Source organism: Lagopus leucura, unplaced genomic scaffold (genome assembly GCF_019238085.1).
Source record: "Lagopus leucura isolate 7727_CA_CO unplaced genomic scaffold, USGS_WTPT01 Super-Scaffold_100159, whole genome shotgun sequence".
NCBI lineage: Eukaryota > Metazoa > Chordata > Aves > Galliformes > Phasianidae > Lagopus > Lagopus leucura.
The window spans coordinates 19642079-19768468 of record NW_024962335.1 but is presented as its reverse complement, the minus strand read 5'-3'; the positions used below and the strand labels follow the sequence as shown (position 1 = coordinate 19768468).

The 126390-nt window shown below is 38.8% G+C and overlaps 2 protein-coding genes across 4 annotated transcripts; both read right to left on the bottom strand.

The window, feature by feature from the left end:
* Nucleotides 1-58735: 58735 nt before the first annotated feature.
* PTN (pleiotrophin) lies at nucleotides 58736-124070 on the bottom strand. Of its 3 annotated transcripts, none has more exons than XM_042890374.1 (5): nucleotides 123763-124070; nucleotides 75983-76092; nucleotides 74262-74435; nucleotides 73093-73254; nucleotides 58736-60081 (listed from the first exon to the last, which is right to left on the bottom strand). In XM_042890374.1, the coding sequence occupies exons 2-5, from the start codon at nucleotides 76089-76091 to the stop codon at nucleotides 60029-60031; spliced, it is 498 nt and encodes a 165-aa protein (XP_042746308.1). In that variant the 5' UTR covers nucleotide 76092; nucleotides 123763-124070; the 3' UTR covers nucleotides 58736-60028. The 3 variants fall into 3 exon arrangements, with proteins under 3 accessions (XP_042746308.1, XP_042746309.1, XP_042746310.1); XM_042890375.1 differs by lacking the exon at nucleotides 123763-124070 and adding an exon at nucleotides 116866-116974; XM_042890376.1 differs by lacking the exon at nucleotides 123763-124070 and adding an exon at nucleotides 116495-116550.
* LOC122190167 (serine/arginine-rich splicing factor SR45-like) lies at nucleotides 123574-125256 on the bottom strand. The gene is made up of 3 exons (XM_042889957.1): nucleotides 125194-125256; nucleotides 124321-124449; nucleotides 123574-124218 (listed from the first exon to the last, which is right to left on the bottom strand). The coding sequence occupies exons 1-3, from the start codon at nucleotides 125254-125256 to the stop codon at nucleotides 123574-123576; spliced, it is 837 nt and encodes a 278-aa protein (XP_042745891.1).
* Nucleotides 125257-126390: the final 1134 nt, after the last annotated feature.

The following is a 126390-nucleotide window of genomic DNA, read 5'->3' as shown; positions in this document are numbered from 1 at the left end:
TGTCTAAGCTAACTCTCTGGGTTTCACACTCTCATTAAGATCTTGCTGAAGGTGCTGAATCACTATGAAAGCAAAGCCTTCAGCTTAAAAATGTGAAGCAAAATAGTAGGGAAAGAGGTAAGAAAGTGTGCCTCAAAAATCTCTTGAGTTAATTCTTTTTAGTTTAGAGACTTAGGGCTTTCCTTACCTCCCACCATAAATCATTACTATGATTTCACCTGCTTTTGGAAAATGCTCAGGAATAGAGCTGAACAGGGCTAATTGGATCCACAAGATACAGCAGCGATATTAATACATGGAAATGTTACTGGTGGCAGCTCCACCAAATCATTTTCTGTTAATATGAAAACTATTGGTGATTCATGGACAGTTGGACTGGATGATCTTGTAGGTATTTTCCAACTTTGGTGATTCTATGATTTTAAGTGAGTTTGTTCATTTTGGTTTTGTGTTATTTGTTGGTTTTTAGTTTGTTTTTCTTGGGGGGGGGGGGAGGGGGGAGGGAGGGAGAGTGGGAGGGGAGGGGAGGGTGGTGATGTTAATTTTAGTGAAGTTAATTGCTTTCACAGAATCACAGAATCATAAAATCACAGAGGTAGGAAGGGACCTCAAGAAATCATCGAGTCTAATTTCCTTGCTAAAGCAGATTACCTATAACAGGTTGCACAGATAGGTGTTCAGACCAGTTTTGAATATCTCCACAGAACAAGACTCCACATCCTCTCTGGGCAATCTGTTCTGGTGGTATTTATCATATCCTCTCACAGTCTTCTTTTTCCCAGGCTGAACAGACCCAAGTTAATCAGTCTTTCCTCATATGACAGATTCTCCAGGCCCTTTACCATCTTTGTGACCCTGTGCTAAACTCCATCTAGAAGATCCCTGTCTTTTTTGAACTGCAGAGCCCAGAACTGTACACAGTATTCTAATTATCTGCCTCACCAAGGCAGAGTAGAGGAGACAGATCACCTCCCTCAACCTGTTGGCCACACCGTTTGTAATTCACTCTGGGATGCCACTGGCCTTGTGAGCCACAAGGGCACACTGCTGTCTCATGGCCAACCTGTTGCCCATCAGGACCCCCAGGTCCCTCTCTGCAGAGCTCATCTCCAGCAGGCCATCCTCTAACCTGTAATGAGGGGATGATTGCATGAGGTTATTCTTTCCCAAATACTTTTCAAATGCTTTAGGAGAAAATCGAAGTTGTCTTAAGAGATTGTCTTAAGACCTTTAAAAAGGTGTTTTTTTGTTGTCTCAAATACCCTTCATTTAGAAAGCTTAAACAACAATAATAATAAATCAACAATAAAAATGAAAAGGTTTTCTAAAAATGATATATTGGTTTATTCAACCAACCCTTTTTTTGTGGGGTATAGACAGCATAAAACTCTTCTGAAATTAACTATCCATCAAGATTTCAGAGGGAAATTGGAAAAATGCTCTCTCATTCAGGTGCCAATTACAGGTTTCTCTTGTACAACAGACATAAGAACCCTGACCTGTCATTACTGGGTGCAACATACACTGTATACTGTAAGGACACTGCACATAGTCTGTTTGGTATTGAAAACACCTCTCAGGCACATGAGATATATATATATCACAACAGATTCCTCTCCACATTGATCTAAACTCCTTTCTTAATGTAGCTTTTCCACATTACTAGCTTTTCTGAGGGGATGTTTCATGTGGCGAGGCACAGGGCATCAATGTGGACTCCAAGGCAGGTCAGTGCCTCCATGTACTTACTACAGCTGGTCCTGCTTGGGCAACACCTGGAGAAACTGTATACAACATTGCTGCTAGCAGAACTCGGTGACAAAGCCAACTGCACTAACCCAAAAGAAGTGTAAGCAGATCCCCACAGCATTTAACAAAGAGTTGCAGCAATATCTTCTGTTCTGGGTATGCTGGAAGCATACTCCAAATAAGACAATTAGTTTGATTATGCCTTTGTGAACACTGATATAAGTGCTACACTAGGACTTTGGGCCCTCCGAATGGAAGCTATTAGTAAAAGGAAAGAATATATGTTTTAAGAGATAAAAGTATGTGTTAATCCCTGCACAGACAGAGTTCAGAACAGAAGCAGCTGAAAAGCTGAAGTAGTTTGTGTTTTCAAAGAACTATGGAGGCAGCATAGAATGGCTGTGAACAGTAAGAAATGATGAAGTATGTCACACTTCAGTTGTCAAAAGCAGGACGCCATCCTACAGGCAATGTAGAGACAAAATTTTCTCTAGGAGAGTATTCTTTTTTAAATGAGTAGAGTCATCTTTGGATAAAGTTGTTTCTGCCTATACTGAAGATAGGGAGAGCCGAAGGGACGGGTTCAGAAGACCTTCTTTTAAATAGCTTCAGTTAACCAATATCCAAGCCAGCCCTGGAGTTTCAGCCTTTGTCAGATTTTATACATGTAGCTGTAACAGTTGTAGTAACTGGTATTATAGTGGGAAGAAAATTACTGCTTAATGATTAATTAGGTACTTGTGCTTACACTTAAAGTCACAATCTCACAATGCTTCTGATCCAGATTGTGCAAAGCATGTAGTATAATTTAGAAATTGGAGGAAAGGCAAGAAATCCATTATGCAAAGTTGCAAACTGGATGAAAGAAGATAACAAATTCAACAGTGATTCGGTCTACATCCCTCTGAAAGCGCATTTATTTGTAACAACTACTGGTGATGTCACAGTGTTTAGCCTTATATGTCCTTGAGCACAGCAGGGCCACCTTGGAGGTAAGTTTCCCAAGAACATAGGAAAAGTCTTCTTTCCTTGCTCTGGTTGCAGCAGTCATGGCTGGCACATGGTCTCTTCAGGTGAAGGGAGAAATACGCTTTGTCCTTGGTGCTTCTGCTCAGTGCAACATGAGCTGGAAAAGGCTGAGCAATGCTGCTCTGCTTATCATCTGACATCCCCAACACGTTAGGTCTTTCCATCACTCCCTATTAGTATGCATCTTACTGACTGTGCGAGGAATGTCACTTTGCAATAACATTACTTTATATGAACACAAACCCCAAATGAGACAAGCGTTACAAAGGAAGCCACTAATCTGATTGCAAGGGGCTAATCTGACAGAGCCCCAGAAGGTGAGGAATGTGTAGTTTGTATGCACTTTTTCTATTCCCTTCCTCCACTACTTCTCATTTTGTGCAGAAGGGACAAAAAATCTAACAGACTGAGATTCCATTCCATACATGTGTCTGCTCTTCCTGTTACACTGGGCATAAGTTGTGACTGTGACAAATATAAGGAATGAATACACTGATAAAAATATCCACCCAGGTCTTCATTTGACAGGATAAGCCCCAAGAATCTGGTTTAAAATCATTTTAGTTGCATGGGCTATTTCATGCTGTATTACCTTTTGCCTATTGTTCAAAGTTACCTCCTCTAAGGGTTTCATTTTTCATTAAGTTACTGGTCTAATCACGAAAAAGTAATTCCTCAGGGGGCCAGAAAGTGTTGATTATCTTCTAATGAGATGAAGTACCTCTCATCTCTAGGTCACTGCCTTGAAATCATCCTCAGTGGCTAAAAGTGGTCACAATCTGTTGATGACAAAATGTGTTAATGGTGGTGACTACTGCTGCTCCAAAGAAAAGCGCTTAAAGAAGAACTGGGATAAAAATGTGGAACTTCAGTAGGGAGCACTATATTTTTTACTTTTTATTTCTGCTGGTATTCACCAGGACAACAGTTCATGTGAAACAACTTCAAACTTCACATTCAGCTCAGATCAAATATGAGTCCAGCAACAGCTTGTGAATACATCTCATCCATATATTAATCAGGAAATTGTATTAATGTGAAACTGATTTTTTTTTTCAAAATCATACTCCTAGTGACATAAGTCAGAAAAACATTCGAAAATCAGAAATGAAAAAATCAACAAAAAGTAAAATTTTGCTTCATGCCATTCCATCATTTATTCATTTCTTTTTTGTATTTATTACTCATTTGGTATTATGACAAGTCAGTGGAAGTTAGATACCAAACAACATGCAGTTTCGAGAACGTATTATTTCAGGATATTCCATTTTACTGGAAGTTATAGAAATATGGATTTGTTCAAACCTAACCTAAACTAAAGACAAAACAAATTCCCTTGTTTTCCATGAAGTGGAACTTCCATATTTCAAGATCCGATATTTGCATATCTTCTTCATATTCATATACTCAGTTGTAGGCACAAATGAAAATACTATTCATTCTTATTTAAAAAAAAAAAAAAAAAAGGGTAAAGACCAAGATTTTGACATTCAGAACGTTGTACAAAAGCAAGTACAGAAGACGAAATATAAATAGCTACCTTGTCAGTATAAACATTTTTGCAAAATTTATATTAAAACTTGTATTACATGTAATTGCACAGTGAGTGCGGTTTAAACAGAATGAAGAAAAGAAATAAATCTGTTATTTTAAATTTCAGGAAAGCACAGAAAAGCAGGTTTTTTTTCCAGCCTAGAGCACGGATGTTTGCTGTCCCACTCATGTGAGTGGAGGTGGCTGTCCTTCGTGCACAGGATACCTGCTGCTCCAGACTCCAGGCAGCAATGGACCCTACAAGGGCAAGAGAGACCTTGTAAGGCAAGAAGGATACTCCCCTCTCAGACTGGGAGCAAAATTCCCCACATCCCTCTCTTTCAGGAGCACAGCTCTGTGTATTGATCAGTACAATGCAGCTGTCCACCCACGTGGTTATTAATGGATAATAAACAGCTCAAGTCCCAACAAACATTATTTTTCTTAGCAAGCACCAGCCTGGAATCAATTAAATAGCAACAAGAAGGGCTCTAAGAAGTGCCATCAATTGTAAAAGTTATTACACTCTCAGGATGTTTCACTGTGAACTCCCACACAAAGCAATCAGATGTTGATTGCTGCTGTATCTTAATCTGGTGTATTCTGTAGGGTCATGGAGCCCATTCAGCTTGCCTCCAGGAAGGAGAAAACCCTGTTTGCTGGCTAAAACGCCCCAGAATGTTGTGTACCTTCCAACGGAGGTGTGAGGAAACAGACAGTATCCCATTTCACTGCTTAAAAAAAGCATCTTACTGTTGAGTGCATGTGAAAAACACAAAAGGCACAATGGCAGAAAAGCACAGAACAAATTCACCTGGTTTTAAGGAAAGAGCAGGATAGAAATAACGTTTATGTGCTAGAAGAAGTAAGATGAGTTTGTTGTGCTTCTTTTTTTTTTTTTTTTCTTTTCCTCATGGTTGTTTCTCTTAATAGTAAGTTATTTTAAACAGTTCCAGCTATGTTCTATATTGTAAAGTAATTTTCAGCCTGCCTTTCTCATACTTCTCATACTGAGTTTGTAACAGTAAAGGAAAAGAGAAGTGTGACTGACTTCAGGTCACTCACCTACAGCAAGGGGAAGAAGCAAACAAGCATCTTCACCAGAAGTCAGCAATGCCAAACAGGCAATTTCCCCTGTGACCACATTTCTGTCTCAGGAAACCATTAGTCCAGAAGTTTCAGCAAGAATTCTAGTATAGAAAGGTAACAAAACATATCCAGTATGCCTTTATTTTTTTATTTATTTGTTTGTTTGTTTGTTTGTTTTTACTATGAGGACAAAGAGGCAGTCATATCGAATGACAGAGAAATAAAAATCTGCTTAAAGGAAGTAAGAAGGATTTACATGATAGTTGGGCAAGGAGTTTGTGTAAATAGGTGCTGAACACAGGTTCCCTGTGCAGTCATAGGACTGCATGTAGAGAAATAAATAGAGGGCTGGTAAAACACCCCTGGTGCCTAAATACTTATAGCTGCATTGCGAGACTGTCTCAGCCTGTCAAGTGATAAATAGGGTGGCTCAGTTCATCTCCAGTCTCAGCTGGGATTCAGAAACTCATGAGTGAATATATTTCTGTCTGTCTGCAGACCTGCCACCCAGGCTCTGCTGCCCACATGCAACAAGGCAGTATGACCCACCTAGACTTATCTTCCCCTTGGCCACAGCACACAGGCAGAGCATGCTAGCCTATCTGCTGTGCCCAAAGGGATGCCGGGCTGCAATTCCCAGAGGTGTGATGACTCTCTGCATATCATTACTACATCACTCCTACTTTTCATGAGCTACATAAATCAGTCCAGAATAGAAGAACAATTCCTTACACTGTGGATACAAGGTGCTAGGATGTTCAGATGGGTTAGCCTCTTCCAGTGGACGCCTAGATATTATTTGCTGGGGCAACAACCAGAACTGACTTTCACCCATGAAACCTTGTGGTTGGTTAGGTGGCTAAACTAACTCTATTAACCCAATAAGCAGAAGTGTTTTACACAGATCAATCACTTGAAAATATGTGCTGAGCCTTCTTGGACAGATAGGGAGGTAAACTAGGCTCTTCTAGAACTGGGCAACCATTCTTGTGCCACTAAGGCATTGTTTCATATATGAGAAACAAGAAGCAAGCTGGAGCACAGTTGCATCTGTGAACACAAGATGGAAGAAGATCTTTTAAGTTTTCTCTTTCTCCACACTGCCTCACTGCCAGTTAGCAAGAAAAAAACAGCTCCTCCGAAGCAAGCCAGCTTTCAGGGCTCTCTCTCTAAGACACCTGGCTCTTTACAAAGGGAGATCTTCAGGGCCCTTTTACTGAAGGGAAGCTTTGATATTGCAGTTCCCAGCTCCTTTTGGAGTTCTAATCCAAGAATTACCCAATGAAATTATTACAGCACCAGCATTTAAAAAAAAAAAAAAATAAAGTAATATAAATAAATTCTAAAAATTCCCAGTTACACTTGCTTTCACTGCTCCAAGAAGGCAGTATACTCCTCACGACACATTAATCATTACAAATGTGTCTGACTCTGCAGATTATTGTTGCCTGCTGGTTAATCAGAGGGAATTACAATGATAAATCATTTTTGTGGAGGAGGTTCACAGGCAGCTCTCCCAGCTGGGGACCCCAAGCTACTGCCCAGGATGCTCAACCACCTGTTCTTCACATCAGGCTCTTCAGATCAGATCCAAGAGGGGTTCTTCTCTCCAGCCCTAAAAGAGTGATATTAAATATGCAGCTTTGTAACTTGATTTCCCAGCTGACTGTGATCATAAAGGAGGCTATTAAGGATTACATGCAAAAACTGGCCTGGTATCTGAGATGACAAATCAACTTAGGCATCAACACTCAGCTCTTTTTATTTACAAAATGTAAGCTCTCGAGCTCACCTGAACATCTTCAGGTCTCCCACCCTTCCTTTGACTTCTCCCAACCTTCAGCTTTCACCTCAGAGAAAGATTTGACAACAACCCATTACTTTGTGACAAAGCCTTCTGGAGTCATGGAGATGCCAGTGCTGATGCTTTCATTATGCCAAAAGGCTACATTTGAATGTGAAAACATGTCCTTCTAGAAAGCAACCTTACCCAAATTATGTTTCTGGGTTCGTTTTATCCTTGTTCACCTTTAAGTATACATGAAATGGGATAACAAAACCACAGGAGGTATTTTCTCTACCCTTTATCTCTTCTAAAGTCACAGCATGAAAAACTTCTGAAATAATGAGATTAGGTGATTACTATAGTCTTCTAGCTGAGACGTGTTTGTTTAGATGACATTATTTATTTTAGAAATAAAACAACATTTCGGGCAGAGGCTTGGATAATCTGAAGCACGTACTGATCCTTCTTTGAAGCTTAAGCAATTTGTAAGCATTGAATTTTACACTAAATGAGAGAATGTTCAAAGGAAATATATTTTTAAAATAGGATTAGATTCATTACGTGTTAAGAAAGTGTAGGGGCTACTGCTCCAGAATGCCAACTCTTTCCGTAACCCTTCACTTTCACTTTTTGGGGAAAGTTTTCATCCAAATTTAACTTTTATCCAGCAGTGAGGCACGTATGTGAAACAGGTGATACTTATGTCATGGTTACAGTCTGGCTTGGCCTGGTTCTATGACTAATGGGGTGGAAGGACCCACAGACCCATGCCCCAAGGAATCGGGAAGGGTAAAGGTAGGGAGATGGACATAAAAAACATTACAGTGGCAACAAGCTAAGGGAGAAACCTAATTTACTAAATATGATAGCAGAATGCAAGATGCCACAATATAATACAATGTAATAGGAATTGAAGCTATTAAATCAAATAAAATGAGAGAGGGTCCAAAAACTGGAGGCCTTGCTGTACTGCTGAAGGTGAGATGGCCAGGGAGCATTCACCACAGAGCAAGCAAAAAGAAGAAAGACAGTCATGTGATTCCTGAGGAGCTTTATCTTTCACTCTGAACAGAAAATGGAAATGGAACAGTGAAGTTTTCTGGGAGCTGTAATTGTTCTGTTTTGGGAAGTATCAACAGAAATATCAACAATTCATGGGACTGCAGCATTAAATCTTTAACTCCCAGTGCACTGCATGATGTTACGATGTGGAGTACCAGTATCATAAATCATAAAACCATGATAACTTATTTGCTCTGCATTTATCCAGTTCAATACTCTGTATTAAACAACAATCCATGCAAACAATAATCTTTTTTTTTTTCTTTTTTTTTGGTATCATCTCAGTTTCTCTCCAGAATTAAAACTACTACCTAGCAAATCTTCAAGGGACTGTACATCCTGCAGTAAGGGGGAAAAGCGCCAGAGATTGAGTTCAGGTCTTTTCTTAAAATCCTGTATTTCAAGACAAGACAACAAAGTACAAAACTTTCAGTATAGTAATGAAAGCTATTTGTGTAAATTTTATCAAGCAAGTTTTATCTGGAAAAGTAGGAAGACAAAGTTTTAAAATAAATATTTTAAATATTTTGATGAAAATGTCAAAAGGAAGGAATATTTTTGAAAAATCTCCTAAATTTCATTACAGTTAGTGAAAATTTTAGGGAAAAGCTTTGCTTCATTTAAATGGATTTTGACAGGAAATCTAGTGAGAAATAGTTTTGTTTTACCTAGTGTTTTTGATTGTTGACATTCATTGTATCTTTTGAGCCAGAAAAAGAGAATCTAGAAAAAATGAGCATCTAGAAAAATCTGAACAACTAATTTGACCTTCTGCCTAAAACAGACCCTGGAATACCACCAAATGTTTCCTACAGTATCTTTTGAAATTTCAGTTGAATTAAAACTTATTTCATAGAAAAACTTTTAACTGAGTCTAGAGACAGTTTCAAAATAATCCTGGTTTAATGACTGCAGTTGCTGGCAGATATAGCCCATTTTTCTAAGAGGTGTTTTGGTGATTTATTACCCTTATCTTAAACATTTTCCAGTGATTTCTGTTCTGAATTTGAGTAGCTTCATCTTCCAGCCATAAGAGTCTTTTTGCAGTATTTTACACCTTCAGAAGGTTAAAATGTTGTCTCCTAGTAAATCTGTTCTTCGTATAGGTACTTTTCTACTGTGTACAGAAACCATTTACCTTGAAAGATAAAATAAATAGACTGAATGTTGTGAGTTTTTGTAGTAAAGAGGATTCTCCAGGACTCCAGCAGTTATTGTAGCACTTCTTTAGACATTTCATTTTGCTGTTACATTTTATCAATTGTGAAATAAAGTGAGTGGGGAGTACAGTTTTACTTGAAATAACTTTTCTCAATGAAAGGCAAAGCCTTTCATGAGAATGTATTGATTTACTGGAGATTTCTGAGACGTCTCAGAACGAGGTGAATAATGAATATATTTTCCAGGGATATGGCTGACATATGTTCAAATCGTCCCAGTTTAAAGCAGACATTTTGAATCTTTACCTCACATAATCCAAGAGATTGATCTAAGATACTAAGATACTGGTGCTCTGTGTTGATTGCCTCCAGCTGAAGCTATTCCAGCTTTGTAACTAACTGAATCTCAGCAGCACTAAACTGAGAAAAACAGTGGTCTGTAATGTACTGTGAGAACATTCTCCTGGCACTATCACAGCCTTGAAAATGTCGGGTTCAAATCCTTAATGTGAAGCAGGCAAAACAGACATCTCAGATCCTCAGCCTACAGCCAGAAGAAGACACCATCATCCTGGGCGCCCTTTTGAGCCATTGTCTGGCACAGTGGACATGACCACACCCCACTGTGAGAGCTCTGCGTTGGAAAAGGAAGGCAGCTATTTCTTGGGACCAGGAAGGCAGCTACTTCTTGGGACCATCAAGCAGATTCAGCTTAGTATATGCCAAGTGTGCTGTCCCACAGGACTCTGCACTGGGACCAGTGAGGTGCCCTTCAACTTCTTTATCAATGATATAGGCAGTAGGATCATGCTTATCCATGTGGACCTGGAGAGCAATACCACTGCTTATCACAGATTAGTGTTTAACCCAGCAGGCAGCTAAACACCCACAGCCATTTGCTCACTCTCCCCCCCTCAAAGAGATGGAGGAAAAAAAGTAGAAATATATGTTGAGAAAAAAACTATATACTGAGACAGAAAGTAAAGAGGGAAGTAATTGTAATGATAATAATATGCATAGATATATATTTTTAGAAAACAAGTGATGTACAGTTCAGTTGCTCATCACTTGCCAACCAATGCCCAGTCCTCAGGCAGCAGCAGCCCCTTCCTGAACAGCTTCTCCCAGTTTTATGCTTTTTTGAACTATGCCATGTGGTATGGAATATGTCTTTGCCCTGTTAAGGTCAGCTGTCCTGATTCTGTCCCCTCTCAGTTCCTTGCTTGCTCCCAGGCCCTCATTAGCAGGACAGAATGAGAAGCTGGAAAACTGAAATATCGTTGGCTCTATACAGCACTGCTCAGCAACAACTTAAACATCGGTGTGTTGTCAACATTGTTTTTCTTCTAAAGCCGAAACATAGCATCATATCTGACACTAACTATAAAGAAAATCAACTCAGTCCCAGCTGAAATCAGGACAGCTATTTTGTTCTCTTTGTGTTGCCTCACTTTCATGCGCTAAAATTATTTCTGTTTCTCTGGGCTAAAAAGAATGACCACACCTTGAAACACCCTGAAAAACAGAATTCCTGCTTTATAGATTTTCTTGGTTTAAATACAAGAACTATTGTATACTAAATACATCTATATAGTGACATGTGCAGCTGTAGTCACATCACATGTTGATGATCACAGAATCTCTTCTTCTGATTGACCTTTTTCTGTTTGTGCAGTATAAGTCTGCATAGACTCATTTTGCCACTACATCATCCTGAGAGCTCATGTTGCAATGCTTATCCACCCCGACCATCAGTTCTTTATCACAATAATGCTTTTCAAAATATAACCTTCTCCTTATGAAAGTATGACCTACAATATTAATTCCTACATCAATGATGTTGTATTAAAATGTTTGTTGTCCAGCTGAACCCCCTACACTCTCATCAACATACAGCTCTGGAAAGTTTCCATATGCCTTATCCTTCCAGCTGGAGCCAAGATTTCCACTAGTAGATGTGCCTGAGTGAGCTGAACAAAGAGAAAGGTTTCAGAATGAGGAGTATGAAAATAGGAAAGCTAGGAGATTCAGCCCTATTGAATATAGGAAGACAACTAGAAAAATACTGAAAAGATTTCTAGTCCCTAATCATCTACCAACTATCTCTTCAGTTCAGGAAAAAAGTTTGAGAGAAGTGTAGCATCCAACACTTTCTACAGCCTTCTCTGACTCTGCAAATTGGCATTTTATGACCCTCTGCTTCAGTTCCTCATAGAGGCAACCAGATTTGAAAGCTAGTCATGCCCTTCTCCCTCTCTGTGACAAGAAGTAAAAAGTAGTTGAGATGGGAGATTTTGTATGTCTATATGGGGGTCTGTCAGTGTTTTCCCAAAATACAGATATAATTACTGGGCCTCGAGCAAAGAGGAAAAGGGACAGAGAAAATATCTGTGCCTGAAGGCAGCCAGCTTCACAACACAGCTAGATCCTGCATAACTCTTCCAGGTAAAGGGATTATTCAGCTCTGAGATGTTGTATGCCCAAGAATGTATGGAAATCAAGCTCTTATTTTTCTGTAGCATGGGGTGCAATTTAATATTATTCAGGATGGAATTTAATATTATTTTAGATTTTAGTTTTCATTTTCTTTTTTTTCTTTTTCCTTAATGACTAGTCAACAAGGTGTTTTTAACACTTGCTGTAGCTACCTAATGCACAGCAATTTCCCAAAGGATAGGAACTAGTGAAGTAACTGTCTCTGTCCAAGCAACATGGGTATGAAAATGACTCTTCTTTTTTGCTTGTCCCCTATAAAACTGTATTCCCTGCGCAGTCTGCAGAAGATGCTTCTTATCAAAGTTGCATACAAGCAGTTGTATAGGACTATGCCTTGTATGTGCACGTTTGTCTTCGGAATTTGTCTTTTCAATACATTCACACAGAGTAGATTATTTGTAGTTTATCATGTGGAATGAATTCTTCAAATCTGTGTTGATTTTTCCTGTTTATCTCAGGATACATAAAGAATTTATTCATCTCCACATTTTCCTTAAAACAATAAACTCAGTTTTCATGAGTGATCCCTGAACCCTTCACTGTGCACTTAAGGCTCCTGAATTGTATCTTCAAACCAGAAGACAACTTCCTGCATATTTTTGATTCATAGACACACATATGCACAAAAACCAACCAACCAAACAAACAAAAAAAGCAAAACAAAACACAACTTCTTGAACATGCAGCCTCCTGAAAAGATCAATTTTTCCATCCAGAAATAATTTTTCTTTTCATTCATTTCTCAATTGCCATTGAAATTCCAGAGTCCAGAGTGCACAACCTGAATAAACAAGGCAGGAAAGAATATAGTTTGCATAATTAAGATGATGTGGTTAGTACATGCAAGAGTTGTGAACAACAGTTAGTCCAGGCTCTCCCAGTCTCTCCTAATAACATGGTTCCACTTCTCATCGAAAGAAGTTCCTGGTTAGTTTCAAATTTCCAAAGTGACGATGGTCCAAATTTCAAAGTAACGATGTTTGGGAAAATTTTTGAAAAACCCACAATTACCAATTTTCAATCCCAAACTGCTCAATGCTCTCATCCTTTAACAATAATGAAAGTACTGTCTGTTGCTTTTTAAGCTTTCTAAACATAAACCAATAAAATTTCCAGGGAGAACAGAGAGATTTTGTGAAAGCAGTATTTGAGGAAGAGTGTTAACATGTCCACTAAAATATATCTCAACAGGAAGACTCTCATTAACTCTATCTGCCTATTTTAAAAACCATAATATCTTCCTGCTCTTGAAATCCATGGTAAATGCAAAAGGAAGCCATAGAGAACTGCTCTGTCCCTGAAGACAAATCTGTGGTGCATAAGACAATGTCCTTAGAAGACACCTACACAACTTGCATGAGACAACAGTAGGTTTCCATCACCCATTTCTCTTGAGGCCCCTGAGCCTCCAGGCACAGTGGTGAGGTGGCACAAGTTGTGGCAGCTGTCACACAGCTATATAGACTCAACATCATTTCACATTGCGAAAACAATCAGTGCCACAGCAGGTGAACAAAAACCCCCTTTCATTTACAGAGTAGAGACTTTATTGATTACCATAAGCTGCAACCTCATTAAAATATCTCAAGGAAGAGCATATTTCTGACATTTCTAGTTCCTTCATTTCTTTCCTAATTCACTCGTCCTCACCAGGAGCAGTTGCCAAGTGTGTGGGAGGACAACTCCTGCTAACCAGAAGCAGCCTTCAAAGGCAAACAGCTCTGATTCAGGCTCCTGAGGAAGAAGGAGAGACAATCCCCAAATGATGTAAATCTTCAAAGGCTAGCATGAAGAATATTCTAGGCCAAAGAGAAATGGTCCCCACCCACCTCCCAACAAGTGAACATCTTTTTTTTGCCTCAGTTATCAGCTTCTAGAGCACAGGAAAATACAATTTGATTATTTTTTCTTTATTACTGAGGTGCTGCTTATGAACTCCTTTGTGTAACTTCTTAGAAACAAACCTACTGAGGGAAATGCACAGTGTTTGAGTTATACTATACACACTACATGGGTAAAATACTGGTAATCCTGTGAAAGTTGAGATGGAAAGAGAAGAGTGGAAGTAGTCACACACAGTTACTCAACTAGCTTACCTATGTGCAGCTATTATGATTTCTGTGGAGAATGACAATAGAAGGGTATGCTCCAACTGAGGTAAATCAAAGAACTCAAGCAGTTTTTTTCCAGCTTTCACAGAAAACAGCTGGTGGCTTAGGAAAAATCATGATGGATTTTTACTAGCAATATGAATATAGATCTTCCATTTGAAGCAACTCTTGGCAGCTGTTTCTGAGCATTATAGAAATTACTGGGCAGACTGAGCAAAGGAGAGGATGGAATTCAGCCTAGCGGTAGCTCATTTCCTCCAGCAATGCTCTCCTGAACACCAGAATACATAGGACTAGATTAAAATCAAAGAAAACTGTATTTTGAGAATATACATGAAGTTTTGCCATTTGGTTTTCTCCTGCATTAGTGACTTCTTGGAGATATTCAGTATAATCAGACAGATTGTACTCAGAAATTGAAACAGGACAGAGAGGGCCCAAGTTCAGGACACTGCTGCTATGAAATTTGCTTCGTACCAATCACAGCAAGCTTTAATGTCTGTATACACACCATTTGGCAATTCTGCACATTCCTTACACATACAAAGCACAAGTTTTGAGTAAAAGAGAACACAAACCAGACAGGTTCTGCTTCTCTCTCTCTCTGACACTAGCTGAGAATTGAGAGAGTTCAAGGAACTCACCCCAAGCTACAGTGATGGATAAAAAGAATTTTTGTTTATAACTGTGAATACATGATGCAATGCCTAAATAAATAAACAGTGTTTCATACACATCCTTTCAAACAGAGACATAAGGGATATGAAGCCAAGATCTACATTTCTGAGAGAAAATGCAATAAAGTGCATAAGATATGAAGGAATGTACAAACTGAATGTAAAGATCATTTCAAAAGAAAATGACTTAGTAAGGGAGAAAATAATACCCAGTTTATCTGTAACCACTGACTGAAGTCACAAAAGGTATTTTTTAAATATCAACAAATGAGAACCTTAACACAAGAACAGGCTTAGTGGAATGAGAACACCTTTTCCATTATGGCCTTTATCCTGTTTTAATTATTTGCATAAAGTCATCTCATTATGTCTTGCATAGAGTAATCAAATATTACAGTAGCGCTTTATCTTAATCTAAGTAATAAAATATGTCTACCCACTGCTCTGTGATCAAATCAAATTCTTCCCACCTGTCTCTAAAGTTTCTCAGTGATCTAACTTCTTGATGCATGAACTACAGTTAAGCTGGCATGAGCTGTCTCTATTGCTACTTACCTATGCAAAATTGTTATCCTCATTCTTATCTTATTCCATTCCTAATAGTTATCATGCACTATTAGCTACAGAGTCTTACATAAAACATTATACTTGACATATTTAAGACTTAGGATTAAGCAATAGCTCCATAAATATGTATGCATATATTTCTGTTATGGAAGGACTGTCTTCAAAAACATCTATTCCTAGAAATTTGCAAATACTTAAAATACATTCTATATTCATTTATAATGAGGCTTTGGTTTTAAAGTAAAAAACACAGAAATAGCACTAATTTTTTAAAACAAATTGCTAACTTAACAAATGTTTCTAATCAGTAGCTAGGACAGTTTCACTCTCAATTTGCATAAACGATCCCTTGGGGTTTTTGTTGTCCTAAGCAGACAATCAGAAAGAGCAAAAAAGAATGCTTCTAAGTGATCTAAAATTCACTTTATGGAGAACCTGTGACTTTGCTCTTCCTCCAGAATGCACTGCTGCATTAATGGTGAATAGGACTTTATGCATACTCATGTCTCAAATAGCCAAAAGGCTTTGGCTGGCTTTTCATTTGTCCCTCCCACTAAGTAATAATTAAAATTTTAGAGGCTCAGTTTTGCTTAAGAAATCAGCTCTTTATCAATTAATGAACTGATAGAGAATCACCAAAGTAGATATGTTACCTCTCTGAAAGGAACATGTCCTATTTTATCATGGATTATATCCTTGTGCAAGTGCAGGGAAGGGTCCACCTTCTAATTTCCCCAAACACAAGGTCTCACTTCCCTGGAAGAAAAATAGCCACTCACCTCTGTTTTAAACTCAACTTGCTTTCAAGTCTATACTAGGCACATGTAGTTACAGCCATGTCTAAATAAGGTCATTTCTGCATCCCTTTTGAACTGCTATAACTAAATCACATTTCAAAATGCACCACATTAGGTCCAAAGACCAAGATTTTACTTACTTTATATCTCTCCAATCCTACTGACTTAGTTGTAACACAGAGGAATCGAAATTTGAACTCAAAGATTTTACTTTTGATTCTGGATCCCAGGGATGATACCTGGTTCTGCCTCAATTTCTATTTTGTTTGTGTGCTGTGAGAGAGAGATGGATAAATAGTAAATTGGGATTATAAAAATCAGCTATCTTCTGTTTGAGCTGCACCTGTATCATGGACGCATGTTGAGATTGATACAATTGATAATTTCTTTGTGGCCCTTAATTGGGAAGGGTTCAACAAACACCACTTCTTCCCTACCTTTAATTTGTTCTTTACTTGTGATTTTGGGAAGAAATGTATAGAAATTCTTTACTTGCATAGAATTAATAATCAAATGTAGTCACTTCCCTCAAAATATGCCCTCAATCTTCTAATACTTCTACAAACCACACAAAACAAATAACTCCAGCCAACAAAAGAGCGGGAAATAAATTTTAGAAAAATAAGTGTACTTATGAATCTCAAAGAATTTGTCATCTCTTGTTGCAGGGTCCAGCAAAATGTAAAGAAACTTCAGAAAAATCTTACAAAACAGTTACCATTCTGTTACTTTGTGGATAGTCTCAAAGGTGTGGTGCTAACAGAGAATGTTCTTGAAAAGGAAAATAAAAAATCTGTTTAAACTGATCGAGTTGCAGTTTGTTGAATTAGTATTTTTACTCCCACCAAGTGTAGGAAGAATGGGAAAGTTTGTTCCTCACAGGAAAACAATTTGTTCCTGATAAACAATCTGGTCCTTGAGCAAGTGAGAGAATTACAGGTGCTCTTATCTTGAGGATGGCATGTGCCACAGGGGAAAAGAAAGAGATCCCAAAATCCTCGCTTCTCCCTATCATAGGTTCCTGGAGAATTTCTGCCAGGTAAGGACTTGCTAAGCCCTTTCTCACTTTCTGTCTCTTTGGGGAACTGTCAAGTCTATACAATGTAATAGCCCCCTGTTTAATCCTCTCTTGAAGTTAATAAGTTGCCCCTAATACTGACATGATAAAAGTAAAAGCCTAACTCTTGGTTAATCGTTCATCCCTCTGTGGATATTAAGCCCTGAAGGTGAGTACATAATAAGCTTTTGCACATTTATGGTTACAGTGAAATAGAAAAAACTTTGCTTCATCTTACACGGGCTGGGAGTTATAACCTATGTGCCTACGTGCCAACATATAAGTGGACATGTATGTATATATATACACATACATGGACACAGGCTGATGCTTGTGTAAGTGTGTGACTGTGCATTTTTTGGCTTGCTTTTGCATCGCAGGAAATGCATCTGATAGTTTATGAGTGTTTATGTGTTGTCCACTGAACTCTCAGTCATACAGGACCTTTTAGAGGCTCCCACAGTCTCGTCTGCTTTTTGCAGGCAAAGAGCTGCTGCCCATAGGAGTGCTATAAGGGAAAGGTAAAAATTGTTTCCAGTGTCAGTTTATCTGCAATAAAACCACTTCAACTGATTCACCAGAGAAATAAATCTGGAACTTGTAGCTTCTCTACAGGTTATTCTGCAATCATCATGACATGTTGACAAATGAGCTATATTCATTCTTGCCTACCACTCAAGTTGCAGGAGCTTCAACTTCCTTGAGAGGTACAGAAAATAATAAAGTGGAATTGTTTGAATATCATCCGTTAAAATTATACAACGTGCCTGAAATTCATCTCATCCTTCTTGGCTATCTGAACTGCACATGGGTTCCTTCACAGTCTCCTTACATCGCATCTGAGTTACCTCAGTTCAAATTTAATTCAATTCAAAAATGAATTTCTCGGTGTGGCTAGTAAAGACCAGCAGATACACCTTCATTGAGATACAAGGGTATTTGAAGCATGTTTGATTTGTTACTATCCTTTCTCATAAGTGTTGTAGTACAGCTGTTTCAGGAAGGAGATTTCCAAAGATAGAGGCAGAAAACATTTAAGATGTTGTGACATACCTCTCATTAACTCTGCACTTTTAATGTAATGATATGCCATGATGCCTTGTAAAAGATCATAAATGTTGATTACAATACTACTGCCAAGACTGAATAAGAGAATTTCTGATTTCAAAACTTTGAAGTCAGTGCAAAGATTAGCTTAATCTAGAAGAATTCTAAAAATAAGATAGACAGAAAGAGGTGATGAATAGCTAGTCTTCATTCTATTCTCTTCTTCTCTTTTCTTTCTTTCTCCTCCTGTGCCTTAGTTAAAGTCTTGTTAAAATCACCAAAAAGATGTTTGCTCAACAGAACCCTCAATATGTTCTTATTAATTTAAATATTTAAATTTAATATTAATTTGGGGTGGGGAAATTCAAATTCTTTACCTTTTGTGGGGGAGAGTAATAGGTAAGAAGATGATAAAAAAGAATGACTCCATGTGGCCACTAATTTACTGATCCAGCACACCAGAGATCGAAATATTCACAGCCAATTCTTGCTTTTCTACACAATATAGAAAATTTGGAAAAAAAAAAAAAAATTAAAAAAAAAACAATATTTTCTGGAAAAAGCAAGTTGTCCAGCTCCCTAACAAAGGCCAGCTGGGAAGGCAAAAGTAATGTAATATGAATATGTGTCCTGCTTATTTTTCACTAAAGGAGACATTACATAAAGCAGCATCATCATTGGTTTAGTCATAGCATTTTTCACTTCAAGATTTCAGTACATTGCCAGTATTTATTTTTCCACTGGGCTCACCCTCATGCTCTTTCTAGATACGCATAAATAAACTCCTGCCATATATGTTCACTTTTAACAGCAACAGTTTAAATGCTCTAGTCCTAAGAGCATATAAATTAACATTAACAAAGAAGTTATGCTTTCATTACAATCATTCCTCAACCAAAAATACCCCAAGCATGCATGGGAACTGGCTCATGCAACATATTGGGATGCAGGGAAAAACAGAAGGATTTCATAGATCCATCTCAACTCTCACAAGAATCAGTTTTAGACCAACCCAGGTGCACATTGAAGTAATTTAAATTAAGACATTTCTCTGCAGGCTACATAAGCAAATGTAAATACCAGCTAAGGAGACTACTTTACTCCCAGTCAGTCCAGGAAAGAGCTGGTTGCAGGGTGATGGCTTCCCTCCTAGCTCTGTAGCTGGTAAGCCTTCAGGATCAGCACTGAGGATTTTTCACAGCTTCAGTTTGTTCCTGGCATCAGGAGGGGAATCTGAGGCTGCCCAACAGTACACTTGCCTTCCTAGCCCTTGCTCTACTTGCAGCCTAGCTCTCACCTCTCTGAATAGTTGATTTTTCTGGAGGATGAGGGAATGATACACTTCCCTGGAGCTGAAACAGAAGTAAAAATATTCCCTCACCTTTTGAAAATGGTGTGTGCCCTGCTTTTTTCTGTACCTTCAATGTTGCTCAGACTGGAGCTGTCACACTGCCAGCACAGTCAGCAATAAGAGATACACATCACTCCAGTATGCCTAGCAGGCTGGGATAGCCCTTGCTTACAGCTTTCTCTCTCTCATCTGTGCTCCAGGCTAGCAGCTAGATAGCTGCAGGAAGAAATGAAGCCAAAAGTTTTTCCACTTCTTCCACAGAAGTTCATAGTTAACATTTCCCTTTAATGTTCTGTAATAGGGAAATAAAAAGAAAAAAAAAAAAAAAGGAGTTAAAAACAATGTCGGTAATCAGTGAAAAATTCTCCTCTTCTTTCAAGAAAGTTAAGAATGTAAGTAAGTACACAGCAAGCAGAGGCTCACAGACACTTCCATAAATGATCCCAGAGTACCAGGTACCCAGAGTACCGTGTCTGGTTAGGCCAGTAGTGCTACTCAGATCATGCAGCTTTCAGGAAGAATGTTTTCTCTTGAACAAGTGTATGCTATATGGAAGAATAACCATTTTAATTTAGCAGTTTTAATGAATGAAGAGCCCATCACAATTCAGAAGAAAATCTTCCAGGATCAATTACCTCTACAGTGTAAAATATGTTTTGCATTTTAAGGAACTGTCTCTCAGGAATGTTACTTGACATATGTAGAATAATAGATGGTTTCGAGTTCAGAAGAAAAATCCGAGTAAGCCTTCTGTAAGACAGAGCATGCTATTTTCCCCAAATACCTTTTCTTTATGATATTATTTATTAAAAAATACAGAAAAGTAACTTCACTTGACCTTCTATCTATTTGCAGCGTGTTGCAGAAGCATGTAGTGCCTTTGCTTTATCTTTAGTGGAGGCTTTTCACCATTTGGGATTGATAACAACAAATGTATGCTGGCTAACGCTCCCCTGAAGGAACCTGGAGTGATGGGAATGTTTACTTCACTGGGCAGGCTTCCTGGAAAAGCTTATTCTTGCAATAAGGCATCTACCCTGGTTTGACCCTGCATTTGACAGACAATACATTGCTATGGATGTCACAAGCTCAGCATAATTTCCTTTCACTAGAAGCTTAAACACAGTCAAAGGAGGAGATGGTCTCAAAGGAGACAAGATCCAATTTAATTGCAAATATCTATATGATGAATAAGAGAAATTTGTTTATGACTCATTAATTTAAAAAAGAGCTAACATTTCAGTTTCTAGTGTGGTCCTTAATCCTACTGTCTGGCACATACGTTCATTTTTGCACCCCTTATATATGTAATGAGTTAATGCAACTACACAATATCAGCTCTATCCAGCTATTTTAGAAGGAATTAGAATATTTACATAACTTAAATTCATATACTATGTAACAAGTGTACTAAATTTAATCAATTACATTTGATTTTTTTTTTTTTTTTTTGACACTGAAAATCATGAAACAACCACTACTATAACTAAGTATTTCAGACAAAAATAAAAGGAAAAAAAAAGACAATTTTCTGTATATTACTTTCCAAATTAAGGAGAAAACCACACACTTTCACATTGAAAAATTATTTTCTTAAAGTCTATTTATGCTCTTAAAATTGGGGTGTCATTCACGTTTTTTCACCAATTACAGATTTTTATTTTTTTTTTCTCAATGTGGAAAAAATGTGGAAAGTGAAGTAAAGTAAATATTTTAAATATGGAATCAAAGAATCAGAATCACAGAATCATAGTGATTGGAAGGGGACCTCCAACATTTATCTAATCCAACCCCCTGTTAAAGCATGTTCCCTACAGTGAGTTCCACATGATAACATCATTCAAGAGGTCAAGTCTTGAATATCTCCAGAGAAGCAGACTCAACCACCGGTCTGGGCAGCCAGTTTCAGTGCTTTGTTACCCTTACAGTAAAGTTCTTTCTCATGCTGACGTGGAACCTCCTGTGTTCCAGTTTGTGAGCATCGTCCCTTGTCCTGTTGCTGGACAGAACTGATAAATACCTGGTCTCACCCACTTGACAACCACACCAGATATTCATATGCATTGGTAAAAAGAAAACAAAAACACCCTAATCCACTTCTTCCCTAGGCTGAACAGTCCCAGAACTCTTTGCCATTCCTCATAATGGAGATGCTTCAAGCCCCTCTTCATCTCAGAGGTCTTACACTAGCTCTCTCTAGAAGTTCCCTGTCTTTCTAGAACTGAGGAACCCAGAACTGGACACAGGACTCCAGATGTGGCCTCAGCAGGGCAAAGAGGAGGATCTCCTCCTTCAGCTTCCCATCCACGCTCTTTGTAATTCACTCCAGGATACCATCAGGATTTTTTGAAAGTAAAGTGAATTTACTGTAAATCAAATCAATGATTTTCCTCTGCCACATCCCACTGTCATTGACAGTCATTACTAACAACAATAAAATCATCAATCATAGCTAATGTATTGCCTTAAAGCCTCAGAGCTGGAATGTTACATCAGGTACTTGCAGCATTTTCACATTTACTGCCATTTACTGCCATCATTTACATCACTTTTCCTGGACAGAGTAGGACCCTCTCAGATGAACTGACATTTCTCCATGCACACACAGAACAGATGGGAGGTTACAGTTCTGTTTACCTACAGTCCTCCTTTACCTAAAGTGAGTGTAAAAGATTTGCGCATTGAGGGTGACCATAAATGACCACAAATCAGCTTAGATCAGATAAAAATGTATTCACTAGAAGGCTTTACCAGGGATGGTGTTAAAGACCTATACTGAATACAGCATACACTCACAATTATTTCCAAAAGAAATCTCCTGATGTCTTAAGAAATGAAACCTAACAAACAGATCTTAAGATATCAACTGTACTGAAGCCCAGAGTTGCCCAAATCGTGAATCTTTTCTAAACTGCCTTCTTATATTCTTCTGTAATAATAAGGCAAATTCTCAAAGCTCCTGTCATCACAAGATTATTCACAGAGGAAGAATCCTCCAAAGGATGAAATAGTCACAACATATCCTAAGGCTGGACTATTTTACCTCTAATAAAGAATTGGTTTCATCTTTTTTTCTCCCTAATTATAGCTAGTTCTTTATCATCCCCAAATAAGATATTTTCTTTGCATTCTCTCTTTTAATCCCTGTCCTTTCTTGCTTGCTTTCGTTCATTTCTTCAAACCATGGGTCATCTTCACTGCTGAGTAAGTCTGGAGAATTTTAGGATAGTATAGAAGATAGGATAGTATATAGAAGATAGAAGATAGGATAGTATAGAAGAAGACAATGACCTTAAAGGTATGAAAGGTCTATCACTGCACTCTCCATGCAATAGGGTGTAAAAAAGGCATAAGTGCCTAAAATTGCATGGCACACAGTAATCCATAATGAATTACAGCCTATTTCAAAATATGAACTCATTTGGCTCAGATGGCTGTGCTGTTCAAGTGTTTAAAAACAACTATAAATAAAAAATAAACTGGCATATTGTACAGCCAAAACAGAAAATTGAGTAGGGAACAAAATGGGAACATGCTGCCAGCAGTACCAGAAGCATCTTTCTGAATTGCCCTGAAGTTGTTTTTTTTCCTAACAGACATTAATCACTCCTTTTTGTTTCTTTTGGAAATTAAATTTGAGTTGGTTTTCTGTGACTCAAAAACAAAGTTTCTTGTCCACTCTCCTTGCCTTTCTTCAGTCTTACAGCATAATGGAATTGCATTGCTATTTGGCTGCAAAGTCAAAACAGCACTGAAGAGACTCAATTAGCCTATATACCTGCACCAGTTCCAGTTATTTTTCCCTTGTCATGTTGTCTTTATATTTCAAATTATTTACTCCTTCTAAATACATTTATTTATTAAATTAAAAGAGAATTAATTAATTAAAATTAGAAGAGAAATAAATTATCTTGAATAAAGTGAAAGCTGCTCTGTTCCCTAAAAGTAAGACTGAGAGACTTAGAAAACTGAACGACACTGCACAAAGTTTTCTAAAATTGCATTAATAAATAATACTTATGTTGATTCAGATAAAGTCTTCCAACATTAATTTGTTGAAAGAAGCCTCATAAAATTTTGTTGAGCTAGGTTTGGCAAGTTTGCCTATCAGGTCTAATATTTTTGTTATTTGGAAACATAAGCATAAGGCAAAAGATGGAAATGACAGGCATCTTTGTTCACTCAGTGCGTGCAAATCAGGTAGAAGTCTTATTATATGAGCAGGGCAAGACATCAAAGGAATTAAAATATTCTTGATATGCCAAAGGGGTTTTCATGGCCACCACACTTCTAGGAGTGAAATGCCCAGTGACAAATCCAATTACTCAGAGTCTATTTTATCACTTCACTTGAAAAATAACAAAATAATTATTTTAAAATATGGCTGTAATCAAAGAGAAAAGATAACAAACAAGACGCAATGGAACTATAAATTTCAAAACTGTTTTGCAATATATATATATATTTCCTCAGCATCTCAGCTAGCTTTCACCTCTGTTTCTTCCATTTTCCTCTGCCAAACTGGAATATGCATCTGTTAAAATATGTTACTTATTGTAGCTGTCTTTTTTTCTTTTTTGCACCCTCAAAACAAAGGGAGAGGTCAGAGGTCCTTCATGAATACTAAATTAACAATATTATTGTTAGAGTCATTCCTCCTTTTCTTTCTGTAAGTACTGCATGAAAGCTAATGTCAAAGAGGTAAAATCTGGAAAGAGGAATACAACCCACATTTGTATTGTTAATTTCTGAGTGGTTGTTTCCCCAGATATTATCATTTCCTACCATACAGCTCCATTATTTTTCTGAACTTTTAATAGCTGAAATTTATTGCTGTGGTACACATTACCAAAGTAGACTGTGATATCTATGCTGTTTAAGAAGTTCCGTCACTGACACTGACTCTTCCTTGCAAAGAGAAACTTTTGTAGTGAAGATATAGTGACATACAAAGAGGCTGTAAAGAAAAAAGACAGCATTTTGCACAGGCAAATGTTGCTCTGAAAAAGGTGTACGATTGCAGTGTTTCTGTAAATACAAGAGTGAATTGAGGGAGGTGAGCCCACAGTTAGTCTCCCACTCTGTAGAAGTATTTCCTTCTACTATTGTCTTTGGACGTGAGGCTGCTCAGAAAAGGCTGATTAAGAGTATTTCATTATATCTTTGAATTTGACCTTGCCAAGTGATGTTCAGATAGAGATTGCTTTCCTGTTCTAGTAGAATACAACAGCCATTAGACCAGCAATTCAGATTTCAGAGATTTTAAGTCACCATGAAGAAGAATGTACAACCAACCTTAACAAATATTTAGTGCAGAGATAGAGGACTCCACCAGCATATGGCCATATGCTTTCTATGTAACTGTACTTCCATTTTTTGAAAGATCCTACTTGTTCATAGTGTGCCACAGTGGATCACATGCATGTATGTATTCTGCCCCAGCAGGGACACAAGCCATGATTGCCAAGCCTCTAATGTCAAGGCTTCCATTAACTATAGAAATCTTGCTATCACTTCTACTAATAATAGCAGCTTGCCAGACCTCAGTTGCTTAATGGGCTTGAAAAATGCATACAGCTAATGATTTCCTTGATTTGCTGTCTAAGTTGAGGTCAAAAATAATCTCAAGAGATGCCAAACTTGGCCTTTTCAAGGCTTCATGCCTGTCAAATTTTAGTGCAGAAGATAGATTATCAATGCAAACACTGGGAGAGCAACAGTTTGATCTGTACAGTGCTTCAGACTGATCTGGATATATAGACATTTGGATGTCAGCAGAATCAGAAACAGGATGATATGCCAGTTGTGCTCAGAATGGATTCCTCTAGCTCCTGTTCAAAAGGACCCATTACCATCAGCTTACCCTCAAATTCATCTTATTTTTTTTTCTGTTCAAGAACAATCAGACAAACAGTAAAGTAAACCTATCAGTAATGCCTCCCACTTCTCTACAATTAGCTTTCATTCTAAAAGCCTGGTTCTGGCTATATTCACTGTGGGAAAGAATTGCAAATTGCGCAGGAAACCTATTTCCCCTTAGGGAAGGAGTGGGCCATAATTTTATTCCTTAACATTATAAATTAGACTTTCTGTTGCTTTAAAAGTTGTAAAATACATTGAAAATTAATGACATCACTGTTACTAATTGTGAGCCACCAAAATGCAAAAGTTTCCACAATAAGGAGGCAAGATTCTCAGTGGGACGTTATCCCACTGGTAAAGAGAAATTATTCAGGAAATAGCCATGCCTGAGTCAACTGACAGAAAGCAATCAGAGCTTTTCTCCAGCACTCAGAAAACAGGCAGTAGCATAATTGACTCATTGCACTGTTTGAAATAAACCATCCAGACAATGTACAGAAAACATAATCATGATACCAGAGTCACAAATCCTACAGAATGAAAGAGCAGCTAAGAAATATATCAAGACTAAGGTCAAAACTAACAAGACACAGACATCACTGACAGATTAGATTGCCAGACTGGCAGAACACTTGTAAATAATGATGCAGCCGCATTTAACATAGCACGTAATAATATTATTTCACTTTATGAACCTGCACTCAAGAATTACATGCACTCTTTAGTCTGCTCATGTACGTACATAAGGGAAGATACAAAGATGATTTATGAAAAGACTACACACATAGTCCATGTGAGACGAGTAATGACCTTTCTGGTTAACCTGTTCCAATGTATCACCACTCTTAGAGAGAATAACTTGTTCTAGTATCCAACCTGAACCTCTCCTGGTGCAACATGAGGCCATTACCCCTCATCCTATCAATGCTACCTGGGAGAAGAGGCCAATCCCCACCTCACCACAGCCTCCTTTTAGGTCATTGTAGAGAGCAATGAGGTCTCCCCTGAGCTTCCTCTTCTCCAGAATGAACAATCCCAGTTCCCTCAGCTGCTCCCCACAGGACTTGTGCTCCAGATGCTTCACAGCTTCGCTGAACTTCACTGGTAGGGAATTATGCCACCAGTTTTTGTTGTTATGCCAGAGACAGCTGCCCTGGAAAACCAGAAGATGAGTACTATGGCTTTACTCTGGAAATGGTGATGATCAAACCAGAATCCCTTTCCTCAGTACTGCCTCTTTTTGCCCAGAAGTATATATACATGCATGTGCAGTTTACAGTCATTCAAGTGTCATCTGGATGTTATCTTTACGTTTTGTGGGATGTAATTATTTTTCTATGGCTTTCATGATCACTATTTTAACAATTAACATGATGAAATTAGATGCTATAGTTCTAGTGCTGAACTGTGCTGCCTGTATTTCAGGTTTCCGGTACAGTTTTAGATAAAAATAAAACTGCATTTTTTTTCATTAATTGAAATAAGTGACACTAAGTACAATCTGGAGTAGGACACCAGTGATTTTGAATTAACATTAAATGGGAAACTGTTTAATATCAATTGTTATTAAATGGGCACATTAGCATTAAATTAGTGCTAAATGGCATAAACAAACCTTTCCATTAAGCATGCCAATATTAAGTGTATTCAATCTTTTACAGTATGGGCCATTCAGTCTCAGGTTCCCACAGAAGGAAGATGTTTCTTCGTAAGTGGGCATTTATCTTGTTTATGCCCCTTTAGCTTTCAGTCCCATCTGATTTCTGTTATAAATATTCAGTGGATAAGACATTCTTGTAAATTTTGCTGTGCATTTATTCTATGGATCCTGCCAACTAACTGTCCTTTTCCTTGAATCTTTTCTTTGAGCTTAATCTCACACACATATCATTAGTTATTTTTTGCTGTTCCACAAGATGAATTCACAGGGTTTGATATTTCTCCAATTTAAATGAGGACCAACTGCTGGTATCAGTAAAATTGTGCTGCATAGGGAACAAACAAATGTAGAAAAGGTCTTTTCTTTTTAAATGTCTTTTTAAAAAGACATTCGGTGCAAGAGCACACTTCTAAGTTATAAGAACTGGCAGCTTCTAAGATTCCAGAATCATTTTAGAAATGAGCTTTATATGAAAAAAAAAATGCTCATATTGGAATATTTTTCTTTACTGGAAATCCTTGTCACTAGCTGCATGATAGATAGCAGTTCAATTGCATGCTGAGTGGGGTACATGCCATGAATTTTACTCAGATGAAAGCTTACAGGAAAAATTATTCATGGTGAACCATATCTGAGAACTAAATGTTTTAGTTAAGATAGCCTTAATGAGAAATTATCTCATATATTATCTCCTCAGATTATCTCTTTTGGCTGTTTGATAATCTGAAGTTTCTCCAAAACCTTGGTTTTGGGTATGAGAGGATAAAGCTTGATATCTCATTTATTTATAATGAAAGAACCGTGGTTTTACAGTCACCAGATTAACTTTAAACCGTACAATAGACAAGAACTCCTGGATTGCTGAATCTCCTGCTTCCCCAGAGGCCAAGTCTTTAGCTCAATGAACAAATTTATCTAATTTTAACATAAAAGTTACTATGCGAGACTCTCAAAAGAAGCACCTATGTGTCACATCATGAGTTTGGAACTGAAGTGTCTTCCTAGAAGGGAACAAAAGACATGTGTAGTATATTAATGAAATAATAGCATAAATACACTTATTTTTTTAAAGAAATTTTTCATGTTCCACATCTCAAGAAAGGGAGATTCATAGCTTAAAATTTATTTTTCAGTGAGTTTGTGAAAGATCCAGACTATATTTTCTTGTATATATGGACTGATTTAAAGAAAATAAAAAGCAATTCTTGTAGTCTGCAAGCACTGAATCTTACTGAATTGTCTTCAGAGAGAAAGCAAAATAGCATTATACAGGAATTTTGTGCAAAACAGCTTGTCCTCTCTTTGTGAAGTGGCAGTATGTTAGAAAACTGATGCGACAGTTTGATGGGTTTCCATGGAAACCGCTAGACTTGAATGCATGGGTGCGCAAGTAAGCTTGCCAGGTGCCCGCTGTTGGTTTGAAGGAGGGAAAAATTACATTTCTATGACAGCTATATAGATTAGCTGAGCAAAACACTTTCCAAAGTGATGTACTTGCAAAAATAGTTAAGCACTGTCCAGACTAAAATTTGCTTGTACTTCTTACAGCAAGCTGTGTAATTTGATCTCCCCTTGAAAATGTCCAGATTGCAGTTTCTGCCCACTCACTGTTTCACCCCAAATACTATGGTCATCTGCTGCAAGGTAATTTTCTGGGGGGAAAAAAAAAAACAAAACAAACTCATAACACAACAGGTGGGATGAAGATGCCAGTATTGAAATAGGAGAGTTATTCCCTCAGAGAAAACCACGCAAGCTTTTCGGACACCGGTAAGATATGTAATAGAGTGAATCAAAATAGGGTTTTTTTTTAATAATCCTTTATATTTGTTACTCTTGTATGATGGGCTATTTTTAAATATCTGAACATAACCAGACTCGCAGTTACTATAAATCATCACCACTTTGATGAAATCAGTGTAATACTGAAAGTTTCTCTAAACAGAGGATTTAACACAGTATTCTTCAAGGGAAGGACTGGGAACAGGGTGAATTGTACTCGGTGCCTCACATGTACCCTTTCTCAGCATGAGGATGTTGTCTTCTTCAGTAACTCACGCAACGCACTTAGCATTTAAATAAGCAAAGCAAATACCAGGATGTTGCAGTAACGCCAGTCTGTACAAAAGACTTTTGCATATAAGAAATTATAAAGAACCTAAACCATCTGGTGTAACTCCAAAGAACATAGTGCTAGGGTAGAAGCTCAGATGTTTCATTGTTTTGTCTGGATCCATGAGCCTCTTGCACAGTTGGAGATGAAAAAATTTCATCAGCATGTAAGAATCTTCTAACATTTAGAATTCCTGGGAAAAACAACTTTTGAGCAGACTACTTACATTTTGGATCACTATCGCTATTAGTAACAGACTAATAATAACAGTTAGAACCAGCTAATTAAAAGCAAAACAAAAACAAAGAAACAAAAACCCAACAACACTTGCAGACATTGATTATTCTTTGACTAGAATGGGTATTTACGCACTCAACATACATGGAGATTTGCTTATTAGTTTTTTTGCTTAACCTCCACTAAACAGCATCTTCAGAATTCATGTTAGTAATAAGGGATGGTTTTAAAAAGATGTATTTCACACAGCAGTCTCTTGATTATACATGCATACAACCTCATAATAATTCAGTGACTGTCTTTTAAGAACACCAACTTGACAGATATTAATAGCAATACTCAATGGAAGCCTATACTCAAACATTTTTTTCTTAATTTTTTGCTCTTTCACAAAAGATACCTTTTCAAAATGTATGTTGTGTTTCTATTCTAAAAGTGGGTTGCTGTCTTTGCTTTAAATTTTGATCAGGACCTTTCTAAAGAGTCCAGCCACAATTCTTCTCAAGGGTTAGCTACTGATACATACAGCTGTTGTAGATATTGCTCCTTTTCATGTTACTTCTCTTGCAGATGGGACATTTGTGTTCTATGAGTAGAAAAGGTGGAAGAGAGCACTATCACTGTGCAGAGGTACAGAACAGTCTCCAGGCCCCATAACTGGTTCAGTGCACTGAGAACAGAACAATACAACAGTTTCAGAAAAGGTACTAATGAGTGTTTTGTACATATGTCCATAATGGCATTTATAGCATTATAGTGGTACTTTTCCATTATTTCATTTGACTAAATCACAGCTTCAGGATAAAACGATGAGACAAAGAGAATCTTGTACAAATGTATTTAGTGTAATGGCTGAATGAGCTGACTCTGGAGAATCTTGCATGTTCAGGCAATATTTTCTTTCTGCGTTTTCTTGACACTAATTCTGTTTCTGGCTTCCTATAATACATAATTAATATGAAAATTAAAGTATGAGTGGAGATCAAACAGAAAGTCACAGTACTTGAACTTTGTTGTTCTTCCTTTCCTGGACCAAATAATTTGTATTACAGTAATGCAAACTCTGTTAACACTGAGCAAATATCAATTTCAGAAACTAAAGACAATACTGGACAACAAGATGCTAGTCAAATGATTTGCAGAAGACTTTTTGGTTAATAAAACGTATGCACTTACATTTTTCTGACGACAAATTCCAAAGCATGAAACTGTTACTATCATCTACTATAATTTCTGATAAAAATCAACAGACAAGAGCTGTTAGTAGGGCCTTCTAACTTCACTTCTTGTTACATACAAGTAAAGTCTTTGATAAAGGCTTCTGATAAATGAGAGATTCACTAATCTACTGGTATTTAGCTGGAAGTTACATCCTGTGACACTTTCAAGTCAATCAGACAGAGAAAATATTTGCCATATAATGGGGCTGAATACAGCAGCAGGTAACTCTACACTGGGTATAATTATCTCCATGTCATAAGCATATCAAAAAGAACAGGAAAACATAATTATGAAAACAAGAAGAGAAACACAAAACAATTCTGAAAGAAAGTAGCTCAAAATTCCCTGAGGGCATCTGGAGTTTGAAGAGCCTTGAATTCACATGGCTGTACATTTTACCGGTATGTACATTATTCAAATGCTGTTGTCAAATAAGAATGTCTCACCATACAATATTCCCCAGAGCTTTGTACAGAGACTCTCAAAATAGAGCCTTAGCAAAAGACTCCACAGGCTTTGAATTCAGGCCTTACAGTTTTTCACTCACACTGACACTGGGTACTTTGAAAAAATACATTTGACTATGTGAAAGAAAATCTATTAGTTCTGTGAATAATAATCTGACCACAGTGATAATATTCCTGTCTTTCACGTGACAAGCAAAGAACCTGATGAAGTAATAAATAATGGTGTGGACTTCTTGCAAGTTCTACTTTACTTTTAAAACTGCACCATTTTGCGTGGACGCACTTTCACTGCAATTGCCTCTGCAAATGAGGAGGTTTTCTTCTGGAAAGAACTGCAATCATGAAGACATGGGAACAGCTTGTATCTTCATGAAAGTTTAAATTGGAAGACAGATAACCTGAATACGGGACACAGATGTAAAACATATATTCAATTTGTCTGAATCAATTCTTCAAAGCGAACCACAGCCAAGGTAGCTCAGGAATAGAACAATGAGCAGGAGCCAGCTCAGGCTTCTCAAATGCTTTGATTCATCAAATAACTATTCACATACTCCTGGACTTTAACCAAACAACATATAGATGCAGAGGCTTAAAGCAAAGTTCATACTTAAACATTGTCAGGTGCCAGAAGTCTTCTAGAAAGGGGGTTCAAGCAGTAGGAAAAGTTGCCCTGTATTCATCCCATCTGGGAGTCATGTATTCTGCAGCAACTTTATAACATGTAAAACATGATTCAGGAGAATAGTTTCCACATTATACGCTTATTTTACTTCTCAGTGACACTTCATAACTACAGGCTATTCAATAAAAAATCTGACTGCAATAGGATTCTCTTGATTGGCTTACCATATCCCTCAGATACGGTCATGGGTGTGCTGGCTGGTTCATCTGGGCCTGTTTCGATTAATAATCATGACTACGGCCAGCTTAAGACTAGATCAGATGTTGCTTCTGTGTTCTTAAAACCTCCAGAGATGAAGAGACTCTGACCTCTCGGGTAACAAGTTCCAATACTGCAACATCCTCCCAGTGTGGAATTTTTGCCCTGATGTTTAGCCTGAACCAGACAAGTTGCAATGTGTGACTATTGACCCTTGCTATACATCTTCTACTATTGCTAAGGCTTTTCTGTAACTTTTGGCCAAGTAGTTTGATGCTGTTACTTAGCCTCAGATCCTACCTTCAGCAGGCTAGAGTAGTCTGGTAGAGTAGATCCTGATCATAAGTCCTCGACTTGACCATCTCTATTTTCTCTCCTTCTCTCTTGAACTGGAGAGTTCTCAAACTGGAAAGTATGTGAAGTGTGACTTCACCAGTGCTGAATTATCACCTTCCCTTGGCTATGCCACCGCTAAGGTTTCTGCCATGCTGTTGGTAGTGTTTGCAAGGAAAACAGCTACTAGCTCTTACATTTGGCATCCGCTGTGACCCCAGGTCTTGTTCAACTGGCAGCTGATTGCACATTCTGTCCTAAACCTTCTGGTGCCTGCTGCTGCTCCTTCTCGGATAAGGAGCTTTGGATTCCTCTTTCTGCACTTCAGGAGATTTCTCTTGATTCAAGATGTATTGGAACATAGCTCAGCTGTTCACCATGCTAGGCATTCCCCTAGTTTAGCATCATCTGCAAATCTGCTAAGGGTGCATTCTGTCCCTAGTGTTCAGTAATTAATAGTAATACAAGCTACAGGAATTAGTACTGATTAGTTGTTATACCATAGTGTTCCCAAAGCTCGAGTGAGAAAAATGAAACATCTCAGTCAGGATTTCTAGTTGACAAGAAAGAATAAGTATGGAATGTCAGAGTCCACAAGGCAGAAACATCTGCTGAATAGCTCTTGCTTGTTGCAGCATAGAGTGCTCAAGAGGAGTGCAAAACAAAGGGATAAAAAGACATACTCTACAAGAAATAATAAGAGAAGAACATATACACTAACTAATAAAATATGGATAAGAAGTGGGAAGGTGAACAATGTTTAACATGTTTATCTAGTCTACAACATTTGTGCTCTAGCAGACTATGACCCTGTATGGGTTCTAACTGCAAACATTTGAACTCTTCACTGTGAATTTATCCTCCCCAATGTCTAATATTCCTTGGAGATACCTCAAAAGTAAAAACTGAAAACAAGGCTTCACAGCCTCAGTTCTTTTCACCCTGGTTTTCTCCTTTCAGTTAAAGAATCAATTTTACTGTGCCTGGAGAATAATTTCCCAGGTGAGTCAGGACTGATAATATATTGTGGGATAAAGTGTAGTTTTCTAGGAGCCACGCTGAAGTTGCATACAGGGAAAAAGGAAAAAGAAAGAAAGAAAAGAAACCACCATTTGTGACCATGAACTAACTAATGCTTTCCTAGAGCAACTTTCTCATTAAAAAAAAAAAAATAAAAATCAAAAACAGGCAGGAAAGGAAGGTATCAAGCAGGCTATTTTCACTTGAGCTCAAGGTATTGCATCTCACTGAGTTAGAAGAGATTTCCATTTTGGTTGGCATTGCCTTCTACATACAACCTACTCTCAGGAAAAGAAAGCTTCAATGTTCGTACTACATCACCTCTTTATTGTAAGTTTGCCATGACAAGGAAATGAAACATCTGAACTCCAAAGGAGAATAGTTTCTATGTTATTATGATGGGAGTGGGGATTTACATGCCTCCAAAACCAGAAGTCATGCATTTTTCCTCCTGAAAGAAGAATAAAATCACCCATGAAACAAGTTCATCAAGCCTAAATGAGGTCTAGCTTGGTTACAAGTTTTACCGAGAAGTATTTTGATCCTGGCCTTAATTTCTGAGATAGCTAACCTACTCTGTGGTAAATTCTGCCAGAAGATGCACAATTTTTCCACTAAGAGGCTCCCATGCATTCCTTAAAAATTCCATACAGACATGAAAATCAGTCTGCTTCACACTGCATTACTCCATATCTCTGAAGAACCTCTGTGGAAGGACATGCTGCTCTTCCAGTGGCACAACATTGAATCCTTTCCCACATGTTGCTGTTTTCAGGGAGCCATCAGCATAGGCCAACTGTACTGCACATATATGCTGAACGTAGTGGCATAATCAGCCCTCCTTGCACTACTAAATTGTAAATCCACATAAATTGTATAGATACAGACAGTTTTCTTGAGACTAATTCTCTACAAACTATACGTTCAATCTCTGCTCTCAAGTGAGATAACATAAGACTTGCATACACTAGTGTTACAAATCACCTGGCAATGCTTTGTGAGGAAAGAACCTTTTTTTTGCTTGGAACTGGTTTTTGATTTATAACTGAAGGTAAGCCTGATACATTTTGTTAAGCATCTCCTCTCAGGCTGCGCCAAAAGACCCAGTGAGCACCTAGAGGGACAAGAGGTACAAAGTGATTAAGACTGCTTTTCGTCTGAATTTAAATGCATACTGAGGTATAACAGCAACTTAGTCCTTCACTGTAAACTTTGGCCTTACATAAAAAGCCCTGACTAGCCTACAGCATCACACATTCTTCATCCAAAACCAAACTGCAAAACATTTTACCACGAAGAGCAGCTCTGGCAAAAAGTAGCTCTCATCAAAGTGATGATTTGACCTGAAATGCTGAGTCAAGGAGAATCTAAGAAATTCTCTTCTGGCCTCAGGAATACAAGTTCCCTTGATTTCCCACATGCGGTGTTTTCACTCATTTTTCTTCATCTTCTTTCTTAACCTAGTGTTAAACTGTTCAATCCTTCCCTGCAGTTGGGAACATTTATTCAGATGCAAATTACACATGCACATTACACATGCGAGGGAGAACTCATTACCAAGAGCAAAGGGTGGGTTTACATTTGAGTTTGGATTCAGGCTCAGCTGGAAAATCAGGGCACCTTGTGGACTCTGTCCAAAGCGCACTTGCCCCTCTAGATTCGTCCCTCCCAAGCAGCAATCATAGCAGGCTTCTTTCTTTTGATTTGGTTTCCATCAGCAATTTGTACAAATTATTCCTCAGCTAAGTCTACACAGTACAGTACAGTTGCACATTAACACATGGGTTCATTTCCTTGCAGCTGTGTGCTCAGCAGAGGTTGGTCTATAAAAGCTGCCATCAGCTATTGTCAAATAAGAAATGAGAAATGTTATTAGTGGGAATTGTGATTCTTTTCTCCACTAGCAATGAATCAATGCTCTACTGCTTGTTTATTGAGTTACAGAATATTGGCAAAATGCTGCCATTATGTCCAAAGAACATTCTTTCAAAATTTTTATGACTACACTGCACCCGCTGTAATTGTGTAAGTGCGCTTCCTCTGGATTGAGACAACCTGTACTGTGGGGTGTCTCACAGTTCATGAGCTAAAGGAGTGAGAAATCTCTTCACTGAATACAATGGCCCAGCAAAAGGAAGCAAGAAGGCACAAACCACACAAGGCTTGAGTTATGGGCTCTGGTGTTCTCTTCACTCTATGTTTCCATCCTCATGATGCTGTATGCCTGGCTCTAAACGCCTTCTCAAAGAATCAGTTACTCTCCCTACCCTTGGAATTTCTCCCATCAGGTTCCTTTAGCCCCTGCTCCCACCAAGTCTCAGTCCCTTTCTTGCATGACTTTTCTGGTCAGCCAGTCTCAGCTCCTGCCTCCATTCTGTCCGTTCTTGAGAGGTGCTGGGAGCATGGAGCTACTCAGCTGTAGCTCAGCACAAGAGTTAGGGCTCTCTTTCCCACATATAGGCTTGCTTTTCTGCACCTGTGATGTTAACACAGGAGATTATGAGCATATTCCTAAACACAGATTACCAAGGACTATATGAAATGCAGGACTAGCACTGAAGAATATACTGCAAAGCTGACAGATTCAATCTCTTGAATAGTAAAGCAGTTTCTCTCAGCTAATTGCAACTTCTTAGACTTTGGGTGTGAGAATGAGCAGGCTTACTGTGGAGTCAATGGAACAGGCATAGGCAATTCCATGGTGCCCTATGAGTCTTTTCCGTGCCTTCCACTGGATACTACGTACTCAAAGCCTCCCATCTTTCCTGGCAGTCCCTCCCTGAAAAGGAATCCCAGAGTCCTGATTACTGCGATCACTTCTTCCATCTCAGAGCTCTTAATCAAGCTTTATGGTTCAAATGGAAATGGAAGAAAGAGCCTGAAGAGCCTAAAGCTGTGACCATTCTGGCATATTCAGCTTGCAGGAGGTGAATGGCTGCCAGGAGAAACACCCCTTGTTCTGGATACTGAAGGGGGATTTTCTTCCACTAGTCTGGCCCTACCACCAGGGGAAGAACATGCTGAACATACAAAAGGGAAACTGGCATTCATCTGGGGAACCAAATCCAGAGGAATGAAGAAGTGTAATCAAAGCATCTGATGGCTGCTCATCCAACTAATTAGGAATTGGGTATGTGACTACAGGAAAACTGAAAAGGATCTGAAAAGAGTAGTTCCTGGATGAATTCCTGCCTCCTGAAGGACAGTGAGCCTGACGTAACAGGGTCAGGCAGACCCCACAGCAGCTTCTGAATAAGAAAATGAGTTTGAAGATGGCCTTCTGGAAAAGTAACAAATGAGGAAATAAAAGATATGGAGAGAGAGATTTTTTCAGCTGTAAACTCATTTGCTGTTCCAGATGGTGGCAGAAGAAAGTCACAATAAGATCACAGAGTATTTGCATCCCTGTGTATTCTGTGTTGCTTATCTGCTACTTACAACTGACTTCCTTATGAAATAAAAAATAAATAATTAAAAAAAAGAAGAAGAAGACAGAATCAAAGCTGCAAATAAGCTGAAAACTGTTACAAAAGTAGGTTGTTTCTTTCAGATCTCATCATACCTCATCCTTCCCCACCTCTTCCCTCACTACTGCAGTGTGCAAAATATGATCTTTTTCCCTAAATATTCCAAAATTTACAGCTGCTTCTGGCAGGGAACTAGAAACCTACAGGTGAAAGTAACAAATCAGGAGTGATCGTGCAAGTATCTCTTCCCACCAAAAAACATCTGAATGATATGGAAGGGTAAAGTGACAACAAGGCTCTGTCCTGGTCTAATGCCATGGTCCAACAGTCGAGTGAATGAAGAGACTCCACCACCATAAAGAGGTCCAGATCTACCACTGAGCACTGACTTATTGCACTTTCTAACTACTGGGGCTTTGTTGCATCATGGAAAAAAGAAGCTCCCTTCATTTCACTAACTCCATACTGCACATTTTTACATCAAAACAGTGTTTTTGTTTTAGGAATACAGCAGTCTCTTACACCACCTGTTTACCCACCAGATCCAGGCAGAGGAGCAGGCCAACTGGAGCCATGATATTAATAGTTGTGAAGAAAAGAACATTACCACGTCTAATACAGTCATGAACAGATGGCCTCCTTGCAGCACAGAAATCCTTCAACCCATTTTCAGGCTGTAAATTTCTCTGCGTCACAATAAAATGTACCAAATAATGACTCAGGATGCTTTGCTTCCTTTCCAGGGGCTTGTTCTTTCACAGAAACAAGTTTCCTCTTTTCCTAGCTGTTTAACTCAGTGGCTTCTCTTATGCTGAAACAGATTTATCGTCATATTTTTTCTATTCCTACGCCTTTTACTTTCTTGTTGAACGTGAGTCCCTCTGCTCCATTTGAGCTGCTCTCCTTCAATCCTGAGGTGTCTGTGAGAGACCCTGCAGATGCTGTAGCTTGTGGCAGAGCCCTTACAGCAACAATTCCCCCGTTCCCTCCCACCTCCATTCCCCCAGTGCCTGTGAAATCTCAGCAGTTAGGTCTTGTCAGGCTGCACTAGAGCTTTGCATAGCTTGGTTTGAAAGAAGCCAGACAAGGTGAAAAGGAGAAGAATTTTTTCCAGCTCCTCTCTCTTTTGACAAGTTGACATTTTTATGTGGAAAAAGATGAGAACACGAAGAATTTTTTTATTATTATTTTTAAGTAATAATTAGAATGAATGAGAGACGGGTTAATCACGTGGTAGCTGAGAGGCAGTGAATCACTGCTGGCATGTGTCATGACAGAATCTTTGGACTGTGTTAAAGTGTCATGCATTAAAAGCCTTGTGTACCCCTCTGAGTTGCTTGGTGATGTGCTGAGCACAGCAGCTATTCTGACACAGGGCTGAGGACAGCTCAAATGTTTTTAGACTGTCTTTAAATCTCATTGGCTTCCTGGTAAGTGTATGCATCCACTACAGCTTTAAATATGACCTTGGAAGGGCAAAGTGTAAGGCAAAATCTGTGTCAGGGTGTCCTCAGAGATTGTCAACAGCTCCAAGTTCCTCCATGCACTCTAGTCTAACAAGTCATATCCTAAATTCCTTGTTTTCTCTGTTCTGAACACCAGACCTTCTACACAATGATTAATAGTAGCAGAAACTTTTGTGCTGTCTGCTCTCTTCTCACTCCTACAATTTCGTATTTAGGTTGCTGCTAGTAGATGTGGCTGCCATTTTTCCAGTGTCTTAGAAAACTTTGCACTACCCAAAACTCACATTATCATCTTTCTTTTTCCTATAGCCAAATCCCTTTAACATTGCCTTTGTTGGCTAATATCACCGTAATGTAATTCAGTCATTTACCATTTAGTGCATGTCCATACCATCATGGAACTTTAACCTAGCTCAGATGATCTAGTTTTTTAGTCCAGATAATGGAAACAATCTAATTGTTATTCCTGTCAGTAATTAAAGGTGGGCTGTAAGAAAGAAGGGGGCAGATTCTTCAGCAGGGTCTTTTGTGATAGGACAAGGGAAAATGGTTTCTAATTAAAAGAGGAGAGATTTAGACTGGATATAAGGAAAAAAATATTTTACAATCAGGGTGGTGAGGCACTGGAATAGGTAGCCCAGAGAGGTGGTGGAAGCCACCTGTAGATGGTCAGGCTGGAGGGGCTCCAAGCACCTTAATCCAGCTGTGGGTGTCCCTGTTCATTGCAGAGGAGTTGGTCTAGATGGCCTTCAAGGTTCCCTTCCAACTCAAGCAATTCTATGACTCTACAATTATAAACTGACACTAGAAAATTTGTCCATGCAGGAAAGTAACTGAAGAGCTGCATGATTCTGTGATCAGATCATGAGATACTGTGATTAAACAGTTTCAGGCATCTATATGATATTTGCAATGTGCAAAGTAAAAACAGCAGTAGGGTACTGAGAAGCAGCCCACATATACATGTATCCACTCCTTCCCATGCACCTTACTTTGAAATAAAACAAAAATTCTGCACAGAGTTAAAGGATTCAAAACAGAAAACAGCAGATAATCACCCCTCAGCAAGTTTTGTCCATTCTATAAAGCAAAATACAGATTTCATTGCATGAAAAACATATGGGGCTAAACTCTGTGCTGAAGTGATTCTCACATTGTTCTTTCCACCATTCTACACCATGTTTTGAATTTGTGGTTGACTGCACACTCATGTGGGGCCTGTAATTTCAATGTCTTAATTTTGTGACTTCTACTCATTTAAATTCTCATCTGCAAAGCTGCACGCAGCTTGACCACAGAAAGGTCCCCAAGTCAGAAACGTGGCATTTGCACACTATCAATCAAAGTAGCCAAACTGCAGAATGGCAGCAGCTTGACTGAAAGGCAATAGCAAAACAATAAGAATCATCCCAGTCCTGTCAAACTGCCATGCTTAGCCAGACTGTTGTTAACAGGGCTCTGAAAAGGGCTGGCTAAAGCAGTGGCTAGAAGGCAGATCTGTCTCCTGGTAAAGAAAGAAGACGAGCTGCATTTCTTGTAATCTAAAACACTGAATTTCCTAACTTTTATGATTCAATCAATTTTTTGTTGCAGAGAATAGGAGGTGGAGAAGGGGAGGGAAGAAGCTGAGTAGAAAGAAAAACTTTTACATTCTTCCCTTCTTCGGTCAGTCTGGTTTGGTTTATTTTATCCTGACTGTAGGAAAGGATAAAGCAGCCTGCCTTAGAACTTGTATAAACATTATTAGTAGAAAAGGTTTTGTTTGTTCTTCCCTTCACAATCAAAAGTTACAAGATGTTAACATCTGCTGTCCTTTTTGAAAAAGCAGAGCACTGTCTAATTTCTTGACTTTGCATGGTGGATACAGCTGTACCTAACAGTTGTTGCTGTTCAAAACACCTGGCACCAACACCTGGCACAAGAACTGTCTGAGAGTAACAACAAGCAGTCAGTAAAATGTTGAAGTAACAACACCTGCACTTCTGTCTTTCTCCCCCCTCTCCATCCAAGGAATTCCTAGCATTGCTGTCAAAATACAGATTCCTTAATTTCATTACATTCAAGTATTTTCAAGTATCTTCTTAACTACACGCAGATTTATGAGACAAAAGTCCTACAGCACTTGTAGGCTCAATCAACTTTTTTCAGGTATGCTTGGTTTCCTTGACACATGAAGCAACACCATTCCAAACCAACAAAACCTGTCCGTGGAGACTTTCAAGGTTAGGCTTGGAGAGGACTCTGAGCACCCTGATCTAACTGTGGGTGTCCCTGTTCATTGCAGGAGAGTTAGACTACATGACCTTTAAGGTCCCTTCCAAATCAAACAATTCTGTGATTCTATTCTATGACTCTATGAAACTGGTCCACACTGCAGCTTTCCACAGCACCGCTACTTTTACCTGCTACAAACCCACATGACCTCCTAAGGCAGCCCACTGTTGGCCCTACTCAAGGAGACAGCACTGACATTTGAGCTGCACACTCAACTGCTCTTGTTCTCTTACCAAGCTCATCCATGTACCCAAGGCACCGTGCAGCCTTCAGAGCTGATCTTCTGTGATGGGAGCACCTCTTCTGCTCCTTCTCTTGGCCGGACTCAGGCTCATTTCTGCTCTCTCTGATAGCATATATTATCCTTTCTCCCCTAACAAATTCCCAGTTCATCTCCCTGCTTGATCCTCAGAGCTCCATTTTTAATTCCCATGCACTTTTCCAGAATGTGGGACATGAGTCTGCTTGATGCCACTCAACACTGCTTGGGTATGAGTGCTGGAAGCTCTGCTTCTGCCCCATGTAAAAATGACATGAGCAGCACTGAAAAACAGGGGCGCTGCCATGTGAAACTTGGCCAGATGGATTTGCCAGCACTCTGTACATCTCACTAAACAGTTTTCTCTGCAGAAAAGTGCATCCATTTTCAGGTCTAAATGAAAAATATTTTACCCAATGGAAGAATTAAGCCTTCTTTCCAATGCTTTTATGTAAGCTACTTTGGAGGAGAGGCATTTCCTTTCCTTTATTCTGTTTTAGTTACCCTGAAACTGTGCTGTGCTTGATTGAAGTGAAGCAATTGGCTCCTGAAGCGCTGCACAAAATGGTTTCTAAACCTGGAGCTCAGCAGAGAAAGAGTATGAGAGCCTGAAGAGGTTCGGCTGAAGTATTTTCATGCTTCTGTCCTCCCTAACCTGCACCATCAAAGAAAATCTCTGCAAAGCAAAAGGTTGCAAAATAAGAAAGAGTGTTAGAATTATACTGGAATAATTCCACTCCTAACATATTTCTGGAGCATCAATTTTATCCCTGGATAAAAGTTATTATTTCATCAAACAGCATTTGTCTGGAGTCAGTTTGTGCAGCTTTAAGGCTGTCCTCCACTCTGGAATAGTTACTGAAGAGAGATTTGGTGTTTTTTTCGGTAGCCATTATTGTCGATCACCCACACTACCATGAGAAAGAAGAAAATCATTCACAGCAAGAGGGAACTCTGGTCAATCCTAATCAGATCAATCCTAATGGAAGTTAGATTTATAGTGAAGTTCTGCTGGAGTTTAATTTTTCTTTACTGCCCTTCACTGAGAACTTCAAAATCAGAATGTGTTTCCTGGATAGCTTTCATTGCCTTGCTTCCAAGCTAGACACTGCTGCTATCACATCATTAGCTAATCCATTCCTATATCAAATATGGACAGGATTCAACAGTCACATACACAGGAATGGGTAAAGTGGCTGAGCACAATATAAGTGTAATTGGCTCTGATGTGATGTAGTGTCAGTAAATGTTACACATTGATTAGCATTCCAGGGCAGTCTGACTGCTTTCCTACTTAACTGCCCATACAGGATGTCAGTTTATGTAGGTATACATACAGAGAAAGCTTTTTGGTTATTCCCTGATGTGAATATCAGAATTAAATGACGCTGAAATGGGAAAATGATGTTGAATACAATAAAGTGCCTAGGATGGTCATGTATTTCCTTTACTTAGAACATAAAGTAAATTTGCCAACTCAACTAAGGCTTTATAAGCACAGTATAATGACTGGCAGAGATATTTTTTCCTAAACATTGTCTCAGTCCTCACTTGATTTTTCAGTAAAGGTATCAAGGGACAGGACAGTGCCAGAGGCAAAAATAGGTTGGAAGAAACCTGACGGCAAGTGCAATAGGGAATTCCAGGAGGGAGATCTCAGCCAAATGCTCCGGATCAGGGAACACCTGAAGGGATAAAACAGAGCAAGAAGGTGCCTCAGACAGAGACTGCCCCGAGCAAAGACCTGCAAAACACTGTACAGTTTGTCAGATTCCCTTTGGAAAAAAAATAAAAGTAGAAAATGTCTTGTGCCTAGGTGGCATCTAAACATTTTCTTTACTCCCACCAACAGATGATCTTTTCTAGTCTGCCCCTTGTCAGTAGGAGATGATGGCATGGTTGAGAGTGACAGTCAGCTTTGTGCTCACTGCTGAATGCCTGGGAAATCACAGCTATGAGACTGAAACACCCAGAGAGGTAGTGGATGCCCCATCTCTGGAGGCACCCAAGGTAGGCTGGAGGGTTCTGAACAATTTGATCTAGCTGTGGGTGTCCCTGTTTATTGAAGGGGAGTTGGAGTAGATAGCCTTTAAGGGTCTCTTCCAACTCAAGCTATTCTATGATTCTATGATTTTCCATGAAATATGCAGCGAAAAATCATTTCACTATCAGATATAAATACATCTTTTGCTCTCATCCGTGCACACGGTAGGCCAGCTGTATTTTTTCAGCAGTGACCAAAGAGGAGTGCTTCAATTTACTACCAGTCTAACAAAAGCACCTGAATTTTTCCACTTTCCCAGAGAGCTCATGTCCTCTTCAGCAATATATAGATGCAGTAGTAAAATTTTATTGTTTGCTCATGTGTTCACAGTACTTGCCAGACCTTTTCAGCAGTCACTGGTTTGCACTCACAGTACACGCTTTCACTCTATAAAATCAACACAAGTTCAAATTTTAAACACACTATATAACATTTTTTAAAAAGAAGAAAAGCACATTCCCTAGACAGAAAGGCAGCTCTCCATATTATATTTCAGAGTAGGCAAAACAGTTCACTGTGCAACGGTGTTCAATTGTTACTGAAATTTCCCAGCTTACTGGAATTGAAATAAAACATTCCATAACTGATCAAAATACCTGAGGGCATGATCGCTCAATTCTTCTGGTTGTCAGCCTCCTGTGTAGCTCAGATTCCCACATAGCTCTGTGGAAATTCAGCCATAAGAAAAAGTCAGGGAGACTCAGAGGAAAAAAGAAAAAGAAAAAAAAAAGAGAGAGAGAGAGAGAACTCTCAGTAAATCAAGTGTGAAATGCCTTCCACTGATACAAATTCAGATTATAAATAGGTTCACTCTGAATGCACAGATGCCCTGTTTCCTTTCTGGAAACAGTGTGGCTTGCTGGCAAGAAAATCAAAATAAATAGCTCATTTATGTCAATTTCTGAATCTGAAAATGTTGTAATTCATGCCATTTAGGCAATTCTAATAGTTTTACAGAATCAGTTAGGGATAGAGACACAGCTCATGCCAAACTGCACGCGTCCTGCTGAAAAACAGGCAAGATTTCACTTAAATCCCCACAGGAAGGTGCTTGTAATTAATTTTAATGAGGAATCTCTCCCATGCAGAAGATTATCTGCCTCAAAAAATATTTGTGAAGTAGGGATAAATATAACAGCTTGAAAACTAGCATAAGGCTGATATGTGACATGTCACCATGCCTGTGGCAAGGCCCTCTCCCAGGCTTAGAAGAGAGCAGGGGAAGAGGAAGAGGTTGAAAGGTTGGCAGCAGTCCTCACCTTTTTGCTTTGCAGCAGCAGGGCACACTGCTTGGTTCCCCAGGTGTGTCTTCAGGCATAGGTCTGGGCTGTCTGCTTCATTTGCTCCCCTTGAGCCCCATTTCACCTTTCTCCTTGACATCAGATTGTTGTTGGAGGGAAACTGAATGACAATGCATTTGATGAAGGTAAGTGATTTGATGGGTTTATAAACACCAGAAACGTTACAGAAAATCTTATAACAAGCAACCAGGTAAGAGCTGGAGTACAGCTAGCTCTGCATGCTGCTTCCATCTGGCCAAAATTCTTTGCGCTCTCTTTGCTTTCTGTTAGGTCTTCAACTGTTAGTCCCTGCTATAACTAATACATTTTGCCTTTTTCTGCATTGAAGAGGATGGGACTGTTAATTAGTTTTAGGGATCAAGCATCAGCCCAGCTCAAAGAGAAGTTGTCAGTAAGTAAGATCACCAGAACCTGGTGAAAGAATTAGAACAGGGCACATAAGACAGTGTCCAACTCCTAGATCATGTCTAACGCCAGCTCATCAACTAAACCTTGCAGACTTCCTAAGTCACAAATAACAGCAGCTTTAAATGTGCATGAGTAGCTCACTTAGCTCACTTTTGATCATTTCAGCACATCTCATACAGCACAATTCTTAGCATGTTGACCAGTTTGTGGAACAGAAGATCTGAGTTTTCCGTTCTTCTGCTACACATTCACAAACCCCCACCCTGCGTAAAGCCGCTTCTCATTGCTACCCTCTCTCCTATATATTTTTCTCCTGCTTCTATGTACACAGAAGCAGTGCTGGTGGTTCCTTTACCTCCTATGTCTATCTGACAGCTTCTTGAGCTGGAGCTATTGGGTTAGGTTTCCAGCTGGAATAAGTTTCCAGCTGGCTTCTTTGTCTAGGTGGTAGTTGTATGTAATAAGCATTTCTGAAAGTCAGTAACAGTATTCTACATTTAGTACACTGAAAACATGAAAAAATATTGCTTGCATATGCAATGTGTAAAACAGACATCTCCAGTGCAAACTTCACTTGTGCCAGCTAGTGAACGGACTTTCTGAGATAACATTATCACAAATATCTGATAAAGAAATTAAACATTCTGACAGGTCTATCTTTGGGATCTTATACCGCATCCCCACAGTCTCCTACTGGCATGAAAAGACTTTGAAATCACAATAGAGAAAGAATAGAGATCGAAGACTGAAAACATTAGCTGTATTTCTCTTCACCACACTACTTCATTTCATAACAGTCTGCTCTTTAAAAGGAGATAAAAGCTGTGCCAAATGGTGCTTGTAAACACGATGTCACTTGCAGAGAAACCTTCCCCTGGGATGCTGTAGTTGGGTAAAGGAATATCCCCGATTAGGTCAAATCCAAGCATTTTCCGGAGAGCCAAGAGTGATTATGCATCAAGCTGTCTGAAGCATTGCTTAGGGCTCTTCCATGCCAGCTTCTTGGAAAGACAATTAACATTAGCTTTTTATTTGTGAGTCATGTTTTCTTTCAGTCGCATGGAAAAAAAAAAATAAAAACAAGCAGATTTCCTTCTAAATTTTTTCAACACAAGCAGTTAAAGGGGAGTATGGAAATTTTTAATTTAGAGATCATACAGATGAAGTGAATGAGTAGAGAAGAGCTTCTAGCTCCATCCCGCGACTACTGAGTATGTTTCATGAAGCAGCCTCTCCTGGTGAGGAGAGAGTAGACTGCAAGTAGCTTGAGGAAGCATAATATGTTATGACAGAGAGCAGAGCACTGGAGCAGAGTTAGCTCACCGAAGAACAGCAAGTTAAATTCCCTAAGCTCTCAGTACAGTATGAGCCTGACACATTTAAGTCTTCCCTGTATGTTTACATATACAAAATATACTAAAGAAGCAGAGTTTATTTCAGCTCTTTGTTCCAAGCCAAATGGTATCTGGAATTCATTCTCTTGCCCATTAAAGTCTCTTGATGCAGAGTATTAACTGTTTTGAGCAGTAGCCTGTCTAATTTTATGAGTTTTGCTTAGTGAGACTACCTGGCAGACTATAAAAAACAAACTTCTCAGAAAAATCTGCTTTCTCTGGCAGTGCATTGCAAGCACTATATAAGTATAGGAAGAATACATATCCTGTTATCTATAAGCTTTCCAGGAGAAACCTCTTTGAAACTGTGGACCAAGCTTGAAAGCTTAGTTTTCTTTTACTTCATTTTCCTTGGACATGTCGCTGTGAACTTGTCATTTCACACATGTAGGGCTCATTCAGAAGATCTCAGCTTTCTCCTTTCCTCAGCTTTACTCTCTGGTTCAGCTGCAGGTTATCCCTTTCGTCACTGCAGTGGAATGACTGCACCAACCATATTCACAAATTGCCCAACTCCATTACTACCACATGGCTGAGGTTCAATGTCTTTTTCTGTGAACAGATAGCTGTGATTTCTAGGAATGTCACTTTGGTACTTCCCAAATGACAAGCTGGTTGACACTACAGAAATTCAGATTCTTACACATAGAATTGTTTCTCTTTCCACAGATATGGTATGAAGTGTGCTTTCAGGTTTAAAAGCAGCTTTATATTCTGCACTATCAATTGCTGGTAGAAATCTGTGTGCAATATCTTTTTCCTATCACTTTCTCAATCTCCATATGCTTCTACCCTTGGTTTTGAGTGTCTCTTCTTTCTGCCATCTGACAATGTAAGAAAAGGCAGGAAAGGTCACAGAGAAAGGCCATTCTCCTAGAGCTCTGAAGATCTGAACTGCCTACACTTGTCAGAGAGCTGGAAATCTGTTGATTTTATAGGACTGAAGCCAAGCCATTTTTTCACATTTGTGAAGATACAGGTTGAAATCCAGACATCTCACAGGAATGTGAGATGCCAAAATGGATGATACTTTTCTTGAACTATGTACAAAAAAGTACTTAAAGTACTTCCACGGAGACTAGCATCACACAGGAACACGGTCTTTTGTATGAGATATTGATAAGAAGACAATTAGCAGCCTTGACTTGTTGCTGTTGTTTGATCTGCATATGCAAGTCCCTCACAGAAGCAACAGTTAGCTTACAAAGGTACCATTGTATGCTGTGCTAGAGATCAGGCTTACCATCCCTGAGGAAAGTAGCACAGCAAGTCTGTGACCATGATCTTGTTTCAGGTGCATAGTACTCTTTGGGTTATGATGACAAAATTTCTTGAATAAATTTATGTAATTCAGTTTCCAGTTTCCTGCTCACTTGTGCACAAAATAATCTCTGTATTTATTACTCCTGCTATTGTCTTCAAGGATAAAGCCTGTTCTTCTGTTTTCCTTGGTTTTATCCCACCACAGATTGAAGTCTTCAAATACAGTCAGCAACAGAGTTCTTCCATCACTGACTGAGCCAGGCCAAATGCTGAAAATCAGGTGCTTTTTCCAAAACACATTACAGTGATGGAACATTTGTTTGCTTTATGATTTCTCATTTCCTTTTGGCTTAATCTTTCTGTCTCACCTCTCATGCTTTATATTTCAATGAGCTGTTTGTTCAGAGAATCCCCATTTCACAGTTTCTGGAAAGATTCAACCAATTTTACTCATAAAACCTCTCCACAGGTGAAAGTGCTGTATCAGAAAAGCAAAAGCTGCACCAGCAAAAATTATAGTTTATGGGGATTTGTGATTCACACCCAAAAACTGAAACGTTTTTAAATTACTCCATTTCACAGTGAGCCACTTTTAAAGAAAGGAAAAAAATGAATGATGTGCGATTAGAAGTTTGCCAACTGCCCAGACCTCCCCATTTCTCCCAACAAGTCACATCTTTTGGAAACTACTGATTGATGAAGCAAACTCCAGTCCCTGTCAGCTCTGATTTCCTCATCAAATACCATACCACACTCAATCAGCTGACTACAGAGGTTTAAATCCGTGCTACTGAAAAGATTACTGCTGTTCTGCTTCTTGGCCATGTCTCACCATTTCCAAGAATTTTCAGCACTAATTGACAATGATTCTGGCAGAAAAAAAAAAAAAAAAAAAAAAAAGAAAAAAAAATTAAAAAAAAAAAAAGGTCAAATTCTGGCTCAGATCTCAGATATCTAAAAAACAAAAGGCTGGAGAATAAGTTTCTTTAACTCACTGTTTGTGATGGAAGCAAGAGTTTTCATTTGCATCTGATTCATAAAAACAAGAAGTCTGCACTGATTTTCAGGTTTTGGTTTAGATTTTTTAAGCTATCTGGGGGTACACAATTAAAGTCTTGCAATGTTTCTGCAAGTGATTCTGAAAAAGATAAATATGAATACAACAATCCTCACACAGTTAAGAAATAGGACGCTCAGAAGTTTATTTGAGTTCAGGACTGTTCAACATGAAGAGAAGGACTGGAGCGATCTTATCAGTGTCTATAGATATCTGAAGAGAAGGGAAAGAGGACAGAGCCAGGCTCTTTTATATTGCCTGCAGAGGTTATAGAATTTTCTCCTTAGAGATCTTCAAAATTGACTGGACGGACATGGTTCTCAGTAACCTGTGCTGCGTGTCAGAGGTCCCTCTAGAGGTCCCTTTCAGCTTCAAACTTTCTGCAATTCTGTGATTCTGAATTTATTTCTGATCCAAAGCTGAAGGTTTCTCAGGATTTTGTATTGAGGATACAACTCATCTGGACCAGCTCCAGCTTAAAGTTCAGAGTCTGATAATCCTAATTCACTTGCTCTACACGTTCAGAAGAGCCCTGCAGGGAATATTCTCAGGGATACTGGGAACACTAAGGTTACATGGACTCAATCATGGGTTCTTCAACACAATTGGGCAATGAGTCCCATAATTCAGCATGTACTTCAGTTCCACCAGTAGGAAGTTCAGTCCCTAGCAGCAGTAGTCATCCTAGCCAGTTTACTGAACTTGTTGCAGAAAAGAGGAGGGGATTGTTTTTGTTTTTGTTTTAATATACCTAGGGTATTACAGCCATATTAAAAAAGAAAAAAAAAAAGAAAAAGAAGTAATTTAAAATAAACTTAGCCTTTCCTTTCAGAAAAGACGTGGTTTGGCTTTGAAATGGTGCTGTAAAAACAGTACCAACTTGAGACATGTCAAGAAAAATGTGACAAATTTATCACCCCTACCCATCAGCTCTGGCTCCTATGCTTAATTCAGATTTTCTGAAGCCCCCCTGACAGTGCCTGCTGCCCCAGAGCAACAGCACAGCCTGCCAGTCACGGCCTTCAGCTTCCATCCTCTAATGCTCACACCTCCCACCTGTCACTAAAAGCACAGATATAAATACATGGTTTTGTCCTGGCAGAAACTCCCACATGCCAGGCATTTGGCTTGAAGCTCCTATCATGTCAGCAGCTGATATGGGTGTAGGGGGAAGAATGCCTGTCTGACAAGAACTTGCCTGTGCTGAGCAGAGCGAGCGAGCAACTGCGATGTGAATAAGAGGGACCTGTGGGTACTGTTTTAATTTTGTAAAAAGCTTACATAGTCCCTTTCAACTGAAGTATTTAGAGATTTTCAGGCCAGATCAACCTTTCACAAATGCAAAGAAAAGTTGTTAGGATACCAGTTTTAGGTCTCTCAGGAGATGCTGAACATACTGTAGGACGAAGCCCTAAATCCCTCAATGGTGACTCCAGATAAGGAGTCATTCTGCAGAGCTATTCCCCAGCCATCCCCTTCTCGCTCCACAGCCCGTTCCTTCATGCTTGTTTCCAGGAATTACCGGCCTGCTGTTGGGAAATGTGGCTTCGCTCTGGTTCCCAGCACAGCCATGAAAGAAGCAGGGGCATCAGCATCCTCATGTGCATTCATCTGGGGAGAGGAGCTTCCCATTACACCTGCTGTGCCTCACAAAGGCCGAGGAGCACAGCAAGGGCTCAGCTCCTGCAGCCTGCCTCCATCCTTCTCCTGAGCCAAACCACTGAACAAAAGCTGAGGCTTTCTCTCTGCCTCACTACAATCACCAGGGCCAAGAAGGAGGTGCTGAGCTCTCCTGTTTTACCTCTTTCCTGCTCTCCAGTCTCTTTCAGAGATGTGTACTACCTGGGCAGTCCTCCCTCCACAGTCTATGACAAGAAAGAATCGCACTGGGTCATTTGCTGCCAAAATACAAGATTTTAGTTGCTGCCAAAATACAAGATTTTAGTTCATTTATCTTATGTTTTTTGGCCTCTGTTATCATAGTAAACACCTCTTATTTTTAAAATCCCTAAATATGTTTGAAGTGCTAGCCTTGAATGTTGCAGCTTGCTGTCTTAATGGGAAGGCAAACTACAGGTAAGACTTAGAACAGCTTAATATCCTTCATTTCCCCAAGCTCGCTTCACAGCTAGCAAAGAGGGAGGCCCTTCATGACATCTTTCAGATTTGTTAAATTAGCCTTCTACTTGGAATCACCGTCTGAACAGACTTGTCATGCTCCATTGACTACAGGGGGAGCTTAAGCACAACCTGAGAGACTAACTCTCCACCTTGTACACAAGGTTGGTGGGTACCTCACATTGACAAATTGCTTAGAAGTTTTTGAATCGAAGGCAATAACTGGCAATAATATTAAAGTACAGTACAAAGCATAATAATGGCTGCTAAATTATTGTTGTCATTGCTACCTCTACTAATGCAGATGTGTATTTCTGGCTTTAAGGTTAGAGTGTTTTCTACCTCTCCATCTACTTCAGAGACTTGTTAAATTCTACAAAGGAAGAAGGTGGCTGTCTTTTCAATCTTTTTTCCATTTGTTTTTTCTCTCCATGTTTGTCCTGCTTTTTTGCGCCATTTTATTGTGACCCTGATTCTAAGGTTGCAGGACTGAAATATAATATACTTGTCTTCTCCTTCTCATGTTGGGAGATAAAAGGGTGGCTTATTTAGGGAGCTTTCCTGATAAGACAGCAAGTAGCACTGATGATACACAGACTCAGCTCTAATTCAACTACTTACAGAACAGTCTTTATCACAAGAGAATGTTTTGTCTTTGTGACACTCAGTTGTGCAGGCAGCTTGTTGGAACCATATCATCAAGGAAGGACAATGGCAAAACAACCAATTTTATACTTCAGTTTAGCTAAGGACAAACGATTCTGGTCCTGTCTGTTTTTTTACGCTGGAAAGGGTCCTGTGGAATGAGTAGGACTATCTGCAGCACATAAAGCAAAACTTCATAAATTGTTAGAGGTCTGAGATTTTATATGGTTGAAGATATTTATCCATTGTATCATGAATGTCAGGACTCCAGGCTGGAAATTAGCACCTTCACATTCCATCCAAAGTATATGCAAAATCAAGCCTTAAATTCAACACAAATTTTTTTAATAATATCTGACCTCAAGACGAAAGAAGGAATGCTTGGCTTTTCTTTCAGCCTGTTCAATCAGGTAACTCTATTTTGGAAACAGAGTCCTTATGCACCTTAGTATGGGCCCTTTTTCATTTTCTTTCTCTGGCATGCATACCTAGGTTTTTGAAAGAGGGAGAGAGGGAGAAAGGCATACAGATAAAAAGACAGAAGGAAAGAGAGATAGAAGGAGTTATAAAATAGACAGTTATAAAAGAAAGAAGGAATGAGAGAAAAATTGGGAGGATGGAAAAAAAGAGAATATGAGACACAGATTGAGAGAGAGAAGGGAAGAAAGAAAAAAATAAAGGAAAAAAGAAAAAGAAGAAAGTCCAGTAGGAACAAGATTGATAGTGTTATTTCTCTTTATCCTCTACCTTAAGTGCTGTGAAAAGAAAGTGCAAGTGGACCCATTCCTTCAGGCTGGAGATTTCCTCTGCATTACAGTCATCCCAACACAGCTGCTGCATTGGACTGAAGCCCACAGTGCACCCCTGAGTGGCACCAAGCACACTTGACTTTTGCTGAGTCCCATGAGCACCTGTGGTGCTACTAATTAATAACAGCAATACAAGAACTAATACAGTGAAAAAGCCAGACCTTAAGAAATGAAAAAGAAATATATATTTAATAAATAATTACATGGGTGCAGAAGTCTTCTATTATCAATAACAGACTTCTGAAATTGTACATCAGGGTTAAAAAATATATAAAAAATCATCCTGTATTTCAAAATGTAATAGTATGCAAATCAATTATCACTCTTATGGAAATATCTTTTCACTCTCCTCCATCCCCCGCATACTGCTTTTCTCTTTTACTCTCTTTCTAGAGCCCCCAGTAACACTTAATAACTACTGTATAGCTATCAATGAACTGAAAATGTTTATCACTATGCACTTTCTTATCTTGTTATATATTTGAGAGGGAAACTAACTGGTCTTGAGAGGCATTATCTATTGAACAAGACAAAAAAAATTGTTACTGACCTTTTCAGATCCAAGCTATCATCTTTTGCTCCTGGGGTAGGAATGGAAGGAAGCAGAAAATTAAAAGAACTACGGTGCAACTAATAAGAAGAGACAGAAGAAATACAAACAAAAATATTCTTTGCCAATGGAGACAATAGTTTCCATGGTGATTGTATAGCAATAAGACCATCTATAACTGCAGAGCTATTTTTTGACACTGTGTAAGAGATTGTATGTGTGTATACACATACTTGTGTGTATTCGTGCATGCAAAAATGTTCATGTGTGTGCACGTGTATAGTTGTAATTTCAGTATAATCTCGTTTGAGAACTGGTCACAAACATAGTGGCCTTTTTAAGAAAGCTTCTCAGAAAATGATGAGAATTTATAACAAATTTGTGTTTCACTATAAGATTAAAGAGTTCTGTCTTTCATTTGGATTTTCCTAGTGATGACAAGTACAGGCTAATTGGTAAGATAACCTGAGAGAAGAAATCTGCTAAGGTGGCTTCCCTTATCACCATGAAAGAGAACAAAGGGAAAGAGATGAATTAATTTGCAGGAAAGCTTCATCTTGAACATGAACACTTTATTGCTCAAAATCTCCATTCTGAGCAAAAATTAGATATTGTTCTGTCATTTAAAAGGCAATGGATGAACAGTGTCCGTGTGTGTGTATGTGTCAATATTATGCATTCAAGTATTAATTACAGTTCTACTCTGTATAAGGCCAGAGGGATGACAAATTGAAAACTGATTACTTCAGCTTTAGTAGTGCATAAGTTGAACTCTGTAGTTTTACAGCTCTCAAAGAGGCTTCCACTCTGCCAGTGATACTTTTGAAGGGACATCTCCCACTCACCACCAATGCTCCTGCTTGCATCCATAGAACCACTTCATGAATAACCACTCGCAGAAGTTTGGAGCACAGAGTGGTAGCATCAGAGGTTGAGCATCTTCTGCATGATGGAGAACCATTCATATACCCAAACATAACAAAAATAGGCTATGTAAAGACAGAGATTGCCTTCTAAGACCCACCAGAAGCAATTAAGACAACCCAACAGAAAACAGTTGACTCGAAAGCACCTTGCAAAACTTGTTTAAGGCCTAGTCAGTAAATACTGACTTTTCCAAGGGTAGGGAGGAAAGGAGAAATCAGAGACCAGTGTGTGATAGAGCTCTGGAAAGCTGAGGAAGACTTGAGATAGTCCTCAAGCAGCTCAGACTTACTGACAAGATACAGATAGCTCTCACTTAAGAAAAAGAGCATTGTAGAACTATTATTTATTATTTATTATTTATTACTAACCTAAAAATGTAACTAATTGCTAAGAAGCATGTAAAGAAGGAATTCAGATTTTCCTTTTGTAATTAAACAATGGTAAACACTCAGTCTTCTTTCCAAAGGTTTTATTTTATTCAGTCTATTAGTCTATTATTCAGTCTATTATTCTTTAAGCTTTCAGTACTCCCAAACCAAAGAGTCGTTTTCTGCTAGAACTATATATCATCAGGAATTTAGTAAAACAGAGGCACACCACTAATAATATTAGGAATTTAGAAATTTCTGAAGACTTTGACGGTTGCAACAACCAAATGATGACACCACGTTTCAGTGTATTAGTTTATTTGATTCTTTATCGCCACTAAGAGCAAGTAAATTATGTTGATACAATTGGTAAACATATACATTCGCTAGAACCTCCCACAATCCCACAGAGCTAAGGGAAACATTAAGGATGTTACAGGATTAATGCTTTCATTCTATAATATGGATATATGGCTTTCATACAAGTTTAAAAAAATTGAAAAGGTAACATACTACTAGCTTACAAAATCAATATACACACTGGAAAAAATAAAAGAAAAAAAGGAACAGCATGAAGAACATAACCCATGAGAAGATATATAGAACTGGTTTAATAGATATATACAGAATTAGAAATCCATTGAACATGATACTCAGGCTTTAATTTGTTACTTTGACTTTCATTTCTTCTTTTACTTAGCACCCAAACCACAGGTATCAAGAGGATTTCTGTTTTGTTTTGTGTGTGTTTTTTTTTAATTTTTTCTTTATTTTTTCCTCACTCTTTCTTTGCAGAGAAAAAGCCTTTTTCTTCTTAGGTTTCTATGATCACACTTAATCAGTTCTTCCACTTTGAAGCTTTGAATAAAGACCTTCCATGTTCTTATTGTGACAGAAGAGAGTATCACTTTGATACTAAGTCCTATTGGCCCTTTTGTTGGTGTGTGTTTGCATTTTCCTTGGGCACAGCTATCCTTAAAATATTATGCTGGAGAAGAGAAGAAACCTGACTCTCCAGCCTATATACTACTCTTTTATTTAAAAAAAAAACAGAACACAGGCCAAAAGTTCTCTCACTTTTGCTTTAGCTTTAAAACATGGCAGCACCAGTTGTGAGTCACATTTTGAGTTATGGATGCTCTTTTTTTACTTTTGCTTCAACGTACATGGATCTTTGTATACATGCAATATGTACGAGTGTATATTTAAAGATGCTGTGTTTGACTGACATCCTGATGAAGTGGTTCCTAGCTGCAAGAGGCAGCAGTAGTAGCCTACATCTGCTGCAAGTCCATTCAGTGGTCAACACAGTCTCTGGACTACCAGAGCCATTTTCTTCAGCTGTAATAACCTAGATGAGCTATATAATTATAATATAGGAAGTGTAATGAATCACCCATTGAGAAAAGTTAGATAGTGTCTGGTTGCCAAGCAGATTAGGCTGAGGGAATTCAAACAGTGTAATTAATTAAATGAAGTTGGCTAAGGGTAAAACAGCCCTGCAGAGGCTATTCATTTTCCTAGCTTTACATCACAGTATTCAATGCTAAAGTTTTTCGTACGGTCTTTAACCTTGAATGACTTTCCAAAATAGGAACACTTGTAGAGTCTCTGTTTCGTTTCATCAGAAAAATGACACACTGGACTCACGCTTTCAGTTTCATTGTGATTTTAGATATATTACTTACTTTTTAGCAACTTGTGACATCAAGATACTCCACATTTAAATGAAAAACTGCAGAAATGAGCACAGCCCTACCATTGTGATGACAGAGAATATAGCTGAGTTCTCATGTTTTCCCTGAAATATCTCATTTCTGCTCAGGTCAGAGTGATGGGGCCACAAGTGGCAGAAGGGGAACCTCATTGTTTAGTTTTAGTCCAAAAGTACATGAACATTTCTGTTGCTATGAAAAATACCATCCAGACCTTCTTCAAATTCAATTATCCATGGAGTTTAATAGGGTCCTTCCACACTCTAATTTGCTCAGACAGTACTCACTATACATGAAGCTCTATGCACTATGTTTCTTCCCTTTAATCTAAAGGTATAAGAGAATGCATTGGGAAATTATCCAACTTCTTGCTCTGTTTATGTAGCTAAGGGGCTCTTCTGTTTGAGAGTAGCCATTCTTTCATCACGCTCTCTACTCTTCATTATATGTGATGCTTTTTCATAGGAAGCGTCACTCAGGTTGAGCTATGACAGAGAAAGCCTCCTTCCCCGCAGATACAGAGAACTGATTTCCTCATTCTTATATTACTTTGTTTACTGTCATCTTCTGATGAACACATGTTCACTGTTTCATTTATTTTTAATGTTAGAAGGTCACAGTAAGAGATATCAGATGGTAGAGGCTTGCTGGGACTGTTTTACAAGAAGTCAGCAGGTTGTGGAGGATATATCCCTTAGTAATAGGAAGGATCAAAAATGTCTGCAGTTGTTAGACGGGAGGTAGATTGCCTTAGCAAAATTGTTGAAAAACCTACTAATACTATCAAAATTAGGGATGAGCGGTGGAGGACAGGCAATATGTGCAATCTGTCCCCATACAGGAGAGAATATAGTCAGAACTTTGCATAAGATGCTCTCCTAGAGAGTTTTAAAAGATTTAATAAGAGATGTCTGTCCTCATTCATATGCTTCCCCTTAGTATGAGATTTTGGGAGACGTAAAAGATTATTGTGTCATGTCAGAATGGTGTATCTGAACAATATTTAGCTTTGGAAAATCAGGAGGTTTACATTGTTAATGTTGTTGCAGAGCAATTCCAATAGCATCTGAGTACAAAAAATATATTCATGCATAGGAAAAAAGAACAGACTCCTAGACTGAGGGAAAGCCAGGTTGTCCCTGATGGATGCCTTCTTTTGAGAATGGAGTGGGACTCCTCCGTAATTTCAATAACATCCAATAAGCGCCTACTTTTCATTAAGGCAATAATAAAGCAAAGCCAAAAAGCAAATGTGACACCAAGTAATCCTGCCTTCCCTAATCAAAGAAGCAAGAAAAAGAAGTTTGCGTAAAATGCTCCTGATAGTATTACTTTCTTCTTGACATTGGCCCTGTGAACAATGCTACATTGTCTGTTGATATGTTTTATAATTATTACTCCTGTATATCTGCTTATTTTTCTCCCTTTGACAAAATAGTACCAGTAGTAGTACGATTAGAAGATGAGAACCAGAAATTAGTATTTACTTGAATGTACAGCAAATGTTTTCCCCTCCTTGGGCCTTACCTTAAAACATAACTTATGCTATAGTCTTGCTGCACTTAGTAGTCTGTGAAATATGCCAAGCTGACAAGCAATGATTCTCTTTCAATAGGAGCACTTCTGCCAGGAGACGTGCTGAAGTGCTAAAATGCCCCAATCCTCAAATACTGATTTAAATCAAGATACAGACAGCCTAATTGCTTGGAAGCATGGCTCAGCTTACTTAGAGGTAGTAGTGGAAGCTATACACAAACTACCCTAAATTTAAACTTGCTGAAATCCAGAGACTGGATGCAGAATCTCCCTTTTCTGATGTTCAGCAACTCATCTCTCCCTTTTCTGAGCACTCAGAACTCCCAGAAAAAGGCTGCCATTTATGTAAAGTATGATATATATACATTAACAGTAAGATGCAAATATAGACCCAGATGTATGTGGTTGAGAGGTACAGGGGAAGTCTTCCTATTTCATGCCCTTTGCTCACAGGACTGTTGTACTTCCTTCTGGTCCTAGCGTGACGCTTTGTTTGTATGATTGCTTGATTTCTGTAAACACTCTCCATGGACGCCCTACACTACCATTGTAACAATGGGAATTTGACTGACCTCTTTCAAAAACTATCAGGAATGTTTGTTTTGCAATCCAGATGGGCAGTTAATTGTAAGGGACAAAAGACGATGGAGGAAGTACAGGGAATTTGTTTTCTTTTTACTCACAAAAGTAGAAAACAGAAGTCATATCTAAGGTTTGCTAATGGAGAGTCATACTGTAAGTCTCAGCATCAATCCCAAGTCCTGCCAGCTCCCTGTGAAATGTGGACTAGATTAACGCATGTAAGACAATGATGCAACAGTGTTTACGCTCAAAGCTGAACTACTTCAAGTGAACTGATGTAGATTTAGACAGACAAACCTTTGGTGAGTGAAAAAGCTTCTTCCTCCCTTTGTCGTCAATCAGATCTACCAATTCATTAGTTCAAGTCTGAGGCATAAGCAAAGGCAGACCTGATCAGACCATAAAACAAAACAAAACAAAACAAAACAAAAAAAGAAAAAAAAATAAAAATAGCACCCAGCATCGCCCAAATAAAAGCCTTTAAGAATTGCAACTTGTCATTTTGGGTTTGGTCATTGCACGTCCACCATATCTGGGACATTAATTGTATCACTGTCTCAGGTATGTCTAATAGTATAGTCAAAATAACAAGGACATCAACAAAGACTGCAAAATACACCCAAGTAGTCTGAGAAATAATTATAACTAGTCTATCCTGAGCTATGTGCAGCCTGGCTTCAGAAGGGTTTGGGAATGTCTACAGAAGGACTTGCCTCACTGTGAGTCCAGATCAGCTATAGTCCCCATGTGAGAGAATAAAAGAGGACAAGCTCTGCTTTTTTTTAATTTTTATTTTCTGCTTAGAAAAGGGAAGTGAGAAGATAAACCAGTAAAAGACTCTGCATTTCTATAAGCTAATTCCAAAAGAGCACTGTGATTTACCCAGATGATTGCACCCTGATGCAGTTTCACTGAAATCAATGAATATCTGCTTGAGCAAAAGGGAAACTACAGGAGACTTGCTGTTGACCAGCAGGCAAAGCCTGGGGCCTACACCAATGGTGAAGCTTACTTCTTGCTCTTGAAATGTAAGGTTTACAATTTTCAAATGGTGATTTTTAAAAGAATTTGAGCATTGAAATCCCATAGGTTTCTTCTAATATATCTAGTCTGAATGTGTTTTGGATTGTAAAACAATCTTTTACCTGACAATACCCCAACTCATTGGTGAGATCTTTTTTCTCCTTTGTGACTTTTCTCAGGACTCATAATCATTAAAAATATTTAAAATCAAACAAACACGAAAACAACAGGTTTTATATTTTCTTTCTTTTCCTTTTTGAGTTAATTAAAAAAAAAAAAAATTAAAAGAAAAAATCTATCTTTATGGCTAAGATTTTCCTAGGTGTTCTTACTTATTTAAAAATGGAAAAAAGCAAAAGGTACCATCTTGATATTTTCATTCTGATTTACTTATAGATGAATAAAACTAAAAATTAATTGCATTCTTATTTGTTTCAATTCTCATAAAATGTCCCTTTTCTGGTCAGAAATATGAGCCATCTTAGACAGTTTCTAAGCTGATTTGTTCTGTTACTTCTCAGTAGACATAATTTCTATTTTCAACCAGCTAGAGTTAAAATCAACAGGAAGATTCCCACTAATACAGAAGAGAGTTGGGTCAGGCAGAATAGCAACAATTGCAATTAAATTTTTATGTAAAAGATATTCTTCATTTTGGAAAAAAAAAAAAAAATTAAAAGGGAAGGAAGAAATAAAGCATGTTTGTCCTTTTGCAGGTAAAACAGATGACATTATCATTCACCTGTGTCAATATGGTAAAAGAGGAAAAAGAGTTTTGCTATCCTGCCACCTAGATATTTTTGTAGAAAGTATCTTTTCTACAAAATCCTAAAAATTTAGGACCATGATATATCAAACCACTGAAAGATTTTACAGTTTTTACTGCCAGGAACCAAGAAACAAACACTACTGTTTTTTACCCAGACTATGACAGTTAAGAATAAACATTCATCACACACAAAAAAATTCTTTGCCTGCAAATGCTCAACAAAATGCCCCCATGCTCTCCTTAAACAAATAACTTCATACAGTTATACTGATGTGAAAACAACTTAAGAAACAGTGTTAGTTGTTTCAGATATACGGTCCTAATTTTAAATATAACTGCACCCAACCAGACTCCTGCATCCACACAAGGTATCACTGGGTTAGGCAGGGCTCTACACAGGTTCAGATTCTGCTTGCATGGAGTAGTTTCAACACTGAGACCTACAGCAAGACTTGAGAAAAGAAAGTATTTTAAAAACCTCTACACTGTTCAATATGCAGTAGACAGAATTTTCTCTAAATGAGTTTGGAGTCCTTTATCACAGGCCTCTAGAAATTGTTGTTAGCGTTATACATTAAAAAATACTGAAGTAATAAAAAAGGATATTTTTTGTCTGTTTGCTTGTTTCCTTCTATGGTACCATTAAGCTATAAATAATTTTAGGATAGAATGCCTAGGTATAAATGAAACTGTTAACCGATCGTGTTTGCTGATGTCCCTTTCTCACATTGCCCAAGTCGGCTCCATTAATCCAGCATCTTCTCTTGCTTCTTGCCTTCCTTTTTCTTCTTCTTGGATTCTGTCAAGACAACAATAACCACAAACAGTCAGCATCTAAAAGTCCCCGTAATAAACTTCATCCAATATCCCTGAAAGCTCCCTTTTATTTCTCTATACACATAAGAACAGATTTTGTTTCCTGAGCAGAGAAAGGGGAAACTGAATGAAATGAATATAAAATGAACAATTGAGAAGCAAGGGAGGATGGAAATGGGGTGCACGTCTAGTTCAGACCCTTCCTATCTGAGCACAACTCTGCTTGGCATGCAGAGCACCATGTCAGGAACTTGTTCCAAAAACAAGAAAACAGCAAGTGGCTCCTGGAGAAACCAGGTCATGGCTCAGCAGAGAGCTGGAATAAAGCTCTGCACACACTACCCACACACATACCCCTCCCTCGCTTCCTTTCTATTTCATTGTTCATCTTTGGCTTCCTCTGAATATGAATGCAACTCCAGAGCATGGTAAGAGCTCACTTGTTTCTTCAGCTTCTCCATTGCCAGCCCTTCCCTATTTGTTTGGAATAAACACCTGTGCACATTTGAGAGGCAACAGAGGTTTGGCATGATCTGTCAAGCTGATTACTATCAATAGGAGAGCTTGCTGCTCTGACTAATGTGGGGTGGGTAAGGGAACAATGTGAAGATATAAGTAAAAGTGTATATGTTGTATCTACAGTAACATCCACCATAATAAAGGGTAATGCTGTGCTCTACACGGAGAAGAAATTGACAAAGAGGCATAAAAAATGAATAAAAAGTGAAGGGAATTAGATACTTTTGTCCCACATACAATCTTGTAACAGGGCAGTTAACAACTCCGAGAGAATGAATAAATCCTCTGAATATCACTGTGAAATAAAGAAAAACAGAGACTACAAAAAGATGGAAAATGGTTTTCTGTGAAGTAGTTGTCTGGAAATAAAACAGTAGGTTGTAGACTCATGTTTGCTTTAACATGGGTTTCACTGATAGACACTTCCTTCCTTTGAATTCTGCCTTTATTCCTTCCTTCTCAGAGGAAAAAAGAAAAAAAAAAGTTCATCTCAGGTGAAGAGGTAAATTAACATCCATCACCCTGAATGAAAAAGTGAGCTCTTGGTCTTTAAGGAGGTCTTCTTTGTGAATATGGTTAATTTCTCCTTACCCAGTTCATGTTAGCACCATAGCACATTGACAGACAGTCAAATAGCCATCAACTCTGGTAAAACTAATTTATTTTATTAAAGCCAAAGAAGCTCTGTTGATATCCTACATTCACCTACATTCACGAAAAGAGATGTACGAATGTGGGCTGACTAATAAGAGTACACTACCAAAGAGAACAATATGTGCAGCTCACTCTTGGGATGATGTCACTTATTACCAGGAGAAGGTTTTATTCAGCAGTCATTACGTGATCAAATCAGATCGCCGTCTCAAAGACTATGCCTTGCACTTGGTTTAAGGTCCCAGCCTGATGTCTGTGTCTATTTCTCAGTGAAAGGGAGAAGCTAAACTTCGCTGTCCACCTTGCAATAATCAATCTGCAAATCACACAAACTTCCAAATTCATCTACCTACATAGGGAAGTGTTTTTGCTTGATGCTTTGGGATAACAAAATGTTCCCACCTAGGAGGTCATTCCTCTTACATTGATAGTACTCACACTGCCAGAGCATAATCTTTCAGACAGTTTCCCTGTACTGATGCAAAGCACACTTACTCCATGAAATCACATGTAACCTCAGAGTTGTGGCAACATAAAAAAGAAAACAGCTCAAATATTTTGCAGTCCTTAGGCTCTTTTTAAAACTCTACCCTAGACATCAATATCCATATAATGACCCATCAAAATATTGCTGTTCATACTGTCTTGCACAAGTCTGCTCACAGCTACCCTCTACCTGCTTTGACTGTATTCAGGTTATAGACTACAGTATGTCCATGGCTAACTGCAGAAAGTTGCTTTAAGATGCGTTTTGTTCATGTTTTCTCACTGCTCAGATCTTTGCTATCATTTGTGTCACTTGCTCTTTCACTGTCCTCATGTTTATTCACCTTATAATGCAACCTCAACTTTTATGTGCTTTAAAGTCCTCTCACAAGCCACACTGTGATCTACGTCACCCTGATCACTTTGCCAGCATTTCTCTTTCCAGGTTAGCCAGCCACTCTATACTGAAAGGGTCACTGTGCCAGCAGTGCCAGCCCTGACAACACGCTTGAAAGCCCTGAACAGTTCACTGTTCAGTGCTAGTTACCTCAGAGCTCAACAGCACCATACTCCTGCTATAGGCATCTACCAGTTAAGGGGGGGAAAGATCCCCACGATACACCACCACCAATAATCCCATTCAGATTCCTACTCCATATAAGAAAATTACCAAAATTAACTTCACCTTAGCACAGATTGGATGCAAGACCATCTCAGGCATTTCCTTCCAGGTTTTTTAATGTGATCACTGCCCACTGTCAGAATCTGCAGTAACTCCTCAAGCAATGCACACTGAAAATAGACTTTATGCTAGAAAAGCCACTATGCCGCTTTCTACATCTCACTGATACCACAAAGCAGCTTGATTTCAATGATCTTTGGGGTTGTGCCAGAAGGTAGAAAGAAAAGGAACACAGTGAACAAAGTCTACCTTGGGCAAAACACTACCATCTGCAAGAACCCTGGGGTCAACAGCAGCCTCCTTCACCTCACCCACCTAGTTAAAGCAAAATCTGTAAAGACAGAGCTATGACCCTGAGCATTGGTTGTGTATTAGATACAGAAAATGTATGTACTGCAGACAGGTGCTACCAAGAAAATGCAGTCACTACAATGAGGTGATAGAAATTGATGAAAACCAGGTTCATACCAGACCATACTAAATTTTTAATCTGAATTCTAATTTTAATCTGAATCTATACACTGCATTACCTGCTTCAAAAGTAGGTGGTTTGATATGTTTAGTATTGAGTCAGACAATTACTGGAGGTGTCTTTATGAGAGGAGGGAGAAAGACAGAAAGCAGGATCATCATCTGTGCAGTGAAAGGAAGGAGACAGATAGATGTTCACCTGTAGCTCTGAGTGCATTATGTGATAGTGCCCCAGCCAAACTATCCTTCCACCTCTGGCATGGCTTAGCACACAGCAGTTAGCTATAACTCATCCAGGCTTCCTTCACATCAAGGAAATACTTAGCTTTACTACCCCTATATATCCTTGCAGCAAAACAAAAGGACTAGGAGAGTGAGCTATGCATAGTCCAGAATATTAATGAGAATGGTAAAACCATCCTTAATTTTTGTGTCTGTTTTATAGCATGTGCTTTCTGCTGTCCCTCCCCCTTCTCTCTTATCTCACAGTGAGAGAGCTCTTGTGCAGCTGGAGGCTAGAATCCTGGACCTGGGCAAATGCGAAGAGTAAATTCAGAATATTTTGTTCCTGCAGAGAGCAGCAATCAAGCACTGCACAGACATCTAGCTCCCTCCAGAACTCAGAGCACTTCTAGTGAGACAAAAAACACCCACATAGCATAGTACAAATAGTCCTGCAAGAGCCAGCTGTGTTGATGCACACACACTTGATTTTGTAATCATTCAACAACCTGAACAGCCTTATCTTTAAGAACTGTTCATAGGATTAAAAGCTAAATTGTCACGGGCCCAATTCTGCATGAAGACCAAGAAAAATGCAGCAAATTTAAGGTGAGGACTTTACTGAGCAAACAAATTAATCTGATTAGGAATTTGAAACAGCAGCAATTCTCCTTAAATAACTGTCTTTATTCCGAAGCTTCATTCTTACTGCGCCTGCAGTAAAGGAAAGTAATTATATTGAACAGAAGCCACGTACGATGTGAAGCCACTACTAATGAATAAGGTACAAAAAGGAAGTAATTGCATTTTAATGGGAGCTAAGCACAGAAAGTCAGGACTTGCATGTATTTATTTTCCTTTGTTATGAAGAAGGTAAAAATTCACTCATGGATTGCTGAACTCGTCCTGTACGTGAGATCAAGAAGTGCCCCCAAAGGTTGTAAAAACCCATTCAAAATTTCAAAAGCTGTTAGAGCTAAGCACTTCAGCACCAGCTGTTCTGGACACAGTTTTCTCAGGAATTATCGCTCTGTTGCACTCAGTACAGAGGAAGACAGGTTTCCTAAAGAGCTCTCCCCCTCTTGCTGGGGTAAGTATCTCAGAGCACTTGATTACTGTGGTGGTGGTCATTGAGTACGGGGCAGTTCTCAGCTTTGAGGAAACCAAAGATTTTACCCCTTGGTAAAAATAAATAAATAAATAAATAAATAAATATTTTTAAAAATCACTGCACAGGGATCACTGTACAGGGCTTCACCCTGCTCTGTAGGAACAGAAACAGTACTACAAGGCTCTTTGAACAAAACAGAGTTGTACCGGATAGAAGTAAAAACAATACTCCACTAACTAAAACACTACAGAAGGCAACTCTACAATGAATCAATGACCTTGATGTGATTTTTACTTTGTTAATGTATTACAACTGATAATATCCCCTACACGTAAGCTCTGCATTTAATCACTGCCTTTTCTTGACTATAAGTGTTGCTCTGTTTCTCCAAGTCACTCTTTTCCAAGCAGGGTTTGTTCTGATTCTCACTTTGCTCAACTTACATTCAGGGTGGCCTTGAATTTGTTCCCAGGTGAACACAGCATGGACCCAATTCAAACTGAAAGATGGAGCCGCAGACATATGCCAGGAAGATATTATATGATGTGTTATCTATAGGGGAACAGCTAGATTTATACTGGTTACAAACAATTTATCTTAAAAAGAAATGGACAAAAGAGTCATTTGTTGAAAATGGATTTCTAATTTTCTTCTCATTTTCTTTTATTCTGAATCACATGTATCAAAGCCATTAAATTACTCAGAAGGTCACTACTGCTAAACTTTTCAAGCAATGTCTGTTTTGCACTCGGTGACTGCTGAAGGGGTCTGTCCAACTGGAAGATGGTTTCCAGAAGTGGGTTACTTTGTTCTTCTGTTTGCTTCTTGTTATCGTCTGGTATGTTTGCTTTGCTGATTTAGGGAAAGGACATTCTTACTGTTCTTTGTCATGTTCTACAATCAGCACAAGAGAGACTCCATATCGACTGGCTCTTCAGCTGTCTGTCTCAGTGGTACACAAGATCCATCTTAATACCCACAAGACAGGTGCAGGAATAGACTGATACATTCAGAGTTTACTCTGCATTCACGTGTCTACTGGAGACTGCTGAAAACAAAAAGTAGTAATAAGCTCTTTGGAGTTTGGCATTTCCCTATATCTTCAGAGAAGCAAAATGCTAGATTGCAGCAGTTCATACGTCAAACTGAGACCAGGAAACAGCTGTTCTGCAGAAAATTATTTGATATGCACTGTGAATAGAAACCTCATTTTATGTAGTTGGCTTTTGAAAAGCAGACATGCACATTTCTCAGTTGTGCTCTGTGCATCTGCGCCAGCCTAGTCTAACCTCAGGGCAAGGGGTACAGACTTTTCTTTGGCCAGTTCTTCACGCTGAAGAGTCGCCTACAAAACTTTTGCAGTAAGCCCAGATAGGAGAAAGGATATAGAGAAGGTGATGTGGAAAATAAAGCTTGAAAGGAAAGGAAGTGAAGAACTAGAAAAGGAGAGGATAAAAAGGAAGGAACAGAGCTTTCTCTCTGTTTCACTGCTGGGAACAGTAATGAGTGTAAACATTTGCTGATGGCATATCTTTTATCACAGTAAGTCCCACAGCTTCAGGCATTTCCACGGCTCAAGGGCAGTGACTAATGCCAAGGAGGCTGGCCTGCTCCTCCAAGCCAGGAAAGTGAAACAATGAGCATGTAAGAAAATTGGCACACAGGCCTATTTAAACTTTCTCCCCAGAAGGTCTGTATTAAATACTAAAAGAAACTCCTGCAGGCACGAGAGGGTTAAATGAGAACATTTATCATATCCAGTTTTTCATCTTATTAGTTAGCACAGAAAAAAAGCATCTGGGATACAAACCAGAAAGTAAGAAACATGGAGGTCCAGGTTTCCCATGAAATTTCCCTGTCTTTTTCAAAATCACCTGTTAAATCTGTGGAACAACTAAAAATTGAAAACTACTTCTCTTAAAAATATCTTTCTTCCTCTCTACATGCATTTACTGCTCCCTGGAATCCGGGATGCGTGAATCACAATGTCAGTACAACTGGATGAAACACTCAAATTATTTGTCCAAAAAGTCTCATTTTCCAAAGGTACAAAAGCAGTCTTGAGAGAAGCTACAGGGGAAAGCTTTCAAGAAACATAAGGAAGGAAATGGAACCAGAAAAAACCCTCCATTTGAAGACATCAGAATTTCATTAACTTAGGCCTGCAATGGCAGCTACTAGCAGCTTGAGGCTGGTCCACACTGTAACCATCATTCTATTCTGTTTTTCTTATATGGCTTACTCGTTCCCATTTAAATTAAAGAGAAAAATCATATTTCCTCATGTTACAGCAACAAGAGGCCAAGCCACAGAAATGTATCTCAGAGACTCACAGAGTCCTCTGTGAGTTTTATTTCATCTTGAAATAACAAGCCTCATCCTCAGACTAAGGGAAACACAACCAAGAATTTAGTACCCAGTCTCACCCCTCTAGACCACCATTTCTTCTCTGGATTTTCACATTTCTCAGCTCCATGAGACATGAATTATTCATGGTAAAACTGCTCCTCTCAATGCAGTGCTCAGTACAGTGGCACCGTTTTTCAACCAGGGCCTCGGGGCACTCATGCAATACAAATAATCAGGATGATAGCAACAACAATAACAGTCGGTCATGCTGTTCCTGCTGGGCATCCACTGCCAGTGTCTGTCCCACAGAGCTGAGATCACTGTACTTCACTGCAGGCTCCTGGTCAGTGCCAGGGAACACTCTTTAATGAGGCTGCCTCATGCCTTCATAAGAAGAGAGAAACGTTCCAATTTACCTTTCTGCTTTTTGTTTAACTATAGCAGCTGTTGCCTAATATGAGAAAATCCCTCATTTTTACATTTAATTAGTTTAAGTAGCTCCTATTATTCTGCCTCCTGTAATACTAATTATTACGCTAGCTGCATGCCTGCATGACTAATGAGTTACATTAAAGACAGGGAGTTCTGCAACCTTCAGAGGGAGACACATGAAGAGAAGGATGCCAAAACAGGAGATATCAGCATATTTCAAATAAAACAAAATCACAGTCCTAACAAATCTTTTATTCTACATCCTACATTTCCTCCAGCTACTCTTCATAAGAAGGCATTTTTCTGCTGCTCAAAGGCAAACTTGAGGGAGCAAGTTGCCTACTCTGTAAAATGAGGTGGGTCACAAGCAGTCAGTCCTTTTTTTCAGTGCTGCACCTAGTTTGTCTGAGCAACAAATAGCTGCATATCCAGTGAGCAATTCATTCAGAAATCATAACTGTGAGCTCCTTGCAACAACCACCAGCCAAGTCATTCTGCCAAAGAGCAGATAATCTGCCCTGGCAATGCTGTTAGACAGATGTCCTCTTTGCAGATAGGAATCAAAGCTGTAGTGCTCAGAAACCACATGTTGCATTCTGCTTCTGGCACCAAAGTTGGTAGAGGAATATATCTGCTCATTAACAAAAACCTGGCTCTATGTTTTGACAGTGAGCTCCCCTAAGAAGACGCAAGGTAAGTTAATGTCAAACACTGTCATAAATCCACTGAGATAACTAACATCAAAATGAGACCCTAGTTAAAGATGGTAGTTCAGACACCCTAAAGAAAATTGTCGCATTCAGATAGTTACAGACTGGGAAAAAAGGGAGCAATTGCTGCTAGTAAGAACATGCAGCCAGGAGTTAGCAGTTCCTACCTAAGCATGTGCACCTGTTACTGTAATTGTATGATCCTGAAAAATCATTTAGCCTTTCTGACTTACAATAATTATTATTGTTTACATCTTACTTCCTCAGCTCTTTGGAATGATAGTAGGGTTACCTGTTCGTTTCTTGGAAATTCTTCCTGTAAAGTTTCCTAGATAGAAGAAGTTATGTAGTGCAGATTATTTATTTTGCTATTAACTCTTAAACAAAACTCTTCAAACAATGGGAAATTAGTAAAAACACTGTAGGAGAACATACAGTGCCAAAGACAGGAAATGTGCTGAGGCATTGCTAGAGCAATATGCTACACCTGATCTTCATTACAGAAAAGACATTGTAGCCATTATAATTTATTGCAAGTCTTGCCTTCCTCTGAACAGTCTTTAAAAACATGGGTACTGGATGACATGATCTTTAGATGAAACTCCAGTAATTAAAGACAACAGTAGCATAAACAGTATTAATGTTTGCCAGCTCTAGTAAAATTGTTTTTCTAAGTGTCCAGGTAAACTGCTTATCGTATTTCGTTTTATCTTTATCAAAGGTATAAATAGTTCAAAGTGAGAGAATTATGGAGAGAGAGAAGAAAAATAAGAATGACAGAAAGCCTGAGTGAAAAAAACAAATAAAGCCTACCAGGCAACCTAGCTCAGTAAAAATAAATTCCTTCTCTCTCAGAAGTACAACCAAAATGTTTCCTGAATCCTGACAATATCCCATTCTTTTCCTCTCTGGTTGGCTGGAACCTGAACAATCATCAATCATGTTTGGGTGGCCATGAAGTAGGTCAGATGGAATTTGTCGGAACCAATTTCTGCTCTTCAGTGCAAGTTGGCCATCAGAGCAGCTGCTCAACAGAAGTGCCTGATTCTTTTGCATCCATCAAGACAGTTTAAGGATAACTTGGACATCCCTGGCACTTCAGACACTGATTAGAATATGCAGTTGTACGTATTAGAGAAGAGGTGTCTGCTTCTGCCAGGATCCCGTGATAAAAATTGTTTCATCCTTTCCAGCCTTTATGACAGGAGTTCTCATAACTTCATTTCTGTACTAAGTAAACAAACCCTGGTGTCTGGGATGTCACTGTCACAGCACTGACAATCTCTCTGTCAAAACTGATATTCAGGAATGTACACCAGTTTTCATTGTTTCAGTACAGCAGCCCAAGACCAAGCTATTGTCATCCAATCCAAGAGCATCTCATAAAATATGAAAAAAAAAGAGTCCATTAGGAATCCAGATAAAATTCAAATTCCTAATTCATCATCTGTCTCTCTCTCTCTTGAAACCAATATTAGAGGTTCTCTAATAATTCTCGTCTTGCAAGCAGTGATCTCCAAGAATACAATCCATTCTTAGAGTCAGCTGTTCAGAAGAAAAACACTAAGACAGAGCAATTGCTAATAAGGAAAACATACAAAAATTTAAAGGAAAAAATATCCAGGAAGTAAAGTTATTTTCCAAACTTCAAAAGATTCAAAAGGATTTTAAGGCTTTTCCATGAATGCTGGCTAATGATAAATCCATAAGAATTCTTAGATCACCAGTTTATCAGAAATTCATTGATTTCTAATGCTAATGAGGTTGTCTTGGCTTAATTTAGCAAAAGTCTTGCTGCAGGCCAAGGAAGTTCCTCAAAAACAAAACAAAACAAAACAAAAACAAGACTTGTTTTTGTCAGTGAATCTGACAAACAACCCTTTGATTTTTTCTGTATGTATATTTTTTTTCTGTTAAACATCATTCAAACTCCCCAAAACAGTACTCATCTTCTAAAGTAGTTCAGTGAGAGAAGAGAAAAACAGGATTATGCTATGAGCATAGCTTTGCTACGTTCATGAGCTGAAAAGCAACAACAGAGCAGCATTTATGGATGATATCAATTTATTTATGCTATTCTCAAAGAGCAGTGAAAGTGAGGAAGAACTTCAGCTACACTATGAAAATGTGCCAGGTGAAATCTGAGACATGGTGCTGCACTGGACAAGTCTAGATGGACTTACATTCATTCTTGGATTCTTAACTAATCATATTAATTCATTTAAGAAAAAAAGTATTCAGGGAGTATTGTGGAGGTCTCAGATAAAAATACCTGCTCCACATGAAAGTTGTGAGCAGAAGAAAACCATTTTAGATAACAAGTAAAACTGTGAATAAAAAGAAGTGATATAATGCTGTTTTCTTTTTCAATACAAATCTGTAGAGGACAGGCTTGAAACACTGTGTAATCCAGTCACTTCCTCTCAGAAATTGTTTAGTAATAATAAAAGGAATTTGGGCAAGTCCATTAGAAAACATTCTTATTGTGGACAGATTCTAATACAGCAAAATATTTAAATCAAAATTTTAGTTTTAACAGCAGGCAAGTGACAATAAATAACAAAAGATACATTAAGCTGCAATTGATTGGAGAAGATTAATGGAGGCTTTTACTTACCCTAATAATAATACCAAATCAAAAGAAAAAGCAATGCAATGAAGAGGTTACAAATACAACCTAATGGAAGGAAAAAATCAGGCCACGGGAAAGAGGGCTACTCAGGAAAATTATTAAAACAAATCTTTTTTTCTGAATATACTGCTACTTTTCAGTGAAATAATCTTGGTCATCTCATATGCATTTTTGGTACTCCCAGCCTATTGCTGTCATAGATGTTCTCAGTGATGAAGTTCTTGAAGCCTGCACTGATCCAAAATGTAACAGTTAAGCAGTAGAGCAGATTCCTTTAATCAACAGGACCCTCACCTACAATTCTGTTGTCAGTGCCCACAGATACTAGAGAACCACTGCCTTTCTACTCCAGGCAACCACAGTGGCAACTGATGGTGGCTGATCAGCATTTTCAGGTTTAGCTGCATATGAATACAGACTTCACACAATGCTACATCACAGGAAAAAGATTGCTGCTTCCAAATAATGTATTATATGCTTTCTTCACTTGTAGTCCTGAGTTGCTGACGTGAAGCTACAGAAGAAAAGGGAGCCTAATATGTATCTGTAGCCCATTTCAAGTGCTCAAGCAGTAACCTAGATCTTACTTAAGGGTTCCAAAGAATTAAATTCATTCTATTCTAACTATAGACTGCACACTTTTTAGATTATATTTATAGATTTATATTTATAGATTTAGATTATATTTATAGATTGCATATTTTTTTCCTTAACCTAGATACAGATAGGGACTTACCTCCAATCTGCAATTTCCCTCACCTCAGGAAGCAAACAGAAATATTCTTCATTTCATCAATCAGCTTTTAACTCAGTAATGAAGTTCAGTAGGTCACAACATTGCATACAGTATTCAACTGCTTGACCTAATTTCTTCCCCTAGTACCTCCTACTGCTGTCAACACACTGACCAGTGCAATTCCTAAGCAGTCATACACACTGATCTGCAATATGGACTGCTTATCTTCAGCTTGGGCTCAGGCAGACTGCAAGTGTTTGACTTCCACATTTGCTGCTCCTCCTAATGCCAACAGCAGATGAATGAGCAGGTGGTACACAGGAAGATGCTGTAAGATTTCTAATGCAAGTCAGGAGAGCAGAATTTCTGCCCAAATTTATTATGATCACAAACCTACGCTTGTACCTATTTCAAATCAAACGAAGTCAGATTTTCTGTTTAACTAGCACCACATAATTATCTTCCTGCAGATGGTCACGATCCAACTTTCAGGATTAGAGGAACTCCAATGCAGAAATGACACATGCTCTACTAGGACACTGCCTTTAGAGTTGTAATATGAAATGTCCCTGTACCAACATCATCAATGCTCTGCATTTTTTCCCTCTCTTCCAGCAGCCATCAGTAGAGCCCACCGACTCCACAGAGACAGGACTAGGCAGAAGGCTGGGGGTGGCTCGAGCAGCAGAGCCCTTCTGCCAGCACAAGAAGAAACTTCATCCAATAAACTCCCAAATGCATGGAAATTTGAAAAAAAAAAAAAAAAAAAAAAAAACACCCACAGAATAATAAAACTAAATCCTTCCCTTCTAACTAATAAGCAATAAAATTACACAGCTCCAAGCCCTTGTTACATTTATTCCCACTTTTATTCCCTCTCAGTCACTTCCATGTTCAAATGAAGATGTTTATTGCTGCTAACTCAACTAAGTCAGCTGGTTTCCAGAAATCTAGTTGTATGCTTTCTGCTTCACAACTTGCATTATCCATACAGGTTTTAGACTCAGCACTTATCTGGTAGCTTCACTGAAGGTGTACAAGGGTACACAGGCAGAGTACTCCACAGATCACTGGTGCACCACCACCACAATTGGAAAATTGCTCATCCAAGTCCCACCTGTCACCTCTAATCACATTTATTTCTATAATTATCCAAATATTCAAAGTCTGGAATGTTTTTAATCTAGTTTTCAGCAGCAAATGCCAGAGTAACATAGCTTGTATCATTTACATTAAAAAAAAAAACAACACATTAGTTTGGCTGCTTAAACAATATCTCACAGCTTTAGCTTCCACTGTAAATCATCCTACACACGTAACACATTATTCCAATGAAAGAATATATTAAAAGGCCTTAATAACTAGAAATAAAATAAGCTTGTCTAAGAGATACTAGGAAACAAAATGAGCATATGCCTTGTTTTGTACTAGGAATTACAGTTAATTAAGACATTAGGTGATCTCATCCCTGCTGTCTTCGAATAAAGAATATATAATCCAAAAGGTGCAGAATACCTACATACGCTCCTTTCAGCATGCAGTGAGTAAAATATCCCTTGAACACTACATGTCCAGGAGGAAAGTAGTCCCTTTTTCAATTCATCATTATTCAATACCAAGTGTCAATATGAAAGGTGTGTTTATCTCAACAAGACATGTTCTTGCATGCTATTATTGGAATGTTCTTGTCAACAAGTGAGTTAGGCAACACTTTACTGTGATGGTCTGCTGCATACCAACAAACTGGTGGCAACACATGTAGTCTAGGGTTAAAACTGGGGTCCTAATCTTCAGTTCACCTCTTGTCTGTTAGTTTTCATTTACTGTATAATGCAGGAATATTGCCTGCCTGACAGCTGGGAGACAGGAGAATGCAGTCTGAGGAAAGGCTATGAGAGTACAATCTCCTGTTCCTACTGAAGCATGTGAGACGTCACAATTCCATCAACCGAAATGAACTAGCGTGCAACTATCAGCAAATTGAATTTACCTTGAGGTTTGGGTTTGGTAAGCTTCCCACAGGGCTTTGAGATTGTGACAGTCTTCTGGCAGTCAGCATTATGAAGAGCTCTCTTTAGGTTCCCAGTTCGAGTTTTCAAGGCAGTATTCAAGTCACATTCTCCCCAAGCCTGGAACTGGTATTTACACTCTGCTGCAATGAGTAAATAAATGATAATTTTTTAAATAGAAGGATTGAGAGTGAAAACAAAAATGTTATCAGTCCAGTAGAAAAGAGTAGCATTATAACCACTTTCATCACCCACAGCAGGTGCTCCTAGACAAATGATCATGCAACTGGAGAAAGGAATCCCAGGAGACTTTAAAAAATCCTCTTGCTTTTGCATGAATATCGTGTCATTGTCAATACAGAATGTAAATAAAATGAAAATATATTGAACTATTAAGATACAGAATAAAGAAAAAAAGAAAGAGAAATGAAAACTCGGTTCAAGTTCTGTATTGTTCCTTCATTTGTGTGATGCCAAAGGTTAAGAGGTAAGGGCTGAATAGTTTCAAGAAGGTTTATGCAACTATGGTCTTGTCAAGTCTGAATCTGCTGCACTGATTGCTTTGGAAAGGTCACACTCAAGTCAAAGCCATACAAGTCGTTTATTAAAAACAAAACAAAAAAAAAGCTAACTTTGCAAGAGTTGCGAAGATCTGAGCTCTGGACAGACATCTTGTCTGGGGCAGGTCTGAGGTACCTTTCTCAGTTGCCATATATAAACTTTATAAAATGATAAAATAATCTGGCCTCCATTTAGTGCACACACACTGGTAGCCACCTATATCACAAGGTCCCATAAAGCCAGTAGTAACCATAGTGGAGGCTCACAGCTGTGAGAGAACAGATGACTCTTACACTGCTGCTTTAAATAGGGTTCTACAGGAAAAGAGGAATTTACCTCTTTACCACAGGAAAAGAGATTTAATTGTGCTGCTGGAATACTAAGTTTACAACACGTAGATTATCTGGATTCTCTGCTGGAGGAGCTTCTTTACTCTAAGGAATCTGCCTTCTATTCCTCAAATTATTTAGTTGCAACAGACTTGGAGGTAGATAGCACCTTATTTGCAGAGCTAAGAAGAAAATATAGTCTTTCTTCATCATACTTAAGTAAAAAGGAAAAAACAGTCCCTTGAAAGTGTGATGCTTACCTCCAAATTGCTTCTTCCAGTTGCAGGGAATTTTACACTTCTGAGTCTTGGTGGTTTGTTTGCATTCTGCTCCAGTGCGAGTGCCCTCGCGTGTCCCCAGGCCGCAGTCTCCATTGGTGGGCACACAGACACTCCACTGCCATTCCCCACAGTCAGACTTCTTAGCCTTTTTCTCTGGTGGAAGACAAGGAAGCAAACACAAGATAAGTGGTCAGTACTCACAGCTGATAGAGAAACGTCTCTTCACTAAATAGTCACAGTGCCTGAGAGAGTAAATACGGAAGATGTTCGTAAAACAGCTTCACAACCAAAAAATCTGGCATGCCCTTCAAACTTCTGCAAACATTTCAGCCTCTTAGGCTTTAACTTCAAATCACAATCATTCAAAGTCAGTTCCACTACTTCTAATAGCCAAATCAGACTCTCATCTTCAGAGTGGGGAATCTACACACCCTCAGGGACCGCTGAACAAAACACTCAGCAAAGGGCATTCCTTTGCCTTCAGTGGCTGATGGCATGTAAATATTTTCACTTTCATCTGGAGCAAACCACACCATATAGATAAGAAATTTATGTGCTGACATTGTGTTTTGGGATTTGAGCACCTCCTGGAAAAAGCAGAAACTTTTCACTTAGCGTATACCGTATTACATTTTATGCCAGATTATAACCAAATCTTCAAAGGCAAATAAGAAACTACACTACATATAGAAGGATATGTAAATACAAGATTTTATGGTTCTTGATCTTCCTAATGTAAGCATTCAGAATTTGATCAGAACACCTTGAAATGCTGATAGCCTAATCAGGTTTTGTTTCTTAGGGACAAAAGCAGGTTCTGTAGGGACAAAAATAGGGACAAATCCAAATGTTGACCAAAATAATAATTAAGACCCCAAATATCACATGTAATTTTAAATAATCTTATATAGAATGATTTGTGCTTTAGCTCTTCCATATTTTATAGTATTTCCTTACAGCCACACTGATTAGAAAAACCTTTTTTTTAATGGAAATACTAATTCTAATAGACTAACAAGTCATATTAACCTGTGTAAGCAGCATGTAAATAATCACAGAATCATAGAATTGCTCAGGTTGGAAAAGATCTTAAAGATCACCAAGTTCAACTGCGACCTAATCATACTACCCTAAAAGATATAAGATCTTAAGAAAAACACTATAACGTGCAGTTCTTAAAAAACATCAAAAATGAGCTTCATAGATGTCAATTTTCCACTCCAGGCCTCTCCCTACTGCAGTGGGGTCTGGATGTCTGGTTGTTTTCAGCACAGAGTTCATCTAGTCCTTTACTGGAGGATTTTCACTTTCATGGCACTGGTGTTGCAATTGCATGTAACACACCAAATGAGTAACATGATAACTACTCTTCCATTGTTCTTATGTGATTCTCCCTTAGCCTAGTATGAACCTATTCTCAGCAGATTTTAAGGAAAGATGTCTTGCAATACCCATTCTGTGATAAAGTGAGGACTTTGTCTCTTGTCTCTGGTGCTCTCAAGCTGCCAGCTTTCATGGAAACAAATTTCTGTTTTCCTACTGAGCACAGGAAAAAATGTCACTGCAACAAATACCTATCATGCATGTCAAAAGGTTAATGAATGCCTTGAATTTCAAAAAAAAAAAACCAAAAGCATTTTGTATTGTCCCACACATGCAATCTGCCTCACGGATTAACCCTGTATTACACTAGACCTTACCTGGTTTCTCTTTTTTTCCAGCCTCAGTGGTACTCACTGCTGCCAGAATGAAGACAAGTGCCAGGAGAGCAGCCGTGAACATTCGACGTTGCTGTTGTTGCTGTAGCATTCTGGGGAAAAATGAGATAAAGGAAAATACACTTGGTTAGATTGGAAAAGGTGGGATCCCATCAAAATGGCAGCTACAGCTTTTTTAGGAAGCTCAGCTTCAGGGACAGAAGACACATGCAAGTCAAACACAATTAGCTCCTTACAAAGAGAATACAAAGATTTTTAACTTTTATTTTCCAGTCCCTGTACTAAATCCCTGATCAATGTCACTCATGCTATGGATGAGTTTTATCACAGAATAGTCAGTAATTATTGCTCTCTGTCAGAGAATCAAGACTCGTGATGGGCCTGAAACTTCTCCTATCTTTCCTGACAGCTGGCTGTGATTTATTGTGTACAATTTCACATAGAATATGTTTTGTGTTACATTTTATCAACTAATACAAAGTAGGGAATCCAACACTGTCTACCTTGCAAAAGTTCAAGTTCTTATTAGGCTTACTCAACATCTGAAAAGAGCTTTATTCATGAAAACAACATGTATAGGTAAATATGATGCATTATTTTAATTGCCATTGCTATGTTGCTACCTATCATTTCCTTCCCCTACAGTTAGTGTCTCTTTTTAATAGCAGTTAACCTGAAATGCAAAATGGGCACAGGGGTAGGACCCCTACAGTTAGTGTCTCTTTATAATAGCCGTTAACCTGAAATGCAGAAATGGGCACAGAAGTAGGACTTGAATACACAGACACTATTCATAGCATGCTAATGAACCCAAAAACTGGATTTAGGAAACGTATATTCCAATATAAAAACAAATTAATATTGTTTGTTTAGTGGTGAAGCATCAGTTATTAGCCAGTCACCAAAAGTCATTTAGAACTGGATGACATAAATAGTTTACATGCATTCTTCCTTCTCACTTTGTTGTAATTTGCATTAGCACATTTTGGTATCATTTTACATAGAACCACAGAATCACAGAATGGAATGGGTTGGAAAGGACCTCAAGGATCATGAATCTCCACAGGTAGGGCCACCAACCTCCCCATTTAATACTAGGCCAGGCTGCCCATTTGGCCTTGAACACCTCTAGGGATGGGGCATCCGCAGCCTCTCTGGGCAGCCTGTTCCAGCACCTCACCACTCTCATACTAAAGAACATTACCTAAAAGCATGGCTGTAACAGCTCTATATGTGAAAACATCATTCTTTCCTTTTCCCAAAGACATCCCTCTAGTAGGCAATAGGGTTCCAAGACGGCAGAATAAAAGTAGGTTGAATGGAGTGTTTCTCCACCTTCTTTTTTTCAAATCAAGGCCTGTGCTATGCCACAGTCTAGGAGGAGGCATCAGCAGTGCCATTACGATGGCTTTGAAAACTAATCTGATGCCATAGACATTTCAGAGGAAATATGAGTTCCTTCTGCTAAGCATAGCAAATTTATGTAATAATTCTCACCATGAACTAAAGACAAAATGCATCGGAAATTTAATTTGGTACTTCTCAGTATTCCCTGCTGGCAAAAATCTTGTTCAAAAGCAACATAACTGTAATTGACATGAATAACTGGAATAGAATCCACAGCACAAGGACTTTATTTTTAAGTACAGAGCTTTAATATCACGCTAGAAGCCAAATGAGAAAATGTAATTGTTTTAGTTAACTAAAGTTCATATGAAAACTGCAAGATAACTGGCATTCAGATGCCTGAAGTAGCTGTTGTTAGCACCAGTTTAGGTTGCTTCAGAAAACAGCAGGTCAAAGAAATGACCAGGGAACTCAAACAGAGCCTGGACACATACTGATCCTGTGTGAGCTTTACTGTGTAGTTTTTCTTTCTTTTGCTATTTTTTTTCCATGTAGAGAATTTCATATTTAAAAAAAAAAAAAAAAAAAAAAAAAGAATAAATAAATGAGTAAGTAAAATATGCAATAAATAAATAAATAAATAATCTGCCTTTTAATTTGCCTTACCACACAAACTTTTCCTTCATAACTAAAACATACTCACAATATTGTTAAGACTTCAACTTTCTCCCTTCAGGCACTACCCCTCAGAGAAACCTCACCATCAGCAGCGCTGCATCTCACCTCTCATCCCATTTCCACTACAATTTCTCACTTCCTCTCCTCCAAATAACTAAATCCCTAGTTGGAGTATTATCAGCTCATGTGGACACACATAGCGAAGGACAAATAGTCCTTGATGAAGTAAGGCTGCATAGGAGCTTTGTAGCACAAGATGCCACTACATGCCAGAGGCACGTGCTAAGGTGGCAAAGAGCTTCCTCCTACATCACTGCTGCCAGCAGTGGGAAATGGTAATGCACAACTTCATGAGCTGCCAGAAACAGCAAGAGTTGTAAATGTCTGTCCATAGGGAAGATGCCTTATATCAAGTTGACTGAGACTTAAGTTCAAATTTCATCTGTATTATTTTCCACAAAACTGGAAGGAAAAATACCTAGTTTGTGGAGTCCAAAAAACTCCAAAGCCTTATAAACAAAACCCTGTGAAGCCCCAATGTAGCATATTTGTCAAAGACTCCAGGTTCCTCTGCAATTGAAATCCTTGCCAAGTTGTCTAAGGAAACACTGAACCCACAGATATGTGTATCCCTCTGGCAGAGAGAGACAACCTGTTTCCTAAAGTGCCTTTGCTATTAATTATAAGCAAGTGGAAAACTGTGTTGAACAGAATCATGCCTCGTTTCACACCTCACAAACACACTGAATCTGATGTAATATGTGAGACTACAGCAAATTACATCATTGTATTATACATGATAGATCAGCAAGGGCACATACACTCATGAAATTATATATATATATTATATATATATATATATGAAAGTATCTCCTATAACCTATATATAGTACCTATTAAATATTAAGTATTTTTTCAGAAAGAAAGAAAATCCCACTTGTCAATAATTGTTCAAGATGAATCCTCCATTTTTCTTGCAAGTATTTCACTTGGTCATTGAAAGGATGAGGAGAAAAAAACTGTCAATCTGGACTTGTTTTTGAAAACAACATGTTCCACTAAAAATAGCTTCTTCTTCATAAGGTGTCAAGCTTTTCCTTTTCCATTAGATTGTGTTAATATTTCCAGTTCAACCTTCAATTTAAATGTTACTAGCAAGTGGACTCATTTTCGATGTTTTGATTATTATAATGAAACTTCCATTTATAGCAGTGGAAATTACAGATTAGGTGCCATGAAGGGAAAGTACTTCTAGAAATCTATATGACAGGCTCTAAACAGAATAAAAAGCAGAATATAAGCAAATGGTACTGATATATACAAGCAATAAGAAGAGGAAAAAATTACAAGAGAAAGTAAGAAATGAGACATTTGGTGTGGAAAGAGCTGCAGAACAGGGAGAGTAAAGGTAGAGAGAGTTCTAAACAGTTTAAATGATGAGTTGGAACAAGATCAGAAAAAGAGAGTAAATAAGAAATGACACCACTAAAGCCATGAAAAGAGCACCAAAACAGTAACAGAAAAGAGAGAAATGGTTAATGAAAATTAAACACTGAAACAGAAAATGTTAGGAAAACATGAGGTGTGTAATGAGGTGAGAACTGAAGCCCAGCTGAGATGCCCTGTAGCAAATGGCTTCTCCCAACAACATTGAGGCACAGGAATTACTTCAGTCTTACAGTTGATTTCTCAATCAACCTCTGCTTGGCAGAAAAAAAAAATAAAGGAAAAATCAGAAAAAGGGTGGAGGCGGGTCAAAATATCTATGCTGAGCACCTGTGAGAGCTAAACAGAAATCACACTATATCTACAGTTTAAAAAGACCTGAGTTGAGCATCAGCCTCCATTCCAAATCCCTCACTGCCTCCTGATCTAATTTTACAGTAACAACTGTCTTTCCTTTCCTGCTCCAATAGAAACAAGCCGTCTTTTCAACAAGACCATCCAGAACAAAATAGGCAATTTCAGATGAAGTTCCGCCAGTGAGCAGCAATGCTTATTTTTCTTAACCCTAACAAAGTTAACATATGCAGCATATTCTAGGATCACATATGCCTTTTGCAGGTGGCTTTCTTCCTGTTAATAACTATTACTCAAAATCCCTTCGCTTCATCTGTTCTTCCCAAAGCGACTGGCAAGGTCCCAGCTTTTACAAACAAGTCTTTTATTCTTAGTATATACGAGTGTAATTTCCAAATTTTGTCACATGATTTAACCCATCCATATCTTCCAGCTTTTCCAGTGAAGTATGCCAAACATCACCTATGTTGACAACGCGGTTAATCTAAAACACTGCATGCACTGCAACGCTTTACGTCTTGCCATTTCTTATGACAGAGCGTGGCCTCTATAGTGAGTTTGCATGGCTTAAGACTCAGCCCTGCTCTGTCTGAGTTTTCTTAGACCTGTCTACATATTTGTCACATTTAGTTTTGCTGCAGCAGCAATTTTTCTAATTGACCATCTGGCTATGGCTAATTTGATTTACTTTTGTTTATCTTTGTGTGGAGCCACCCAAGTTTTATGATTTATCTATTATAATAACTCACTATAGAAAAATACAAAACTAGTGTCTTGGGAAAGGTTTTGAGAATAGGAGATAGAATATAGTGTTAAGTACATGCATGGGAGACACCAGCCTGAAGGCACAGCAACAACAAAAAACACCAATGGTCAGATAATGAAATGCAGACATAGAGCTGGATGAAAGCAGGGGTAAGAAAGATAACAAATAAATAGTTTATAATATATGCAAAAAGGACTGTGTATATGGTAAATCCATATGTAACCAGGAACTGTAGACCAATGAAGAAACAGAAAGGTACAAAAGCAGTCAGCAAGCATTAAAATTGACTCCTAGTTGATCCTAAAGTGTGGAAAAAGAAACTATCAGCATGGACATGGACATCATGTACTCCAGACGCTGACAAACCACTATGGCATCCCCATTATCAACATTATAACAAAACCACTGACCTTAGAGCTCAGAGGAGGTGTAGGTGAATCAGCATAACATCAGGAAAAACAATAGAATCCTTTTTTTTCTGATTGAATTAATAATTTTTCATCAAGTCCTACAATAAATACTTTAATAAATCACAGTTTGATTAATCCCAGATTAGTCATATCTAGAAAATCAGATAAGTGAGCTAGAAGGGAAACAGTCTCCCTTCTGTAAACACATGCTGTGTTTAATGAAACTTAATGTTTACCTCCATTTCTTAAATTAATTTCATATTCAAATGTGTTCTATTTTGCAGTCCCCTGAGGGTAGTTACCTGAATCTATTTCCTTTCCCTTTCCTAAATGTAAATATTACATTTGCTCTGCTCCAATTGTTCAACAGCAAGAAATATTTGGTGCATGTTTTAACAAACCTTCTTAATGAACTCAGAATGTCAAGTGTCATTTTTGCAGTAATCTGAGATGCAAATACAGTTTCACTGTTAAAAAGAAGTTGAAAGCACTCATTTCTTAGGAGTTTGACATCTCTAGCAGCAGCAGAGACTCCTGCTTCCCCAGGTCTCTTTCTCATTCATCACACAGCACATGCCCCTACATCCTAGTGATCTTCCATATAGAAAATTGAGGTAAACACACACCTTTGGAAACAGACCTTTATGAACTGTAAACCCCAGTGATCTCCTTCCCCTCACACACTCCTGCACATATTTCCTCCATTGTCTTTATTTGCAACACTATAAAAAAATATAATTTTCTTATATTTTCATTTATATTTAAGTCAGCTTGATTTTTGTTGATTCTCACTGGACTGCAACTTCTCGATTTCCAAAACCGTACTTTCTTGAGCAAGAAAAATGTAATTTAAAATTCCATTTATGCTCCAGATAGCACTTATGGGGCTGATTAACATATAGGTTTGGAATTACTCTCTCATTGCATTTTTCTCCTTCATTTTTCATTAAAAAATTTTCTTTGGGTCAACACAACTCACATTTCTTAAAAATGACTTTTAAAATTGAAAATCTTAATCATACTTGTAAAGTTTATGACCCTATTTTATATAAACTAAATGATCTTGTTAACACTTGACACTAATGGTTATTTTTCAGGATGATCTTTAAGGTCATCAAGTTTCAATAGTTCTATGGTAACCAGTGAAGAAATCCACAAATGCTTAGCCCCTATTATTATTAGCACCATTTGCCCTCTACATTTAGAAAGAAAACCTTTCTATAATGAGAATTATAGTTATCTTCTATAATGAAAATATTTAATGCTATTTTATTTTTCTCATGCATAACACTAAACTAAACTAAAAAAAAAAAGCTAGCTAAATCCACATCCATCTTTGTGCTGACATAAAATCGTAGACATTTTTCCACTCCTCCAAAGTAGGTCTGAATCATGAACTTCAACCCTTTGCATAACAGCCTACCAGCCTTTAATAAAATAGTGATATTTGCACATACTACAGTTCCTTAGATTTTCTCTTATTAATTGTGCAGGCTACTTTAATCCAGTATTTCTCATTGTTCTCATTCCAACGTCTTTCAGGTACTAGCTTTTCTTTACACATCTACTGTGACTACCGCAGTTATCAATAGAATTGTTTATTTGCTTGTTGTGGCTATCCTGTCACTGTATTGCACTTTCTTTAACTGATGTAATATCTTTGTTAACTTTATGTTTCCTTTCTGAATAGGAAACATAAGTGGACATGGAAAGTGGACATGGAAATTGGACAAATTTCTCTGTATTCTTCCACAAGGGTAAAAATTCAGAGGCCTTCCTTGTGGCAGAAGACTTGAGCCAACTTGCTGCTCTTCTTCATTTGGTTGCACCTTCATGGATCTAAGAAATGTTGTGTAGAGTTCAAACAGATATATATTTTATATTTAAATAAAAGCCAACTTTGGAGAAGAAAGAAGTACTTGTAATTACATGAACTGAATGGTCTATCAAATTGCACTATCTCTGCTGTTTGCAAGCCTTCTCATTTCTAACCATGGTTGTGTTTTAGAATGATCTTATTAAAGAAAACCTATTAGAATAATCATGATATTTTGGGACCAGTACCAGAAATACCAAATAGAAGTGGCCAGTAGTCTCAGTATGTGCACTAACAAAGTTTCAGCTAACAGGCATTTCTCAGCTTTTCTTCTTCCTCTCCTCTTCATTACCAAGATGAAGAGAAGGGCCAGTCAAGATGGAGGTGCTTCCAGCACTGCTCTCCCCTCTGTGAGGAAGGGGGAAGCTGCTAAACAGCAGAAGGTAGGAAAGATCAATTGTTTCAAAGGAGAGCCAGTACTGGAAGCAGCTATGAAGTAGCAACTTGTTCAAGCAGTATAGTAGTGAATAAAAAAATAATAGGAATCAGACAGGGAGAAGCAGAAAAATTTACAAAAACTAAAATTGTATTTGGTTAATTTTATTTTTTTTTAATTAATATTTACCCTCAGCTACAAGACAGGGCAGCCATAATAACAAGCCACAATCAAAGAGTTTTCCTAAAAATGAAAAAATAATCATAGCATGACCCTGATGATAAGACTAAATCAAACATTTCACTTCAAAACTTGAAGTGTGCAGTATGGGGACTAAATGTTTCAATATGTAATCAACTTTATGTTCTCTTTCCAGCATAGTAGACATCATTACAGGACACACACGCTCACACACACACTCAAAAAAAAAAAAAAAAAAAAGGAGCATTAAATACAGTGGGGAATATGTCAACGCTATAAAAATGAGCAGGGAACTAAAAGCAGCGTGATGGAAGAAAACAATTAAAATGTAAACAAAGAAAAAGTTGAAAACAATGATAAATTAGCATGCCCCATCTAGCTTTGTTCAATTAAATGCGCAAAAGTAATTAGTTAACTTGTGGATAACAGTCCCCCTAGCCGTTGATATTTGCATAGATGATTGCATGCTTGTCTCTTGCATCAGGCTAGGACAAACACACTCTGTGGATATTTCATATTTCTATTTCCCTGAACATAAATTAATAGTTCAAACTGATAATGGATATCCCTGGGAATTCTGTGTTTTAATGCAGACCATAATTTAGAACAATTCAATACTCAGGAAAAGAATTTGGCAAAATAATACAGGCTGAACTTTTTTTCCAGTGAAAATGTTTTGTCAGAATTGAGATGTTTCATGGGAGAACATCAATTTCAATGAGATAAGACAACAAGTTTTGGAAAGTGTTTTTACAAATTATAATAAATTTATTTTTGTTCTTATGAACTTATTAATAAACTATATTCCCTACCATAAAAATATAATGTTATACAAGTTCAATCAAAGATCCTACTGGTTCTAATAGACAGAATCTCCAAATGCTTCTGTAACACAACATCAGACCTAGAAATCTGAACCTGCACCTGAGCTTATGGTTATCCAGCCCTTTCTGCCAGAGAGCATCAAGAGCAATGCCATTCCTGCATTGCAAGTTTTAAACAAAATATCACCAGCCCAGGACACTGTAACCCATATCTGATCAAGAAGATGGATTCAATTGCCATAGAAGATGTCTTCTTTTTTTTTTTTCTTTTTTTTTTTTTTTTGTGAAAGTTTTGCACTCAAGCAGCAGTGAACACAAATACAATGGCAATAAATAATTTCTTCCTGAGAGGCAAAGTATAATAAGAAAAGATATAGTGTTAAACAAAAACAAAAGGAAGTATGTTGGTTAAAAGGCTCAAGAAATGAAAATAAAGGAGGGATGCCTACAACTTTCCAAAAATTTTGTTTCTTTCTCTTCAAATTTCCAACAGGAGTTTTTACAGGAGCAGTTTCATTTCCAGAAAGCCTAGAGAGTGTGCTTGTTTTCATGAAATAATAATAATAAAATTATTGAAAAAAAGAAGTATTTTCAGTATCATAAGATGATGTTAAGAAATTACCAATGTAAGTGTGCAAAAACCATGCTGTCCTGTCAAGGTAAATACTACATTTATTAACTGTAAAAGGGCAGTGGATATTTATATGTCCCAAACTAGTGAATAGAGTTCATTTGTCTAGAACTGGCCTTCCCTCTTAGAAGCTGCAATGAAAGACTAAATGAACTTCACTGTAGGTAGCAATTTTCTCCTTCTTTCCTTGACCTTTTTATACTCTCATCCACAATGTACGTATTTACCTCTTCTGGTTTGCTCATGGTGGGTCTGAATGAGTCCGGGCTCTCAAGCGATAACTAACACTGACTTCTGCAACTGTCTTATCATCTTTCCCCTCCCACAGCTCTAGCTGAGTGGTTTAAAACAACAAAACACTACTGAAATTTCAGTTCATAAGACTACATTCCTGGATTCTAACTGAAAGGCCTCTTTTAAGTCACTTCTGTTACTGCGATTCTTTTTTTATTCTATCACAGTACTCACAATTTCTTTGTCATTCTCTATGAAATCACACCAAATTTCTTTACATTTTCATTTTTTCCAAGACTAGATATGAGATTGAACTATCCTGGATTTGATGAGACAACACACAGGGAAGACCAGAGAAGACCCACATACATTCTCTAAAACTACTTTTTGGCTCAGTAGAGGAAGGCCAAGCTTCTGAATCAACTCCCCTGTGCATCATCTTTATCCAATCATTTCTCCTGAAGAAACCATGTGTTGTAGTCACAAGTTGACCCAGTCTCATCTATCAGTAAATCCTATACTCTCTTTCAACTCCTGATTCATGGATTCTCCAGTGTGCAACAAATGCAGAAACTTGATAATGGCAGAAGGACAAAATGTCTATCTGGAAAAAAGCAAGTTCTTATTACAGTTATTCTTCCTGCCTGCCTTTTCACCCATCAGCTAGTTTATTTGCTTCAGCTAGTGCTCTTCTGGTTTCCTCAGACTGTTAAGACACAGAAGGTATTTCTCACAGTTTTGCAGTACCTCTCACAAAAGTGCCTAGATTGCCACTGCTCCAGGATCAGAAAAGAGGGAAAAAAATGTAATACAGAATCTTTTGCTGTAAGACAATTAACACCTACTTGGACAGCTAATGTGTTTTTACCTACCAAAGATATATTTGAGTATCTTCTGAAAATATTAGAGAAAGGGATAGCATATTTCCATCCATTTGACAAAGATATGACAGAGAAGAGTCTTTCACTGCCTCTGTCTGGACAAGTTTTCTTCACTATTCTAAATCTACTTATTGAAACAGAATAAACTTAGGAGGCTTAATTTTCTTAACAGCAGTATTTGTAACAGTACCCCATGGATATCATAGGCAGAAAAAAACAGGAGTGAACAATGAATATAACTATTTTTGTAATTAGGTCCAAAGACAATTACTTCTATTATGAGAGAAGAAAAATGGGGTGCAGATACATACTAATGTTATCATAGTCCCAGAGGTCACACCATTATTTATGAATATATCACAATTTGAGAACTATAATATGAATTTCTTAAGAAATATCTGCACCATACAAGCCAGATTGATGTTTCCACTGTATCCTCATTTTCTTTTTCTCCTTCTACCCCAATGAGAGTATTTTCAGCTTGATGGCAATAAGCAAATTACAGCATCTGTTACTGCCCTCACTTCTCTGTCTATGAAATAAGGATAATAACACTTTCTTCTTTCAAATAATACCAATAATCCTATAATGAAAGCAATTAAGTAAAGGAGGAATTATTTTATTACCCAGCATCAGCTGCAGTTTGCTCTTGTCCTCTGGATTTTGTCTCTCTGCAGTTCCAGCAGGGTGACCAGGCCTCCCCATGCAGAGGAGAATGGCAGCAGTACTGAACAGCTCCACTGCCTCAATGTGTTGTTGCAGGAAAGCTGTAAGATACCCTTTGTCTTTGACAGTTACGATTCTCCAAAGGTACTTACATATTGTCAAATACTTGAGTGTATTTGAATTTTGCTTTGCTTGAGATGACTGTTAGGTTGAGGACATTTTTTTCCTCTCTTTCCAGTCAGATTCAGGGAAATAGTCTTTATTGCTTACATATATAGCTATATGGAGATACATATGTTAAAATATATTATGGATATACCATTACATGCAGATGGTAGAAGACAGACTTATAGTGTACCTTCCATGAGAAATGAAACTTTAGAGCAACCTCTTAGTCTTTTAGACTGTTGGGGACTTTTGTACACTCCTTAAAATCTTCCATTTTGGAAGTCAGTGCAGAACTGTATACTCCCACCAAAATAACTGGCTGCAGAATTAATCAGCTTTTTCAGTATCTGTTTTCATCTGGCTGATGTGAGAGTGATGGAGGTGAGATGAAAGGATTTTCATGACTGATAGATTTTCTCTGTCATTAATCAGTTGCAAAGCATTGGTAAAAAAAACATAAGGAAAACCCACTTGATTAAAAATATTACCATCAGACACCCTTTTGTATGGTTACATTCACCACTTCTACCTGCTCTTTTGATTATCCTTTCAAGTCTCATTTTTTCTAATCCCAGGTAATGCATTCCCTTCCCTTCACTCCTTGATCCCTAAATATCCATTCTGAAGAGAATCTTCTTATAAGCCACTAACATTACAGCTGCCTCAGGTCACAAAGCTCTCTTAAGTCCACTGAAAAACTCACATTTTAAACAGGAATAATAATCATCATCATCATCATCATCAGTTTTCTGAACTTGAAAACATCATTCAACCACTGGAAGGTGCAAGTCCTTAAGAGAAGCTATGTTCTTCTAAAACCAGCTTTCTTCAGAGTTGTCTTTCCAAACCACAATGGCTACTTATTAATTTATTTATTATTTTAAATAAAATCCAAGTTCTATGAAGACATGTGGAGAAAATTGTACTTGTGACATACTGTATTATCACAGCATCGCAGAACAAGCACAGTAGATGCCAGGAAAACAAGTAGAATGAAGTTGGCATTTTTAAACTTGGAAAGGAGTCTACAGCCCTGGAGGAGGCTGAAGTACTGCTGGAAAGCTGCTTTGGTTCAAATAGTTCTTATTATCATATAAATAAGACAATGTTTTTTAAAAAGTTATATCTATGCCACATACTTAAATGCAAATAAGTGGGAGGAAAAAAAATATGCGGGTTGAGAACAGCACAGATTTGCTGTTGACCTTCTGGTTGGTTGTTTCCAGACAAAATCCTTTCCCTCTTCTCTCCAAATTAGGCTCAAATTGGCTTTGGATTTATATCACAGCATCCATCGAAAATCTATTTGAGAACCACCCCCTTGGGGCCTTGAAAAATCATTTAGTTACACAAACTGAGTGATAATCCACTGTCAGAAGTGAAAAGAAAAAAAAAATCATTTGAGGTTATGCCTTCTGTTGAGCTTTACGTTGATTTCAAAGAAAAATAAATAAATAAAGCTTGGAAGATTTAGCTTTAGATTCTGTCTGTGACTGATAGCAGAAGTTTTGATTACTGTTTCCTACTCCTCAAAAGATTCCTAAAACAGCTCAACTATTTCTGAGGTGAGTATCTCAGTCTCCCATGCGGACACTCTACTTGTCTCACAATACAGAAGTTTCTAATGGCCTCAAAGGAATTTTCCTAGAAGGAAGGGTTGTTATGCCCTAGTGACTAAGTATTTTATACTACATGATCAGATTTTACATTAGATGTGGAGAGACTACTTCCACTGTAGGATGGTATTTGCTGCATTCAGATAAGACATATTTTGGCTGGGGAAAAAGAGTTTCCAGTTGAGCAGAGGGGATAAGAATCATAGCTCCCTTTCTAAATGTATTGTCCAAAAGTCTTCTGTATAATAACGGGGTACAGTAAGGAGCACCTTCACTACACTCTCCTTTCTTGTGTGAGTAGCAGTTAGTCAATATTTTTTTTTTACTAAATCTGTACTGAAACATAGTTGCAGCTCATAACTGTATTTCTCAGAAAATAGAACACTGGTTGAGTGTGATTTGAAAGACTTCATTGAGAATGTGTCTCAGAGCTGCAAGACAGTCCTCTTTTATCATGTGTGAAAGAAATTGCTCATGAAGACAGGAACAGAGTTCCAAATTTTTTATTTCCCTGCATGCTGCTCTGAGGGGTAGAGATTCAAGTGAGAGGGGAGTCCCATAGGTTAAAACCTGCATTCCAGAGCATGATTCTAAATTTTAAACACAAGTCATCACTTTAAAGATCATTACTGATCAGTGGAGCTCTAGCTATCACACTGTTTACATCGTTTTGAATGTACACTTTTTCCCTTCCTCATGCAAACTGCTACTTCTTCTCCTCCCATTCTTTTGCACTGGTATTACGTGCAGAAATTCAGTACTGTATTTCTCCATACGAAGAACTTGGCCAGGAAAGACTGCATGCTCTTGGCAGAAGTTTATCTTGGGATTATGCCAATAAGCAATCATTTTCTGGTTGCCACAAGCATTCCATTATTTCAGTTTGGCCATTCAGTTCACTCCAGTTCAGCTCTGTTAGTGTTTCCTTAATAAACCCCCATTATCAGGGGTTTAGGCCTCAGTCATTTGAATTCTTTCTCAGCTGGGACTTGGGATCCAGAGACCAAGTCCAAATGTCCTTAAAAAAAAAATTAAAACACTTTGCTACAGAGCAGAGACAATGGAATTTCGCTTCCTGCAAGTTATATTTGCACTCCTGAAGACTTAAGAAAAGCCGTATTGTGAGGCTTGTTTTATAAACAAGTGTAAGGCTTTGGAAAGTGAATGTGGCAGCAGTCTTTTGCCACTATGCACCTCCACATATTTACACTAGAGATGGATAAGAAAGTGAAATCTGCTTTTATCACTTAGAATTTGGGGAAGAAAGTACAGAAAGCTCAGGCTGGTCAGCGGGAGCTCACACGCCAGTGCTCTGGGTGTAAAGCCAGCACCTGGGACAGCTCCCACTCCGGGGTGGGCAGCAGATCCGTCTCCCCCAAGAGCAGCGCTAAGTAGCGCCAGGAGCACCAACCACATGCAAAGACAGCAAGGTGAATGACTCCAGGCTTGGGATTTTAAGCAACCAAAGTTAACTGCACTGCTGCACGGATCAATTAGGGAAAAGTTTGTCCAGGAATTAGTTCTGAATCCCAAACTGTTGGCTCTGTTGCTGAAAAAGCTACATCTTTCATGTGCCCTGCTGCCATAAACCCCTTAATATTTATTTTTTTTCTTGATTTCTTATACTTTATAATTGAAGTATAAAAATTGTTAATTGTGTCAATGTGCTGGTCCTAGGAGGAATTTATGCTGCATAGACAGAGCTGTGCTGTGCGGGGCAGGAATAGGATCTTAAAATGGTTTGAACTGGAAGAGACAGTAAAGATTGTTTCATTCCAAACCCCCTGCCATGAGGTTTTGGACTAGACCAGGTTGCCAAAGGCCCTATCCAAGCTGGCCTAGAATGCCCCCAGGAATGGGGCATGCACAACTTCTCCTATTTCCAGCGTCTCATCACCCTCTGAGTAAAGAATTCCCTCATTATAGCTAAGATAAATCTGTCCTCTTTTAGTTTGTAACTGCTCACTTTTGTCCTATCACTACGCTCTCTGGTAAATAGTCTCTCATAAAGACACAGTTCCAATAAAATCTATTAACAGGTTGGCAACAGTTGTCCTCAGTTTTCTAGTTGACAAAACAGCATAGAGGAATCAAAATAGCTCTATTCAGCCTCACATCCACTTGGCCTGTAACATTTCTGCTATGCCAATATAAAAAGCACTTTTACACCAAAGACTGGAACCATATAAATGAGATCAGTTGCATTCCTTTCATTAGCTACAGGATACAGATCTGAAAATGCAATACCATCATTAAATAGTAGCATGTAAACCTCAGAAACAGCAGGGATTGCATCTGGCTGCTCAATTCCCTTTGTCTAACTTGAATTCTACTATAGTTACAGTGAACTCTGGAACTCAACGTTTAAAAGCAAAAAAAAAAAAAAAAAAAAAAAAAAAAAGGTATCATAAATTGATGGAATTTGCAAAGTTTTACATTGTATTTTGCTTGCTTTCCAATATATAATACCATGCCATCCTTTGTGTCCAGAAACAAACATCAGTGTAACAAATTCTCACCCACTCCACTCCTCTCCTTTGCTCTTTGCAGTTATAACCAGATAAAACCTCAGAAAATGAGGAATCTGCCCTGCATTCTAGTAAGCAAGGCTGATCTGCTAAAGCAAACTGACTTGTAAGGTATGGAAGTCACTGATGATTTGTTCTGAAAGTACAGTCAGGAGAAAGACCAAAAAAAGTGTGATAAAAATGTATATATATTTCAGACTTCTAAAATGAAATCTTTTGCTACTGCTAGTCACTTTGCAGGATGTTAATGAGTATTGTCCAGCCTGGGAGAACAAAGCACACAAGGTTTCCCAAAAAAGGTGCTTCTACTCCAGCGTTTCTTTAAGAGTTTTTTTGTTTGTTTGTTTGTTTTGTCTCTTCCTGTAAATCCAGCTGGAACTTTTTATGCTTATTGATTTATTCAGGAATCAGGAGAACAGTCTAGTAAAAAGCAGTGGCTCAGGTATTGCATTACTACCATGAACTGCTGAGGTTGTAACAAGGGGAAGCTGTTGTGCATGTGCAAAACCAGGTTCATGAACTCCTGTCTGGGTCCAGGGAGCCCAATCAGAACAAAGAGCTCCTGAAGAGTCAGACTCTGGGTTCATCAGATACATGAGAAATATACACAAATCAGAGTGGAGACACAAAGAGCACAGTTTCCTCAAGCAGGATCAGAGTCACAGTCTAAAAACTGTCTAAAGGTAAAACAGAGCACCAAACCTTAAAAGATCTCTGTTGAGTTTGAAATGCTTCATGAGGGTTTGGAGAGATTAATATATTTGAAACTCTAAATGTCTCTTCCCATAGGCATTTTGTTTCATTTTTTTTTTTTTGCAGATATTTAGTAGACAGAAAAGTATCATGATGTGCACGATCTTTACAATTTCTGTAAATGGGAGTTATTTTAATGAGCCTCCCAAGAGTGTGATGACTTAACCATCGAGTTACGTCATTTCTCTTCTTGTTTTGTGAATATGCAAGAAATAACTGGGGAGGAGAAGGCAGCCATAATAAATCTGCAGTAGCTGAAGAAGTAATAGCCATATATGGAGTTGTAGAAGAGGTGAGAGGTGCACAAAAAAGAAAAGAAAAAACAGGGGAAATTAGCCGTTCATAGTTTTTGTTCAAAGTTACGACAAGGTATCATTGTTTCTTTTTTCTGGGCAGCTCAAACAACTAACGCAATTCATACAGCCTTGTATTAGCAATACAACTACTACCAATGGGAGAGATTTTCCCATCGTTACTTCAGAACTTGATTAAATTAATAAAAATAAAAAAAAAAAAAGACTCGACCATAAGGCTAGTATAATCTATCTTAAATTAAATGCATGATTTTTCACTAGAGAAAATAATTCGAAGGTCCTCAAGGTAGACTCATTTGCAATATGCATATAGGTGCAATACAGCATTGCCCTCTACTGGATTTTAAGCTGCCTACTTGTGCCTCTTGTTGAGATATAAAGGATGATTTTTTAAACAAGTTCTGTACTAATTGTCATGGGATACTAACCTGCCACAGGACATGGAGTGGAGTAGTTGATACTTAATCACAAACCTTTCTTTTTTTATAGGTCAAGCATTGCTTCAGATACTGGTGTTGACTCAGCCAGTCCTTGACTGGTCCAGCAACAATCACAGACTGTTATACATTCCCCAGAGTCCAAATACTGACCAGGACAATTAGATTCATGAAGTCTAAATGGGCAAAGACTAAATTTAAAGTGAACTTTGGTTAAAGCTGGGGCAAAGTTTTGATACCTACAAGACTGATTCACATTTGCACAAACATCTTTATGTATTCAATTGAGTTCTCTCAAAAACACAACATTCCTGCTAGACTAAAGTCCACTGTCACCAACTCCTTTTTCTGGTATGTCTTGATGAAAAGTCAAGTGTATTTGTAATCTCTTCATACTTATGAATGCAGACCTCCATGTGGTCTGATATGTGATGAGCATGACAAGTAAAAGGAAAAGCAAACTGGACACAACATTATCATGTAAGGCAAAGCTTTTTGGCTGTTCATGCGTTCAGCATCTATCATTTACTGACTCTTTCCTGGCTTGTTGAGATTTGGTGTAACTACTCAAATTCACATCCACACATGCAGGTATACCTATAGCTACATACAACTCTAAACACAGCTGCCTGTAATGGGTTACTTATAACCATGTGATTTAGATAAAGACAACAAATCCCATTCTGAACTCTTTCATCTATTATTCTTGCTGATCTTGTAAAAGACTCAGCAGGGTGTTTTGCATCCTGTGGCTTGAGGCTGTGTATAATGGGACCAAATCCAGAGAATCAGGACATCTGCTAATTCAGACAAATATATGGGAAATAGAGCTAGCAAAGGAGAAAAAAAAAAAAAAAAAAAAAAAAAGAAAGAAAAAAAAAAAAAGAAAAGGAGGGAAGAAAAAAGAAACAGAAAGCTCTTTTCTATTTATATCAATTTCCAATCCACGTTCTACCCTTGCTCTTCTTAGACTGTCCTTTAATGGGTTCCTTTCAACATCACTTTTCCCACCATTGCTTCCGTATTCCTCACTTCCAGCCTCATTTTAACATTTCATCCATTTTCTCTTTTTTACCAAAAACTCACGCTGTAATTTTTCTCTTCCTAACAACAAACAGCTGTTTACATGCCAAGTTTTCTCAGGTTTCCAGATATGTCATGCATTTCTTCCACATTTGTTTCTGTAGGAGTACTCACTCTTCTCTATGGGTGGTGTTCTTAATAATAATAACACACAACAGTAACAGTGAAAACAGTAACAAATAATGATAGCAAGAACAACAATAAGCAATTAAATTTGCAAATATATTTTCTTGCTTTGTTTCTTGAGGAGAATCTCTGTATTCTAAAAAGCCCTCTCTAGTCTGCCTCTCTCTACAAGGTACTCTGTAGTTCTCTGTGGGAGGCATCATCCTAAAAATAAATGCCATGATTTGTTTTCTCTCATATTACAGCTAATTATTAATCTCAGCCAAATGCAATGAGGGCAAGGGGCAGAGGGGATGGAAACTGACCCTGTGCTGCTTGATCTCTTATTGGAACTTAGCAACAATAGTCAAGAAGACTTTATAATCTTGCAGGTGTTGCTTGCAAACTGTGAAAACCGGGATACTGAAGTGTAATAAAAGGTCTGTGTTACTATAGCTGAAAGCACTCAGACATGAAAATGTCAAGAATATTATATAGATAGAAGGCTGACAGACACAAGATACTTAGTAAAAAAAAAAAAAAAAAGTGGTAAAAGGGTTTAGGTAATCCAGAAGCCAATTCTTCGATATAGTTTACCTCTATGTCAAAGTAGCCTTACAAACCACCATTAAAATAGACATTTACATCATCAGTTCAATTGTTCAGACTTGTGCTGCACTTAGTTACACATACTTGTGTAATCAAAAGGATAAAAGGATCCATTAATATTTTTCACCCACCTTGAATAAGTGACCGAACAACATACAAAGCAACAAAATGGATGTTGTTGTAGAGATGGCAAAAAACTAGTCATGCAGTAGCTCCACAACAATCAATCATTCGTGCTATTAGCAGACACTAAAGCCAGTGATGCAGATGATCTCTGAGTCTTACCATTAAGGGAACAGGTCACAATACAAATGGTTTAGCAGAGCAATCATTGTTGCCAGGGAACATACAAAATTCTCCCAGAGTAACACAAAAGTGCATTCCCTGCTCTAAGTTGTAACACCCAACCATTCAAATGGAACAAAAAAGAAAAAAGAAAAAAATAAGAAAAAAAAAATTGCAATTTTAAATGTAAATTGAAAAGACAGATTTTTCTTGCAGCTATATTATTATTGAACTTCAGGCACGCTATACAACATAATTAATAATAATAATAATAATTACTGCATATTTTCTACAATGCTACCTGTTTGGTTTTTCAAATTGGAAAATGCTTAGTGATGACAATGCCTCAGATTTAAATTTGGACTGGAAAATATCTCCATGTGACTACTGTCACATAAAACAGTGACAGTATACCCCTGATAATTCTCAGTAGTAATGCCAGAAAGTCAAGGCAAGATGGGTACCAAACTGCTGATTCCACTTTTCCTTCTCGGGCGTGGGTGTCCCAAAGGTCTTGGCACATTCCAATGCAGTTTGCAATGAGCCCCTGGAGGCCAGGATAGGAGTGGGAGGACTCTGGCAACATTCAGCCTCCTTTCAAGTTAAATGCAGCAAACAGTGAAGGGGAGGAAGTAAAAAAGATCTCCTTATAGCCATACTGTATTATTGGATTTGGAAATTATTGCCAACAAGAAGAAAAGAGAAAGTCTTACATGGATTTCAAAGAATATGTATCTGAAATAGGCTTTCCTGAGTCTTTCCTTAAGTCCCTATCTGAGAAAATTCCTATGAGGATCAAATTCAAGTTTAATCTGCAATACGGTGTGAATGAAGCAGTACAAACAGAAGCTCAAACAGAAAATGCTTCTGACTGATTTATATTCATTCAGATTTCTTGGCATCATGACTCAAAGAAATCTGCAAAGTGAAACAGCAAAGTTGATGAAAGTGTAAAGAATAAGTTTCCATTGCATAAACTTTCTGAAAATTATGGTTTTTATAAATCAAGAAAAAAAATGAGCTGAAAGATGCATTACTAACAAAGCCTGAAATACAAGATGTACACATCTCTTTCCTAGCTCTACTGCAAAACTTGGAAGAAAAAGAACACGCACACACAATAAATAAATAAATAAACAACCAAACAAAAAGAAAACAACACCACACATGCACAATCAATGGACGCATATTTGGAACTTTTCTCTCACATGCAACTACAGGTGTGTGTGTTCACTTCTGTAAAACTGCATGCTTTAGAATGTACTATACTAACACTAAGTGAACTTGCTGCATTTAATGAACAAGGGTTGAGATCCCATGATTTTTTTTTTTATTATTATTTTTTTGTAACATGCTGTACTGATAGGGTTAACCAGGCATGTGCTTGGATATAAAGCTATGTGGATTTTAAGCTATGTGAGATACCTAAATTCACAGTGCATGGATCTTTTGTACCTCTACACAGTGCCCAGATGATAACGTCTCAGATTGCAGTGCAATTTAAATATAGCTAAGTATAAATATAGCTCAGCTTTATCTTGAATATTGGAAAATGACTGGCATCATAGTTTATTATAAGCTGATTCATCTTGTTACATTTTTGTATTACTGTAACCACACAATCTTCAGCATGCAAGCTTCCATTGAGCCTAGACTTTTATGGATTAAGGCATATGTTCCTAACTCTCCCAGTACATCAATCTTAGCAACTACTGATTCCACTCCTAAACATTAGCTCAACAGGGCTGAATCCACCTTCTGTACAGTCTGCAATAGATTTATACTGAAACCTGTTGGCTCTTTTTTGTTTCTACTTTTTGTCAAGAAAAATAAAGAAGTTTAGCTTTGAGATAAGATTGCCTCCCTCTCCAATAAAGAATGGCTGGCAGGCATGCATGCAGGAAGGCAGAATTAAATTCAGACTTGCTTAAAGTTCCAGACCACTTCAATTAACTGCCTTCTTCGCCACCCCCTGCTTAGGCTGCTGTACCATGCTTGCAAGGAAATAAACTCAATGCACATGTCCGTCAGTTACTTTCACTTATCTCCACCAAAAAAATAAAAAAGTGCTCTCACAAGGGCACACCTATGGTTTACATAATGCTTCTAAATTCATAGGATTGCTTTTCAGAATATTTCTACCATTGTAGAAATATATGTAATGCAAAAATAGAGAGAAGAAAAGCTGAAGAAAGAATAGTTGATCTTGAAGCATTCCTCTATGTCCATTTCATTAGTATTCATATCTTCACCTTTGACAGAAGGAAGAAAGAGCAGCTTATATCACCAAGGATCATAACACCAGCTTTTTCATGTATGGGTCCAGGGAGGCAAGAGGGAGCATTCCTGAAGGTAATTAGCCTTGACTGCTAATCACATCAGCCAAAAGTGATGAGCAAATTAGTGCTTTGATAGAGCACTAGTCCGATTCTCTTCCTAGATCCCTTGAGCAGCATTGCTGGTTACTGAGATGCTCTGATGCACAGAGATCAGCAGTACATCCTCACTAGCACATCAGGACTGGTTTTCCAAGCGTTTTTTTCCGTTTTTTTTTCCCACAAAAAGTGAAAATTTCATTTTCCACTCACACAGTGAATAAAATGAGTGTTTGATATGGACTTGGATTCAAATTTGTCTGTATCTCTTGTCCACCAATCATTTTAGACTTTTTTTGTTCTTCAGGCTCATCACCTGAGATATTCAGTCCTGAAGATAAAAGGTGAAGTCTCAGCCCACACACTTCACTTGCAGTAATGGTACTTCTATTCAAAAGTTCTAAGTAGGAAAAAAGCAAGCATGTAGATGGCACAGAACACTATCCATGTGTAGAATGTGAAGGAGATGAGCATGCATACAGCATCAGCACCCTGTTTTCACACACCTACTGCCTTGTTCTTTTGTTCACTTCACGCTGATATTTGCACAATTACATCTGCAACAAAGGAAGAGCAATAGGGTCTTGGTCCAGTGCAACACATGGCCTGTGTTACAGCAAACTCAAGGAAGTAAACCACCCCAAACTGTGCAGAAAACACAGAACTACAGCTCTCTCTAGCAGCTTAGAAGTTCCCAAGGTGGGGTAAGGGCCTGTTTTTAAGAACGTTGCATATACATGTAGACATGTTATGTGAAATATTCTGCAGAAGCTGACAGGAATGGAACAAAAGCTGTCACTATGTTAGACACACAGAACTGAGAAAAAAATCAGTCCCAGCGCTGTCACCCAAGAAACAGACTCTGACACTTTTCAGGCTAGAAGACTGTGCCACAGATGGCAAAAGCCTGAAACAGATGGGATGAGAGAGCACTTGGAAGATGATGAGGATCAGGAATGGAGTGGGCTAGGAGGAGCAACAAGCAGGCTGTGCATTGAGGAGAGTCTTCATAGGTTAAAGGCTGGTACAAAAAGTACCCCAAAAAGGCTGATAAAGAAAGTCCCTCGACATGAAGCTCAGTTCAGCTCAGCCAACTCTGTTGAAGACAGAGGGCCTGAGGCAGTTTCTCAAAAAATCTGAAGGCAGGCAACTAGTTTCAGTATACTACCATCTTAAGAAATTCAGCAAAGGAAATGACTAAAAAATACATCCCGAAGATTCTTTTCTCCATCCAAATGATGGTCGCTTAATTATGCTGTGACTTATTCTTAAAGAAAGATATCCTGTAAGATTTCAAAGGATGGAAAAGCGGAAATTGATAAATCTGACTACTAAATCCTAAGAATTTAATTGAAAATAGTTACAGGTAGATGTAGATTTCCGACTGCTAGAAGATCAGAGTAACGCGATTCCACCTCATACAAACGTTCACATAAGTCAGTCATTGATGAGGGATTTAACAATGCAAGTTCTACGTCAGAAGTGTGAGATTTTCAGCACTTATTTCCAGATCTATGATTCAGGCTCTTCTACATCATTTCCTGACCCCTTTCTCTCCCTGCCACAAGACAGGCTTGCTGTAAGCAGCTTTCTGCCAGAACAAGCTCAGATGATTAAGCAAACTACCTCACAAGGCTCAAGGATTATATCTCCCTCTTTACTGACCCAGAAATAACCTTAGAAAGAAAGAGCAGACCTCTTGGTGACAAAGGCTGAAGACTGGGGGCAGGAAGGAGAGTGCAACTATTCCAGTACCCAGCTGACATCAGCCTGTTCCAAGAACACTCCTACCAGTTCTGCTGGCAGCAAGTCATCCCCATGGGTTTCAGAAAAGCCATATTTGAACATTTCATGCAGTCAGGACCACTGCTCACTGCTCAGGCAGTGCAAAACATTCAACTGTTCTTCTGCATATACTGGAGACTCAGGCCTTCCTCCAAAGCAAACACATTTCTGATTCAGCCCGCTTTCCACCAAAGCTAGCCTTTGTCTTCATCTATCCATGGCCAAGGAAGCCATACAGAATGCCTACAACTAATCTTCTTGCATTTCTAGGTTATGTTATACCACAATAAGGTCTCCTTTAAAGACTAAGGACATTGTCCCTCCAGTTACAGTTCTTCATATAGATGTCAGCTGGGGCATTATGTCAGACCAGTAACGGAAATGGCAGTGTTACTACCCGTAGTTCTTCCAAGTAAAAAGCTATTTTAGTATTGTTTTTCTCTTCTTTAAATGCAACATAATTCATGTATTTCTCCTCACTTATAGCAGCACAAACTGTTAATCCACAGCATGCAAATTGACCAACAGAAGGATAGAGATAGGGTAAAAGCCTGAAGAGTCACAAAAGTGGAATGTACAGAAACTACAGAACTGATGAGGTTGGAAGGGCCCTCTGAAAGTCACCTGGCCCAACCGCTGCTCAAGGAGGGACACCTGGAGAAGGGTGTGCAGGCCCACGTCCACGAGATTTTTGAAGATCTCAGAGAAGGAGACTCCACAACATCTCTGGACAGCCTTTGTCAGTGCTCAGTCAAAAGCACTACGCTCAGTTGGAAAGAGACCCACAGTTTTGTTTAGGTTCCACACCACAAGCAAGCTTAGTTTTGTACAAGGCTGGACACTCAACAGACCTCACTGAATACAGTAAGTTTGGGGTAGGGTTTTGCATCTACTAACCATGGAACATCCCCAGTGTTGTGTTGCATCCACAAGAATGTGAGCAAGTTTTACAGCCAAAATCCTACTGGACAGGAAGGTAAAAGTCCTGTGAATTAAAAATCTCCTAGTCATCGGTGTCAAAAAAAAAATACACGTTGAATATTATGGGCCACTTCAGATATGCTATCATCCACTCTCTTTAACTGGAAACATGGGAATAAGAGTACTTATGAATGTGGGGAAAGAGGGAAGGGATATACCAACACTTTTTTAGAGCTCTCCTAAATCCCTCCAAATTCGCAGAAGCAGACAATCTTGCAGGAAGGCCTCATTAGTTCATAAACTGTTTAACAAAATTTTGTTGTTTAAGGTTCATACATACAACCTTCGGTCATAGCCACAGGTATGAATTCTGAACAGCCACCTACCACACATGCTACAGTTTCAATAGGATCTAAAACTCCTGATTTAACTGAAACAATCCTCTCTTCAAATTTTCCAAGCTCTCCTTCAGTCCAGGTGTTGTTATGTCAACAGGATACAATAGTCATGGTTACATGGTTTTTCTCCAGTATTCCACATCATAACATCACACAGCACACTGACAGTTAAAGAGTTAATGCTGCAGTTCTGTGAATTATCAGTGTATTTCATGAGTTTTAATCTCCTGGTCTCATAAAAGAAGAATGAGCTACAACTCCTAGAAGACTTCATTTTTCCACTTCCATTTTCCATTTGGAGGAAAAGATCAAATGAACTGGGAGTCAGGAGACTGCTCTCTTTTAGCTCCCTGGCCACCTCATCTACAGCACTATAGTAAGGGCTTCAGTTTCAGAAACTCTCTCTCTCTCTTTCACATTTTATTTGAGTTAGCAGTTTCAATTTCAATCATAGTGTATCATACTCTATTATCTCACACTGCACTACTGTATTTAGTAAACTGAGGTTTTCCTTTGGTTCATTCCACTCTTTTCCTCATCTGGTCTTGCCTCCCTGCCTTTTTCCTCTCCCCTCCCTTTTCCAGGGACTGTATTCGCGGGTCCCATCAATCCCCTGTCATGGAAATCAGGCCAAACCATGACAACTTTAAGTGGAAAGTATAATTACTACAGCTTATGCAGTGCTGTATGTCTGCATTTCAACTTTTGCAAAATGGTTCAACAGAAGAAAGGAAACTGCTTGTGCATTACCCAATAAAACTTATTATGGCTGCTGCAAGGCAGTGTACTCCCACGCCTCAGATAACACACAGATTAACAAGGTCAGCACTGTGATTACTGCTGGTACTGGAGAGTCAACATTAACAGATGGATTTGCTACAGAGAGGGGAAGAAGATATTTACAAGTGGGTATGAAAATAGAAAGAAATTGAGCAGACCAGTCAAGATCCCCAAGGCTGAAAGTACAGAACCATCACACGAAGCACAGTGTATGTGGAGAAGCTGTACCAAGCACAACAGAGTACGTAAATCAAATTCCACCTTAAATCAAATCTCTGTTTCCTTCTCATTGTCTTCATTTCATGCATGTTCTGTTTCAAGTTAAAACAGAACAGAGAGGACTAACAGAACTCAAAGTCCTGCTGGAGCAGGTTTATATGAAACAAACATCTCACCTGCAAGAACAAATGTGGGGGGGGGGGGGGGGAGGAGGGGAGCGAAGCCAAATCCCTTAAGCAGGGGGAAGAGAATGGGTTCAGCTCAATGATCAGTATACATGTTGCATCTGCTGTTGTTGGGATAGCTCACAGTACTCATTCATTGAGCTACTCTCCAACAGACAATGCTATCCAGAAGAAATGGAAAGATCACTGATCAAATGCCATAATTACAAAGAAAAAGAAAAGACAGCAGCTCCCCTCCGACTTCGGAGCCTGTAGACAGATGAATCTACCAAAGTAGGACAGTGTCTTCCTTATTAGAAAAGAAACTGTGCACCCACATCCCCCTGCACTGCTACATTTTACCTCTCATGTAAAGAAAAGTACAAGGCTTTTATTCTCCACTCATTTCATCTCTGCCCTATTTCTGTGGTCCCCTTGGCCCAAGTTTGCATACCTCTGAAGCAGTGGCTGCTGTTACTGTTTTCATCCTTTCCCAGACTGGTTTAGTTGCCTTTATTAGCTGCAGCATATCTCCAAAGTTAGATCTGTTTCTCTCAGCAATCTTTACTTTCGCATGAAATAATACCTGTTACAACTGATTCTCCCCCTAATTAGAGGACTTCTAACCTCTCTAGAGTTACATGTGACTGACAGTTCTCATCTCATTTATCTAGTCCTCCTTTGTTCCTCAGTTTAGGATATCTGGCATCTCAAACTATTCCTTCACTGTGTTATCTGGCAAACAACAACAACAAAAAAAAAAAAATTAAAGAAAGAAAGAAAGAAGGATACACAAGAATGTCAGACTTTCCTAATAACTTACCCAATTCTTCATTTTTATCTCCTGTTGTCAGCATATACAGATCCACTTCTTACTTTTGCTGCATCACAAAGATAGTGCCAGAAGCAAGATCATGCACTTTGAAGCTAAATTCCACTTTGAACCACTGGCTCAACAAGTGGAACAAATGAGAAAGGGATTTTGATTTTTTAGTATAGGAATTGTCAGGATTCCAAATGTAATGGTATAAAAAGACCTAAATTGTGGATGTTTGGAAATAGCTTGATACACTTTCCTCTGTTTCGTAGTCTGTCTTCTAGGACATAGACTTTCTCTCAGTGGCTTTTTGTACAATCAAAAGATGTCCCTCATCTTAGCTGGCTGAGTGCAGCTGGCATCTAGTGAAAGAAACGAGAAGAAGTAACCTAATGAAATCCCAAAGTGGTCTGAACATTTATCTGTACTCAATTCCTCCCTCCCATTTCTTAGAGAGGAAGGGTTGTTTACTTAACCAGAAGATTACATTTGTCCATCAAAGGCTGAAGGGAATCCTCTCTACATCGCACACCCCATCTGCATGCAGATTTTGGAGCCCAGCCTCACTGAAGCCAGTGTATGGTAACACAAATGAACTACCCCTATATTAAGTCACTAGATGTAATCCTGACAGAAACTCCACGTTCTCAAGTCTCTCCTCCTCTGATCTCGCTCTTCTCCTGCCTCTTTCTCCTTTGCTTTGATGACTTTGACAGCTAAGTACTTGGAGTGTTACTCCAGGTTATGTGTCACCTTTAATGGGATTCAAAGCTTTAATTCAGAAAGTGGCCACTCTTGACCTTTGGCCCTACTACCACCCACTCTGCCATCCCCCCTCCTTTCTCCATCACCATGGAAATGAATAGTGGAGCGAAAAAATGGGAGCAGGCAAAGTCTAAAGCTTTTCACAGAGCCCCCAAAAGAAAGATGAATGAAACTCATTCATCACTGAGCAAGGGACCCAGAGAGCAATACTGACTGAAAAGCAAGCCAGAGGGAGAGCAAGCAAGAGAGAGAGATGGACAGAGATAGAAAAGGTTACCTCATGCAGGAAGTTATGTGATTTGAAAAAGAAAAGCACAGGAGGTGTGAGGGAACATAGTCCACTTTCAAAAACTGTGGATTCCACAAAGAAAGATGCTGTTATTTGGGGACTGGGGACTGGGGGGGGGGGGGGGGGGGGAGGGAAGGAGGGTGGTATTTCCTCCACCCCTTACCTCCCCCTCCCTGCCCTCCCCCAAAAAAAAAAAAAAAATAGAATTTATAATCAGATTACCAGAAAAGGATGGAGATTTAAAGGCAGAAGGAGAAATGCCTGAAAAGAAGTTGTGGTAGATGCCTGAAGGTGGGCAGCTCATTTCAAGGAAAGACATACAAATAGAAACAAAGCTGTGTTTGTAGTTTTGAAGTTCTCTTAATATAAGTATTTATAAGTATTTTGCCCCCCTATATATACACTCACCATTCATCTCCATCCCTCTACATCACATGGTTTGACTTGTCTCAACTCCTAATTTATTTGATTGATAACAAATAGCACTAGGGATTAGCTGTAGTTAAAAGGCATTTGCTTATTTGCTCAGATACAGCATCAATTTTCTCGTGTGTTCCTCTATTTTCACCATGTTTCACATCCTCACTACAACAGCATTGGCAAGGAGCTCCTTCTTTTAGGGCATCTTAACCAGATGTGCTTTTAAAAGGAGTTAAATAACACCGTGCATCCCAATGTCAGATGAAAGAAAGATGTCCTACTGCCTGCTGTTCTACAGAGCTGGAAGAGAGAGCTCGTTGATGCTAGCAACAGAAAGAAAAGAAGAGGGAGAGAAAGGAAAGTCTGAGATGCAGCAGTGTGGTAAAGCCTATTTGCCTGCACCACTTCCCTAAAACTAAAATATTTGCAAATATAGATAAGATAATCACAGATTATACTGGGATATTTATACCACTAATGACTTCCCAGAATAACTAGTCAAAATTCAACTTGAGCATACAAAAAATTGTGCAGAAGCCAACAGGGCACTTCAGGGTGCTTGTGTGTGGAAAAGCTCTACAAGGCAGATCTCAGTAAGAGACATTATTTCCCAAGAATGTCTCCCTGCCTTATCCTGATGGAGGATATAATGTGTAAAATGTAGTTCTGCCAGTCCAGTGCTTAACAGTTAAGTCCTACTCAGAACAGAGCCTACCTAGAGATAAAGTGAAATAAATCTCACTTTAAAGGAGATAAACCTCCTACCCGGAGATAGTTGCCCCTTGCAGAGCAATTGTCATTCAGAACCATGAGATATTTTTTTCTCCTTCCTAAAGCTAAACAGGCATGATTCCACTAATTTCCCTAACCCCTATACCACAATCTAATGAATCCAAAGGAAAAAAGAAAACATCCAAGAGATTGGAGTCACTACATTTTATTCACTTTTAATCCAATGAACAAGATGACAAGCCAAGCTTCCTTGGAGTGGCATTAGCACTTCTACTGAGCAATGAGCTCAGACTTCAGCTTCACCCTTCTGATAATCTATATCACACTCCACAGTGGTCATACCCTAGCAGTAGACAGACACACCCTGGTGATTCACCAGATAGGACACAACATGCACACAAGGAGAAAACTCACGTTACCTGTGCCTTCGCTGACCCTACAGACAAAATACGCTGGAGCTGCTCAGTTAAATGGAGAGATCACGTCTACTGAAACGAGTATATACAGTCCGTGGGTCACAGCAAGAGAAACTCAGCATATTCAAAGACTTTTGAAAATGAATAAATAGATAGATAGATAGATAGATAGATAGATAGATAGATATGACAGTATTTTTGCCTCCCCACTCCTATGGCCTGCAGATTTACCTCCTCTTCTCATCCCCATGGACCCAGAGCTTTGACTCTTCAAAAACTGGCTTGGAAACAGCAAGAAGAATCACTTAGGAAAGCCTTTGTTAGTTATCTTAAATTGCTACTCACTTAAAGCATGAAAAAATATAATAAGATAATGCTATTTCACACATGTAGAGAGAGCAACAACACGGTGCTGATTAAAACAACTTGTTTTAGTACAAAAACAGAGAACATCTAAGTGAAGAATTATGATCAAAATTGTTCTTCTGTCTGGTGGCATCTGGTTAGGACTTTGAATTTTCTTGAACAAAGATATGTCTGGTTGATCCCCACTGCACTTCCCACTGCAGGGAAGTTCAGGTCAGCTCTATGCTGCAGATCTGTTTATGTTAAGTGGATATATTTTGACAGCAGTAAATTGTTCCTCAAATGGCTCTACAGAGGTGGGAAGCCTCATTTGGTCTTCAAAGTAACCAACTTCCTACAGTAAATTTAAAAACTTAAGTGCTCCAAACCATGAAGGACACCTGCATGTCATTAAGTACTTAATGCTGAGCATACAGCTTTCTGGGTCACCATCTGTTCAGCAAGAGCACCAGCTCTAGCTGCTGTTTCCTATTTTGCATGTTCTAGGGTTTCAACTGTCAGTCTTGGTAGCTCAAAATTACCCCAAATTACCCCAAGGATAGTATGAATGGATCTTCTGTGTCAGCTATACAAACTGAGAAACAATGTCCCAAGAGAGAACAATTCAACCAAAGTTCAATCAACTCTGTGTAAGGATTAGGAGCTAATCAGAGTAGCTCATAAAATACATTTCTCTGTTTTATCTACTGCTGCCCTTCTAATCTCAACATGTCTGCCTACCTGAATTTATCTTGTTCTGGTAATACTGTCTGTGATATTTAAGGAAAGTTCTCACTTGCACTAGAAGGTTTGCTATCTAGGCAACTATGCACAAAAGAAAGTCCAAAATTAATATGCTTCCATCTAACATGCAGTTGTTGTTGAAAACTCTCCTTGTAGCAAAGAGCTACATGCACAAAAATAGAGAGGAAATCCATCTCCTCTGGAAATCCAAAATGATGTTCCTTCTGCTCTGCAGAAGCCACAATGGCCACATGTAAGCATTTCTCCTTTACAGGATTTTCAGACATGAATTTCAGCCCTTTTCAAGTTGACTCTCTCCAGATGGTTCCACTACAGTGATATCATCATTAAATTAGGGAATACTGATCACAGAGACAAAAGAAAAGGTAAAGGGCCCTAATGGCCACTTGGGAAGCATGAACTTTGCGTAAAACAAACCAGAAGAAAACAGAATGCTTGGAGGTCTGAGGAATTGATGCAGGCTGTAACCTCTCATCATATCACAAGCTTACAAATTCTGTTTCTTGCCCTCTATCTTCCCCACCCAAGTTGTATTACACATGAAGACCCAATTCAGGGAATTGTGCTTTGTAGAAAAACATCCATATTCTCTGGAAGAGAAACAAGCATTTTGGGGGAAAAGGTTATCAGGGATTTGATGCATCAGAATCTATTAAATAGAGCTAGCTATTTTGTTATAGCTGGTGCTTGAATTAAACTAGATTTTAAAGCTGCTAAGACCTTTCATTCTTCTAGATGAGACAAAAATCAGCATTTCTCCCAGTTCAGGAAAAAAAATTGCTTATCCACATTACTAGAAAAACATACATGAAAGTCCCTCACTCCCATTAGCAAAGGAAGCCACTAAAACCAACACCTTATTTCTCTCTGATGCCCACTTGCTCAGTCCAGCAGAGTTTGGAAGATATCATTATCACAGTATATTCCCCAAGTAAAGGTAGGAAACAAATATTACACGGGCATGGATATTCTTCTCTGAATTAGCAAACTGGCACCATCTCGGTTTGATTTAGTTTATTTCATTCTGAATAGATCTGTCTATGTAAAAATCAACCTATTTCACCTTAAATGCATGTCTCTAATCATTCTAATTCACTTTTCCTAAAGAAGTGGCTTTTTTTTTTTTTTTTTTACAGACAAGTAAGTTTACAGGAATTGTAAGACCATGTTTGGAAAGAACCATTTTGTACTAAAGGACCAGGGTTTTAGAAATATGGCTTGCTAGTCTGACATCAAGAAAGTTCATTCCACTAAGGCAATGTAAGTCAGAGGATAAATATATACATATATATATTATATGGAAGGAATACACAGTGCCATTCTTTGATGATAAATGTGTCCCCGTCCCATCCCCCAACCCCCTATCCTTATTGTTATGGGCCTTATTGTTTTAAAATGCATGTTTCCCTGTTCACTTTGTTTCTCACATTCTGCTTGTCTGTATTCTACATCTACAGAAGTTGAGTTACAATTCAATATAATAAGGAGCAACGTATTAGTTGGGGCTTACTTGTACAAAGTAAGCATTGTACTTGCACAGATTGACACCTAAATTACACTATTTGTATATTACAGTTAAAATTGAAACTCCATAACGTGTTAGAGCAACACATTCACCATTTTTTAAAACACAAGCTTTTACAATATCGGCCTGCTCACATTTAAGCCCGAGCAGATGAGCAAAAATTCTCCTACTGAGTCAAAATGAATACACTCACACAAAAGCCCCAACTTAGTTCCCTATATCAATCTTCTAGAACCCATGACCCCACTTTTACTGCTCTAATAGTAGTTTCATAAGATGAGGGATCCACTGCCTTCTAAGAAAGTATTTGTGAAATTTTCATCCTGCCTCTCATCATCTGCACTGCAAAACAGCAAATTGGTTTGTAATTGAATTTTTCCTATCACAGCTTTCTCCTGCAAGTTACAGAGGCCTTCAATAATTGTTATTTTTCTACTCTAAAACATATTTACAATGTGGTTATCTGTTCTTCTTGAGTCTGTCAGACAAACTAAGCTCTTTAAGTGACCAAGCAGATTTTTTCCAGCCATTAGCTTGCTGGACAGTTTTTCCATTTTCTTTCTTTTCCTTTCACACCTTCTGAAAACACTGGAACTAATACAGAAAACACTATTCTGGTATCTCTCATCAGAACCATCTCCCTAGACTGACCATCTCATGTATATGCCTTAGAATCACTTTCAAATGTTTCTCCAGAGCACTGCATTCAGAGCTAATATGCCTTTGTCTACTATCTATGGTCCCTAAAATCATCTTTAGTCCAGATATTTTCCATGACATAACTTTCATTCATACATACAGACCTAGAAAGAATCAGATCATGCTGTCCTAGGACACCTGCATCTTTATTTTCAGCCCTGAAAACAGAAGAGAGATAATATTCCTGAGATACAGACACAGGCATGGGAGGGTTCCCTACCTTTCCCTGGAAACTTTCCCCACTTTCAAAAAGAGAGAATGAGGTCCTCGGTAGCTTCAGGCTGTTAATAATGATGCCACTGCTCAGTCAGTAATGAATTTTGCAATATTTAGCATTTTCCTTAAAGCCTAAAGGATAATTCTTCATTAATGTTTAAAAGAAAAACAATGTTCAGTCCCCAGCTTTAAGGATGAATACTTTGAAATGTTACTAATAGGTTGCATTTAAATAATAAAACCCTATATAGAAGGCCAGAACAAAGAAACCCATCGTTGTTTTGGATTTTCTTCATCTAGCGATTTTTAGGCCAATATCCTGACAGGAAAGGGGGTGGAATGGGGCTGTCAGTACTTAATTCAATGAGTATAATTACACCGAATTAGTGCTAAGGGGTTTAGAGAAGAAAAAAAATACTATTCCACAGAGTTAATATAAAGTGGGCTTTCATGTACACACAAACTCAGAAGGAGCGAGCTGCTGCCTGCTGAGAAATAGTTGGGAGCCAGGGGATTGATCAAACTCGGCCAGGCCTTGCTTGAGAAAAAAGCTGCAGTTGTGAATTACTGTAAAGCAGTATTCTCATGATTGATGGGTTTACCCCCACCGCCACATTTGTTTCAAAGATCCATTTTGTCTTCCGTGGCGATGGTGTGAATTAACCCTTCTCACAGCGGCTGGCTGGGTCCTACAAGACCAGACCAAGGCCTAGCAGCTCGATGAAGCTTTTATCTTATGAAGCTGTGTGACTGGGAAAACAGGAAAGAGACTTAGCACCCAGATTTCTAAGGAACACCATAGCACCAGCCTCCTCTGACAGTCTGCAGACCATCTGCCATCAAATCAGCTAATTCCTCCACCTTCCTGCAGCACTGTCACAGAAGGAGCTCTGCCTCTGATCTCTATTAGCCTGATACCCCACCACCCTGCTTCTCTTTATTTCCCAGCATGGGGTGTTTTCCACCTCTTGCCTTTTTAACCCAATTCCTTACCAGAAAAATATTTTTTTTTCCTCATTTTCTCCCCACAGAAACAAAGAGAAAAAGCAGTAAAGAACAAATTCCAGACAGATTTGTGGATGTGTGATGGGATATCTCCTTAAGCCCAGAGTTCTGTAAATTAAAAGTAGTTAGAATGGCCAAGGGAATGTGGGAGAAAAAAAAAAAAAAAAAACAAGAAAAAACAAAAACAGAAATAGATCCAGAACATGACCAGCTATTAAAAAGCTCCTAAAATCTTCTGAATTGACAGTATGACACAAAGATAGATTTCCATGGAACTCAAATCACACACCTGCTTACAAACCAGCTCACTGCATCTCAGCAGCAGATCTTTAGCCAGGAACGAACAGTTAGTGTCAATGCAAACTGTCTTGTGATATTCTTAGTTACCAAATAAGGCACTTCACACATGAGTATGATTTCTTTTCCCTTTAAAAAGTAAAGTCGTTGCTTAAGGGGGAAAATGAAAATACGATTAAAAACAGAAAACAAACAAAAAACAAAACACACACAAAAAAAAAAAAAAAAAAAAAAAAAAAAACCACAGCATAAAACATTAAATTCTATTAGATACACCAAACTGGCTTTAGGCAAAGGAAATGTAACCTTCCCACACACATCTCTGCAGCTGCACATCATTTCATTTCTCTGGCCTTGGACCTCCACAAAACTGCACTTCTTACCCCACAGCACCTCCTCTGCATTCACAGTCCCGTTCTGGCCGCACAGAGGAAAAAAAGAAAAAGAAGAAATGATCTATTGCCACCCCACTTATCTCTGTCATTCCCTACTAGTATACGACGAAGGCTTCTTAAACGAGCCCTTCATTCCAGACTGCAGCCCTACCTGCTCTTCCAGGTTTGGCCCTGAGTCGGGGCACAGGAGCACGGCAGCTCTGCTGGCTTTACAATGCACTTATGGCTAGAGATCTTCTCAGGGTGTTCTGCCTTGGCTTGTCATGGCACAGCATGGCAATTTTCTGTCCTCAGATTTTGCACGCCTTGCATCTATCTGCTTTCACAGTCTTGTCTTGGGTACCACCTTCATCTGTTGTGATAGCTCTGGCAAATGTCAAAGGAATCACAAATGCCAAACTCAAATGCTGCAAGCTATATCCACTTTTTTTTTTTCCTGTTTTTAACTGTCCAAATGGACAGATGCTGATGTAGCACCAAATGCTGTCACACGCACATTACAGCCTCTACATCCTCAATTCTCAATTGGAGATACAAGTTCTCAGGCCAAAAATTGTCACGTCTGACAGCATCCAGTTGCTAAGTTAGTCCGTGTGCAACAAAGTCATTAGAATATAAAACAGGACCTGAACTCATCCTTCCAGAGATTAATGGGCTACTGGTGAATACTCAGCTTCCTCGGCAGCACGTAGTAATGGCTGTGAGATCTTCTCCTGGTATATTACTCCATTGCTTCCAAATTTTACATGAGTGCATTTAATTAACCCCAAAGAACAGCATGCTTCTTTTCTCTGTGAAGATCTTTCTCAATTTCAGAGGATCTGTCCAATCCATCAGGATTACTTTGACATTTACTGTGCCTGTGACCTCTGTCACTGTGATTTGCAAGTTCTACAAGTGTACCTTCTGTTCCCTCAGGAAAAGAGAAGAATTAGATCAATGGCCACTGTTCTGGCACCTCACAGAGCTGCACACCACCTGTAAACCACATATATTTAAAAGGACCCCATAAGACAGAGTAATGAACTCTCTCCGAGCCAGGGGGAACACTGGAGTCGCAGTGTACACTGGCATTATCAGTATGCTGATTTGACACCATTGTGTCAACAGAGCTGTCAAATCCCACAGGCCTACTGCACAAAGCTCAAGGCTCACCCCAGTGCCAAGAGGCCAGTGGTCTTTGTTGTTTCTACCTGTCAAATGAAAAAACCTTTCCACTGAGTTCTGAGTCACTAAGTACACTCTTCTCTCCCCCACTAAATCCCTTAACTGTGCAGTTCAGTCCAGCAACAATAGCAACTGGAATGTAGAATACAGGTGTGCTGTTAAGAAAAGTTACGTTATTCAACTTCTGAAGCCTATGCACTGCAGAGTACCATAAAAAAAAAAAAAAAGACATCTTTTCCTCCTCATTCAACCAAAACAACAATTTACTTTAAACAGAAGCTTGTCACCCCTTGGGCTTTTTTCACTTGCCACATTCAGAGGCAGTGTAGGCAAGTGATCTAAAAGCCCCTTCAGGAGACACACCAGATCAGCTGTAACCTCAATTGGCTTCTGCTCCTGCTGATACTTTGTGTGCCACAGCAAAAGCCATAACACATTTAGAGTTGCATGGTGACAAGCAGTACTAAGCCTTTGTGCCCATTCATAGCACCCTACATAAAAGCCACTTGAGCTCATCAAGAATAAGAACGAGCTCTTTCTTAAGCCCTGCCCAATCCAGTTAACAGGCTTATATGGAAATGCTGAGAGACAGGGCTTACATGTGGCTACGCACCTAACTCACACACTGTTTTGCTGAAAATTAAGGAAGATAGTGAACAGCACCCAGCTAAGACTCATAACTGTCTCCTTCTTCTCTCTCTACTCTTTTACGGGAATAGAGGCAAGAATTCAAGAAAAAAGTACAAATGACCTTTGTGATTAGTAATCATTACCACTCGTGTAAATCTTCTTCCACTTGCATATCTACTTCTGTTGTGTACAAGAAAAAGATCCTGTTAAATACAGAAGTACATTTCTGTCTTCCTTATCAATTAACCTTCTCTTCCTATTCTTGGTATAAGCCTGTGTAAGTTGACTGGCTTCTGCTAGAGGTCCAGCATGCACCAAAATAGACAAAAGATGCGCTCAAGAATGCTTGTTGTGGCACTACTTGGTGACAACACACTACTGTCCCCTGTCTCTCTGACTCCATCTGTGCACAGAGATGCAAGCTGGGAAAGAGGTTGGTTCCGACTTTTGCCTAAGGGCATATGAGTGGGTGGACAAGTGCTGCCCTTACCACCATGACCATAGACAGTGTGAGGTAGCTCCAAAATGATGGATGCAAAAAAATATGCCTGCCATTCAGAAAGCTGAAGATTCGCTTCGGGATTCATTAATGAAAAGGTAATAACCTAAAAGAAGCTGTAAGCTCAAAACCTTGATTTTCCCTTTTAAAAAAAAAAAGGGGGGGGGGGGGGGGGAAGGGTGAACACATCAATTTTGTTCAGAATATTGTTGATTGCAGGAGCTAAATAAAAGACACTTAATAAGTATGAATGTTACTAACAGAATTTAATTTAAACATTCTCTGTGTGATGTAGGGAGACTAAGTCAGCATCAGATTAATTTAACACAATCAGGCTTAAGGGAAAATGAGCAGTTTTCACAGCATATTCCAACTTCGACAACATACTTGCTTCAAATATTTGTCCATTTACCACAGTTGGAAAGCATCAGGGCATACAATTAGATATATATGAGCACAATCAGCTCACATTTCTGATATCACAGTTTCCTGGAGCACAATTTCTTCAAGTGATAATCAAAAAAGAGGCAGTAACCCAGAAGGGATTAATGACAAACTACATAGCAAATATAAATCACAATAAACCTATTTTATATTTATATTACATATGTATGCATATTTATATATGTATTCAGTTACTTTGGTGGAATTCAGATGATGCCTTTAACTTATTTAAAGCTTGCAGAAGGGTAATTAGTCTTAAAGAATGAAAAATTGACTCAGGAATTGGGGCCGCGTTTCTAGACTGATTTCCAAAGGAAGGGAGAATTACCACAGTTACAATGTATTTCCATGGAATGAAGATACAGGATTCTCTCACACTCTTTTGGAGCCCTCACTCTAACATTACTGCATAATATGGTGCATGTTATGCCTGGGAGATTGTTGCCAGTCCTAAGAGAACCAGACTTCAAGTACTATATTTGGGAGTCACTTCTTTATTAAAGGAAATGTTGCAGGAAACAGGAAGAATGCAAGGACTGAGCATATGGATATTCTGAAAGAATGCCAAACTGCAATTGCTGATGATACCGCTCAGAAAAGGAGGGGAGGAATGACTTTTTCAAAGAATTTATTCACTCACCCGGTGTCCTTAAGAAAAATAAATAAATATATGGAAATCCAGCCCAAGTGAAACTAATGGAAGAGAACAACTTTGGCAGCTGAGATGTAAAATGGAGATCAAAAGGTCCAAGAGCAAGGTTGAGAAACAAGGAGGCAAATACATAGTGACAAGTAATATGGTATTCCTTAAGCATATGGGAAAGTGGAACACCAGAAAAGCTGGCGGGACCTGAAAACTACCAGGATGCAAAGAATTCACATAGGGCAGACAAGAAGATAGCAGAGAAGCTAAATGGCTCCTCTGGTTCAGCTTTCACTTCAAAGCAGGGAGCAGAAATGTATGACAAAGTTATACAAGTAATGAACTTGAGGCAGAACTGCCAGGCAAAGTTAGGGAGAACAAAATAAAACAAACAGTTCAAGAAATGCGATTGCTCCATCTTTCATAAAGATAAATCATGTCCCTAATATGCAAGAATCCTCTAATAAACCTGGCTACTCCTCACTAGATGTAAGTTGCTTAAATTTGCAAAGCCTTTGAAAAAAGCTATCAGGATAACTTAATAAACAAAGGATAAGAGACAAGGTCTGTCATTCTTTTAGTATTAGTCAAGCAACTGAGAATTTAATGTCAAGAACAATATTAAGTTCTTTTTATAGAAGAAGGGTGATAGTGCCTGAAGAATCAGCCTAAGACCATGTTGTTGAGTGCATTTATGAAGCATTTGAAAGAGTGAATGAAAATTAAGGTAATAAGTTGCATTGCTCATACAAAACAATAAAGATTGGTCAAAAATATGGAAGTCTTTTTCCTCTCTCAACTATCCAAGCAACAGATATTAGAAGAAAGCTCACAATGGACATTGAATCTTACAGAAAATGCTTAGGTTTCAATTTCTGATCCTCACTGCCTATCACATATATTATACTACATATGTCCACGTATTACATATATGTACATGTACTATACTACACTTCCTGTGAGACATTGTGATTATCAGAAAGTCATAATAAATAGCTCATGGGACATCACAAATAACTTGCTATAGCTAGAGTATCTATCTCAGTAGAGACAGACACCCTGGGAAGCATGATATAGTGGGTGGCAAACCTGACCACAATAGAGGGTTGGAACTGGATGTGCTTTAAGGTCCCCTCCAACCCAAACCATTCTGTGAATCTAATATAGAGCTTGAGTTGTGGTTTCCATTCTCTCAATATCCATTAAAAATTGTACACAACCACACACAGACTAGATTTTCACTAACTTTTGGAATACAAATCCTGGATTCAGTAACTCAAGAATTTCCATTTTGATAGGCCTAATGTGAAATAGTTAAGGTTCAATTTTTCTTGACTTAGACACATAACTTACACTTTACAATCTTTTCCTGCTTTAGGGTTTTTGTTTATTTCAGAATTCCCTATTAAAATAAGATGAGAAATTCCCACCTACAATTCCTTGAGAAATCTCAATTGGCAAAATCCCAGCAAGAGCTGGAGCCTTATTGCACATGCTGAAAGTGTCAGCACAGAAAGAAGTGAAGCTGTCATTTATAGTACATGTTGTGTAATTGGAAAGTCTAAAGTTAGAGAACACATTTGTGAGTTATCTCTACAGTTTGGTAAACCTCCAAACTGAAAGAGGCTTCTGATATCTATGTAAAGCACCATACTGGGGTAAAGCAGCTACATATGTAATCTTCTCTGCATAAAAATGTTCAGTTTCCATATCCACGCAATCTACTGCTGCTGTGCTTAGCACCAGAGAGATTCTCAATTACAGGACTACTTCTTTGTAGATATAGTCATGAATAATTCAAACTAAACAATAGTACACAGCAATTAAACAAACATACGTGCTGTAATAATCTACCCTTGTTTTTCAGTCCTTCCCTTGTATGGCAGTATTGAAATTACAGCCATTCACAAGAGCTTTCACACAAGTCAGTTGCATTTGGGCACAGAGCAACAGCCAAAGGAAAGACAGGACCACATTTCACTTTGTGCTTCTGAATTAACAAACATGTTCATAAATATTATCTCAATTACACAATATTAAAAGGTTCCATTTTTGAAAGTAGCCTCAGAGTAATCTTCTAGGACAAAATTGTGAGTAGGAGCAAGGAGTTTCACTCACTTTTCACCATACTGTTTAAACCTTGTATGTTTTCACCACAGAAGTATTACCAATTCTGCAGTTTGTTAGGGCTCCCAGCTTTGCCACACTTTGGATTTCATGCAGCTTTACAAAACCACTTCAAATGTTAAACAGAAGCTTTCTCCCTTCAAAGGTAAAAACTGAAACAGGAGCTGTTCTCAGTGGGCAGACAGCAGTGTCCATTTCTCCTCAGGTGGAAGTCTGAACCTTTCAGCAGTAAAAAGTTAACATGACAGGTTTGGGCAATGGCTTATGCCTGGACCACGGTATGTTGCAGTTATTATACAGTTATTAGAGTTGATGGTCAGAAATTTCCAACAGAAAGTCTTGGTTACTAACGCTGATGTACTGAAGTTTACATTAGCTCTCCAACAGTTTAACTTCTAACATAAAATGCTTGAGTAGTTCATGGTTTAACAGGTGTTTAGAATGATATAAAGTGAGGCTACCAAAGGCCCCACCGTAAAAAATATGGTTTTAAACTTATCACAGGAGATTTCATCTCAACCCACACATAAAAGGTGTGCACATAAACATGTATGGCATCAGAAGAAACTTTTATTTGAGCTGTGTTAATCTTCTAGATTATGACATTGATTCAGCAAAGGTTTCAAACCCATTTTTACTTCTCTTTGTCTAAGTAATCCCCTTGTTCTCTGTGAAATAACTCACGGCACATAAAGCTGTTGTAATGCATAAGATTTGCAAAGATTTTAGTTTAAATTACAAGTGATTGAAAGAACAGACTAAGCTCTCTTAAAACACTAACACACCCCTATAATCCAAATGTCTACTCAGCATTAATGAGCCCAAAACGCAAACTAGAGTCCCAATTAAAGCTAGAAGCCACTAAGTGAGCAGAGCTACCTTTTTCTTCTTTATCACCCAATAAAGTCAGTTTCTACGCTATTTTGCCAGCACAGGAAAATTCTTAGATACTAAAGTCAACATAGCTACCCTTACTTTCACAGTCCATAGCCCCTGCAACTTCTTATAAATCCTCTGCTGGTGGAGGATTTATTGATGATTATTAGCAGAAGAAAAAGTGAGAGCAACCTTTATGCTTCTCTGAATTCAGCAGGTCTTTGGCCAAACTGCCCAAAGGATCAGCATACAGTGACTGGTTCCCCAAAAGCTTTTCTTTTTTCCTCCTCTTTGCTGCTTGAGTAAGCCTAGGAGAGGAGGCAGCTTGCAGCACGGCAAGTATGCTAATGCCATATCAAACTAACTGCCATGCCAACAGCAATCACACACATGCCTGCTTGCACATTTCTGCCAAATAATCACTTAAGCAAACATCAACTACAGAGATTAGCGAAAGCATCTGACAACATGCAAATCAGGCAAGAAACATGGGCTGAAGGAACAGCTTAGCAAATGAGGATTTAATAAAAGAAATGTGAGGAAGTTCCTGGATCAAAACTTACTGTGTTTTTGGAAGATTTCAGAAAATCCTTTGTTGGCCTTGGAGGGACAGCTAGTAAATTTTTTTCCACTCCTTAGTCCCTACTGCATATCAGCTGCACCCAGGCAGGCTTCTAATAAAAGCAAATGACTCTTTCTCAGACAAAAACATCTTCGTGACTTCTGGGAACACAGCAATCCGAACAACCAAGCAAGCAGTCAGGTGACACAAACTACTGGGAAGCAATCAGAATATCTCAGAGGCCTTTCGTCAGCATCAGAAGCAAAACTAAGCCTGTATAATAGAATGGCTTTTCATGAGAAAATCAAAGGAAAACCACCTTAGGTAGATCAACAAGTTCAAATTTTTTTCCTACTAAAATTAAGGTAGATTATGTGAAAAATCATTTGATTTATCTTGTACCTACTAAAATGTACACCACTCCAAACACACTCGATGAAAACAATGATTCTGCCACAAGAAATATGAGAACAGTCACTACCCTTTAACAACTTAATTGCACATTTGTGTCTTATTTTTAAGAATAGACACACAAATATATGACAAAAACAGACAGACAAATATATGAACATGCTTTCTAAATCTTAGGTTGAATTCTATAGCCCATCTTCTGAAGAAGTTCTTGCTGAAGCCTCAACTTTGTCTGAATAATAATTGGAGGATGTGTTCCAGTATTAGTATTCATCTCCACTTAACAGGAAGAATATGACTTAGTGAGCTGGAAAAGATCTCAGTATGAAAACAGAAGTTCAGTTGTCCCAAAACAGACAGAGATGCACTGCCAAAATACTGCAGGGACAGCATTGTATTAGAGATGCCATCTTTCCTACTGGTTACATCCAAGTCCCTTCCTGAATCACTTATATATATATATGTGTGTGTATGTATATGTATATTATCTTTTCTTTAACATCTAGAAAAGTGCCTAGAAGAACACGATAGAAATCTTAACAGGGGCATTTTGAGCAAATAACACTCTTCTCTTTGTTGTTTGCAGGATGTAAATCTGTTACAAAAAAAAAAAAAAAAAAAAAAAAAAGCCAATAAAATACCTATTTTTATTAAAAAGATTTTGATATGGAACTACCTATATTTCCATCACAAGATTCTCCAGACTGTGGGCTTTCTATTTCAGATTACAGAAGGGCGTGTACATTTGTATCATATTCTTAGGGTTGTTTTGCACTTTGAGATACATAGTGTGTGAGAGGTAGAGCTAAATAAATGAATTAGCAGCTCTGTTTTACTAGTGATATACCCGAAACAATGTTCCTTAAATTCAATAGTCTGATCATCTTTGGATGGCAATGAAATTAATTCCATTTTCCCCAGGACTCTAAGAGACGTAATCCAAGAACAAAACAGGGTTATGCCTGACATTCCATAGAACAAAATTTGAGAAGACAATTCAAGTCATGCTTATTGTTTTCGATCAGATAGGAACATTCTAACTTCCAGAGGTATCTATACATTTACTGCTCATTTTGGCACAGAATTCCTCATGTCTTGAAAGAACATCTGTTGAATACAGTTACCTAGTTTTTACCTTTCTAACCCCTATGGACAGCCTAAGGCAACAGGCAAGATGACAAAGTCAGCAGCAAAGTGGACTATCTTCCTTTACAGGCTTGGAACATAAAGACAAACTGTCCACTCTAGCCTGAGAAATATGCTTTCTCACCTTGCTGCTTGCGTAACATATGGGGTGCCTGTCTCTACCACCGGCTGGACCAGCCCCACTAAGACCCAAGAATATCATCCCAGACAAGTAGAGAGGAGCTTGTTGAAGGAAAGAAGAGTACACATAGCCTTCTCCTCCCTCTCAGGTGTTCTGCCTGGTTTTACTCCTGCTGCTGGGAGGAAAACTTGTGCAGATAGTAGGTCGCTCCAAAAATATTTGGAGACAGCAAAAAAATCAATTTTATTTACAATATTGACTAGCTGCAGACCAGTGCCAAAAAAGGAATTTCAGCTTAAGTATCAGAGAATTTCTCTTCTTTATCTTCCCTCCCTGCAGGAACCTATAGAGGGTATCATGTACAATTAAATGGGATGTTTACAAGGTCCAAACTCCATGGGAAGTCTACAGAAACTAAATGAGGAAGGGCAATTTTTGTAACACCCTTTAGAACATTCAACAAGCTTTGAAACAGTGCTGGTAGGCCTCAGAGGAGCGAGGTCCATTTTAAAATTTTATCTCCTCATTTATTAAATGATGATGAGCTGGAGTCCCAAACACTATTTAATTTCAGAAACTATTTTCATCAGAAAATCTCCAAGTCTTGTAACACTCTTCTGCTCTGTCTGTACCCCTTCTTTGCAGCTGCCAGTGAATCAATCACATTTGCCAAGCAATATGTTAGATTTTACTCAACATAAGGAAACCAGATTTTGCCTCACACGGAATCAACTCTACTCCTCACCTCCAGAGGTTGTATGTACAGAAAACAGAATCTTCTATTCAAGGAAGGCAAAGAAAGGCAGAGGCTTTTGGGGAGGAGGAGGAGCAGGGTGTGAAATCACCTGACTGCACCAGTAATGCATCCAGCTTCTCTACATTCACATTCCCTTTTCACCTTCCGTGAAACTGCCTATAGCTGTGTTCTCTCAACCTTTGCTCTGAAAGATGATAAAAAGCAGTCTGCAAGATTATTTCAGTTTTTAAAAAGTCACTCTCGCATACAAAAGCCAGCAGAGAAATTAGACGGGTCTTAAAAAAAAAAAAAATGGCACCACCTCTCCCCACAACATTTGACTACTCATATTTTATTACAATCATAAATCATGGCCCCACTGCAGGAGGTAGTGCCAAATATTTTAAATAGTTCCATTATTCAATCCTTTGGAATAACGTAAGGTGAGTGTATTGGTCAGTAGAGTGTCTACTTTCATAAAAACCCTTTCTACCTTTCTACCATGTTAAGATAAGCCACTATTAAAAAACTGAGCTACTTTCATACTATCTTGTCAAATATCACCTGCAACAGGTTGTTCTTTATGTTTTGGAGGTCCTTACTTTTTTACTAGTAAAAAGACTACTGGAGCTTGAATAGGGTCTGAAAAGTAATAATGAACTTGGCATCACTGATTCAGCTCTTCTGGCAACTTGGAGCAAACAAAGTTTTAAGCAGCATATTCCATACTGACTGCCAACTCTTATTTCATATGATAGATCATGTCCATGTTAAAGATAGTGAGATAAAAAAGTTTCTCCAGCTCACAACAGCCTCAGCTGATACAAGATAATGCTTTGCAAAGCATATTTAATTATATATAAAAAAAAGAAGAAACAGACAAAATACACATACAAAAAAAAAAAACCACAAAACACTAATCTACTTGTCTTTATTTAGTTTGTATTACTGCTGGCACAAACAACGTAATTTGAGGTGTCTTGGAATTTAAGAGGCCTCCTCTGAACTTCTTTGGTTGATGTTGTGTCAGTCCTCAGATACAGTTGCATTGCTTCTTACACAACTATAAAGCTCTGTGGGCTATTGTGATAAAATGCAAAACTTCCACATTACAGAAAACATTGCTCCTTCCCTTTGTTTCATTTTCCCACTTTTCTGCTGAAGAAAGCTGATGTGAGAGGGACAGACACAGATTTCCCCCAAATCTCCTGAAATGCATATTGAATATTTGACAATGCCCACTTTTCTGTTTTCCTCTGCATGGCTCCATCAGAGAGAACTCCCTATGCATTCAAAGGAGCACAATGGATAATGATTTCCAAAGAATTAACTTGGAGCTATTGAGACTTAGATGTTTTCAAATACATCCATTGTGCACAAAAAAAATTCTAGACTACCCGAGCTACTCTAGAAGAGCCTTTTTTTTGCCTTTCTCAAAACATCCATTCCTTGAGCCATCCCTGGAGTGCATTATTGGGGCTGATTTCTTAGTGCAGTGAGTTCCATCAGTCAAAGCTCAACAGATTCAAATAATATCAGGATATGGATATAAATTAGTGAGACAGACCCTGAATAGTTTTGACAGGTTTAGTAAGTATATATAGCGACACAGAATGCTATTCCTGCTGTCAGACATCAATATGTAGACAGAAGATTGGGGGCACCATGGAAACTCAGTGACATAAGAGTGGTATTGATTGGACAGAAAATGAGGCTGCAATTTAAGCTTAAGGCTGCCAGAGATGCCAAGAATGGAGAATGACCTCCAGCAGTGAATTTTCAGCATAAGCTCCCTGTGAACGAGCCAGTCCAAGAAGGATAAATCAGGGACAATCTCACCAGGGATATGGGTCGACCAAATGCAGACTACCCTAAGCAGATGAGAATCACTGTGTGTGTGCACGTTACAGTGACCTAGTTTGTTCAAAGACAGCATTTTGAATGGTTTATTATAAAGAGGCTTGAAACAAAGAGACTTCCTCAATTAAAGTCCTGAAATGAATCCTCTCAATGAAAATGCTTTTGATACACTGATCAGCGAGAGGCTGTAAATATCGAAGCAAAGCTTGCATTGTTAAAAATCAGTTCCCACAGAAAACACCACTGTTGTAGTATATATAGGTAATGGGGCCCCCTGAACAGAGCGCTAAGTTTCATGAGCAACTTCCATTCTGTTCCTAATGCCCCAGTGTGCAACTTTAACATACAATAATCCCATCTTCCTGCTGCAAAAAATGCACTCAAATAGAGCAAGGGCTGAGTGACTGTAGAAGAGCATTTTTAATTATCATCCGAGGATTCTGGAATAACTGAAAAAGAAACATATGACTTGAGAAGTACCATGCTGGAGCCATGACTGCAAGAAGTCAGCTAAGTAACACACACCAGCAAGGAAGGATGAACCTACACAAAACATACATAAGCACAGGTGAGTCCTTAGTGCCAGTTGGAGCGTAGAAAAATACAGGTATATGGTAACCAGGAAACCACTATGCTTTCTATAGCCAAACCACGCAAGCTGGCAAAGATATATCAGGTATATCTCAAAGAACTGTTGATTGGCATGGCGATAATTGCAAGAAGTATGCTGTTGTCAGGCCACTTCTACACTACAGACAAAGAATAACTCATTCATGGAAGAAAGATTTGTTGCTAATTTCTCTTTTCTAATCTTAGATTTTGCTTTGAAGCATGCCAAAAACCAGTAAGCTTCTCTCCTTCAATTTCATCCAAAGCTTCATAAGTAATAACTCATCAAAGAGTTTAGTGTAAGCTGGAGACAGGTGTATTAGATCCCCTCATTTTCCTTCTATTTAAGGAAAAATCACTAAATTACACAGCAAGTTTTTAGTTGCTGAGTTTTGTGGGGGTTTTTTTTTTGTTTGTCATTTTCATTGAAATGTCTTCTCCATTCATTTCTAAGTTTTCATTTCTATACCAAATTAATAATTTTTGTCACAGCTATTCACATTCCTTTATCCTTTCAGAGGTAATTCTTCTCAGAGTTATTTTTTCTTTTGTTTTATTTCCAGGCAGTTTCTTTTCAGGGGGGAAACAGAAATACATTAAAAAAAAATAAAAAAAAAAAAAAAGTCTGCTTTGTACACCAGCTCAAGCACATTGTTTTGAAAATGTTAAGGACGAGAAATTCTTTATAATGACTTTTCTTGTACCCTTCACTCCTCTCTCTATTCCTTCTCTCCTCCTAACACAACCTAATACAACCAAAGTTATACACTTACTCAATTTGTTAACCAAAACGTTGAGCTTTCCTAAAAGCTTAGAATAGTCATGACCAAAGGGGAACAAAAGAAAGGACAGCGGAGTTGAAGTGCTGATGAGCTACTGGTAGTGCTCTTCCACTGTACTACAAGCCATTTAGGGCAAATAGGATCTAATTTAAAAGCCTACCACTATCCATAGCTTCAGGGCTATCTCACAGAGAAGGATTTAACATGTTGCAAATGTTCCCACAATGCTCCTAAGAACCTGCCATCCTGTAATCTAGCTTCAGAGCAAACTGCTGAACTAACACACAGTAGGCATTCACGACCAAAGTGGATCACTTGCCATACAGAAGAGATAGATATGTGACACCCATTGACTATATAAAAGTGTGGGAAAGGTCCCGAAGAAATGATTACCTTTTCCTTGCACAAAGTTCTGCTTTTAAGAAGAGAAAATGAAGGAGTGCAAGGAATCAGAAGCATCAGAATTGGAAATCATAGTACACTTGCAGAATCTGTATGCTGAGTAGGAGAAAACTGTATTTTCACCATTGGTATAATGATACTTTCTCCCAGCCAATCCCTCCATAAGAAAGAGAACACAAACTAACAACAGTAGCTATAAATAAATAAGCACTAGCAAGATTCAGCTGTTTCACCAAGAGAAAAGTAGAAATACAAAGGCTAAGTACAAATGAAAAAAAAAAATAATAGTAATAGAAAGAAGTGCTCAGACAGAAGATACAACACAACCTTGGTTATCCACAGACTCAGCCGGGACACTTCTGGCACAGAGCACCTGGAAGCTGCAGGAGTTCTGCTACCCTGGGGTCTCTGCTGCCCTCCTGTCCTCTTAAACTGGATCAGCCAGAGAACTCCTGTTCCCTTCTCCGCTGTGTCACATCCCCTCACCACCCCCTTCTTCTCCCCCTTTATCGCTCCCACGTCCCGACACATCCCCATCCCGAGCGGAGCGGACAAACCCACGGGGGATCCCGAAGCACCCCACCACCCCTGGGAACCCCCGGACCTCGGCCCCCGCCTGCCCCTCGGCCAGGTTCTCCCCAGTCATTCCCGGAGGGGGTAAGGGGGGGGGGGGGGGGGGGAGGAAATCAGAGGAGACGAGGCGGTACGGGGGAGAACCCCCGGGTGCGGGGTGATTGGGTGAAGCGCTTCGCATCTCGCCCGAAGGAGCGGGTTCGGGAGGCAGCTCCCTCCGGCAGCCCCTGGCAGCCCTCGCCGTCCCCTCGGACTTACTTCGGGCGGCAAGAAGCGCTTCTCCCGCAGCTGTAAGGGGCGAGCCGCGGGCGTCCCCGGTGTGCGGCGGGTGCTGCTGGTGCTGCGGGTGTTGTCGGCGCCGCGGCTCCGCTTCCCCACGGACCTCCGACTCACGCCCCGCTCCTCCCTCTCCCCGTCTCTCTCTCCCGCTGGAGATTTCTTCCCTGAGATTTTTATACTGGAGGCAGGGAACCTGATCCTCGCTTTGACTCGACAGACCCCGGGCTGCGGCGAGCCGCCGAGAGGAGGGAGGCAGAGGCAGGCGGGTGCCGGGGCAGTGCTAGCGGCCGCGCTGCCCCCTCGTGTGATGATGCGGCGGGGGTGCGTCGTCGGGCGGGTCACCCGCGGGGCAGCCTCGCCTCCACTGCCCGGGGGGGTTTCGGGAGGCGGGACGGGGCCGCTCCGCCCGCACACCGGGCTCCCGAGGCGCCCCCGCTGCGAGAAGAGCGGACCCCGCCCGCACCGGGACTGGGCAGTGCCTGCCTGCCCCTCCGCACCTAGCCCTGCTGAGGCTACAGCCTCCTAATGGGCACTAACTGGCTCTTGCCTGGAGAGGATTTGGCTGACGGGAGTACGGGGAGCTCTAACTTGACTTCCAGTGTCCCGCTTAGACCTGGACTGGAAATACTGGGTTGTGGGGGAAACAGCATCTAATTTCAGTTCTAGCTGAAAACGCCACAAGAACAGCTTTTCTCGTGGCATTCCAATGCTTCTGGTTGCTGGAGTTATATCAAGGTTTCCACTTTTTTTTTTTTTTTTTTCCAATTTTTTCAACTTTTAGGTTCATTACATGCATTGAATAAGAATGTACCCCAGCCCACAACTTGATTTAAAACAAAGTGGACTTGTTCCAAAGTCCTGGCAATTTCTGTCTAATTCCTGATCCCCAGAGCAATTCTCTCTCTCAATTTGAAAGACTGAGCCCATTGACTGCTTGGGTCTCAGCTTGCATCTCCTGCTCCAGGTTTGCACAGAAATCCAGTTCAGATTCCTCTCCTGTTTCCAGAGGAATGAGCTAAAAAAGTAATTTGTCTGGCACCGTACGCATTGCATCATCTAACACCTACCATCTGTGACAATGGAAAGCACTGTGTTGCTGGTCCCGGCGTGGGCAATTGCACCCACCTGGAGTCTTTCTTAGTAAAGTAAACTATTCCCTTCCATCCACACCTTGGCATCTTCTTTTCATCACGCAGTTATGTGTTTAGTCCTGGCATGGTTGTTAAGGATTTGCACCACTGGCAGATTTAATGACAGTGATGTAAGTTAAAACAACAGCTTTGATTTGCAGTGCAAAGTGGTGACTTGAGAAGGAGAGAACATTCCTTCTAACAGCTGGCTGAGTGGAAATGAGCACTCAATACTATACTTCGTGTTCATGTTTCAGACTATGCAAAGCTGAATAGATACCTGATAGCCAGCTTGCACCTTTCTGAGGGCTTCTCCATGAAATTCTGGCACTCCAAGCACCATGTATGTCTAGGAAAAAGCACTTCCATCAAAAAACACCTGGTAGTGGTTGACATTTTAAGCCCTCAGTGGTTCCCCATCCAACCACAATAGCACATTTCAGATGCTCAACTGTGTCCAGTTAACACAGAGGAAGTATGGAAGAGGATTAAGCCTGATCTGATTAATACCAAAACACATTGCATCAAAACGGGTCAAGAAATTTATTCTTTTATACAGAAACCTGTGCCTTGGCTAAAGACTGAAAATTTTTTCAGCTTCTAAGCCAATAGTGGAAACTTTCTGCAGAAACCAACAGCTTTCCACAAAAATGGTGCACAATATCAGGAGCATAATTTGTCTGCTAAATCCTAGAAGCAAACTTTGAGCAAATCTGGTTGCAGCCTTTCTCTGTACCTTGTTTCCCACAGCTCATGAATGAATTTTCTGATGCTGAGTTTACATGCGCTGAAATTGGTTTGGGGTGGTATGGCTTGGTCTAGACTCAAAGCCTAAAATAAAACTGCAGATGAGGTCAACACAGCTGCTCAGAGGACAAATGGCCTGAAGCACTTAAGAATGAAAAAGAAAGTATCTCAGTCGTTGGTAGACAGAAAGGAAAAGTGTAGAATGATTGAATCACAGAACATCCCAAGTTGAAAATGACCCATAAGGATCATCAACTCCTAGCTATGCAAGTGTGTTTTAGTGTTGTGTCTCATAGACACCTTGAGGCTTAACTGAAGTTTCCACTGCACTGCAAAAAACACTATTCAAATGCAGAAAGATTCTCTTTGCTGCAAATTGAACTACTCTTTGATGCCTTTGAAATTAATTAAGTATAACACATGAATTTCTTGACTGAATCTTTGCCACTGAGAGACAGGTTGTAAAGAGGTGGAAAGAGGTGAGACAGTTGGTCAATACAACTGTCTTGAAAGGATCTGTGTGACTACTTCTGCCAAGAAAAACTTAACAACTCCATATTAATCATTGCCTCAAAGGTGCCTGTTGTGGTTCCTGATGAAAAAGAATAGGGTGCTATGGAGAAAAAGGGTTGATGGAAGGCAGGCTCTGACCATTCATTTCCCACAGGGATGTTTTCTTCATTAAAAGAGTTGTGAAGCTGGAGAGGTTTACCTCAAGAACTTCTCTACT

Bases quoted from the DNA above. Each gene is read 5' to 3' on its own strand.
- PTN (XM_042890374.1), bottom strand. From the start codon at position 76,091: ATGCTACAGCAACAACAGCAACGTCGAATGTTCACGGCTGCTCTCCTG. The intron at 73,255-74,261 runs GTAAGCATCACA...TACTCATTGCAG, and splicing joins CTGGAAGAAGCAATTTGGAG to CAGAGTGTAAATACCAGTTC. The intron at 60,082-73,092 runs GTAAATTCAATT...TTGTCTTGACAG, and splicing joins TACCAAACCCAAACCTCAAG to AATCCAAGAAGAAGAAAAAG.
- LOC122190167 (XM_042889957.1), bottom strand. From the start codon at position 125,256: ATGGTGCTTGGAGTGCCAGAATTTCATGGAGAAGCCCTCAGAAAGGTG. The intron at 124,450-125,193 runs GTATCTATTCAG...TGGCGTTTTCAG, and splicing joins AGGTGCAAGCTGGCTATCAG to CTAGAACTGAAATTAGATGC. The intron at 124,219-124,320 runs GTTAGTGCCCAT...CTCTTCTCGCAG, and splicing joins TCCTCTCCAGGCAAGAGCCA to CGGGGGCGCCTCGGGAGCCC.